The 144,179-nt window shown below is 37.1% G+C and overlaps 2 protein-coding genes across 5 annotated transcripts; one reads left to right on the top strand and one right to left on the bottom strand.

Moving 5' to 3' along the window:
- The first annotated feature begins 25,844 nt into the window (after positions 1–25,844).
- CUL1 (cullin 1) lies at positions 25,845–76,046 on the top strand. Its single transcript, XM_032182644.1, has 22 exons — positions 25,845–25,909; positions 39,673–39,963; positions 50,845–51,019; positions 51,977–52,144; positions 53,191–53,241; positions 54,336–54,426; positions 55,072–55,235; positions 58,042–58,204; positions 61,682–61,812; positions 64,781–64,888; positions 64,973–65,079; positions 66,278–66,326; positions 66,844–66,975; positions 67,509–67,626; positions 68,484–68,560; positions 69,298–69,429; positions 70,735–70,827; positions 72,155–72,202; positions 72,288–72,370; positions 73,563–73,668; positions 74,526–74,639; positions 75,526–76,046. Exons 2-22 carry the CDS (start codon positions 39,824–39,826, stop codon positions 75,604–75,606), a joined length of 2,331 nt encoding a protein of 776 aa, XP_032038535.1. The 5' UTR covers positions 25,845–25,909; positions 39,673–39,823; the 3' UTR covers positions 75,607–76,046.
- Positions 76,047–78,637: 2,591 nt separating this feature from the next.
- EZH2 (enhancer of zeste 2 polycomb repressive complex 2 subunit) lies at positions 78,638–134,757 on the bottom strand. Of its 4 annotated transcripts, none has more exons than XM_032182639.1 (20): positions 134,714–134,757; positions 113,218–113,341; positions 112,575–112,703; positions 109,734–109,850; positions 104,983–105,103; positions 102,142–102,285; positions 101,486–101,588; positions 100,780–100,943; positions 92,063–92,154; positions 90,820–91,060; positions 90,263–90,432; positions 89,804–89,898; positions 84,229–84,269; positions 82,992–83,117; positions 82,306–82,484; positions 81,508–81,603; positions 80,821–80,902; positions 79,947–80,027; positions 79,748–79,832; positions 78,638–78,969 (listed from the first exon to the last, which is right to left on the bottom strand). In XM_032182639.1, the coding sequence occupies exons 2-20, from the start codon at positions 113,332–113,334 to the stop codon at positions 78,909–78,911; spliced, it is 2,244 nt and encodes a 747-aa protein (XP_032038530.1). In that variant the 5' UTR covers positions 113,335–113,341; positions 134,714–134,757; the 3' UTR covers positions 78,638–78,908. The 4 variants fall into 4 exon arrangements, with proteins under 4 accessions (XP_032038530.1, XP_032038531.1, XP_032038532.1 ...); XM_032182640.1 differs by having other exon boundaries at positions 102,154–102,285; XM_032182641.1 differs by having other exon boundaries at positions 112,602–112,703.
- Between the last annotated feature and the right edge of the window lie 9,422 nt (positions 134,758–144,179).

The raw sequence follows: 144,179 nt of genomic DNA, 5'->3' as shown, positions 1-144,179 counted from the left end.
TTAACCTTCAGGGGAGCAATATGGTCTGGCAAATAAATACTAAGTCTGTCCTCAAAGATAGGGGAACCCAAGCCAAGTTAGAGAGTCAAAGAAGATAGGTACTAAGGGATGCAGACTAGAAAGTGGTCACAACATACCTATAATTTTTTAAGAAAGCCTGGAGGATTTTCTCCTATTGTCTTTTTAATGTTTAACATCATTTAAAAATAAATTAATAAATAAACAGATTTTTAAAATCCCATTCCTTTTATTATTTGCATTTAAAAACATTGCATAGCCACTTTTTTATTCTTTTTTATTAATTTATTTATTTTTCCTGTGAAGACAAAAAGCTCTTTTGAGTTGTTAAATGCTCCTGTTAAACAGTATACCCACAAAAGTATCAGCTTGGACTTCTTCCACTGGATAAAGATTAACAAGAATAGAATCCAATATGAGTTGCTTTTATATGTTTTATATGTTTTCTTGCCAATTGTCATGTTAGATTTTTCTGAGAGAACAGGGAGTTATATAATGTTAAGCTTTATGGAGATGAGTTCTGTTGCTATAGGAAGGAAAGTGAAAAGTCAAACTGTCCAAGGCTGTTGATATAAATTGTTACAAATGGAATATCAAGACTCAAGCCTTTTGAGGGGCTATGGGAAAGAAAAATGTTCCCAGAAATTGGGCTGGAGTAAACACAAATTGAAAGGTTAGAAATTCTGGCAACATGGGATGGGAAATCTCACATCACTCTCTTTCACATCATCAACCAAGGTTTCTGAAACCATAAATCTATAAAAAAAAAAAATGCTTCTTCTCATCTGATTTTATGCTACTTCCAGCTTTCATCTTCCTACCCTTATCTTTCCTATTCCCCTTTTCACCCCAGGGAAGTGTGTGTAGACTAGCTGTAAACACAGATAAACTCGATAACAGTCTATGATAACAGTCAAGTCATAAGGCACATCCTCATGATGCAGGGTGGTATGAGACCATCTGCCCCACTGTGCTCCTGAAATGCTGGCTGTGGCTTCAGATATTTGCAGCCTTGAGTTGGTTTGTACAAACTACTGACACCTATACTGCTGGGTCTTCATGTTCAAAGCACAGGCCGCAGTCAAGTGAAACGTGCCCAAGCCCCTTCCATTTGTTATTCTTTTTTTTTTTTTTTTTTTTTTTTTTTTTTTTCCCTAAGAAAACCGGGTACATCTGAAACAAATCTGCCCCATCATCATGTAGAAGGTTGTTAATAGTTGTCCTGTCCATGCTGATCACACAGCTTACATGCTCTTTCAGACATGAAAGGTCTGATCAGGTTATACAGCCACCTAGCATGCCAGGACCCTCAGCTTTATTGAGTTTGGTGTTTGACCTTTGGGCTTTTCATATACAACTTATATGGAGAAAAAAAGATGTACATCCTTGAGATTCCATTGATGAGTAGATTGGTATTAGAGGCATGTCTCATCAACAGGCAAGACAGAGGCAGCACTGAAGTAAGGGGCTTGGTTAGGTGCTTTTTTGAGTGTTTATGGTAACCACCGCAACATCATACCCTGAAGGTTTAAACTGGTTTTGCTCTGAAAGAGTCAGCAACGATTCCATGAAAAAGAAATATCTTTTAATGTGGTATCAGTTAAAATATGTTTCAGAAATTACAGTGCTAAACAGCTATTGTATTAGGAAGAAATACCAAGTTCAGTTTGTCCTCCCCTCCTCATCCTCCTCCTCAGAAAGGAATTATATCAAGTATTTGCAGTGCTGCCACAGCCCCTCGCCCACTCTATTCCTAAGTCCATCACAGCAAAGTTTTAGTTTCAAACTGATCTCATTGAGCAGGTCACTAAACACAAAATATGCTTATTATCTTTTCTCCTCTGTAGCTAGAAAAACTTGGGCAAAATTAAGCAGCAAGCAAGCAAATCCCCCGGTACTTTGGTGGCTATGGAAAGGAGAGGTGTTTGCATAGTTCTGCCAAGCTGCAGTCTCATTTTGACTTTAAATGAACTTCATTTTATCATAACAAGGTTGCAGACCAAAGCAGCTGTGGTAGGCAAGAACCACTGCAGGTGATTTGTGAGACTGATCAGAGTATTTAACTCAGTAATGTGGAAATGCACCTACAGTTTCTCTCTTCCTTATGTAGTGGGATTTCTCAAGGGACTCGTTGAACTGGTTGCAATGGCTGCTTTATGTAAGCAGAGCAGTGAGAATTAATTACTGTAATGCTGAAAATTCATCCCAAAGTGCGGATTTACCCTATGCCTGACCACATAAAAGGAGCCCTTTTTCAGTAACAGTTCTGCTCAAAGAGTGTGTTCAAGCACATCTACTGACTTTAACAGCAAAGTTCAGCTAGATAGTAACTTTCTCCTATGCCTCCTCAGAAAAGTTGCAAGGGATTTCCCAAGTGCAGGTTCAGCCAGAGTGTGTGCAAAGCTAACAAAGGGAGCAAAGGTGTCTGGGTGTACCTGAGGGCTTATTTTGGTCCAGAGTGTGGCATTAACAATAACAAACAAACAAACAAACAAACAAATAAATAAATAAAAGAAACATGATAAGAATCCAGTCAGAGATCAGTGTCCTTGGCTAAGTATACAGGACTGAGTTAAAAGTACATCCTTATAAATGGCAGGAGGTAAATACATAAGGCTCAGAATTTTAATTATTTAATAACTATGATTATTTAATAATTTTAGAGTATCAAAGTCATCTAGAACTTAGAGGGTTGTGTTACAGATAGCATCACCACTGGCTAGGTGACCTGGGACTCAGGGGATCAGACTACCATAAAAGTGGGAGTTCTTAAAGATTAAACTCAAAACCTGCTGCTGTACAGATACTTATATTTTAAGGTGTAGAGGTAGTCTTTAAAACCTGTAATGTAGTTATTCTGCAATACCAAATTTCCAAAGTTTGTAAATTATTTCAAATTATGCAAGTTTAGACAAGTGCAGTGCAATGTCTTTGTGCAAATCTTTATAATCCATCAGGAGTTATTCTTGTCATCTCATGAACTAAATATTTTGCTGTGATACGTGGATTTAGTCAAAGAATAAATTATTGAGCAGATGTAGTGGATGAATGACCTTTTTGTGATTCACTACACAGTAATTTAGAAACTGTAGTTCCTGGTAAATTCAATTATTTCACCTGCAGCTTTTAACTAAGAATAGTCTTTAAAGATGACATAGTGACATACTTCTCTTACATTCAAACGACTCTCCCTCTGTCCTAGAAGAATTACATGAATTTACAGGATGCAGGTTAAGCACTAGTTGGGCATGTCATCTACATTAAAATCAGGTAGCATAAACTGCAGACAAGCAGCTAATAAGATGCAGGGGAAAAAAACAAAGAAAAAAGAAAAAAAAAGTTTTAGCTCTCACATATACACCTGCTCATCCCTGAATATTTTTAACAGTCTTCGGAGGTTTTTTTTTTTTGTTTGTTTGTTTGTTTTGTTTTTTATTTATACCACTAACACAGACATGTGGGTTTAGCATTAAGTTTTAATTAGTAGTATTTTTTATTATTGTTACTGACAGCATATATTGTTAATGACAGCATTAAATGCACATCTGAATTCTTGGTTATTGCACCAAAAACTCTGAGCAGTCATTATGTAAAGTTACAAGCATTACTAGGAAAATGCTGACTTGGATAAGAGTGATATGTTCACAGAGTAAAGCAGGACCAATTATGTAATTAAAAATGCTTATATACATTTATCTCTCAATATTTTCTAACTGTTTTTCTATACTTATAGATGTTCAGAAATGTATAGGATCTATTCTTTTGTTGTGGTTCCTGCAAAACACTCCTGCTGTTACCAGCATGGACTCTCTGAGAATTTAAGTGCTTTTCTGTTCCGGTCAAATTGACTTCAGGAAAGTTACAGAACCACAGTCACTGCCATGACAGACACAGGTACAGCAGGAGTTGTCACCGTGGGAACTGGTTACAAGTGAAAGGGAAAAAAATAAAAATTGAAGACAAGATCTAAAGCACAAAAGTAACTTGCTTTCTGCCTTTCAAGGAACTTCAAGGATATTGTGTCCTGCCAACTGGTTGGGAGTGATTTTCCTTTTGTCAGTTCTGTAAAGACAACTTGCATGTAAATTGTTCCTTTTAGACTGAAAAGACAGGCCAGTATAGAAGGAATCAGGTTGTTAAAACAATTCAATGACATTTCAGAAAAGGTTAAAAAAAAAAAAAGAATCCACTCTGCAACTTTTATTTAAACTTCATACACAATGCATGTGAGAACCCCTGGGGAAAATACTTTGATATTTAACCCACAATTTTATGGCTATTAATCTAACATGTCGTAGGCTTAATAAGTCGCATTAGCACATGATAAGCCCATGAGAGCCCCAAGAGCTACAGGAAGCAAGCAAGCAAACATTTTTGCAGTATTTTTACAGAAGGGTTGCTAGTTTATACATGAGGTACTCCTGGCACTCACACAGCTTTAAGCTAATCTATGGCATGCCTAAACTCAATCAATGCCTAAGCTGCAACTCATGAGGCTCTCTCATCATCTTGACTTCTGCTGTTCAGTTGTACAGCCATTTATACTGTAACAACACTGAGCAGTTTTGAAGCATATTTTGGCCTATATTCCACTGGAAGTCAAAGGGCTGTGCGTGCTGCTGACAGAACTAGATATTAGGCTTGCCTACACACTGTGCATAGAGCATCTGGGAGCCATTGCACCTTATGTATACTGCCCAATTAATGTGTTAAACTGGGATGTCAGGTAATATATTCTTTTGCTAAATTAAATCCTAAGAGGTGAGGAGGACAGAGTGCGCAGTGCATGGAAGATGCTTAAAGACTTAAAGAAAAAGTCATCAGAACTCCGTAACGTGAACAAAGCAGAGTATTTCTCCCTATTTCTGTTCTGTATAATGGCTTCATTATTTTTGGCTAAAACTAAAACACTCTCTTTCTGTAAATGCTTTTGTATGTGTATGTATTGTATGCTTGTGTGTATGTCTGCGTATGTATATACAGACATGTGTATGTGTTCGTGTGTATACTTGTGTGAGAATGGGTGTGCATGTTCACAAATGCATATGCATGTATAAAAATAGGTGTGCACAAAATGTGGACATAAAATGAGCAGTTTGGGCCAGTTATTTGTAAGTAGCTGATCTCCTAACTAGAGGTAATGGGCAAGCTACATCAGCAGGGAAATAATCAGTGCTTTGTGAGACATTGTTCTGGAGGCTGCAATATTTGTGTTACAGACCAACAAAAACAGCTTTCACTCTGGCAAAAATCACAATATCGGCAAGTTATCAATATGGTGATAGGCTCTTCATATATATAAAAATATATATTTATATATAAACTGGGTCTGCTGCCCACTTTCAGAGGTTACACACACTTTTGTTTTTCTTGACACAGTCAATTTTTGCTTTTAAACTTATCAGGAATATCTTAAGCAAGCACTTCGCATCAGACCTATTGCTAACCAGACTACTAGACTACTCTTAAGCTGCTGCCCATCATATCTGTTTGCCACTATGCAGCCAGCCCCATACAAAACACAGCCCTGTGATAAAAAAAAAAAAAAAAAAAAAAAAAAAAAAAAAAAAAAAAAAAAAAAAAAAAAAAAAAAGTTAAGGAGGGGGGAACAACTCAGTTGTACCACTTATGGCTTTGCCCAGCAGGCAGTAAAGCATGGCCGAGCTTATCTTCCTCCTCTCCCCCCAGCACCCCCCATCATCCCTAAGACCCCCCAGCACCCCCCAGTATCCCCAGCACCCTCCAGCGTCCCCCGCCACCCCCCCTGTGCCAGCCCGGGCTGCCTGCGCCTGACCCGCGGCACCACCAGGCGGCGACCCCGGCGCGGTCCTGACAGCTTGTTTGTTTTTGGTTTGGTTTTGTTTTGTTTTTAATGAAGTTTGAAGGAAACGAGAAATCCGCCACGTGGAAGTCCTAGCAGAGCCAGAGCACTGACTGACTTCAGCGAGTTACGATACCCTATCCCTTGCTGCAGAGGTTGGCAGCGGTTTTATTTTCTTGTTCTGACACAAGCAAGAAAGGCTGGCAAACTGTCCCTAATGTCTCACCCAACTCTGGTTTCCTCGCAGAGGAGCTTGATGTGGGATTGGAAAAACTGTTTATTTCTTCCAGCTGCTTGTAACCAAACAGAGATCAACACGTGTTCTGCAAACATAATATACTGGAAACCCTGTAGTTTGTGTCAGTGATGCTAGAAAAGGGGGAAGAGCATCTCAGAGCATCTCAGAATAGCCACTGGGTCTGATTTTAGGTCGTCCATTGCCAGCATACAATGAACTGAAAACACTTGGCACAGATGCAGCTTTGTTTTCAAGGCTATTGCTCTGCAGAGTCATCTGAGGAGGGCAAAACTTCCTGCTGCCTCCTGTGAGACCAACGAATTGCCCACAGGAGAGAGAAAACTTCATTACTTCTTTTATTCCAGAACAAGAAATTTAATAGTGTACTTCCAGGAAACCCTCTCTGAAAGTAATAATAATAATAATAATTTTAAAATCTCATGTTACTTTGCACTCACCTTAGGTAGATTTAGGTACACTGAGGAGATCTGCATGGAGATTACGCTCCAAGGGAATTAAAACACAAAGTCTCTTGCTTTCCTCTGTGGTAGAGCATATTGCAAAATACAGATAAGTTCTTTGCATCTAATTGACAGTTCACTATTAGAAAAAATATCTGGAAGTCTGCCCATGTTTGCCTTTCGCTGCTGACTGTCTTTCTATTCTTTTGTATTCTTTTTTTTTTTTTTTTTTTTTTTTTTGAAATATAGAGTGAAAAATACTTTGAAAAGTTTTGTTATGGATAAATGCACATTTGCACACATCTGTGTCTGTGTGTAAAATACCATAGACTAGTTCTGCATCTAGAATTTTCCAATGAGTAATTTTTAATGTATTTTTAAAATAGTACCTATAACTTTTTTGGTTTTATTTTATACAGCATCTTCAAAAGCAATTATTGTGTCAGTAGTACTACTGGAAGTTGCTTTTTTTTTAAATTTTCTTGAACCTAGTGTTAAAAAATAATCATTTTGGTGGATAATCAGGGAAAAAGTAAGCCCTCGTCTTTATTGTTTTGTGTAAAACTGGAAAAAAAAAAAAAAAAAAAAAAAGTTTTTTTCCACACAGGAGGGAATGTGAGCTTACAGGGAAATAAAATAAAATAAAATAAAATAAAATAAAATAAAATAAAATAAAATAAAATAAAATAAAATAAAATAAAATAAAATAAAATAAAATAAATAAAAGACCACTTATAGTAGCCTAAATGTTGTAGGAGACAGGTTCCCAGAAATATGCTAATTCAGGATTCAGTGAAGGGACATCTGCAAAGCTGGTCCTGCCCAAGCCAGTAGCTTTCAAAACAGACTATTATAATATAGAGGCAGCTGGTATTGTCTTTGTCCAAAGGGAACAAAGCTGGAAATATACACTAACTGTCAGCAGGAGACAGCACCACCTCTGAATTTGCAATGAAAGTTTTAGAGTACTATTTCCATTTCCTAGTTAAAAACTAGGAAATTTTAAATAATATTTAAAATAATATATTAAATAATATATTAATATATATTAATATAATTTTATATTTAATATATATTTATATGTTATATATTATATTATATTTTATATTAATTTTATATAATATTTATTTTATATTATATTTTATATTATATTTTATATTAATTATTAATTATATTTTATATTAATTTTATATTATATTTTTAATATATATTTAATATATTAATATATTAATATATTAAATAAATTTAAATAATATAGTATTTTAAATAATCACTGAAATGAAATGACAAGCAAAAGTATGGAGACTGGAAATGATTCCTCCCAAAACTGTGCTGCCTTAAATCAGTACTGGATCATGATTTTGTTTAACAAGGTTCACTTTTTGACAACATTTTAAGTGTAGTGAATTTGATTCTCTCCTATTGCCATGCCAACAAGAAGACTTCTAGTCTATTATTTGCACCAGAAAATTTCCAGTTGCTTCGCTTTCTGCATTACTGTCTAGAAAGTGAGACAAAGAAAGAAGGTTGCTGGTACACAGTTATCACAGCATGTCTCCACCTGCTTTCAGATGGTTAGTCAACAGCTAATGATCTTCAAGTTGCATGAATGTGCTCGCCTTAAAATAATGAAAAGGACTATGAGGATCTCATTAAAATAATATTAAGGATGACAGTATTGTGTTTGCTTTAAAAGGTATCAACATTTTATGTTCCAAAATAACTATTTCATTGAGAGTAAAATCCATGTGCATACACTTATTGCATTTTAATTTTTTTTTTTTTTTTTAATTAATAATCATGTAGGCACTCATTATAGAAACTTAAAGAGCATTGATTATGGAATAAACGAATTGTACAAATTAAAACTAATAGTTTTGTTTTCTATTCCTGAGTGGAAATAAAATATGAATGCAGCCATTTCTAGAGCACCTGGAAAGAAACTTAAGGGACTGAACGCTCTGCAATGCACAGCATGACCAGCAAGAGCTTTCTTTGTGCTCACATCAGAGCACGTTCCTTTCTTTTAGCACCTTCTTGTGCACTCAGCATATTAAGGACTAGACTTACCAGACCTGTGTAATAGACTGGATGAATAAGCTATAATTTGCTAGGCAGATGTATTTCAAATTCTTTAAGTGTGGTAAAGACAAAAATTTCTTTATTAGTCGAGAGCTTGCAGGTTGTGTAGCTTTTTTTCTCTTTTTGTTTTTATTCTTTAGAAGTGTGAGGAGACATGCTTATGCCCAAAAGTTTATCCGTAAAGAGAATCATTAAAATGAATTGCCATTTAGTGAGATAAAATTATGATTTTGATCTTTAAAAAAAAAACAGCAACAAAAAAAAAACTATGAAAGCAGTAGTTGAAAATGATCATTTAAGCTCTAGCTTATTTAATTTTTGTAAGCATTCATTTGTTCTCCATGTTAGATCTAGTAACACTTTGAGAATGAGAATTGTTTTGTGGGGAAAAAAAAAAAAAAAAAAAAGGACTACTTCCCACCTCCCTGGGCTCTTTCCCAAGAGGAGCTTCCCAAATCTAACAAAATAGATGTAGATACCATATTGTTGCCTGGAATTCATTGCCACTTGCCACAGATGCCAGTGCAATCTCTTCTGCGTAGCCAGATTTGTACTAGAAAAAATATGTATCTGAAAAATCTGGCAAGTAGCAAGGCCTAAGACACTGACATTTTCTCAGGTGCTACTTTTGAACGTAGGTGTTTGGAGACAAACCAGTTTAAAGTTTGCAGGTTGTTTCACCTAATAAAATAGTTGCCATTTGATTTCTCCTTAGCATCTGGGTACCCACCAGCAGGTGCGCTGTGAGCCGAAGGCAGCAGCTGGGCTAGCAGGGCCATTGCATTGGAGCAGATGAGAGAAGGGAGAAGCCTTGTTGCTGCTGCTGTGGAGCTGCAGGCACGTTTAGACTGGATGAAGCCAAAACCACTGAGCTAACAGGCTTTGTACTTTATGTTTTCATCAATACAAACTGTTTTTGTAGCTCATGCATCAGAGATGGGCAAAGTCAAAAGCAGCACTGTATAAGTCCTTGATGAGGAATGCTAGTCAGCAAATCTGAAAGCAATTCCCAGTATTTGATTATTCCACGTGCGGTGGCTTGCTTCTTCAGTGAAAGGAAAAAAGCTTCCACCCAGCCAGCAGTACATATAATGAAGTTATTACTGAAACTGAAAGTATTGGTAGTAAAAATCAATTAAAAAAAAAAAAAATAAGAAAAAATAAAAGACAATGTAGCTAACAACAATCTTGTTTGTAAACCTTTCTAAATGTGGACTTATTGAACTGTTAACATCTATGTGGAAACAGCCAAGAATGGATCGGTCTGGGCTTGTGTCTCAAAGAAGCCAGTAATTCACTGCAGCTGTGGCCTACCCAGTTAACTGTAGTGGGTCTCTGTGAGGACACAAATGCTAACTCAAAATTGTACGAAACATGCATATAGAAATAATCTTTAGTATGTTGGTAGTTCTGTATTAACAATTATTTTTAATTTTAGCATTCCAAAGAGAAGGAGCAAAATTAATACCATGCCATCTAACACAAGAACTACATCCTGCCAGTGTTTAGAGCTGCCAGCAAATCACTCTTTGCTGAACTGGTCTCATCGTCATGTTTTTTGCCAGAGCCAAGCACCGAGGAGTTCGGGTTTATATATCCATTGCCAGCTCAATATTTCTTGCCACTGCACATGGCCAGCTGTTGTAGCCCACCTGCACTGCCTTGGAGTGACAGCGGCCCAGGCCTCTGCCCCATAACAAGGTCCTCAGGACACTACAAAGCACCTCTGCCAGAAAAAATAGGCACCCCAGTGTAGTGTCATGATGGGTTGTTATAGGTGTTACTCTCCATATAGGTGAATAATACAGCATCTTTGAGCATCCTTTGTAGCATTTCAAAAAATATTTTCCAAGCACTGCTTGAATTGCTTTACGGTAACTCCAAGTAATAAGTTTGTTCTTCCTGTGCTACTTTGAGTCTGTTTACAGATCTGGTTCAAAGTAAGAGGGCAATATTCTTATTTGCTACTCTCCTTTCTCTCTCACATCTCGAAATCCAAATTCTCCAAAACAACTTAGTAAGCTCGGTTATACCTGCTTCTGCTTTCCTCTCCACCTCTGCTACAGCCTAAAAGACACATCACTACTGAGGTGAATGGTGAACTGCCCCCTGCCTCTTACTCTGCTCCTCCTCTCGCAATCTTCACATAGGTATCTGCTGAATCCTGTCAAGGTGACACCTTGTCTCCTGAGGCTGTATCATCAAAGGCAAGTGAGTCCCCAGCACATTGCCCTGCTTCCAGGCCTGTCCCTTGTCTGCTGCTGCCACCCAACCTCACTCACCTAGCTGACTGCCCAAGGAACTTCTCTGCATCAGGAGAGCAGACAGATCCAGCACCGGCTGCTGGACACAGCCCAGACCCATGACTCCACTTTTCTGGACTTAATTTCCTCCATTTGTAAAAAGACATGATCTTTTCACCTTATGTTTGAGATCTGTGAAGGGATTTGAATGAGTTATTGGTCCAGGTAAGCAAGAGGTCATTATGTATGCATAGCTTTCAAATGATACAGAGCTAAACTGAAAACAGGTCCAGCCACATCCTCATTGGCCTCTGCCATGCTACTTTAGATTCTGTAATGATATTTCTACATGCTGAAACAGAGCTTGCAATGGAGACACCATATGAAATGTGAGCATGCTGGATTCAAAATTATTTGCTTGTTTATATTTTGTAAAGCTATACATAGTGATACCTAGCCAGATGTGATTAAAAAAAACCTCAGCCTCATTGGATTAAAAAAAAATCTCATGATTAAATGCTGGAAATCCCAGATTTGAATGACTGCTCTCCCAGGTTTTCTATGCAACTTGAAGCTGGCTCTTTCAGTTTAACATTTCAAAACTGGTTGCCTGGCATTAGCTACTCTAATGAAGTTGGTCTGTTTTTCAGAGCCACTTAGTTTGGTTCCTGCATTAAAGTTGTGCAAAGACCATGGGTTCTTGGTATCTCTGAAAATCAGCCTGCTTTTCTCTTCCCTTAGGTTACTAAAATGAGGTATAGCTGAGTACTAACAGAAATACAACTTCGTAACCCTTGTTCTCTGTTTGCACGTATTTTGCTGTTAGAGACAGTAATCTTATATAAGCCTATAAAGTCCTAGTGGATATCACGTACAAGTCCAAGAATAAGGTTTTCTTGTAACTACCATAAAACTATGGTATAACTATGTAAACTGCAGCTATGGGTATTAACCTGAATCACCAAAGGCACCAACAAACATGTCCATTGCATTTTGTGTAATGCTTATCTTCTGCTTGATGCTCTCCAAGATCAAAGAGTTTTTGATCAATGGAAAATATATCTCGACCCTAGTTTTCACACCAATGATATTTTCTCTTTTTTTTGTGTTCCAAGGATTGTCTTTCAGTCTTTGATGTTAACCTGAACATTTTCCATCATGTGTCACTCATGATTCTCAAAGGTAAAGTTTATAGGATAAAACAGAGGGGACAGAAGAAAGGGAAGTTTGAGATGATAAGAGGCAGTGAAAAGAAAGACAGAGGAAAAGAGGTATAGAAATAAGCAATAATAATAGAAAAATCCATAAGAAACAAAATATCAAATAAAAGTCTAGAGATTAAAAGTATCTAGAAAATCAATGAGAAATGTCCAGTAAGAGCTTTTTTGTTTGGTAGGATTTTGTTTTTTCTTCTTTTTAAATAAGAAATGTTATCTGGCCTCTTAAAAGTTTAGGAAAAAAAACTTTGAGGGAAAAAAATGAGGACATGCAAAAAAAGGAAAAAAAAAAAAGAAAAAAAGAAAATTTAATAAATTTAATAAAGACAAAAAAATGGAGAGAGGAGACAAAAATAAAATATACATGTATATGGTGACTTTCTTCATTGTTTCAGTGATAGACACAAAAGAGATAAGGGAATTACAAAGAAAGACATCAACTATTATTTTAAAAGAGCGTAATTACTATATAACTTAGCTGTAAAGGCTTTTGGACCCCTCAAGTTTTCATAAATAAAATCATCACTATTCAATACCTTATAAAGATTATCATACTATAAAGTAGTTGCAACAGAATCATAGAATCATGTCACAGAATTGGGTTGGAAGAGACCTCAAAGATCATCTAGTTCCAACACCATGCAACAGGCAGGGATGCCACCCACTAGATCAGGTTGCTCAGGGCCTCATCCAACCTGGACTTGAACACCTCCAAGGATGGGGCATCCACGACCTCTCTGGGCAACCTGTTCCAGTGTCTCACCACCCTCTGAATGAAGAATTTCCTCCTAAACTCTAATCTAAATCTCCCTTCTTTTAGTCTAAAGCTCTTCCCCCTTGTCTTATCACTATCTGTCTATGTAAAAAGCCACTCTTCATCTTTTTTTAGAAGCTCACTTTAAGAACTGAAATCTGTGATTGCTGTGTAACAATAACAACTTTTGTACATGTCTTCCAAAATGCAGGAACATAAGTCTTGAACTTAATATTTTTATGAGTGGTCCTGTCTCAATGTAAGATTATCATTTTTCAGCTTCTTCTGCTTCAAACAAAACTCCCTCTCCTGGACATATTTAGCAGCTATGCAGATGTCACCATTTCCTTGTTAAACTGTACTTCCCAGCACTGGAGGCAAAGTTCATAAACAGGTGGAAAAGGCTTCAAACTGACAAGAAAAAGGCCTTCACAGGCTGATAGTATCTATCTGGCTCTACAGAGTAATAACTGTTCCCATTCCTATGGGATTTGATCCCATTTTCCATAGCTAGATTGGGCTGGGAGCCCACAGGGCTTGAGCAATTTCATTTGCTTGTCAGGGGAGGTGAGATTTGCATCACTTGATTTTAGCAACATGAAGGTTAGTTGTTTTGCCCAAGGTATTCCTCTATACTCTATCTACCAGTTATAGAGAAGGAGCATTTGACTTCTCCTGTCAATTGTTTCCCTTAAACTTCCAGTTACCACTGGCTAAAAGGAGGATCAAAAACGTGGCCAGCTCACTGACAGCTGGAGATGAAGCACAGCCTCCACTTATGAAGGAGCTGTGTCCCCATTGAAATGGATTTCTACATCTAGTAATCTCCGCACAGCATGTGATGCTCAACTTTATAAAAATTTGCTTTGCATCAACATTTAAACACAGAGGTAGTGAGCAGGCAGTCCTGCTATATTTGTTTTTAAAAGGCTTAATTTTAAAAAACAGCTCTCTGCTCATCTCTGTCCAGCATGGACCAGACAAAGGTTCAGGTGAGGAGACTATTATATGTTACTTCAGCATGTACTGTTCTCTCTGCTGCTTCCATCTACTAGTACATAGCTTGTTAATTAGTGTAATACATTTCTCCTCTGATGCACTGTATTTTTCCAAATGATTTAAGTACTGGAGGTTTCTCTCTCTATATATTTTTTTCCTCTTCTCCTGAGTAAATCCTGTTGAACTAGTAAGGAAAAGACCAAGTTTGGCATTAAATAGGTCCCCACTGTACTGTACATACTATCCAGTACTTCAAAACTGGTCACACTATGCAGCCACATGCTAGAGGCAATTCACAAAGCTTGATGTTCATGAAGTTGAGCTGAGCAGTGCTGGGGGCTGCGCAGCTCACAGCTCTGCTGGCATGATGGGATGATACACAGACTATGGCCAGTGCGGGCACAGAGGGTCAAAACTACCACTGAGGAAAAAATAAATAAATTAATAAATAAAAAAAATAAATAAATTAAAAAAAAATCAGGTTAGGAATTAAATTTGGAAAAAGGGTGGGGTAGGGGGAAAGTTGTTGTTTCACTAGGGATTTCTGTGAGATAATCAGCTTGTGCCAGATTTTTAAGAATTCTTCCATTTCAACTTGCAAATAGAAATGTGGATGGTATTTGTAACAGCACATATGAACCTAACTTCTGTTAAAAGCATTAAAAAAATTCAAAAAATCTCACTGTGTGAGATTATATATATATATATAATATATATATATATATACATATACATATATATATATAATATACATATATATATATATGTATATATATATATATATACATACCTTCATCTTTGGATATAAAAAAATAGGATGCTTAAATCTTTCAGGGCCTCTGTTTCACTTACAAAAATAGTACTTCCCTACAACATAGATGTATTGTGAAGAGAACTGGTTACAGTTCTACAAAATTACCACTGAAAAGTTCTTTGTTTCTTGTGAGGGTGTTATAAAATAAACAGAAGTGATAACATATCCAGTTAGCTGTAACTGGTGTTTTGTTTTTTTTTGTTGCTGATCTATTTTGATAAATCAGTTGGTTTGATCTGACTAGCTGGTTGCTTTCTGTTGAAGATAGCTTCTTTGTAAATACTTTTGGTATTTTATCCTTTATAGAAATTGAGGCCATGCATGCTACAGGCATTGTGTGTTCAATTCCCTTCTTTGATTCCTTTGCTTACCTCTAGCATAGAGGAAAAAATTGCCTCCTTAAGAGGCCAAAGTCTTCTTGATCACTCAAAAATTGCTTTAAAAATCTGCTTCATAAAGTTTGTGTTTTCCATTAGTGACACTCAGAAGAGAAAGGCAACTAGCTGTAAGGAGCACATCACAAACAAAAAATATGTTTGTCATAAAGTGACAGAAGAATAATCTTATCTTACAAAGCTTCTATGCCTTTTTTTTTAAAGGATCAAATCTTCAAACCTGGATCCATTAATATTTGGCACTTAAAGCATTTTAAGTAATGAATACCTACAGCACACATGGAAATTTACATTTGCTCAGCACCACGAAGATTCAGTCTGCCAATAATTCAGCTGCACAAATAAGGAGCAATATGCCAGTTTTGAAAATCTGTACTGTGCTATATAATAGCTTTCCGGTTTAAAAGCAGGACATTTCAAAAACCAACAGCTATACTAAAGTGGAAGCTATGCTTGTTAGGATCTTATTCTCGAAAGATTCGTTAGGGGAACCATTTTCTCTTTCCTTCTCCCTCAACCAAGCCACTACCTTTGGAAGCACAGGAGCAATTCATTCTAGACACCACTGAATACCAATGGAGTGACATTGATGCATTAATGGCCACTTCAAAGACCCAAAAATTTCCCTGTAGCCAGCTTACTGGAGCAATGGAGAAGGCAGCAGCCTAAACTCTCCTCCAAACTCTCCTACTGCAGCCAAAGCTCAGCACCTACCCACCATCTCCTGCCTTCATGGCATATCTGCATTTGGTCCTTTGATGGTTGGGTAACAGCAAAAAATTAATGAGACTGGAGTTTTTGAAGGTAGAAATGTCACAGACAGCAAACAAAAACAATCACTTCCTCAAAAAAGATCTCACAAGTCTTCTTACCTGTCTGGCCAGCTTCCCTAATGTGAAGCAGGTGGGTTCTAGAATCTCTGATCCAGTTCATTTGCAACGATTTGTGAAAATGACTTTCCCAGGAGAGTAAAGGAAAACTTGTAGGGGTTTTTAATGTCTACCGTTAACTAAGTATTCAAAGTCTTAACAAGAAGGAATGATGTTAAAAAGGGAGAGTTATGGTAATAATAATTAGCTTTATACAGCTCCTTAAATCAATAAAATGGGAGAGGTTGTTACAAAATGGGAATAATCTGACTTGGCATGTCCTTTATAAGGAAGGTATTTTGAAAACAAATAATTAAAAACTGATATATGAATTGCTGTTAGACATTAGGATTTTTTTTTCTGTTTACTTCATCAGAAGTAAACTGAGAACAGATCACAGTTCTGAATTAACTCTGACTTTGATGATTGTAATTGCACTTAAAGAGCAAATGCAAATTTATGGCTCAATAGAGTTTAATTTAATAAATGTTAACTTTTAGTTCTTCCTTACAGCATTAGTGGCTTAAAAAAAAAAAAAAAAAAAAAAAAAAAAAAAAAAAAAGATTTCACTTTAAAATTCACAGTAATGCACCATTATATATCAGAAAAATAAAGTGTAAGAAAGTAGGTTCAAAACAGAACTGAAAAAGAGGTCTATTTACTTTCCTTATTTTCACAATAATAGCTTAATGACTTAATTTTAATGGATATTTATTATTTATTTAAATGGATATTTATGGACTTTGGTATACTCTCCATATAAGCAAAGGATGGTTGTCTTCTGTAACTGAAAAAATAAATACATTAAAAAAAAAAAAAAAAAAAAAAACTCAGTTGGACTTCAAATATTAAATAACAGTATTCGGGATGTTTTAAACAAAATATAAAGTTTTTCACATTTATACATTTATGCTAAAAAAGCAGTGTCTGTCATCTTGAGCAAATATGTTTGTACCAACTGATCACCTTCTCTACGTAGAACCTCTAACATGGTAGAGCTTGTCTAGAGTGGTACCTCAGTTATTATCAGACATTAGCCAACCATGTAGATGTAAAACGTTAGGCAAAATCAAAGCTTTTCACCTGGAAAAGCATTTTATTCACTTATGTGTTCTAACGTGTTGTAAATCTTCCAGTTTAGACAATACATTACACACAAGCTTTCATCTGATTTATTTCAAATTTATTTCATTTTATTTACATATTTGAACACAGCAAGGTCAAAAAAATAAAGTCTGAGCAGTAAGTCCAGCACACGTTGTCGAGACCATCTTAGTAATAATTACTTCCAGTTTTATCTCATCTTACACAGCATAGAAACAGAAGGAATAATCAGCATCATATTTAGTGGTGATAACCAGATGAAAATTGTTTCCAGCCTGTTACTTGGTCTGTTTTTAGCCTACAACTTTACAAGTTGTGAATTACCCATTCATAGCATGTACAGCGAGGATCTACAGTGTATCTGTGTGATTTACTGACCTCTGTGTCATTAGAATTATTTTCAAATGTTTTCATATGTTGTTACTTAAGGATTAGTTGCCTTGGGAATCACTTGTATTATTTAACATTATTTTCCTCTCTGGCATAGCATGATCTTGACAGATAGCCTTAAATGGTGCAGGGGTGGGGGCAGTTTTTGACCTTGAGTTTGTTACTCTGATTTAACCAAATTGCCATGATATTAAACAAAAGTAATCCTTTCCAAGTGTACAGTCAAGCTTGTGTCAGAGGATCAAAGTTTATATGCTGTTTTGCTTCTCCAGATGAAAAAAAATAATAATAATAAATAGCAGGAACAGCAAATTGATCTGCACGGTGCCAAGGGGCATGCACAGTAGTATAGCACTTAACCTTGGTAACACTTAATCTGGGCCTGAACACTACATGTAACTCTGGACAATTCATTTAGCTTTGTTGCTTTTCCATGTTGTGTAACTGGAGTCCATACAGTTCATACAAATAGGTGTATTAATACTGAGAATACCTTGTGTCCAGAAACTGGCATATTTATATGATATTTGAAATATGGAAATCAGAGTAAAGTGAACACATTTTCAGCTTTTGGGGGTATTTTTGTTTGTTTGTAGATGGGATGGCTGTGGTTTGGTAATGCCTTTAAGTATATGGCTTTCTAAATGGTCCCAGCTGTTAATCACGTTTAGTGCTATCACAATTCCTGTGACAAATTTCAAGGAGCTGAGGCATTGTTTCCTGTAATCATCATCCAGTGTGCTTTTAATGGCTTTTTGGAACATGAGGTTTTTCATATACTAATATTACTATTATTCATTTTATGCAGTCTTTTGTTTAGTGAAGAGATAAAAGTATTTGTTATCCATCAAACTAGGCTAATTTGCAATAATATGTGGGAGACCCACTGTAAATTACTGAACAAAAAAAGAAGCCATAATAACAAATAACTAAAAGCATCAGTCACAAATAACACAATGTACTTGGTTTATTTTAGCAACTGTAATTTTAATTCCTTCATAATTGACTTGTAAATTAGCTTTCTTTTCAAGAAAAAAAAAAATGTACTTCTTCTGTTGCTATCTGGGCTTGAAAAGAACTTGTACTTGTCTATGAAAAAACACCAGAGAATTAGGGTAAAACTGATTACTTTCTCTACTGAGTGTAGGTCTACCACTTCTTCCTCATGATGTGAAGGTAATTGTGATTAATCAACAAAATAGGTCTCCTAGCTATAAAAATTCATTAGGTTTTCTCAGACTTCTGAGATAGAAACATAAAGGCATTCTAGCAGCTATCTCATTATGCAAATTACTAAAATGTATCTGAGCTAGACAGAAATCACACAAAACATATTTTTGGATATTTGCTAACTCTTATTTATATTACCTTAAAATAGTAAATTAACTCAAGATTTTAGCTATACTAGACCTTAATCTGGAAATCAAGTGTTGTAAGTTAAACAACATTGGATTCCAGCTATAATACTTTTCCACATTTGCTTTAGCAATTTCCTAGTTTCTGATGATACTAAAGACAAACTCTTGTTACAGTATTGTTTAAGCACCAATACAGACCTCCATTAAAGTACTGCTTTCCCAGCTTCCTGAACAGTTAAGAAATTAATCAATGGTGCAGAGAAACTGTGAGTCACTCACTTAGAAGTGTTTGCCATTCTTTAGAGAAAAACACATAAACTGATGGTGCAAAGAGGACTAATGTCCTTACTGATGTAAGTCTGATGTCATGATCTTTTGTGGGAGTTCTTCTAGCAGCCACTGATACTTTAGCACACCAGGTCCCATCTCTGCCTACAGACATCAGGGTACATGCAGGCTATCTGCCTGCAGCTATCAGGTGGAGAGCTAGCAGGCTGATGAAATCAGAACCAAACTGACACCCGTCTTCTGCAGCCAGAATTAGAAAACATACGGCAGGCTCCTTACTTTTGTGGCAAGGATGTTCATTACAACCACAGAATGGTTTGGGTTGGAAGAGACCTTAATGATCATCTAATTCCAACCCCGCTGTCTATGGGATACCTTCCACTAGACCAGGTTGCTCAAAGCCCCATCCAGCCTGGCCTGGCATCCAGGAATGTTGGAATTCACTGCTGCAAACCTCTGATACAATAGTTCAGGTGAAAAACACCTGTCAGAGAACAGCAAAATCAGAAATCTTGGGGAGACCTACAACCCTGTGCCAATCTTGGTGATAGAAACAGAGAGAAATATTAATATTGGCCTGCAGGTGCCTATAAAAGAAAACGCAGCAGATTAACCAAAGATATCCTATCTTTGCAAAATCTTTTCTTAAATTCTGGCAAATGGTCACAACACAAAAAGAAGTAGAGTGCTGTAGTATCATCTACCACTAATAGATTCTTTCAGACACCTTTGAATTTGGAAGCACAGATGATCTCTTATTTCAGATAGTCTAGATAAACATTCATGGTAGACAATAAGCCCAACATTGATTTGCTAGTAACAATGGACAATCCTGAAACTCAAACTTTCCACTCAACAGAAAAGCTGCAAAAATGGATAGCCTCTTCCCAGTATGTTCAAATATTGAACTCAACCATTTATCCCTTTCCTGAACACATTTTTTTCCTGTTTTATATTTCCTGTATCTTGGCTTGTAACCCCTCCAAGAAGGGACAGTAAGGGCAAAAACATGACCATGCCTCTCACTATTTCAAGCAATAGATGTTCTCAGAGCTACTGTGAGTTTCCTACAGAGCAAAATGTGCTCAGCCTAAAAGCAGGAATAAAGTCCTAAAATAGGGAACCCTCATTTATGAGCTTATCAAACACTCTTTACTGAAACATTGAGGAAAATGAATCTCCCAGAAAAAGCAAGAGATATTCAATACAGCCAAGCAACCTTTTCCAAATACAAGTGTTAGTACAGTAATATGGTATAATACAGAAACAGTTAGGTATTAGAAGCAGCGATTGTATCACTTTCTCAAATCCTTGCTCTCAAAGTGACCAATAAGAGGCAGATTTGATGTCACTCACGAAGATAAACAAACCAGCACAAAAGGTGCTCATACCACTTAAGCTCTTAGTCTCAATTTTGCTTTGTTTTGAGAATCTCCATCTGACATTAGGCAAGGAAATTGAAAGACATAAGGGGAGAATATTTTGTTTTTCACTAAAGGTAAAGCATATGAATAAAAAAGTTTACAGCCAGTGGGTATTTCTTATGTCAGCTTTCATAACACTGCTTTCTCACAGCACTCATGACCATCCTTGTTTTCTTTGGCAAATGTATTAAAAAAAAAAAAAAAAAAGAGCAGGAGGTTGCACTTCCCAGCTGAAGGGCGTCATAGCTTGAGAATCTCTCCTACCCAAAAAGGGAAGGAGAGATTCTACAAAGTTCAGTATGTGATGAGCCTGAGAAAGGTTTGGGCTAGTATAACGAAAGCCTAATGCTAGTTGGGAAGAGCATTCTCTTGGTAAGACAAAATGATGGATCTCTCAGAGAGAGAAAAAGAACTGGGCAACTCTCTGACTAACTAAAAGGAAAACAAACTCTGTTTCTAGTATTCACAGACCAACTACTTCCTTTCAGGTCAAATTACATGCTTTGTGTCAAACAGACTGAAGATCGAGGAGGGGAAGGGGAACTGAAAGGGGAAGAAAAGAAAGGCATGGAGAGTTGTTTTGATGAGAAAAAAAAAAAAAAAAAAAAAAAAAAAAAAAAGCTGTGAAAATTTACGTCTGCATGATCTGTGGTAATTTATAAAATCAATTATCCACAAAGACTTTAAGACTTTAAAGACTTTAAAAAAGACTACTAGGACTGTCATCAAAAGGAGGTAATTAAAAGCATTCCTCCCTGAAATTGTTAATGCCAGATTCAACTACAAAACACTTGTAGGATTGAGAGGTAATGAGACTTCTGAGAAAGCAGTTTGCTTTTAGAGTATGATAACTTTTTACCTCTAGGTTAGAATATTTCAGTTACATCACTGACAGGGTCTTGTTGTCAGATGTGATTAACCTCCACCCTGTAGTTCGGGGAGTACTTTTCCACAAAGAAGGAAAATATCACAACACACTCGTATCAAACTTGATTAAAACCCACAGTCTTGAAAGCAGAGGCTAGCAGTCCCACCTCCACATCGTGGAATGAAATAACTGTACCTGGCATCATGTTGTTGAAGAAAAATAAAACAAAACTCCCTCTATTAGGAAATGGCTCAAACATGTATTTATGTGTATATATATATGTATATGTATATATATATATATTTTCATGGTTACTGGGTGATTTATCAGGCTAGTGAGGCAGTTGCAGTTCCCATTCCCATTAACACTGCCAAGAGTGGCAGAACTGCTCAGGTCAAATGTTGCAAACTCCTGTAAGCAGCAAAGCCTAGCTTAGCGCTAAGTCTACTCTTGAGGGACTTTTTCAGCTAAATCTCCTCCGTCCCTTCTCTACCTTGCTTGCATATCCTGATAAACTCTTTCATATTTAACAGATCCCATTTAACGAATTCATTCTAGTTTCACTAGCCATCCCCTCAGAGTATAACTTCCCCAGACCTTTCAAAGTGCAAAACTGTGAGTTACAGTTATACAGACATGGTGATTTTCTCTGTTTAGATGTATTACAAAGGCCAAATTATCCATTAATAACTTATTTTTTCAATCTCTATTACATTATTGCTCCAAGCAAATCATATTAATGTTGCTTTTCTTAGTGCCCACAACATCTGAAGGAATTTTCTGGCAGAAAGTAAATAGCAGGCTCCCTTCATCATTTTCACTGACCAGTTGCATACTTAGAAAGCATTGGACTAAGTAACCTAGATGAAAATAATACTAGTTAATATTTTCAAACCTTTAAGACTAGTCAGATGTACAGATTAAAGTTCTACTTCACATATAAATTTGTTAAGCACATTGAGGACTGAAAATATTTAGTAATTACATTTAGTTACATTTTGTAATGTAAAAAAAAATCTGCTATAATTCATCAAATTAATGTGTTGGCTAGTGAAAAGTACATTGTTTAGTTTAAGTATAACCCCTGTAACATAAGTAGGAGTGCAAAATGTTGTTATCTAGCATAGTTTTGGAATATGTTTTTGAGGGAGACTTTCAGACAGGTGTCCCATTTTGTGAGCACACTGTAGCCAAAGGAGTTTGAAATACTAATGAGCTTCTCACTGATTAAAAAGTATGAATAAGCTTACTCTCTACACTAACTTTTATTATAGATGCAAACTTGGCAGTGGCCTTTGCTGTTAGCTGCCCTCTCACCATATATTCTCTGTGAGTGGTAGTACAGTCTGTGTCTAGTAGACCTTTGCATCCAGGCTAACTACACATCTGCTCATTTCAGCTAGGTCTTCAAAAACTATTGCTTACAAGATTTAATAGAGTGCTTTTGTTGTTGTTGGTTGTTTGTTTAGTTTAGTTTTGTTTTTTCTTTGGGTCAATATCATAATCAAAGAAATATTTATATTCAGGATCTAGCTGTAGTTTCTACAAGACATCGTAATGCAGTATATTTGACTGCATTCACCAGTTTTGCATATCTTACAGATTCATTCAATTCCACAAAGCAAATTTGTCAGATTTGTCGGTGAAGATTTTTGCAGTATTGTTTTTTGTTGGTGGTAGTTTTGTTTTGGGTGTTGGTGGTTTTTGTTTTTGTTTTGTTTGTTTGTTTTTCGGTTTTGCTAGCCCAAAGTAGTGGTGCACTGTCAGCACAGCAGAACTCATATTTGACAAGAATGTGTCATGAAATCTAGTTATCTTCTAACCTTAGTTGGTCTCCCTGGCTATGTTGAGAGGATGATACTATTGCTGTTTTCAGAAAACCACTGTAGATATCACTATCAGGGAAAGTATCCCTGCCCAGACAGCCAACCTCCTCACAGTAGTAATAAACTGGCACTGCTCCTCTGCATCTTGGAGTGACTCAGGCTTTTCCTCTTGGCTAAGAAGCCAACTGCAAACGGTGCTTCCTACTTGCACCAACAGCATACATTGCTGTTTCTTGATGCCTGCTAATTCATTGCTGATGCAACAAGTGAGAAACCTGGAAGTTACTTCCAAAACAGGACCCTCTCAGCAGCTTTGTGAACTCATTCCAGTAAAAACTGATTTGATTTCTCCCATAAAGTTTGTCCTTGAACTTTTTTTTCCTCATTCTCTAGGGAAGGTATCTCTCCTCTTGTGTGAAGTACATAAAATCCACTGGACAATTTAAAATGCATTAGCCATCCTGTTGTGAAAAAAATGGTGATATTTACTTTGGCATACAATTCACTTTTCTCTCTGTGACCACTTATTGTGAAATTGGACTTTTTTCAATGGACGTATGAATGAATCACATTGTGCATGATGACTAAATCTTCTAGTGAGGATTTTTTCATGGACTACCTTTTCAGAGTGCCAATCATGAATAAAATCAGAGGACTGTGCCTTGCCTTCTTAAAGTATATACAAATCATAATGCAGCTCTTGGAAAATAAATATACAAACAAAGCTAAATATTCATAATTCTCAGATCTCAAGGGGAAAAAAAAGTCTAGTGCATATTTTCTTCCCTTTCTTCCATTTCTTTTCCACTTTCTTTGCTTCTCCATGGCCCTATCTTCCCCTCATTTTAGGATTTTAGTCAATGATGGTTTTACCTTTATGTAAATATAATTGCTTGAAAATACATCATTAAAACTTACTTTCCAAGAATAAAAATTAATTGTCACCTCCCCCCCCGTTTTTTTTTTTTTTGTTGTTGTTTTTTTTTTTACCACTCCATCCTCCTTTGGATTTGGTTCCTGTCTCCCCCAGACTATTTCGTTTCCCCTTATTCTTCCTGGTCTTTATTGTATCGTGCAGAGCTGGCCATGCTGATGCAGCACAGAGCATGACTAACACTGATTCTCCTCTAGCGCAACCCACATTAGCAAGCCAGGAATTTAGTCATGCCTAGGAATGGTATTTGCAAACTATGTCTACATGGGCAAAATTAATATAAGTGCTGTGATGCCACCCAGCTGACTGGACTGTGTTCATGCTCTGCATTAAACCAGTTCCTCAGACTGTGCTTCTCAAGTGCTTAGCCAGAACTATTTCATTAGAAGAGCTGTTCCAATGACTTAGCTTATGTCCACTATACTAGGCTGTGCTGAAGTAAGGCGTTATTATACAGAGAAATATTTTTTCAAGCACTTAGGTGACTAAAGGCCATTAGCTTTGAGAAGGCCGATTTTTGAAAATTGTGTAAAGCTGGTGGAGCCAGGATGCAAGTGAAGCATTTTGCAGTGCAAACAAATGTTTCGTTTCGATTGCTTCCACATTTCTCTCTCTCTCTTTTTTTTTTTTTTTTTCTCACGAAGCTATTGTGCTTTCAGGGTTGATTTCTTAAGACTAGTGTAAATGATAAGACTTTTTTATTATTTCATTTGAGTTGCTTTACATGTCTTCTGGTATAATTCAGATCAGTATTTGATTTCATCTTGGCAGGGAAAATCTGCATGGTTTGTGAGGGTAGAGTACGGATGGCCTTGACTAAGCAAAATACTGAGGACTCGTCAATCCCATTCTCCTTTGCAGCACAATTCCATAAATATCTATTCCTGAGGACTGTGGAATTGTAAGACAGGACTAAGTCCAAAACACTACTTTTCTGAAACTTGCCTTAATTTTAGTATGATTTGCATCACCTATTTCACGGTGTTAAAACTGCAGTCCAGATGAAGGCGATGCAAACACTATGAGTTTGTACTTCATTTTGCATTAAAATTACCTATGCTAAATTTGTTCACAGATTGCAAATAAGTTCACATAACCATTTACCACTGCATCAGTCAGCCTTACGCACCTCCCAACCAGCTCATGACTGAGAAGTACATATATTTCAAAGAATTTCTACCCCGTTCTCTCTGCAGCGGTTTCCTGAGATACGTATGTTTTTTAATTCATGATTATAGAAATATTTCTAACCATCTTTAGTCATTATGACAGTCGCACTTTAATTGCCGTCTAAGTTATCACTTCAGCGAAGCTAATGACTCTTGATGCCACACAGACGAGAGCCTCTCAGCTTAGTTTATTAACGCCAGACAAGGACCCTGCCTGGCACAACTTCAGCACTCGTTGGAGCTTCGGGTACTGTGTAATTCAGCACCGCCTGGGACAAGCTGGGAGCCAGAGCTCCGGATAAATACACAAAACACCGGCCGTTTGCTGGTGGACGGGCGAGAGCCCGGACCCTTCACACCGAGAAGCAAGAGGCCGGTGCTGCGTCGGCGGGGCCCTCGCGGTGAGCCCCGGAAGGAACGCGGCTCGCGGGCCCAGGCCCTGCCCGCGGGGCTCCTTCCACCGGGGTGCTGCGGCCGGGCCCTGCCGGGACCCCGAGGGGTGGGGCGGGCCGGGGCGGCGCCTGGGCGCTCTCCGGGCCGCGGCGCGCCGGGGGGAGGCGACGGCGGCGGATCCGGGCCCGGCGGAGGCGGAAGGGGCGGGCGGCCGCGGCCTGACTCTGCGGGACGCGCGATGCTGGTGAGCGCGAGGAGGCCGCGCCGCTGTGGCGCAGCGAGGCCGGCGGGGAGGCCGGGACGGGCCGGCAGGGGGGAGGCCGGCGGGGAGGGAGGCCCCGCCGGGACGAGCCGCGCCGAGGCGGAGCGGGGCCCGGCCACCGGCCACGCCGCGGGGAGCAGCGGCAGCGGCGGGGGAGGCCGGGCCCGGCCGCCTTTCTTCTCCCCGGCGCGCAGCGAGGGAGAGAGGGCGGCAGGCAGGGAGGAGGCGGCGGCGGCGCGGGGATCCGGCCGTGCCGGGCGGGGAGGCCCGGGGCCGGGCGTTGTAATGCGCGGAGCCGGCGGCGGGGAGCTGCGGGGGCCGGGCCGCCCCGCGGGGCCCTCCTGCAGGCCCCGGCCGTGCCGTGCCGGGCTGGGCTCGGCCCAGGCCTCCGCTCGCTCGTCCCGAGGCCCCTTGGGCTCCTCCTGCGGGCTGCCCGGCCGCCGTTTTCCAGCGTTCAGCCGCCTTCGCTCCTCTCGCCGTGCCCCAGCCGGCCCGCAGCCATAGCGGCGCTGGCGGCTGCCCGGGAGCTGTTGGCCATGCCCAGAGAAACCCTGCTGTGCCCCCAGCGCCCTGGGGTCTCCCTCGGAGTACTTCCTCCTTGTCCCCTCCCCCGGGTCCCCTGGCAGTCAAGGACTGTGTGCTGGACTTTCCCTTGTTGCCTCCTGCGGTTGTGGCCCTCCCAGGGAGGGTGCCCCCTCAGATAACCTTTTATCTGTTTGCTTGTTGATGTATTTATTGCCTCCACCCGGATGGCTAGTCCTGCAGTTTTCTGCCATTGCAACTAATCGCCTCATTCATCTCCCAGTAACTTTGTCTGCCACTGAAAGCTGACTGTGTCCTTACTGGGATACTTTCCAATCCTTCTTATTTCCTCTTCAATCTATATTCCTTAATCATCATTGTTCCCTTATTGCTTTTCCTCTTTCGGTTTTGTTCCCCTCAGTAACTGTTCCCGCACCATGATTTTTTGCCCTTCTGATCTTACTTTCTTGTCATTAAAACCTTCCTTCTGATCTCACCTAATACTCTTTCCCTTTGACATATTCCTTTCCTTTGTGGACTCATGCTGTCTCCCCCACTTTGTATTTAAATCCTCCAGCAGTGCCTTTGAGGAGAAAGGAATTTAACCCTAGATTATCTGTACACTTGTCAGTAAGCACTAGGAGGGCACAGATTACTTACTTGTTTTACCTTTTTTGTTTTCATTTGTTTGTTACTGGCTTCCTTAACAACCTTTTTCTCCTATATAGTGTTCACATATAGTCATGTGCCTTCACCTTAATACACACGTACCCTGATTCTAGTGTAGAAGAAACTTCTGTCATAGGCTTTTTCTCTCAGTCCTGCCAAAAGGCTCTCCATGGGGACCAGAGATACCCAGTGGCTGTGTGCCTTAAATTAGGCCAAATATTGTTTGTAGTACTGTACTGTGAGTTGGTACTTGGTTGATCTGGGTGCATTTAGGAAACATTTGCTTTGGGGAAGTGGTAAGATACTTCTTAAGTGACAAAGTACATAGTTCTTACCCCAGATATGCTTGCAGTTAACAGCTGCGATGTTGTGTGGTGATGGTTAGGAGTCTGTGTTGCACTTAAACTTAATGTGTCTGCTGGCGACTACTGGAAAACAGGCTTTTCCCTCTGCTTTGTGATTTCCCCTGTTTCTCAGTATTTTTTGCCAAATTTTTTGTTTTATGTCTGGCTTAATTGCTTTGGTTAAGACTGGTTACGTTTCATGATCGTACTGTTGTAATATATATGAAGTGCGATTTAAACACCGAAAATAGCTGCCCCAGGGAGGTGTGGCAAATACGTTGAATCTTGAGAGTACTTTGTACACCTAACTTTAGAATCCAAGTTTGGTGTCTAATGTTAACAGCTTGTTCTTGTTTTTCTCAACTGCGTACACACAGATCCTAGTAACTTGACAACATCTCAGAGCAACTAACTAGGCTTCTGATCTGAACTACCCCTCTAGAGGAAACTTTTTCCATTTGTTGATCCAGGGATTGTATAGAGAATGGTTTCATAGTTTAGGCACCTTAATTAGTTAATACTCACCCCACTGCTCAATTGACAAAACAGTTGCACTGCTTTAACTAAATTATTCTTCTTTTGCCATAGTCCTTTTCCACTGGTTTAAACTTACCTTATATTTTGGGCCTGTTACTTAAACTGTGGGCATGAGAAAATTGCATTGCTCTGATTTAAATCCTTTAAATTATTTTAAGCCACATTGATATACGCCCTTAGTTGGATACTGATTTGAGGGTAGTTTTTTTGAATTTAGCTTATTCTCAGTCTTGGTGTAATGTTTTATATTCTAGCTGTGCTGTTACAAAGGACCAATATTATCTTTGAGGAAGTTATCTCAGTTATTCAGCTTAAAAAGTGTTTTCTTACAATTTATATGTGAAGATCTCTGAGTATTGCTTTTCATCTGTTATCTTTGTCAAGTAGTGTCTAGTTTTGCATAGTCACACTTATTTCAGTAGAGCCCAGTTTAATGATGAGTCACATCCTGGGTGTCAGTTTTTATGTGGATTGGATATACCTGGCGTTTTCTGAGACTGAATTTTTTTTTTCTAGTTTTCCTAGCAGAAGAAGCAGCTTTAAAGATGTCTCACTTGCTGTTATGCCACTTCTAACATCCAAAATATGCATTGTGAATGCAAAGACTGGGGATTGCCAGTATGCTATAGGTGGATAATGATGTCATGTGTACTATACTTTTCAACCAGGATTTTCTAACTTGCTGAGGGCAGAAGCAGATTAAAATGTAAAGTGGTTGGATCATGGCTGTGCCGCTGTACTTACCATGTTGTATTAACCTGGTTTGTCTGCTCTGAGGAGAAGGGGCAGGTGCTGAACTTTAGCAGGTCTGTGTCAGGAGGACGTGCATGGGCAGTACCAGCAGCGTCTAGGTTAGTACAGTCTTTGTGCTCCACAGAGCTCAAAGGAAGATAGAGCATGGAAAACTTGGAAGTTCAGCTGTTACGTAACTTGTAGCCTTACGTGGATGTTCTTTGTGTGCTTTAGGAATGCTTGAACTTGTTCTAAACTGACTACGTATGTACTAGCATTGTTTTTTTGGAAAGGGCAAACTTATAAACTTCCTAATTATTGTATTTTTTCAAGGTAATCTCCAACAACCATTTCCTTACATGGAACCAACATTTAGAGGCCTAGGTAAAAGTTGTAACCTTTATAGGGTGCAAGCAAATTTTAAAAAAATTGTTGTTGAGATCATTGAGTTTCTCTTACTTGCTAAAGGGAATTCATTAGGGAAGAGACATAGCAAGAAATTTGAATGGTTGGAATTGGAAAATTACAGAGAGCTGTAAAACATATCTTCATTTGGATTATTTTTTTAAGTCACTTGCAATTTTATTTTAAGAGGGTTTTTAAATGGAAGAACTACTACAGATTGACTGTTGATGGTTCTACAAGAATGCAGTTCCAGCCTTTTACAGACAGGATTAAATAATGTGGTAATAAAGCTGTCCTGACCTGATACGCACCACTATAGTGCAGTAACTCACAGCCTTACTTTAATGTAACTACAGGGTTGGAACACTGTTAGATTTAAACACTTCCTGCATTGCGAGTAGATATATGGGGTTTTAATCAGGGATTAGTTGCAGTGCAGCTGGTAAGAAAACACTCTTTTAGCACATAATCCATGTTCCAGTGGGTAATTTTCAGAGTTCTCTTTTCACCCACAGAACCTCTGATGTTAGAGTCACAACAGCGAACTGATTCACATTGTGATGTGACCTCTTCTTATAAATGATTCTGGACAAGATCAAAAATACACATTTTTTAACCAAATATTTATTACATTCCACTTTATTTAATGTAACACTTCTCAAGTCGTTCTTTATCTAAGAACCTTGAAAAAATGGTTAAAAAATGAAGCTACTGTGAAAATAAGAAAATAATGACTCCACTTTGTGGTTCAGGAAACTGATAGAGAATCATATCCTGTGGCAACCCTGTTGGGATTTCTTGTATTTTATTCTCAAGATGCCCCTACCTTTCTTGAATAAACAATATAATTTTGATGTGGTGCTCTTCCAAAAACTAACACAAAAAAGAGAAGATTAATCTCTTTTTTTTCTTCTTTCCCTTTGATTTTTCTGCCTTTGCAGTCAGGAGGTTCACTGTTGTAGGTTGGTCTGGCAGGTACGTGGCATTGCTTGAAATCACTACTAAGAACAAAGGATCAAATACATATTTTCTCTGTAAGATCTTCCTAGTTGTGCAGTAGGTTCCAATAGCACTTCAATACCCTTGACATCTGTTCTTTATTAAATTAGAAATACTGAGAGGTGATATAAAATGCTCGTTGACCTTGGTTTCATTAGATTGGCGCTGGTTAATGTTGCTCTGTCTCATACTTTGTGTTACTGTGAAGGAGAAATTTAAACTTTTTTATCCTTGCAGAGGACACTGAGGATTGAAGGCTTTTGCAATGTGGGCAGCTTCTCACTCTGCTCTGGTAATGTAGTGGTATTTGGAAAACACAGATGTGCTTCTCTTCTCCTGTTTTCGTGGAGGTACTGGTCATCTCAGTTGTGTTTGAGTCATTAGCATACAAGGTAGACAAAAAATAGTGCCAGGATCCTTTTTAAAAATAAAGCAGGAAACTGAGAATTTGGATTGTTAGGAATTGAATTTCAGCCATAGCTGAACTCGAGAACCTCTTGTTTGTATTTTTAATTCGCAGCTGATGTAACTTGGCTTTTTATTGTTACGTGTTTTAGGTTGGACAATGTCTCGATGCTGATTGGAATTCAGAAACAAGGCTAATGGTGCGACCTTAGTTCACCCTGCTTTGCTCTGTAATTTAAACTTAATTTCATATGTAAATTTGCAAGCTCCTCTAGTGTCACAGCAGTGGAAACTATCATCTGGAAATTTTATCTTAAGTTTGGAGGACTTAATTTTAGATGGGGGAAGAAGAAGGGTTATAGGAAACTGCTTTTGTTTTGTTAGGCACTAGTCTTTCTATCTTGCTTTTTGTGGTAATAATATCGCAGGCAAATGTTTTGCTTGCTTCTGGGTAGTCAAGGGAGAATTTTTTTTCACTGTACAATTTAAAATACTCTTCTTAAGAAAATGCAGATATTTTTAAAACAGTCATTCTCTTACTGTGCAGGTATTTTTCCAAAGTTTTACTGTCTCTGAAAGTGTGCCTCTATGAGAGTGCCATCATTAAGAGGAATAGCGAAACACCCAAATGTATGTGCTTAAGCAAATTAATTAAAATTGATTTTGTTAAAGCAAAGCCTGTACTAATACCTAAGACTTCATGGTGCGAGCTAAATCAACAAGAAGTGGGATTTAATAGTGGCTGCTAGTGGTGCACAACAATTTTAACTTCTACAAAGTTAAGTTGTTTCACTTCTGTACCAGCCATACCTGTTGCAGTTATTGGGAGTCAAAACTGATTAAAAAATAGCTCAAGACAATGCTGAGTTTATATGAAATTCCCTTTTTGTACAGTAGAAATTCTTTGCTATGAGGAGATTAGATTTAGGGTTTTCACAGTTCAGATAAGTTACTTGAACCAGAACAGTCATGTATGAATCCCTTTTTAGGCCTTAATGAGAAGCATTCTCAGTCCTTTTCTTGCTATCTCTGGAAGTAACTAGCTATGCCTTGTCAATGTCTAGGCACCTGGAATGAACTAAACTTTACTCTTTTTTTGTGAACAGTGTTCACAGCACTGTACCCTACTGGAAATGTGCATTGCTAGCAGATACATCAGTGCATGTAATGTGGACGTAAGGTTAGGCTGGGTTCAAATATAGAATGTAGGCCTGTTTGGGGGAGCAGCTTTTGCATAGCAGTGTCTTTTGTCACATGCAGGAGATAAACAAGTAAGTGCAATGTTCTTTCATTTTGTTGACTGTTTTAACTATATGAGTTGGAGTTCTCATTGCTTCTGAATGAAAGATTAGTAGGAAGGTTAACATAGGAGGAAACTTTCCAGTATTTAAGCCATGCTCTTGCGATATATTTGATCATCTGAAAACTTCAGACTGTTATAAGTTAGTGTGGCCATAATTGTTATTTTTAAACTGAACTTACAAACTGCATTACTTTGATTAGTTGAGCTCTTGCAAAGGTAAAAAGATCAAAGGTGCTGTGAAATTAATAAGCTATTGGGAAGAGATTCTACCCTGAACTGTCTGACACTTGCTAACATTAGTCCTTGCTAAAATTAGATAAGAATCACCGCTGTCCAAGAGCAATGTGAAAATTTTGCATACAAACGTTGTTACAAGTGAAAACTGCTATTTGACTATTAACAGGTCAGTATGAAATCATGTACTGTGGTACACTAAATTCTGTTATGATGGAGAGAGATTTGTTGGCATTTAGAGACTCGCCCTGAAGGTTCTGACAGAGGTGATACTGTGACTGCAGTGGACTGTAAGTTCAGACCAAGATTTTCTGGGTAGAGATCTATAGGATCACATTGTTCCAGCTTATGCAGTTGGTTTCAGGTAAAGTTTTGATGGCAAGTAAGAGCTCTCAGGAAATCAGTTCATGTAAGAATTAGCTGTACGAGGTCACTGGGGTCTCTAGGCTGGCCCAAGATAATTCAGAGTTTCCAAAGTCTTCTGTGCTTGTTCTTGCTAAATTGAATTCAATACAACTTCCCATTGCTGATTTTATTTTGTAAGAAGAACAAGGTGCCTTATTCTGTCTTCTGCTAGGCATATTGAGTATCTAGGATTGTGGTTTTTTGACTTCTCCACCCTTGTTTCCCTTTATTGCATCTTCCAAACTGATTCAAGAAATGTAATTTGATCCATGTTGTCCATGAAGGTGTGTGTGTTAGAATATTCTAATGTTTCTCTTCTGGTATTGATGTAATTTTTGGAATAACCTGTAACTTTTTTTTTTTTTTCAATTGTTGTGGATTGATTTTGCTGAGACACAGTGGAAATGTCTGCTGTAGACAGATTCTTCAGATTTTGAATAATTACACACATGTAGTGTGTGTGAAGTGCTAAGGACACCATACTTGTTCCTAGCCTTGCTGTAGGGATTGGGTTATTTTACATGTGTAAACCACCTGCCTATTTTAGTGACGTAAAATACTTCTGGACAGAAATGTCAATATCATAAAATGTTGTATGCAGGACCATGGTTCAACTAAGCTGTTATGTTATAGTTTTGAGCTCATAATGGTAACCTCCACTGAAGTCAGGTAAACACAAAATAATTCATTTGGAGGCACATAGTTTTAGAAAATGTCTTTGAAATCATAAATTGTGAGTGCAAGTGATCATAGAGACAAAATAGAATTATTTCTCCTTCCTGTTTCCACCACATCAAATCTTAATATGTGCCAGAGTGGAGGCCATGTCCTTTAGGGTTTGAGAGATGTTTAACTTGGAAAAAAAAAAGTCCAAGAAACAGATTATATAACTTTTAAAGACAGAAGTAAAAGGAGAAAGTGAAGAGAATTTTTTAAGTCTCTGTCCTACCTCCCCACAAGCCAATGCTTGTGTCTGTTTCACAATGGAGATTCTGTCTTAACCTCCCTTTACCTCTAGTTAATCTGTATATTGTTCTCGGCTCTGTGCTTTGTGTTTTCATGTCTTTCCAAGGAGTTTGTGCGTACATGACTTCAAAAGGAGCCCTAAGACCTCTTTGTAGGATTTTGCAACATCCTATCTGTGGAACTGCCCATGTTTGGTACGAGGGATATAAGAATAATAAATTGACAGCTTTGGTTATGAGAGAGGCTTGGTTTGTTTTTTGGTAAGTTTAGCCTTGGTGTAAAGCGATAGGCATGCATTGTAAGGCAAAATCTTGCAAAGTAGTTTGATGTGGTAATACTTCAGGGGCACTTCAATTATTGTGATTTCAAGTTTATTGTAGCTGGAGTTAAACCAGCGTGCAATATCTTAACTCATTTTTAAAATAAGTACAAGATCAAGCAAATAACTACCATGTTAGAATAAAGGTAGTGTTTAATGTCCTTCTGACTGTGTCTTTTGAAAATACTTCGTATGTTGTTCAGCTGTATTGCATATCCCAGGTAAATAACTTAAATAGTTGCCTCAGCTCGGTGTAGAGGAGGGCAGAACTGGTTGGGAACCTTTTTGAGAGTTGCTGCTGTTGTTTTCAAGAAACATCTGTTGAAATTCTGGATCAGACAAGCTGAAATGAAAGAGGGCAACAGGAGAGCAGGGTAAGATAAGACAGAAATTGAGCTGGAAAAATGGGGATGAAAGTGTATGGCAAGAGGAATTTCACCTTGCATTTGTACGTGTGTGGCTGTATTAAACTTACTACTTTTTCTTGTCTTTTGAAGCCAAAGATTAAATGTTTATTATGCTTTATCCTTCAAGCACAGAGGGCTGTTCTGTTGCTTTTAGTGGTTATTTAAGTGAATGTGGTCACTACACCAATTTTTACCAAAGATAACAAACTGTAGTTAGTGTCCAAATGAACTTTTGATGTATTTTTATTACTTGCAAAATTTCTTTCATCTTTAGAAAATGAATTTGAGGTGTATGGGGGGAAAGCTTTGACTTCAGTATATGTTTGAAAATTTTGGAAACCTCAATAACGTTGAAGTCTTTGAACTTTTAGAATAAGTTATTAGAGTGGTTTCCCCCTCCACTCTGCACTGGTGTGGCCACACCTTGAGTACTGTGTGCAGTTTTGAGTGTCACAGTATGAGAAAGGCATAAAGCTGTTAGAGAGTGTCCGAAGGAGGGCAACGCAGATGGTGAAGGGACTGAAGGGCAATATATATGAGGAGTGGCTGAGGTCCCTTGGTTTGCTCAGCCCTGAGCAGAGCAGGCTGAGGGGAGGCCTCATGGCGGCCTGCAGCTCCCTCACGAGGGGAGCGGAGGGGCAGGCGCTGAGCTCTGCTCTCTGGGGACAGCGACAGGACCCGAGGGGACGGCATGGAGCTGGGACAGGGGAGGGTCAGGCTGGGGGTTAGGGAAAGGGTCTGCACCCAGAGGGTGGTCGGGCAGTGGGACAGGCTCCCCAGGGAAGCCGTTCACGGCACCGGGTCTGTTGGAGTTCAAGAAGTATTTGTCCAACGCTCTCAGACATGCGGTATGATGTTTGGGTGGCCCTCTGGGGACCCAGGAGTTGGACTTGATGATCCTTGTGGGTCCCTTCCAACCAGGATTTTCTATGATGACTTTAATGGCATTTGTTTCACCGTAGCTTATTACTGGAATCAGACAAGGGTTGACTTAGAAATGGATGAGGGATTACTTAGATGTGACTGAGTTTAGGTGCTGTGTATTTACAGGTCTGCCAGCTTTTTTTTTTTTTCTTTGTAAATTCTTACTGAGTCAAGAAGCTATCAACTTTGAATTCTATCTGTACTTGTTTTTACTGTTATTGAAGTAAACTATCTTTTAAATCTGTAGTTTAGCAATGCATGGTTATGAGAGGACAATGGGTGGAGCATAGGCTGTATAGCTGTGAAGAAGAAAGCTATATTGTATTCAGACATCAAAATAAGGTGGCAACTCCAGCATATAGCTTGAGATACTGTAGTCAGGTGTCTTTTATTGTGTTGTTGTTGTTGTTGTTTTTTTTTTTTTTAAGATAATCTCTGAAAATTAACCCTGCTTTCTTTGTATAGACCTAATTCAAGATACGCATTGTTTTCCTTATATGGGGTAGCTAAAAGAAAGCTTCTTAGGTCAGCAAAAATGAATGATGCCATTTTTAAGTGAGATCTCATGCCTTGTATATGAGGTGTGTTCTTCTTCCAGTACCCCAGTAACAGAAGAGGAGAATAGTGTTTCCTTCTGTCCTTTGAGGGCATTGTTCTAAAGGTTGTGGAGAAATATTACTTCTTTTTGATGTTGGTATAGGCAGAAACGACTAGGTTCTTTGACAGTTCTGTTTCAATTGTATTGCTGGAAAGCAGGGTTAAAAAGTGGGCTGTTGAAAACTGTCATACTGCTGCATAAAGTTGTCTGTATCAGCTGGAAACTGCAGAAGTAATTTTTTATGTAATTATCACTGGTCCTGGAGACATAATGCAATCTGTATTTACTGGTCCAGAGCTACTGAGCAGGTGGTGTAACTTGGGCAGTGGTCCTGTCTTTGAACTGGTCATCAACAGAACATTTGCTTTGTGGTTGAGCGAGAAGGTAGGTACAGTGACAGTCAGTTCAAGTTTGGCTTATACACACTCCTGCTAACATCACTTCCAAAGGTCAGAAATCTTACTGACGAAAAGCTTTTGAGCTTTCAATTCATCTGTAGCCATGTTTGGCTCTTGGGAGGGCACCTTGCTTTTGGAGGTTGCACATAGACTGAGCTCTGGGAAATGGCTAAACTCTTGTTCTTTGTTATAGTCTCTGCATTTATTACTTTGTTTTCTATCCCCCAAAGCAGTGAGGATTGCAGCAATGAATTTTTGTTGTTGTTTTTGTACAATGCTGAAAGTCAGAGTATTGTATGATAGCAGGGGGCGTGCATGGTGTCTGTTATGTAAGTTCTAAAAGCTGAAGCCTCTTTAGCTAATGAGAGCTGTTGCAGAAGTGCTATAGATGTCTTATTGTCCCTTCTCTTTATTCTCCCTTGTAAATGTAGTGATAAGGACCATGGGTAGTGAGACACAGTGTAATTAGTGTGGACCAGACTTTGTGAGGTTTTGTGTGCATGAATCACAAAAATAATTTTGAAAATTACACTTATCCGTAGCAGTGAAATAGAACTTCATATTTTCCCTGGGTGCTTGTGTGTAATAATAACTGTTATGCAACAAAGCCTAGTTTTCCCTTTCTCTCCATACATGTAACACCATCTTAGTTGAACAAGTAAGTGCAAACATCTGCTTTTATAAATATGGTTTTGTAACTATTCTTATTCAGTGAAACTTCTGTTATTTAATATATTAATAATTCCCTTTCCATTTTTATGCGTATGAATAAATCTGAAAAAAAAAAGTAGTTTGGATCATTATTCATCTGTTGTGTTATTTACCAACTGTGTTAACTAGTAACTAGAAGAAGTAAATGTTTTGAATCTATGCAGTTAGTGATAGGATAACATTCCATAGGAAGTTAGTGATATGATGCTAACATTCTGTAGTTACGCCTCTAATTGTAAAATTCAAATTGAAAGATAGTCAAAGGATGGTGATGTAATGTCACATACAGTAGGAATTACTGTTTCTAAAGAAAATGTATTTATATGTAGTGGACTGGATGAGAAAACAAAATGGAAATCAAAACTAAGTTCTTTCTTTGTGACATTTTTTGTTAATGGTTGCATCTTGACTTGCTCACAGAGGTTATTTTAGGGAGATACTAGGGAAAATCAGTACAGTGTGAATGAGGAACGCATTGATTTTTAAAAGATTATGGAAGAAGGCAGCATTTGTAGATGCACCAGGGTATGTAACAAGATTAGGAAGTGCTTCATTAGAGAAGTTATATATTTCTGTCATACATACATAACTGCATCTGTTAGGCCACTGGTTACAACAGGCTTGCGTGGAACGGTGATGTACCCTTACTGGCACCTAGAGAGACACCAGAGCAAAAACCCTGGGTGTTGCTTCTTTCTGCGCCTTGTCTGGGAAGGGACCTTGTCCCACTCGTGAATTGTAATAACAGTTACTGTATTTTCTTTGACCTAATAAGGGGTTGGTCTTTTCTTGTGAACTTTTATACATGAGTGAAGTGTTCTGTATTAGTTACACCAAAATATTTTTACTAAAATACGTTGTAATTCTGGGCTGCTTGCTTTTTACAGATTAGTAAAAGCATCAGGGTCAGTTACGTTTTACAGATCCTGATAGAGAAGGAGAGTTGGTAGGCTGGTAACTATGTCCTCTCTTGCTTGTGTGGAGAGTTGAAGTAGTAGGGAACCAAAAAGTTTCTTTTCTCTTGGATTCAAGAGAGAAAGTTAATTTTGTTGCTTTGTATTGCAGTGCTGACTTAGGGTCATAGTCCAAGGTTGTGGGTGTGTTACATGCACTTCAGACCATGGCCATTCTCCTGCAGTAAGAAGCGAGCAGCCACTTGTGGACCTTTGTTCTTCCTGGTGTTCATTGCTAAGTTGTGGAAATCCCATCACTTTTAGTTTCGTGGCAAGTTTGTTTTCCAGAAATGAAATACCAATAAGGTCTGATCTGTGTGATCTGTTTTCCAGTGCAGCATGGTGATTCACGTGCCTCTAACAATCAGTTTGCTGTAACTACAGAAGCACAGAACAGCAAAGTTAAACTTTAAATATACATTTTATAAGATACATATATTGATTGTATTCTCATTTTTCTGTCCTGATCTTCCAAGTAATTGTTGCTCATGTTAAAAGAAAAAATAGCTACAGAAGCAGTTTCTCTGATTGCAGCAAGTACTGTCTCATTTTGCAGATTTACATCATCTAAATAATTATACATGTTTTTTACTTAGAATTTGAGATTTAAATACTTGTGGGTGATGGATAGTAAATGACTATGAGGAATGTTAACTTGCGTGTTATTTGGGTAAGGACTGATTTGCTGACTGAAAAAACTGAATGTTGTGTGTTCCCCTTTCCCAATAATTTGCAGGGGGAGCAGACAGGTAAGGTGTGATATTATCTTTAATCTTGAACTGTGGAATTTGGAGTGCAACATACAAAGTCTAGAAGTGGCTGTGATGAAGTACCTATGATGTATTTTAGATCATGGAAGTATATCTTCATCTTCCACTGCTCAGAGGTCAAAAACAAATAACAGGATTTATCAGGTCTTGGCACATACTATCCTTGAATTTACAGAAGGATTCACTTGGCCCTTTGCCAGCAGACTCCATTACAGGACAGGTTTATCATAGGGCTGTATTCTTTTTTTTTTTTTTTCTGTAGAAACAGTGCAAAGAGTAATGATATGTTTCACTGTGTTTTGAGTATTACAACATTTCAGTGAATGCACTCTAGGGTAAGCTGATCCTGATTTATTACAACTTGATTATTGTGGATTATTTTTTAATCATGTTACCTCCTTTGTCACTCTAGGAAATCTTCTTAATTTGGTTGCTACAGAGGATGAGCCATATTAAAATTGCAAATAAATTCAAAGGACTTGTAAAAATGGATCTTTATTCTGTGCATTCAATTAGTTGTTCTTTCTTCTGACCATTATTGACTGCATGTTTTCCTGCTCATACAATGACATTCAAGGAAGTGATGTTATTTTACTTAACACAGAAATTAATGTAAGCATGTATCTACCAAATACAAAATGCTCTGCTCCCAAAATACCTTGGACTTTCAGATTATCTGTGATAGAATCTCGAGTCTAGAAGAGTTTAGTGATATAAAAGAAAAATAATGGTATTAGATACCTTGTGGTTATCTTGGCTATGTATCATGGTGTTGTTAAACCATGAGTTATCACAGAACCATAAGTTGGTGTCAAATATTGGAGGGAGGAAACACTTCATGGCAGGATAGTGTCTGCTTCTTGGAACAATTATTTCTATTACATTTATTATTAGTGTTAGGTTTTTATTGTCAACTGTGCTGACAGAGGTACCTATACGCTTTGTACAGATCTGGATACTAACAGTTGCATGTTGTAGTGAATTGCTGAATTGCAAAATTAAATTCTTTTGGTTCTGGATCATGGGTATCTCGTGTAAATGAAAATGTACCAAAGAGATCACTAATTTTACATTTTTCATTCTAGTGCTAATGAATTTGATTGGACAGTTTTGTAATATATGCATCTTTTTTTTCCTTTTGCAGATTTTCTTCCTGGGAAGCCTTGCTGTTTGCATATAAAGAATATCTTAGAGTTACTGCAACTGAATTTATAATGTTGCTTTGCTTGTGACTCTGATGGAGGAATAACCAGATCTCAGGCTGCTGCACTGGAAGACTTCACAGGAAATACAAAATGTCATCTAATAGGAGTCAGAACCCGCATGGACTTAAACAAATTGGTCTTGACCAGATATGGGATGACCTAAGAGCTGGAATTCAACAGGTTTACACCAGACAAAGTATGGCAAAATCCAGATACATGGAACTCTACACGTATCCTAGCATCTAAGCCAATTAGTACTTTCATTCTTTCATTGTTGGTAGATGAAAAATATTTTTTTACATTTTTAAATTTAAAATTGCTTCGTAAGTAGTTGATTTAGTGATGTTTAAGAATATATCAGCCTTTTCTGTTTAATGATCAGCCATTTCTATTTATTCTTTCTTGCAAGTAAGCAGAAAGACTTATTGTTCTGGAAAACTCTTCGTTATGTATATTTCTGAATTTCAGGTTTGATTATGATTATTTGATAGAGCAGATATTTAATTTTTTATTATTTTTTTTTCCTTTATATGTTAGATTTTGGCATTATTTTTTGGGTGTGATTTGTAATGTCCAGTTACCTTGAAAAATTTTCTCTTGTGAACTTCAAAATAGTTCTTTAAGCTGAGTTGTTTTCATGATTTTTCCAGCTGGTGTGAGGATGCGCACAATGGATTTCTCTTGAATTGCTAATTTGTATCCAAGAGCTGTTGAAGTTTTCCAGCATCTCCTCTTCTGGAGATTGTTGCTGTGTTCATCCTTGTATGTGTAGCAAACTGCTACTTGGAAAGCTTCAGGAAACTTGTTTCTGTCAGGTAGTATGTCAGGATTGAGGTCAAGTAGTTGAAGGTAACTCCCAACCTCTACTCTGCTCTTGTGAGACCTCCCACCTGGAGCACCGTGTTCAGCTCTGGGGCCCCCAGCACAAGAAGGACATGGTTGTATTAAAGCGAGTCCAAAGGAAGGTGGTCAAAGGGCTGGAGCACCTCTTCTACGAAGACAGGCTGAGGGAGTTGGGGTTGTTCAGCCTGGAGAAGAGAAGGCTCTGGGGAGACCTTATTGTGGACTTCTAGTACCTGAATGGGGCCTACAGGAAAGCTGGAGAGGGATTCTTTGTCAGGGACTGTAATGATAGGACAAGAAATAATGTTTTTAAGCTAAAAGAGGATAGATTTAGGTTAGATATAAGGAAGAAACTCTACTCTGAGGGTGGTGAGGCACTGGCACAGGTTGCCCAGAGAAGCTGTGGATGCCCCATCCCTGTAAGTGTTTGAGGCCAGGCTGGATGGGGCCTTGGGCAGCCTGGTCTGGTGGAGGCATCCCTGCCCGTGGCAGAGGGTTGGATTCAGATGGTCTGTAAGGCCGCCTTCCAATCCAAACCATTCCATGATTCTGTGATCTTCGATCACTGATTTTTAAAGAGACTTGTGCCTCATCCTGTATTACATATTCAGTGCTTAATTTCAGGACGTTGTTTGGAAAGTGATAAATCCTGCTTTTGTGCCTTCTGTAAAAAGTGACATGCAGTTGGATATGACAAAGAACCACAGTAAGGTGAAATCTCTCACCTGTTCTATGTGCATCTGTTGGTCAGTATTCACTCTAAGAACCTTCTACTGCCCAGTAGAGTTAAGTACTGTTTAAGAAGGTTTTGGTAAAGCAAAGTGTGTAGACATATGACAAAAGAAATTGAATGGTTGTATGCATTTCCTTACTTCAAGTAATTGTGATAGTTTTCTTAATTTTTGGAGATTTTTAATAAAAGTTATTATTCTGATACATAAATTAATCTTAAAATTGTTATTGGCACTTATTTGGAATTGTGCCTCGAATTTTAGTCTATTTTTGTGAACTTATGTGAAGAGACAACTTTAAAAAAAAAAAAAAAAAAAAAAAATGCAAGGCAATATAAGTCAGTTAGTCCTGTGGTTCTCTGGACTTTCTAAGGAGACAGAAAAGTTTGTTTTCTGCATTTATAATCTCAGAGCAGGTGTGTAATCTTACAGGTGTGTATGCTTACAGAATCCATGCTCCAAAGTAGAAAAAACGCCCTGAGGTGTCTCTCGATTTTGTCTAGATTTTTTTGTTAGAGGCAGGAAGATGAAATAACATTTAGTTTAGGGTCAGAACTCTTCCCAAGACTTGAGATGACTGAAGCCTTGTGTTGCTAGATTCAGTGTTGTTCTTTACTGAACAAAACAAATCTGCAGAAGTTCAATGTTTGCAAGAAATCTAACATGTACTAGAACCTCTGAGGGATTTTTTTTTTTCTTTTGAGTCTTTAACATATTCCTGTGTGTGTGTTCTATCAAGCAGTTCAGCTGAAGACTAAATACCTGGTGTAATAATACTCTTGAAGCATCTACTTTTTTTCCCCTCTCCATCAGATGTTCTCAAATACTCATTGGATGAAGCTGTGAAAGGGATATCTTGTATATTAACTACTCATTTGCTTCTTGCTGCTTCAAGTGATTTGTTGAGCCTGAAATTTAGATGGATTTTGTTTCTTCCATGAGTGAATTCATTTGGTGAATAATTTTGGTAGTTGACTTTTATATTTATTTGTGGGTTAATTTAATAGTCTGGTACCTCAGAATATTTGACGCTGGTTAGGCTAGGAGTTCTGAATCAATTATCAAGATGATAATGCACTTTACATCCTATATCAAGTGCAAATGTTCAAAAGTTGTGCTTGAAAGAAGATTTATCCCCTTTTAGATGCAGTATGGGAAACATTTGATCAGTCATCACATACAATGAGTCTAGTAGATTGGCAGACTTTTCAAGAGGCTCTGAATAGCTGGGTTTGGAAAGCAAAACAGATGAGTTTCAGCAGAGTGTAAGGCCTGAAGATCAGCCTTACTTCTGAGAAGGCTGAATGTGACACCAGTTTGGAAATCTTGTGGAGTGGACAGTTCAGTCATTTCCTCATCCTTTTTTGTTGTGTGCAACTGCCTTTGCTTCTGTATCTGGTATTGAACTTTTAGCCAGCATTGTTTGGAGGTGTGGAAGTTCTTGTTGTGCTTTGTTAAAATGAATTTTAGAAAGTAGAGGAAGAGTTAAGCAGTTCAGACAGTTTGGACCTTCCATCCTATCTCTACTCATTCTCTTTATCCAGACAGTCCTTTTGTGAGACAGTGGATTCAATCTCTGAGTATAGTTCAGAGCTGGTATTTAAGTTTTTATATGCTTTCTTCTAGCAGGAGAATTAAAAAGTTGATTATTCTGGGTGTTTTCTAGATCGCAGAATATTGAAGAAGTAAACCAAGAGATCTTGTTTCTGAATGGTAGTTCTAAAGACTTCAATCCCTATTCTTTCAGATTCCTTTGTGCTTCTTATTTCAGGATGTGCTTTTTTTTTTTTTTTTTTTTTTTTTTTGGTCAAATGAGACCATTACCAAATGTGTTTTTTTTTTTTTTTTAGTGCAGCACATACTTTGTGATTCATTTTTGTCCTACCAGCTATGTCAAAGCACCTAACCAGAAGAGCAGTCCTTTAGAGAAGGTGTGATATTTTTATTTACTGCTCTTTGCACAGTTATGATGGATTGTACTGTAATTACTTTCTGATATGTGTTTTTTATTTCCTGTTGAGAACTTCCTTATAGAAACGAAATTATTTTAGAATGGTACTTGTTGTTTTCCCTCTTTTTTTTTTTTTTTTTTTTTTTTTTTTTTACTTTAGTGGTAATTAGTTTGGAGGCTGTTGGGAAAAGGACTAGGTTGTAAAAGTCAGTTCTGTAACAGTGAAGTTTGTGGAACAGTGGAGAAAAGCAGCAAATTTTGATATCACTGCACATGAAAATTTTCATGTCACTACCCATGAGAGGGTAGTTTACTGATAAGTTGTTCTGTCTCCCTTATACAAAGGGAAAATGAGCTCAAGCCACCGTTCTGCAACAAAAACAACAAAAGAGGAACCCCACTTGTTGCAATAAGTCAGGGAGTAGCATTACCAATGTATGCAGAGTATTGCTCCATGTCATTTGATCTATTTTTGATGCAACTGGCAGTGGGTCTGTCCAAGAAAGCACCATCCTTGCAAAGCAAGTCGTGAGCTTCTGAATTCTTGATGGAACACCTATTACTTTGTTTACTTACTAGAATGACTCTTATAAAAATACAAATAAGAACAAGTTGAATAAGTCACTTATCTTCATGGCTACCTCTTGCCAACACCCATCTGGCAATGGTAAAATATTTGTACATCTTCCATTTTACTATTATTTTATTACAGAAACTGTCAACAGTTTTTTAAACTAATTATTCGATAAGTCTGTGATTTATTTTCCTCAGATGAATTGGGATTTCCACGCATTCAGATTTAAATTCTGCAGTGGAGGGAATGAAAGGACTTTGTAACTTACCCTCTTTTATATATCCTAAACAGATACTCAGACCAGGTATTAGACTATCAGAAAACATTCATGCTAGTTCAATATGGTGCAGTAATTTTCACAGTGGCTTACCCAGAAAGCTAAATAACTTCTTGAAGTTACTCTTCCTAAAGAAGTCTTCAATTTACAGGTATGATTGATGAATGGAAAGCTCAGTGGTTCACCGTTATTTCATACCTGTGTACTTATTTGAAAACTCAAGATTTTTTTTTCCCTTAAACTGAAGCTCTTACTGTCTTACTTTACAGAACATAATCTGGGAAGCATTTATAGATTCTTTTTTAGGCAGTGCAATTATTTTGTACCTGTTGAACAGAGGAATCTTTTCGTTCAGTTGTAATGTTTAAGGAATATGTTCAGCTGGGGGGAGGAACTGTTTAAGGATTCTAGGCATCATTAATTTACTGTGAGTAAGATCTCAGTCTACGTGAAGTAGAGAGCTTAAAATGTTTTAATTGGTAATCGGACAAGTACTATGGAAGGTTTGATTGTTTTACTGAAAAGTGCATCTGCAGTGTTCAAATCAACTTTATTATATTATTGTCCCTTTATTAACAACTTGGCAATAATTTTTGAAAATAATTATATTAAGTATTTTAAAGTAAGGATAAATAAAGGTTAGGCTTTTCTGTCTAATTTCATCATTTTATGAACATTTTTCCCTTGTTTCTAAATTTGCTTACTGTGATTCAACTTTTTAAACTAGCTTTAATGAAGTGGTAGTTTTTGATTATCCATTGCATCATGTAATTGTACATCAGAAAAGGTTATTGTGGTTTTGTCTCAGATTTTAGCATGCAATAAGGAAAAAACATTATTATATACGCTGTAGTATATTTACATTCTAAAAATGCCAGATGACTCAGGATAATCTCCCTGTTCATAAAATAAAATATATAAATACATGAAACATGTCTTTGCCTGTGGATAGATTCAGCACCAGTAGAACGTTTTCCCCAAGGAGAATCATGAAATTATTGCTTCTTTTGCAGCCCTTGTCCTAATGGCATTTACTGAAATTTTACTGAAATTCTTGTAAGATTCTTTAGTTAAGACTTCTAATAAGCAGAAATACTTTAAAACTATAAGAATCTTTTATTTACTGATCGCGTGAATCTGCTGTTACTGGGCAGTACAACATCTTGTGTTTTTTTTTTCTTAATGTCCCTTATTCTTTCTGTACAGAAAAATATACTGGGATGCTAGAGTATGCAGTTTTTAAGCCTTAGAAACAGTTCCGCTTTCTTTTGAGATTCTAAGCTATCCGTTCACATTAATGGCAAATTGAGGTCACTCTGCATACATCAAAGCAGCCTCCACTGTGCTAGTAGTAATCCTGTTTACATTCAATATGATATTTCTTAGCATTTCTTGTGTGCAAGTTAGAGCTTACTTGGAATGTGAAGGTAGAAGTAAATGCACTTGTGGTACAAGTAAATGAATTTGTTTACACTTTTTGAAGGGTACACGTGGTTATGCAGAAATGTAGGTATAATGGTACAGTCTTGTGTATACTTATAACAATTGCTGCTTTGGTTTTGAAGAAGTGCAGAATATATTTATTTTAGCGTGATCAGTTCCTTCTTTATTCTCATCTCTGTGCTGATCACGTCCTGTTCTACTTGCTTTTAGTAACCAAGAATGTTCTGTACAAAATCAACTTCTGTCAATGCACAGAACTTTAAGCTTAACCTCAATTATAGTGGTTCTTACACATTGACATAAAGACTGTACGCTTTGTGTATGTATTTGAGTTTGAAAATCTGTGTTTTCCTTTTAACTCAGCACTTCTCTGCTATTTTTCTGGTTTTATGCCATGCAGATGGAAACAAGAAGTTGTCTATTAGTCTTTAGATGGCTTTTGCTGGAAGTTTCTCAGATCTCAGACTTTCATAAATGTATGTGAATTTGATTATGCATGGATTCTTACAGCAGCATGCATGGCTGATTCTGTAATAGGTCCTACATTCACTGCCTCAGTCTTTCCTTGAATATTCCATGGGAATAGCTTAGCAAAGCAGTAGTATGTCATATAAAGACTTAAATGTGTAATTGATCATAGAATAAATTGTATTGAAACTCAGATGGAGAATGTGTGGGGCTGGAGCCGGGGTGTTTTTTGTTTGGACTTTGTTTGAACTGCTTTGTGGAGTATCTGTAACCTTTCCTAACTGAATTGACTTAAAAATGGGCTCTTGCTGATACCTTCCTGAAAAGAATTAAGGCTTGTGGTTTTATTTTTTGGTCTTTTTTTTTGTATGGTTTTTTTTTTCCTTCTCATTGCTACTCCTCAGAAAGCTGAATTTCAGGTTTAAAGCACTTGTTCTGAAAAGTGGTTTGATCTTGGCAGCCTCATCATTTCAAAAACCTGTGCAAAATGTCATTAATCTGTTTGTTTGATGAGGTGTTAAAGTCATATAGACATGTATACTTCTCTCATAATTTTTATTTATGCACGAGATGGTTTTGTGAAATTCACCCAATGTAATCTGGACACATGAATTGAAATGACTTTAATCTGTCTGAAGGAAATGCGTAAAGCAGTTCTCTATTGAAAATGGTGAGCTGTACTGTTTTATTGGAGGTGGTTTTAGAAGAATACAAAATTTCCATAGCTTTTCCTAGCATTTTGTTGTTGTTGATGTTTTCAATACCTTTCTATATGTTGTTCTTGCATTACTGTTGTCAAAAATTTCCATTTTTCTTAATTATACCGAAGTATAACTAATCTGAACCTGTTTGTTTCGACCTACTCTTAGGGTGATGGCATTTGGCATAGAGTTAATTACTGATTTAGATATGTAAAATAGCAAATTTATGCTTTATCCTCATTATAAAGAGACTGAAATCAATAACAAAAACTCTGGTTAGAAGGTAGTTTGGATTTGTCTTCTTGTTGTAAAAGCTTTGCGGTTGTTTCTCTGCCATCAATAATGTAGCTTTGTGCTAAATTATATTATTTCTGCTTCCCTTTCACTTCCTTTTATTTTTACATATCTGTACTCCAGCTATGCTATTTTCATAGCAATATGGGAGAACTGTGGGGACCCAGCTGTGCTACTGAAAGGGGAATCAGTTATTAGCTCAGAAGCACAGCTTTCTTTATATGTTTAAAATTAGAAACTCATGAAACTAAGTAATTCACATCCATTGGTGTAAAGTCTGAGTGTTTTCCTGTTGTATAGAATTACAAAATTGATACTTGTCTTCCATATTTTGTCTGCATTTGCTCCTTGAGGAAAAAATGCCTCATGAAGTATTTTGGTACTTTTCTGGAGAAGGGGTTAGTTTAGAGGTGACCATAGCACTCTCAAGCTTACTGTTTTCATGGTGTACTTGTTCAAAAAGTTTATTCAGTACTACTGAGAGACTGTTTCATTTCCCCTGTGCTGACACAGAAATTTAGAACCTCTCAGCATATGATCTGGGAAAAGGAAAAATGGTTAGTTGTCATGGCAGTCGCTTCCTCAAATCCACACTGACTGTCTGCATGAACTCCTGTCCTACTAGAAAAGTAGGTGGCAAGGATGGATATTAAGCCTTCCAGGTGCATTTTGTTTGTCAGGATTGTTTCCTTCAGTAGGTATGTTGTACAAAGCCATGAATTCATTATGAAATGGTAGCTGCTCTGCTTCAGAAACTGAGTAAAGGTTGTTTTAAAAGCAGCGTAAATTGTATTGAAGACAAAGATGGTAAAATTAATTTTAGTCTTTGAATGCTTCTTGAATCACATTTTAGAGAAGAATAAAGTTTTGAAAGATTTTTCATCTCAACTTACACAATACTGAATAAATTTACAAACTTGCTTTTCGTCTCCTACCTCAAACCTTAATTTAGATACATAAATCTAATTCCTCTTTCACTATAAAGATGACATAAAGATTCATCTAATCCTTAAGATGGTTTGTCTGCTTGCTGAACCAACCTTGAAGTTTAGAAGTCAGAAGGTTTGGGTGCAATGCAACTTCACTGTAGTGTAAACTATTGATAAATTAATTTCTCTGATTGTCGTAATATGTGAATCACTATGCAGAACTGTGAAAACATCCACAGAAATGTTTCGTAATAGACATTTGGTATGTACTTGACTTCCAAAGTACAAGGCAGTTGAAGGGGATTACTTTGCTTTCTGCAACCAAGAAATATTTTTATACCATTCTTCTTGTGATTCTCAGATGGACTGGCATGTACTTTGCTGCAGGCAGCACATCTCTGATTTTGTTTTGCATATGTCAGTCTTTCTGTCAGTGGCTGGCTTTACCAGACGGAGGTGCAGATTGTAAACAAAGCCTAAGTTTTCTTTTATGCATAATATGTCGAAGAGTTGTTTGCACTTACAAACTGCCTTCTGCACAGACAAACTATAACTTCATTTTGACTTGCGCAGAACAACTAAAGTAGAGTATTTGGAAAGTGCCATCTTGGACACTTTGGCTAGTGAGACTGAAGCTGGAACTACAAGTAAAGGTGGCTACTACTGGTATATTTTTACTTCATCTCTGAGATGATTACTGTAAGGAATGGACAAAAGATTGCAAAATCTTTCTCAGCGTTTACTTTACAGGAAGTCCTGGATTTAACAGTAAAATGTGTAGGGCTGAAAAAAGGCTTATGTCTTCTAGTGTTGGTCTCTTATTTTTCTGAAGGCTGTTGGGATGATTGTTGGAGAAGAGCAGAAAGAGTATTATTATCATCAGGCTGTATTCACAAAAAATGTAAGAATTACTCACCATCTGGGCTCCTTGTATTTTTAGGCTTGATTAAAGCCACTTGGGTTAGGAGAGCTAGGAGAAGGAGGAGGCAAAACTCTAAGCTCAGTATTTATAAATCAAAACTCTAAATTCCTTGCATCATTATGGAGGGACATTACATAATCCAGAGCACCTTAAGTTAAATATTTTAAAGTTAAACTGTGAGATAAGCCCTGCTTTTTTTCTTCTTTGTGGGAGGGAAAAGTTTTGTACCCAGAGAAAATTTGTTGTACTGTATAACATTGCTCACTTAAATGGGGAATTCTGAAATCGAAGTCTAAATGATACAAGTAGTGACAGTGCCAGGAAAGTTGAACAAACAAGTAGCTAGGAGCCGAAAGAAATCGATAATGTTCAGGTAATAAGTGGCTGATAAGAGATTAGGAAGCTGATAAAGCTTCAGTTACTAAGCGCAAATAAAGGTTTCAGACTGTTTGCTATCATTACTTGGCACCTAGAAGAGGTAACAGGTAACGACTGAGGTTATAATATACATTTTCCAAAATGGTTAACTTTTGGCAAAGAGCATTATAGTTTTGGGCAGAATAAGATGACTTTCTAAGCAAGCATGTGAGTATACATGTAGGATTGAAATAGACTTTTCCTTTGAAATTCATCAAAAACAACAACAACAACAAAACACATGAATCTCTTTCCTTGTGGTGTAGAGTACACTCTGAAGCTGAAAACCCAGTGTAAGATTGTTTGTGAAATATTTCTTAAATTGCAAAGGAGGTAACTGAGTATTTTTCAGAAGTTTTTCTGCTTGAGCTTTACTGTTTAAATACCAGAAGCAAGTCTGTTATAATGACTGTAATGGATTGTGTTTCTAATGCCCTTGGTATTTAATCAGTGATTTCTTTCATTTTATTGTGCTGGTCTTTCAGAAGGGAACGAAAAAGCCAAATCTTGGCAATATACTAATTTCCTAATGTGTGACATACCATGGGCAAAGCCTGTCTAGTGGTTAAAGCTTGACCCATTAGTTAAAACACAAGTTACAGCCAAATTAGACCTTTTAGATCACTTACTGCAACATTGCTCTAACGAGATATGTGACTCAAAAGCCTGATCTTAGACTATCAGTAGAAGCATCACTGCTCGGTACCTTTCTTCTTGTTGACAAATTGTTTGTTGAGTGAGTAATCACTTTTGTTGTTACATCATCAATGTCCAGTTGCATTCATTGTTACTGACCTAGCTTTTTCCTTTGTTTGTGGAGTGCAGTTTCTTTTAGGATGCTTTCTTACATGAAGTGTTTCAAGCAATGTGACTTCCACTTACAACTTTGGAAGAATTATGAGTATTTGAATGTTTGTTTTCGTTGTTGTTTTTTCTTCCAGAAAACAGAATGTTCTCTTGAAATGTCTTGCTAACAGAAACAATAAGTCTTCCAGGTTGTACTGATATGAGAGGAAAAAATATTGCAAGCAGATAGTTCAGTTACACTTCTAGCTGTAAATTGGGTTTTGGTGAATCTCATCACAAAGTTCTCTTTATGTTGAGGAAAGTGTTGAAATTTCTTCCTGTTCATATGAAAGCTTATGTATTTTTAGAAAGCCATTATAATGCATCAGATAAATTCAATTCAAACCTTAAAAACAACCTTCTCAGAAAATTCCATTACTTCATTTTGTTGGTGGTCTTGTTAGGTATATTAAATGTTTGTATCAGTATTTGCCGTGCAGTCCACAGTGTACACTTCTGCTAAGATAGTTCTGCTTAAAATTATTTTTCTTAGCTTTGATTTTATTTTATGAGTTAATGTAATATATGAGTTATATAATGTAATATATGTAATATATGAGTTATATGAGTTATGAGTAATATATGAGTTAATGTAATATATGGTGAAGTCATTTACAGTAATATAAAAGTAGTTTCTTTAAATTGACTTGATTTTTTTTATTGTATTCTTAATGTCCTGTGCTCACACATACATATTCCTTAACTTCCTTGTCAGTCACGTTTATAACTACTGTACTAGTGTACACCAGTCTAATCAAGCACGTGGAGCTGGAGTACCTCCTTCTAAATCAAAAAAGGGCCAAACACCTGGAGGTGCTCAGTTTGTGGGTTTGGAGTTGTACAAACGCCTAAAAGAATTTCTGAAGAACTACTTGACAAATCTTCTTAAGGTAAGATGGAATGTTAGATCAATTGTTGTTTATAGTAATATGGGCTGACTTGAGGAAAAACTTGTACCAACATAACTGTGTGCAATCGTTGGAAGTAAATTGGATGATCTTGAAATCTGCTTTCATCTCAAGCATTCCATTAAACATTAGAAGGTATTGTAGGCTTTACCTCGACATAAGCTTTTTTTCCCCCTTTTCCTGCCAAAGGGGTTTGTGTGCATGTGTTATAAAAGTAACATTACATGTCATCTTAAATTGTCCTGTAACTTGAACAAGTATAGCCAGACTTTCTAACCTGTTAACCAGCATATTAGTAGTGCTGAAAAAATGGTTGCCTGTATTGTTGAAAATGCTTGATGGTAGACCTTAATTTATTATAATTGATATATTACTAGTAGAGCAATGGGCTACATTGTAAGAGAAAATTTTCCTATCTGTTTTTGGAAAAGCATTAAGGAACCATGCTTTTGATTTTTAGGATTTTAGTTTTTGAGCAACAGTAAAACAATTCTTAGTCTTGAAGTCTACCTTGTAATTAATTTACATGGCTGCATGAAGGTGTCTCAGGGTTTTATTTCCATGTCAATTCAAAGTGTACTGGTCCAGTTTGGAAAGATACCTGAATTTCTACATAGTACTTGTCCGTCTCCCTAGCACACTCATCAGTGTAGTTGTCTGTTTCTAATATAGAACCATCTCTCTCTTTCAGAGGAAAGGGTCTTTGTCTATACTTTCCTTTTAATATTTTAGTGGTTTTTGTTTGATTATTGTTTTGGTTTAACTTTTTTTATTGTAAAAGTATTAGCCCTATGTTTCCTATAAATATATTTCATGGCATACATTTATTGTATACCCTTATGTCTTTTTACCTTAAATACTACTTTTTATTAAAAATACTACTAATTTTTAGTAGTATTGTAGTAGTAAAACAAGCAAACTTCTGTTTGTTTTTTTTAGGATGGTGAAGATTTGATGGATGAGAGTGTGCTGAAATTCTATACTCAACAGTGGGAAGATTATAGGTTTTCAAGCAAAGTACTGAATGGGATATGTGCCTACCTCAATCGACATTGGGTTCGTCGTGAGTGCGATGAAGGTCGTAAAGGAATATATGAAATATATTCGGTAGGTAGCATTTTGAAGTGAGTGATTTGTCCATTTCGCCTGTCTTATTTGCACTCTCATCCTACAAATCACTTCTTGAAACTTGCTATTTGTAGGACGTTTACAGAAGTTTTGAAGTAGGCATCATAGAATTTGTTGAAAGAAATTGCACCTCTTACCTTATTCCTCACACCACTATATAGTAAAAGTTTGAGTCTAAACCTGAGGATGTATAATCCACCTGGTACCTATTGGGACAACCAGTATCAATCTGACAAGAGCTGTCCCTTGATATTTGCTGCTTGTACTGTTATCTTTATGTATCTACATAGCCTTCTCTTTCCACTTAAAATTCAGTCAAGTGTTTCAAATACAAGACCAGGAAGTGAATTGCCTTTTTCTGTTAACTTCAATGCATCTCTACAAATCTTTTAGCATTCAAACTGTCAAGATTCAGACAACATTTGGTTTGTAGTATCAGTCTGGAAGATTGATATGTGATCTTGATTTTTTAATTTTTTTTTCAAATATAACAAGAGAAGAACACAGTTATCTGAGGTGCAGATTTTCTGCTGAAGTATATTTTTTTATAATGGATAAGTATTGTCCTTGCTGGTGGGCATTAGGAAAGATGCGTTGTTTTACTGCTTCACTAAAATAACTTTATGTAGGGTAGAAAAACAGTTGATATTCTTACTTAGCTCCCTCTCCACTGTTCTGCCTTTCACTAGTCTAAGGGATTGTGCCAGCCTGAAAATCATTAACAGAAAAAGCAGTATAATGTCAAAGTAATATGCGAGGTTTGTTGTTTTTCAGAGCTGGCAGTGGATCACTGTCAGAAAAGGGGACACCTTAGGTAACTCTACCTTAAGTAGGGCTAGCAATAAAGCAAAAGGTAATTTTACTGTGAAACAGTTTTATTGCATGAGAAATTTGTGTGCCAGAACATAATTGTAAAAATAAGTTCTGATTACTTAGTGTACTATATCAATTTTCCTTAAAGAATTACACTCTGTGTGTGTACAAGTACTTTTCTTTAACTCTGTCTTTCACCTCCCTTCCTCTAGCTTGCCTTGGTGACCTGGAGAGACTGCTTATTCAGGCCATTAAATAAGCAGGTATATTTATATACATATGTGTGTGTACAGATTGTGTAACTATAGCATTATTTTAGATAGTTAATTTTATATATTCTTAGTGACTGCTCCAAGGAGAACTAGGGGCATAAAAAAGTCCCAGAAAACAAAACAGATTTCTGCTCCTTTCTTGTGATGTTAAGATAAAATATCTTGAGGGAATTAACCTTGCCTCAATTTCATTTATTTATTTTTAGTAGTTGAACTTTGATATCAACGCTGTTTCATTATTTCTTTGCTTAGAGGATCCTTGGCATTCTTTAATGAAGGTAGCCATAAATGAAGTAACAACTCCTAATGTTTGCAGGACAGGCAGGAGTACATACTGACAGTGATGTCTTAATGTTTGAGAAAGTCAGGATTTTGTGAGAACAGATAGTGACAAATCTGAGATTTTGATCCAGATTTTGATCTCATGTTACTATGGATCTTTTAACTTACTCCGATGCCTGGGAGATTCAAGTCAACCATATATTTTAAATTTGTGAATCAGTACAATACAAAGCAAGATGAGTCTATCACAATGAAATACTGTGTTTGTGTATATTTCACTCTTATTTATTAGTACTTTATGATGAAAAGATATACTGTATTATGAAAGCATTAGTTATATTTCAGTATAAAGGTGCAGTAGTTATACCATGGTATCCATCAGTATGATCAATAGCTTTCTTTTAAAGAACGGGTCGTTAGTTAACTCTTATTGTGATGTTTTCTTATATTTCAGGTATAAAGCAAACAGAAGTTTGCTTTAGGTGCTTTTTGAATTAAAAAAAAAAAAAGAACAAAAAACAAACATTTGAAGTAAATAAAAGGGAACAAAAAAAAGCCTAAGCACATTCGTACCCTCTTTTAGCTCACCACTAATTGTACTGTAATTGTACTGTAGAATTTACAGGTGTAGCATACTCTCAGTGATGTCTGTAGAAATTTTATATATTCAGGTATCCTTAAATTTTGTTCTCAAGGATCTTGACTGCTTTTTAACATAAGAATACATTCCTGATTAAATACCCTTCTGGACCTACCAGCAGTTTTTTCTGTATTTGACTTGCTTTTAATCCTTGTTTTCTAAGGTAACAAATGCTGTGTTGAAACTGATTGAAAAGGAAAGAAATGGTGAAACTATCAATACCAGGCTGATAAGTGGAGTTGTACAATCTTATGGTAAATGAGATATCTTTAAGGTTTAATTATTTTCTTTTTTTAAAAATAGTGGTGATAATCCCCTATCAGAACTCAGAAGTAGACTCCTGTCTATTCTCCTTGGATGTTCAGTTAATATCATTTTAGAGTAAAATAAGTACAGTAATACGAAGTTTAACTTCATGTATGTAGAGACACTGGATGCATATTTACAGTTAATAATAAAATATTTGTAAAGTTTGAAAGCAAAAATTATAATGTTGTTTGCATATAATCAGTTTTAGAGAAAAAACGGAAGGGTGAAAGTGTAACAGTTTACAGAGCTGAGTGGGATTATTTTTTTCCCATTTGCATGAAGTTGAGAATTTTGCCATGCAGATTAACGACCAGTTTCATAACTAAAAATAAGTATGCATATAACGTGTAACTGTTAAGAGGGAAAATACGGAAGGGGGGATTTTAACTATATTTTGAGAGTGGAGTTTCTCATGTCCTTGTGCTGTTTTTAAATGCTATAAATATATACTTAAAAAAAAAAAAAAAAAAGTGATGCTTATACTGTCCCAGTTGATTATGTTCATGTCTCTTAGAAGGAGACTACCTGTTTACTTGCAAAGGGCCATTTAATAAAGACAATTTTAGTAATATTTGCTCTTTTTTTTGTAGTGGAGCTGGGACTGAATGAAGATGATGCATTTGCAAAAGGACCTACACTAACAGTTTATAAAGAATCATTTGAATCACAGTTTCTTGCTGACACAGAGAGATTTTATACACGAGAAAGTACTGAATTTTTGCAACAGAACCCAGTCACAGAGTATATGAAGAAGGTGGGTTATTAAATGACTTTGTGGTTATTTTCTGGTTAGAGGTAAAGCAATATTATGTTTTTGACTTTTGTTACCAGTTTCTTAAATGACAATTACTTTACAGAAGCAAAACAATTCAGCTCTTTTCCCTAAGGTGATATGCTTCTATGTTTTACTTATTTATCTGGTCTGAAGTTTGCCTCCTTAGTGATTTCTGTTAAGTAAAACAAAAATTTGAAACCTTATTAACCGGCAAAACAGAAAAGGAAGTTGAAATAAATACAGATTTCTGTTAAACTTGAGGATTTGACACCAGAATAATCATTTTGCTTTAGATCTCCAAGTTTGCTATTCCTGTACCAGGAACTTTGTGTGTTAGCACATTATTGGAATCTCTTCCTGAGCAAGTTGGCCTCCAGAGAGGAAGTAGATCATTAATCAGCATTCATTCTTTCAGAATATTTTCATTTAGTGAACTCTACGTAGTCATTCTGATAAACAGAAGCAGGGTTTGAATCCTTGGTCTCTTCTTGGTCACTCTGGTTTGGTTTCTTAATCACTCCCAAACAGGGTGATTAAGAGCAACCTGGATAAACAAATTGTATTTCCTGCCTGGTTATTGGGTCAGTCTTAGTGAATTTGAAAAATGTATGTGTATATATATTTAGTACATTTTATTGTTTTCTGAATTTATTTTTTTTCTTTAATTAACAAACAGCTTTTTGAATATGCAGTGTGCAGGTACACGTAACAGTCACGTCTCTTGTGATATCTTTGTGCAGCTCTTTGCCACAGAAGAAACATATGATTATAACACAACATAACAAATCCCATTTTCAGTGCATGGGGAGAGTTGCCTGGCATCAGTTGTTCTCAGGCATTTCTATATTCACATTTGTTGATGTTGAATTCATTATTTTTGACACTTCTCTTTCAATTTGTCTTTACTTTCATTCTCTAACAATCTTTTTTATTTTCTGAGTTATGGGTGTCAATTTAAAAAAAAAAACAACAGTAAGGGAATTTTAGTCATTCATAACATGAATGAATGGCTCAGCCAGGATTCCAGACAGTAAAAAGCTGTCTGAAGGTCATTACTATTTCAAGAACTAGGGATTATTGGCAAGTACAACAAACTCAACAAACTTAGTAGTACCTCATGCGATCTTAAAAACTTGAGAAGTGCACGGAAGAGCAACTTGCTTTGCTTGAAGCTTAATGTTTGCTTTTTAGTTGATGCTGAAAATGTATAGAAAGCTATTGGAAGGTAAGGGAATCCTTAACCAAGGAAGTGTGTAGCCTTGCAAGTCTGATCAGTTGTATGCTAATATATGGGGTGTGTGTGTGTATTGTATATTGTATGTACGTATAAGACATTTTGTCTATCTTAGTGTCTTCTTTAAACTGATTTGGGATTTAACTGGTGAAACTCAAGATGACTGCAGTAAGTGTCATTGGAGCATTTTAACTGGAGCTAGCAAAAATGGTAAAAGCTTGCAAAATGATAAAAAACAAAAACAAAACAAAACAAAAAAAGGAATATGACCTCCCAGAAAGTGGAATGACTGAAGCTAAAAGTTTCTTTTTAAGCTAAAAAAAATAAATATTTACTGGAATAAATTGTCTTGACTGATTTATCTGGTCTATGTGGTCTACTGCAACTATTTATTTATTTAAAATTCAGATAGGTTTGTTCTTCAGTTTTTCTTACTGTGTCAGGAGTTCTTAACATATTTTTTTGACTTACATGAACCTGTCTTACAATATTTGTCTTATTTTTTTCTGTATGGGTGTTAATCATGCATGCCACTTAAATGCCTGGAACCGAATAGTACTCTCCATAATTATTACTCACGTACTGATACAATTCATTTCTGCTATGAAAATTAGTAAGACTGATGTGAAAAGTTGCAAGTTGTCAATCAGTCACGTGTCATCCTGGCAGTAAGAGCATCTTAAGTCATCTGTTGGAAGTATAAACTAGGAAAAGTAATTTGTTATTAGTACACTTGACTTTCCCATGGAAGCACTGTGCATTGAATTCTGATTGGGGATAAATAGTGTCTTGGTGACATTAATTTAAATAATCATATGTACCTTATCCCTAATAGTGTATTACTCTTACACATGGCTTATAAAGGCAATCTTTAACACTTTAACAAAGTAGAGGTCATTGTTACATAAAAAACATTCAGTTTTACATTTTTGAATAAAGTAGTGTTTCTCAAATGACACTTAATTTTGTTTTTCCAGAAAGATATGCATATGTAGTATTTCATGTGCTAAATCAAATACTGATACAGTTTAAAGTAATTGTAGATTAAGAAGCTTTTCTGTTTAAGAATGTATATGAGAACATTCAGGTAAGTTTATAACGGATGTAGAGTTAAATTCTAGTTTTGTGCCTTGTAGTTTTGCGCAGGCACACACTGTAGCTGGAGATCTTGATGATGCTGAAACTGCAAGCATTGCATGTCAGTGGCTTTCTCTTTGTCTGACAACGTATTCCCATCTGAAAACTTCTTAATCAGAATCATAAGGGAAGGACAATTTTATTGTGATTCTCCACCTTTTCAACAGTATATGATGTTATCATCAACATTGACATTGATTCCATATGTATATAGTGTAGTGTGGGAGGGATCACGTTGCAATTCTCAGAAAAATAATGCTTACAGTGAGGGTAGGTACCATAGTACTGCATTCATGAGAGATTTGGTGTTTTTTGTTTGTTGTCTGTTTAGTAAATTAATCTAGAAATCTGTTTTCTACTATATTGGATCTTTGCCTTCCATACAGGTTTCATGCCCATCTTTCTTTCCTGTAGGCTGAAGCTCGCCTTCTTGAAGAACAGCGTAGAGTTCAAGTATATCTCCATGAGAGCACACAAGATGAATTAGCACGGAAATGTGAGCAAGTACTTATTGAAAAACACCTGGAAATATTTCATACAGAGTTTCAGAATTTGTTGGATGCTGACAAAAATGAAGGTAGGTCAACTAAGACATTGGTTTTAGGCTTGAGAGTTCTTCCCTGATGGTTTGTGAATGACATAAATTCTGTTGATAACTAAACATGATTTTTTGTGTTTTGTGTTTTTTTTTTTCCCCAAGTCAGATTAAGAGAAAAGATAGACATCAAATTGATAACAAACAACTTTTGATTAAATTGGGACAGTTCAGGATGTTGCCTCAAGAAGCCCATTCTAATCCTAAATACTAAAGCAAAACAGCACTGATTTTAGCTGGAATGGCTTCAAGAGCACTTGAGCTATTCTTCCAGCAGGAACGGAAGCTTTCTCAAGTCTTGAGGCAGAAAACAGATCAGTAGTCTCACCAGCTGTTTCAGTTTGTTACATGGATCTTCCTAAGTCAGCAATGAGAATTTTAAAATCTAAATTGACTGGAATTTAAAAGAGGAATATGAGAAATAAAAAGTAACTTCTAAAATATTAAATAGAACTGCATATAGAGCACAAAGGTACAAATTATTACTTGATGAGACTCGTTTTCACAGCTAAAATTAAGTGAATTAAATGTATACCTTTATAGAAAACAAAGAGCATAAAAGTTTCTTCAGTAGTTCCTCTAAAATAAGTTAAGAGTTTGGTTATTTCTAAGGAATTATCAATTGCACTGATTACTAAGAGTTTCTTCAGGAGTTAATGCTTTGCACAAAATTGTCAAAACTAGGGTCAAATAATGCAGGTGCTGAAGAAGAATGGTATTTCAGATTTTTTGCAATTGGAGAATTAATTAAAACTATATCAAGATAAGCTGAACCGTTGCTTATAAAAAAATGACAGAATTGAAGAGATGTAGTAAGTTAGTATTGTTAACACTGTTGGTTTCACAGTTGTGTATTGCAACTGTGACTCTACATACCAACCTTAAAGAGCAACTATGCATAATTACTATGATTATGTTGATAACTAAGAGACACTTCAAAACAGGGCAATTAAACATGATGAGTAGATCAGAAGTTACCTGTTTCGGATGCAATAGTTTCTTTTGTCCTGTGGTAGTCTTTAAAGGTTGGATGTTGTTTGTTTGTTAATAAATGTTCTTAATCTATAATGGAGATTTTTTTTATATGGATAGGTGTTGAATAGTAAAATGGCTTCATATATATATATTCTGACAATAGAAATAACAGTAGCTCAATCAAGAAGAAAACTTGTCTGGACTCAGGAAGCCTTCCTGGGGTAAAAAGGAAAAAAAAAAATACCTTGAGTCGTGGGCACCATCTGATGTTTTATTTTTGGTGTGTTTCTTTAATTTTCACTTGAGTTATATCAAAGACTGATATTTTCTTAATTTTCAAAATGCTTCCTTTTCTCATTTTAGGCTTCACTTACTCAAATAACAGTAGTGTTCCTTGGCCCTATTGAAGTCTCATGAGTAGAAGCATTTTATTTTGATTGTGATTAAAGAATGAAATATCAATTTTTAATCAGTTCACTCTTGAAGCACTGGACCTAAATTTTGTGGTACAGTTAGGATAGTCTACTATAGGCTATGATAACTCATAATAAAATCTTGATCACTCTCGATGAATTCTTTATTGCTTTGCTCCTGAGAGCATGCAGGTTTTGAGGTCCTCCTAAGTGAAGTATATTAAGCATACTGTATTGCAGGCCACACTTGTTGGTATTCTCTAACTTTTTAATTGCATCGTGCAGCCAGTTAGGTTTTAAGGGCATATTTTTCATGTGTTAACCTATTCACATCAGCATTACACCTATAGGAAATATAATTATATTTATTGGGAACAGATTCTAAGATTATTTAGGAGTAATTACATTGTAAATGGTCCTTTTTTTGTAGCATCTCTTCTGTATTTCACCCAATACAGACATCCTGATAGAGCAACCTGTGACCCTTGGCAGGATAGCAGCTTGTTACACTTACATGTGCGTGTTTTTCCTGTCTCTTTTCTAACCTTCTGTAGGTAAAGGAAAAACATTCCTGTGTAGTAATAAAAGCTTAACATTACACTGGGAATGTGATTTTTCAGAAGGGGGAAAAACAGTTCAGTTTTCAAAAATGGTCAATACAAAAATTAAAAACTTCACAATGTTCTAGGGAACTGAAAGCATTATATGAAAATTCTTCAGAATAGAGGTGTAATTGCTTCACTATTAAAGGTATCAAGCTCTGTGTTGTATTTCAGTGTTAGATAGCAATACAGCTACTTGATTACTCCATTACATTTAATAATCTAAAGGTGGTAATAAATTGCTCCTAAGCCTTCAAGAGAAGTCTTTACACTTTTAGAATATAGCTAGATGTAGCTGACAACATTAAGATCAATTCAGTAAGGTGAAATATCCGCATTTCTTTATAGTAACTCATTTGGTGATTTGCTGTTTTACTTAAGTGTCTGTTCAGTAAGGGCAAGACCACTAGAAATACCAAGCATTTTTGGGTACCTGGTTTGCCAATGTAAAAGTTTTGAGAGTTTTTTGTTTGCTTAAATGAAACAAAAGGTGGTTAGGGGATGGGGAGAGGTTGAGTCCTGCACTCAGAAAGCCCAAAGAATCTGCCCTGTTTAAAAGGAATAAGAACAATGCCCTCTTTAAGGACAGTACCCAACATTACAAACTGACTGGCTGAAAACTGAGAATTTTATATGAAGCTTTGATATGTGTGAAATGATGCCCAATTTATTTCTTTCTACCATCACTAGTTTTATGCTGTGGGGATGATTTTTAAAAGCTTTTTTCTTCTTTGAGGTAAAAGAAAATCAATTAGTATTCTATTTTAATTCTAAATATTCTATTAGATAGTTAAATCAGATAGTTAAACACTGTTAGCATTATTGGAAGAAATTTGGTTTCTAATGTTACAGATTATCTGCCAGAGGTATCATCGGTTTGTGATGGTTTGCCTTAAGTTTCCTGCAATTTCCACTGTTGCTGCCCCAAATAGAAATGTTAATATAGAATAGGCTACAAGTGATGTCATGTCTCTGAAAACTGTCCTGTTCGAAATAAGGACAGATCTAAGGGATGGTGATCAAGTGGAGAATTCTGTGTTCTTGGAACAGCTAGCAGTAACACTAATGCAAGTCCTAATTAAAGGCATCACTTCAAAACTTCATGTAAATAAGAATGCTTAATTCCATTTTTTAAACTATTACACTTCTTTAGATGTGTGACAACTAGAAATCAGAGGTAATTGTATTTCTGTAACTGAAGTTTTGTTTTTTTTTTCTTATTGATGGCACTGTGAATGTAAAACGTGTCTTAATATTTAACAGATTTTCTCTTGAACTCTTAGCTTTCCAGGTTAGTGGAAAAGTTTACTATACAGATTTTTTTGCTTTTTTTCTTACTTTTTACAATGGCAATTGCATGCATATTTTCATTGGTAATGAATGTTTAACTCCTATTGACAATTTATAAATGAAAAATTGGAGTCATAGCTAGTACAAATAAAAGATACTGTCTTTTTGTTATTTTTCAGACTTGGGACGTATGTATAACCTTGTATCTCGAATCCAGGATGGCCTTGGAGAGCTAAAAAAGCTGTTAGAAACCCACATTCATAATCAAGGTCTAGCTGCAATAGAAAAATGTGGAGAAGCTGCTCTGAACGCAAGTATCCCATTAAAATAAGTCTGTATATGGTTACTGCCAATGTATGTCATGAACCCTCCTATAGTGTAAATCTTAATTTTTCATGTGCTTTCCTTCTCACTCATTCAAATTTGTGAAGAATAGACAGTTCTCAGATGTTTATGGTACGTTTAGAGCAACAGCTATATTGCTGTGTTATTACTACTTTTCTGTGTTTTTATTTTGTTCCTGGGGTTTCTTTTCTTTCTGAGTTTTGGCTCTGTCAGGATGTCATACTGCTCAGAAAGCTGGCTGTGCAAATACAACATACTTGGAAGTCCACTCTAAGTGTAGTATTTTTGTTACAAGAAGTATTGTTTCCAGTGTATTCTATTTTTTCATTGTTGTGTAGACTCCTGACTTGGAGGGGACTGTTCGAAGAAAGTCTCTGGGTTTAGTATTTAGGTGAATTGCTTCATTCCTTTTGGAAAAGCATGACAAGTGGTAAAGGAAGAAACAAGTTGACAACTGAAATGGTTGGTTAGGGTACAATGTAGAAGCAGGTTACTTCTTTCACAGCACTGTGGTAATTTAGCCATACAATTGGCCCTCTTGATTTTGTTACATTACAATTCCAGGATTAATTTTGTATTGATCTCAGTGATGTTAAGAAGTTGTTTAAAACCTTTCTTAACCCTTTTGAACATAGACAATATGTCACTAACTATCAAAAAAAAAAAAAAAAAAAAGGCATTGCACAAAACAAAATTGGGATAGAAGAATGGAACATAGATTTCTGGTAAATTTTGTTTAAAACTGGGTTTAATTTTCAGTTCTGACATAGTTCAGTTTTAACCATTTATTGGGCACAGATATTCTTGAAATAGTACTAGCAGTGGAACGTACTAATAAATATTAAAACAATAGTCTGTAATAACTGCATGGACAGCTGTAAATACTGTAGGTTTTAGCAGAGATTAAAATGTGTTACATGTCTATAGTTTCCTTTCTGTAATTCTAAGCACTTAGCTTTCTGGCAGTAGTGATGCTTTATGAATCATGAAGCAACTTAAGGATTCTTCAGTTTCATTCATAGATGTCAACTTAAATTTTGAAATTGGATATGCTCCATAGTAGACATATCCTTCAAGAAGTTGTAACTCTCAGGTTTCTTTTTACCTAGACCTTAAAGTTCCCAGAAAAATAAAAGCTGCTTTTTCAGCAGTTTGTCTTTGAGAGTGAGGAAGCCTGAGATTCATGTGTATTCTTTTAACTCCAGCCCCATAAAGGACGGAGAGGGGGGGGGAAAAAACCTTTATCATGGCACTCTTTCTTGTTTCTTAAACGTGCATGCTTTACCTTTCTCTTTTTTTCCTTTTCTGTATATATATTTTTTTATTTTCGTAACTGTATCTCTGGCTGGTTTTCCTTGGGAACCATCTTGCCTCTTCTTCCAATATCCATTACTCCACTGTATTACTTGAATCGTTGTCTTGTTTGCCCTTGGTTGCATTTAGGTAGGATTGGTTCTGTCTAACTTCATTTATCTGTATTGTGTCTGAACACACTAACAGCTGAGCAAATGTCGCAGTTTCTCTGTAGTCAGTGGGGATAATGGCCATACCAAGTTGACTCATCTGACTTACTTTAGATTCTTATTGCTGAATGAGTTGTGTTTTAAACACCATTAACTATATTAACTGGACTGCTCTTCAGTCAGAGGACTACTGTTTTTAGTTGCTTTTGGTTATCTGTTTTGGATTTGTAAACAGGACACTCCTCTTTGAATGTCCTTCAGGTTCTCTTCGTGATTTCTTGCCAACGAGATTCTCAATAACATGTCAGTTCTATGTTTCAAGCACAGCCTTAGACTGGTGGTCTACATAGTTTGTGTCTGTCTTCAGTGGCAATAGGAAATGTTTTTCAGGATCCTGATGTAACCCTGCCCATCTTTTGCTATTTGTTCCCAGCATCCAGAACCCTTATGGTAGGGATTTAACAGTAGTATTTCCATGCCCAATCCTTTTGTTTATGACAAACTCTGTCCTTTGAGTTTGTTTAATGCATTTTTGTACCCCCTTACAGTTTCTGCTTCCAGTAGTCTACTGTGGCAGCAAGTTACAGAAGTTCACTACCTTATATGTAATGGTATTACATGTTTTACCTGTTTTAAGCTTGTTTCCTATTAATTTCATCAAGTACCCTGTAGTTTTAAAATGTGGTGTTTGGTGAACCTTCATCTTGTCACTCATCCTCAGGATTTTCTAAACCTTGGCTCAATGTGCACTTTTACACTTCAGATCTCCAAACTGAAGACTTCTAGCCTTTTTAGACACATGTAAAGCAGATGTCCTGTCTGCGTGGTATTCTAGTTGCCTTTCACTGTTTCTACTGATTCCACTACATCTTTTTTGAGATGCAGAGGTCAGTAATTGCATGCAGGACTTGGTCTGAGTGACGCAAGCTGGATGCTTGTTGGCATTTGAATGCCACTGGGTGTTGAGTTAATCATTTTTTTAACTATCAGTGATGACTGAGGTCTCTGCACTAAGTTGTACCTATTGGTGATACACTATTACATTCTTGCTACAGAAATTTATCTTGAGGGTTTCTTCCAGCAATTACCACTTTATGATCATCCAGCTCTCAGGTCTGATTGGAATTAAGCTCGTGTCTCTGGAAATATCTTTCTTGAAAGTATTTGCAATGGCAGAATTACTGCTTCTAGTTTTATAACCGATTCTGGTTTTTGTACTATATAGTATAGTTAACACTCTGCCCTGGTTGTATTAAATGAAAGCTTGCAGTAATAACAGAAACAGAGACTAAACTAGTCTGGATAGATACTACCTCTAATAGTATCTAAAACTTTTAATACTACATCAAATATTTCTAATACTTTTTACATTATGCCATAAAAACTTCCAGTGAGTAGCTTCTTTTTAGAGGAAGGAGAAAGTAGAAGGCACAAAGTCAGTGGGTTGCAAACAATCTTTCTCTGTTACAGGATCCAAAAATGTACGTACAGACAGTGTTGGATGTCCATAAGAAATACAATGCTTTAGTCATGTCTGCATTCAACAATGATGCTGGTTTTGTGGCTGCACTGGACAAAGTAAGTATATGTAATGGCGTATGGTAACAATTTTCTTTCCTTTTTCTATTTCCCCAAAATTTCACGATCTTTTGTGATTTATAGGCTTGTGGTCGATTTATAAATAATAATGCAGTGACAAAAATGGCTCAATCATCCAGTAAGTCCCCAGAGCTACTGGCACGATACTGTGACTCGTTGCTAAAGAAAAGGTATGTCTTCGAAGACGAATTATTATTCCAAGTTGGCTTTTGTTTTAAAATGATTTATACTGAGAAGTTTTATTTTGTGTATTCAGAAAAAGAACATAACATTTGAAGAAAAACTAATTATATCAATTCCTGAATTTAAACAAACCAACCAAAAAGTCAGTAGGGCCTTTCCTAAAGATGATCTGTAGTTTACTGTTCTTTTTTAAAGAATGGCAGGAGGGTGGGAAATAACAAAAGAACTAAGATCTTTTTTTCTTATAGAAAATGAAGTTCTAGTTTTCTTAGTTCTACATGTATTCTAACGTCTAGGTGCTCCCCTCCTCCCCCTTCCCCTCCCCCCCCCCCCAATAAATTTGAGTGGTGCAGTATATACATGTGGTAAAAAAAAAAAAAAAAAAGAAACACAATCCCTTTTCCATTAAAGTTCTTGCTTCTGTTGTTCTATCTGTATATTCTTCCATCTGGGCAGAAATTGATGAGGACAGAAATTGCCTTCTGAGGTCTCATAGTTCATATTAAGTTAAGGTATTTAGCTTGAAATGATTAAACAGCACATAAATTGAGTTGGTACCAGTCCAGTTCGTACTGGATTGGTGTCATTTTTGTCACTGGCAACTTCGGGGTGGGAGGGAACAAAACCAGAAAAATTTGCTCACTTCTCACTTCCCATCCATCCCTTTTTTCTTCCTGCAAAGGATTTATTTTTCCCCTTTATAAATACAACCCTTCTGTAGCTTAGATTCTCCATATCAAGCATGATATGGAGAAAAACAATGTATTGCCGCCTTAGCTTTCAAGATGCAGCTATCTGAGCTGTTTCCTTTTCACTATATTATCTAAGATAAGAAGTGAAGGTAGCATTTAGCAGCAGAAAAGAAAGGAGGAAGAAAGGGATCCACATTTAAGCCCGTATATCCTGAGAAGTATGAGGCTATCAGGAAATCACAAGCAATTAATGGTACAGGAATTCAACCTATTGTTTCAAAATCACATACTTTAGAAGTGCTTGCATATGTGTGTTTTGTGGAATAAAGAGAAAAGCATTCATTTCATTACACTGTTCCCTCTTTTGAGAGTCTTTGATTCCAAAACTATTAGTTTTCCTTTGTTTATGAAATAAATTTCCATATACTTATTTATTTTGGCCTAATATAGCAGTTTGGGGAATCATAAAAAAAATTCACTTGTTTCATTACAGCTCAAAGAATCCAGAAGAAGCAGAATTGGAAGATACACTCAATCAAGTGGTAAGACATCTGTAAATAGTTAGTTCTCTTCTGTTTTTAGCTCTGAAAAGTTAGTAATATTAAATTGTCACATAAGTCAGATGAGATCAAACCTGTTACTTTGTATGTTTGATTTCATTAGCTTTTCAGTGATGGTCTTTATCTCTGAGACTTGTTAATGGTATTTCATTGTACATAATTTTAATACAGAGTACTTAGTGTATTTAAAATGACAAGGTAGAATTTTCACTTAGTTTAGTTGATTTATACGTATGCATAACAGTTTCTACACTGTTTTTATATAGCTATATACATGTATATACACTATCTATATTAATGCATAATAAGACTATTTTAGTGGACTATACAATGTTTTTAAAATTATATTCAGATTTAATAAAAATAAAAAGGAGAAAAACGTTCAAAAAAAAAACCAACCCTGCTGTGAAGTTTGAACTGTTATTGAAGTAGGTCCTGTTAAAGCTTTTCACAACAAATGCTTAATTTTCTTTCTTACAAATTATCTTGGCTTTTCCAGATGGTTGTCTTCAAGTACATTGAGGATAAAGATGTGTTTCAAAAATTCTATGCCAAAATGCTGGCAAAAAGACTTGTACATCAGAACAGTGCTAGTGATGATGCTGAGGCAAGCATGATCTCTAAACTAAAAGTGAGTATTCCTTGATTGTCCCATGATCTACCATATTGCACGTCTTCACAGTACCTTGGATATCACTGCTGTATGTACTTTCACTTTGTTTTTTCACTTACTTTATGTACAACAGAAAAATACGCAACCTAGTTCTCATCTACTTCTAATTTTTTTAACCTCTTAGGAACTTGTAATGCATGTCTGTTTGATGGAGTTAAAGTTTATTCTTAATCCAATAAATGGCATAGATATTATTGTCCAAGTGAAGGACTTGGACATTAACTTAATTTCATTTGTTAGTACAATGTCAAGCAAAGTAAGATTTAATGATTTTTTGGTAGTCTGTTTCATTGTGTGTTTTTGTTTCATCTTTAAACAAAACTTTCACTTTTTGGTAACTTGAAGAACACATTTAGTTGGAATCTATAATTCAGTAAAGGAAATATTGAACTGTGTACATCTTTTAAGAAAACAGGCTCCTATGCTTAGTTTTTGTTCTTCAGTGTCAAAACCTGTTGTCTTGTGCTGACATATCTGTTTTTAAAATACAGCAAGCTTGTGGTTTCGAGTATACGTCCAAACTGCAACGGATGTTCCAAGATATTGGTGTAAGCAAGGACCTGAATGAGCAATTTAAAAAACACCTGACCAATTCAGAACCACTAGATTGTAAGTAGTATCTTTACGTGCTAACTATATGAAGGAAACATTATTTGACATATCTTAACTCCCCAATGGTTAGAGTTACTATTTTATCCAAGATAACTAGGATTTTTAGTCTTCTGGGTCTGTACTTCATCTTCTTCATTCCATAGCTTTTTGTAGCTTGTATTTGGGTATCTAATGAAAGTAAGTTGAATGCTGTCACTTTTTTTTAATTGAGAAGATGATTTTCTGTAAACAGTTTTGGTTTCGAACGCAACATGGCTTAGTAATTGTACTTCTGTAAGAGTTAAGAGAAAGGATACTGCATTACACTGTTAGAAAGCCTTATTGTTTTCTTTTGTGTGTTTATGGCTTTTGTGTTGTTTTTGTTTTTAAGTTGAAGCATATCAAATCAAATCCTTTCAAAAAATGATAATTATTTGTTGGATTACATTAGAGTTTTGTATTTTTATTTCTTATTGAATTACGTTATATGCCTTACAGATATAAACGTGTAATTTTTGTTCTTGCTATGTGTTGTGTTTTAGTTACACACAGAAATGTGTGTTTATAAGTTTTTATACTGGCATGGTAAAAGAGAAGTCTGTTGTGGGGTAGAAGCAGGGCAATTTCTGCAAATGAAAGAAAATTGAGTGTCTGTCACAAACCTAAACCTATCCAGCTGTACAATCATCCTTCATGAATTTCTGTGTTCTATGGTTTGAATAATAATGTATATTGCTTAATGATTTTTCATTGTGTTAGTTTGAGCAAAACAGAACTATTTCCTGTGTTAGAACACGAACTGCATGTTTGCGCAGCGAGTGGAAGCAAGGAAGATAATGCAGTCCAGCCTATTTATGTGCATTTTTCTCTTCCAGTGGATTTTAGTATACAGGTGCTGAGTTCTGGATCATGGCCATTTCAGCAGTCTTGCACATTTGCTCTGCCCTCTGAGGTAAGGTGCTACACTTTGTTCATCAGAGCAATGAGATTACTAAACAAGAGCAAGGCTGGTGTGTGTGCATGTTTTGTTGTGTGTCAGAGGACTGGAAGGTTCTTTTTTGTCTAAAAGCTTTGTATGTGGGGTTTGGCTTTTTGGCTTAAGGGTATTGGGAATAAGATAAGCGAGTAAAGGTAGTGGGAGAAAATTATGTGAAATACCTAAATTCTTTCTTCTATAGAAAGACAATTAAGGAAGTGTTCTTCAAAACATTCCACAGTAACTGAGACAAGTCTTTGTTAGCGTATCTTTTTTTGTATAGGTCTGTGTAAGAAACTTTGTTGCAGTTGCTTCAGCTCTGTCTGAATTATTTGGATATTGTAATCATTATTCTTGATAAGCACTCAGCAGAAAACCAGACAAGAAATGAGTATTTAACATGAGAAACAACTGCTGTTAAGTGGAGGATCAAGGTAGTTTAATCACCTTTCTAGTCTTACCTAATATCTCAAAAAGGGAAGAATGAAATTTAGATTCTTGTTAAGGTTTCTATTGTTAATGACATTCTAAAGGGGAAATTCATTACAAAGGGAAATTTTCCATCCAATCAGAAGAACCTGAATATTTCGTATTTCAGACAACATTGCAGCATAGGGCAATCAGATTTGATTGTCATGTGTTGGTTCCAGAGCATATTCTAGTAAAGGATGAAGAAAAATAATATTCTCTTTTTTTTAATTGTTTTTATACAGTTAGAACGGAGCTATCAGAGATTCACTGCATTTTACGCCAGTCGTCATAGTGGAAGAAAACTAACGTGGTTGTATCAGCTGTCCAAAGGGGAACTGGTTACCAACTGTTTCAAAAATAGATACACGTTACAGGTACGAATAAGGTTATGCCAGTAGAAACACTTGATGTTTGCATTTTTAGAGGGCTGGTCCTGGCTGATCACTTTGGAGACATGCATTCACGCTCTACTCCACTGCTTTTATGTACTGTAGATGAGCTGTACAACCTCTTCTTATTTGGAGATAACTGGTTTTCCCAACATTAAAGGATAATTGTGTAGATAAATGTGTTTAAAATGGCAAGGTGTGTAGATGGTGAAGTAGTCGAGTTCATGTGAATACCTGTGCACCCATACAAACAAATTTTAAAAGATAATATGGAGACTTAAGCTGTGTTTTATTTGTATGTCAAAATATTCATTAACAGTATGTAATGATATATTGCAAGTGTTTTAAATCATTTGGTTCATTAATTGTTGCATTTGTGTGTGCATGTACATGTATACACATATATGTGTTTAGCTACTAAGCATTCATTAGCTTTACTTGTGTACGATGCTACTGGCTGAAAAAAAAGTGCCGGTGCAAGATTGAAGGTATTCTGGGTATTTCTAATGGGAACAAATACTAGCTCTCAACAGGTAGTTGTTGGTGTTATGATAAATAGAACCTTTGTTATATGTTTGACTTATTTACTGTAATGATACTTAAGATTTCTTTAAAAGAAATTTGACTTAGAAAAGTGAATATATTACTTGGGGTTTAAATAGTTGTTGAACTGGGTTACATGAGACAACAGACTGTTATGGAAGATCTCATGCATATCATGCTTTCCTGTCTGCGTTCTCTCAAAGTAGGCAGAGAAGGAGAGTTCACAACAGTGAGAAGAAACAAAATAATCTCAGACTCCGAACTTGTGTAATCAGCATATGTTAACCCAACGGTGATAGACATGAATAAGCCACTGATAGCTGCTTGTTTATAAATTTGTTTTCATTATTCTGTTAGATTTAAGAGGGTTGTGAGAATGAAGTCAGTAGTCCGTGTAGGTTTTTAGTGAAGATTAAATGAGTAAGAGCCAGATAGTGATGGGAAAATAATTAAAAATTGATATTAACAAGTGGAAAGATAAAGCTTTGACATCATAATAGAAGATATTAAGTGTCTGTGGCTAGTTCAGTGCTCATTATCTTAGGGTTTATGTTTAGATAATACTGGAAGGTAGAGTTCTGGTTATATAAGTAGTATCAGACTTCCTGTATTGTATAATGATTAGTGCTAGTTGGCTATTTTCCATTGTCCGGTTATTCCAGTATGTGTGTTCACGCTGGTGAATTCCAAGCTGTTCAAGTTCAGTAAGTATGTTCATTCTCATTTTCTGATTTTTGTTTCTGGTAGGCATCCACATTCCAGATGGCAATTTTACTGCAGTACAACACAGAAGATGCCTACACTGTGCAGCAGTTGACAGACAGTACTCAAATAAAAATGGTAGTGATTTTGCACATTTAACTGCACTCGTTGGTCATCAGGGCTCTTCTCTTATCATAAGAAACTGGGATTAGACATGCTTGAAGCCAGAGTTGATTTCTGTCCTGAAGGAGCAGATGTGCTCTATTCTTGGTTAACTTATCTGGTTTACTTTCCTGTAAACGTAACTGCTTAATCTTCTAAGGAATCTTAGCATGTCTGATCACTAGAGTGAATTGTGCACGCTCCTGCTGAATTCCCATATCAAGTTTTCACAGTTTCCCTGCATAAATCTTTAATATTAAATACTGTTCTTCCTAGAGAACATCTTATTTCCTAAATGATTGTGTTTTGAGTTTGTTTTTCGTTGCATTTCAGTGCTTATATACGTGAACGTAGTAATGTCTGTATATCATAGGCTCACTATTTGTTGTGAAAAAGATTCCTTCTTCTTTCCAAGTAGCCTTTATAACCCACAATTTATTTGGCATTTTTGTCTTTTCCTAGTAGTTATGAATCGAGTCTGCTGTGACTTCTGGAAAGTTAGGCAATACCTAGTCAGTGAGGGTTTTAAAATTTTGATTTCAGAAATGCAAATCTAGTAAGTTACTGCTGTTGATAATTTACAGCAATTTCAGAAGTTTTACGTATGCTGCAGGGCTACCGTTTATTACAGATGCTTGTTTGCAGATATCTACAGATAGATAAATGCAAACATATATTGCTATATATATATTATATTATTAAAAAAATAAGTATTTGGCCCAGATCATGATTGGACCTGAATAAAACTCTTCATTCAAGTGAAACTTAATGACATGAAATCCAGAAGACTTTCACTGTGTTAAAATAGCAGCTTTGCAACCTTGCACAGAGCATTGACTGGTGTAGCCATCTGGGTGTCTGACCAGTGACAGTAACCAGAACTGACCTCTGTATTGAAGACGAAAAAAATAAGTTAATCAGAAAGCAGAGGGTGCCTACTTCTGAGATTTTAAGCCTGGCATGGTACTTATATTTGCATGGTTTGAAGGAAAATGATTTCTAATGCTTAGAGGTGATTTTTTAAGCAGATATATAGAACAACAACTAGAAAAATCTTTTGTTTGGAATTAGTCTTTATAAAGAATTTGATAGTATTTGCCTACTACAGGGGAATGTGTCCTAATACCCCAAAAAAGACCTTATTACTTCTTTTAATGTTAACTACATTTTTACTGCTTCTCAGACTCATTTTGGAGTGCTCTGCACTCAGTAGTCCTTAGCATAAGTCTGTGTATTGTTGTTAGAGGATTTTAGGTTAGAGAAGGGAGCAGTCTGTCTGATAATATTTTCTGTAATTTTGTAGGATATCTTGGCACAAGTTCTACAGATACTGTTGAAATCAAAATTACTTGTAAGTACTCCTTGTTTTTTATGATATGCCTAACATTCAGCAAAATGTTATTGACGTTAATGTTTATTTACTTTATTTCTTACAGGTTTTGGAAGACGAAAATGCAAATGTTGATGAGGTGGAGTTAAAACCAGATACCTTAATAAAACTGTATCTTGGTTATAAAAAGTAAGGAAAACCTTCAGCTGCCTACCTACGTCACTTATATAGAATGGGTAGCATCCTGCTTCTCTGCTTTCAAAGTTTGGGTAAAATGTAACATGCATGGGATGAAAGCTCTGGGGCACAAGTGCCAATACAAATATAGATCCTGATACCAGCTTTAAAGGAGACAGCTAGTAAGGGGATGGAGATTTCAGTTATCTGACTTTCTCATAGTCTGGCAAAGCCTTAATATGTTTTCACATCTCTATTTTGTACCTTGATTCAATTTTTACCTAATTCTTGTATAATTTATTTCTGGCAAGATATGCTGCTTGCCAGTTATAATTGTGCTGTTTTTTTACTGGAGTGCATAGTGTAAATGCAGCCCACAAAGGACGTTACATTTTATAAAGTAGTATACAGTGATCAGCAAGGGCCAAAGACTTAAGTGTCCATCCAGTCACAATAACATGGGAAGATCAGCAGGTTCATTTTAGAACTTCAAAGTGGAAAGTGATGTAAAAACTTGAACATGATTCTCAGTAGTTTTTTACTTTCTACTTTAACCAGTGTTGTTTTCAGTGTTTTTGTATTTTAAGCTGTTCGCACCACTGTGCTGACTTCTTATCATGTTAACCAGAGCATAGACACACATTCAGTGAGGAATTCAGCACTTTCTGAAGATAAGATCTTAAGTGAAGGAAACATTTATTTTAAAACTTGCCCCTGTACCTCCCTCTTCATCTGCTTTTTTTCCCCTCTTGGCCAATAATAAAAGGTTTGAGAATTCACTGTCAGCTACATCGGTGTAGTAATGGAAACACTTGAGTGTTGCTGTATTGTGTGGATTGTAGGCTCCCAAATTACAGCTCACAGGACTGCTAAGTATGTAATGAAACCTCTGTCTACTGCAGCACTTCCAAGTGTGGCTGACAGGCTGAGCACTGAGACATGATCATGAGTGCCCTGGTGCTGTGGCTTATTCCCTGCTTGTAACATGGCATGATACATGCTGCACATGGTCATGGGCCCACTGTTTTTCTAGTTACTGTTTTTTTATTTATTTTTTTATTTATTTTTAACTTGAATGAGATTTTTTAAATCTTCTGGAACTGACAAAGTCTGCTTTTGTTGCTCAAGTAATTGTGGGTAGTTCGGTGAGTTTTTGTTTTGAGAACAGGCTCATTGTTTGATTAACTTCTGTTTTTCTTTACAGCAAAAAATTAAGGGTAAACATCAATGTGCCAATGAAGACTGAACAGAAGCAGGAGCAAGAAACTACACACAAAAATATAGAGGAAGATAGGAAACTACTGATTCAGGTGACTAGTACTGCAGAGTACTGCCACAGAGCGCTCTTGAAATCCTAACTCTGTAGTCTTTTAATGATATACACTATGGGATTTTTTTATTTTTTATTGAAAGACAATGTGTAGTACCAATGCAATGGAATGAAGCTAAAAATATATTTGCAATGCTCTTGAAGGTGCTTCCAGTGAAAGACATGATAGCATACCGTCCTTCACATAGTTTTAACATGTTGGTGAGTGTTTGCGTTCCATGGAGGCATACACTCACCAGACCTCTATTCTGGGTGAAAATTAATTATATCTAGGCAGAATGAACTAGAAGGTGTTTTTCTATCACTTCATTTGGAATCCACCTGAGAAGCAAGTAGGGCAAGGGAAGAAGATAAAATAAATAGTTCAGTTGGAAGGGACCTTTAGAGTCTGACTGCCTGACCTCTTTAGGGCTAACCAGAAGTTAAAGCATATTAATGAGGGTGTTTTCCAAATGCCTCTTGAACACTGACAGGCATGGGGCATCAATCACCTGCCTGCTACATAAATGGACTACTAAGAGAATGTTACAGTAAGGTTAAATGTTGTTGTAAGGTGAATTGCTGTTGGTACTATTGTCCTTACTGACCTTAAGCAGAGTAGTTCTCAAAATTCATGTGTCAAAAGCACTTTTGATGTCTGTATACCATATAGAATGAGTTATGAAAGTCTGTCTGAGTAGTTGGCACTTGTAGGTACACTTCTCCTTATCTGCTACTGAAGTAGTCTGTGATGATGCTTCTGTGCTAGCAAACATTATCTGCTGGGGAAGTGAAATGGTTCTATGCAGAAGTCAAGTTGTATGCACTAAAGCACATCTTTCTGACTTTGATGTGCAGGCTGCTATTGTAAGAATCATGAAAATGAGGAAGGTTCTAAAACACCAGCAACTGCTTGGAGAAGTGCTAACACAGCTATCCTCAAGGTTCAAGCCACGAGTTCCAGTAATTAAGGTATGTGAAAATCATTGCTCTGAACCAGTGATCTGGGGGTGAGGAAGATAAAATATATGCTTCTGAATTAAAAAGGGAAACTAAAGATGGGATGGGTAGGGACGGAGCTTAAAATTGTAACTAATCAGTAAATATTTTAACCAGAAATAGATTCCTTATATGGTTTCTCAAATGTCTCCTATTCATATTTTGTATTGTTTGCAGTGGTAAAATAGTAGCTTGAGTGCTTTTATTTATTTATTTTCTGTGTGTGTGTGTCAGCGCCAGCATACAGCAATCCCTTCTCCAGGCTTACCTATTGTTCTGTTCTCACGGTTGTCAGAGTACCACTGCTTACAGGCCTGCTTACTATAATAGTTTTCTGATCTCTTCTAGAATAAAAAAAGTTGGGAAGGGGGCGCTATATTTAATTGTTTTCTTATTGGTTGGTTTAGTTTTTCTTTTCACATCCAAGACCCAGAGGGACAAGTGGAGCATGAAACAGCCAGTGGAGAGCCACTGTATGAACAGGCACCAGTGCTGAAAATGATGCATATAGACAAGTCATTAAACAGGCCACTGGTTACTGCTGTAGCAATCTTTAGTAACGTTATAGTAAGCACTCTACATCTTGGTTTAATTCTTTATTTGCTGTCTTACTACCAAGTTGCTGAGCATACTACCATGGAATGGCATCAAGTAAGCATAATTCCATTCAGTGGACTAGTGAAGTGTCTTCAACATGGATGTGGTCAGAAATGGGAGAGTGAATTGCCTTGGTTTGTGCCCATTGCCTACTCCCATCTTCTACTTGGCATGAAAATCAAAGGCCAAAATTGTTCAAAGCTCGTAGCAACCACGGAGGGTTTGTCAGTGTCCCACCACTTACCTTTGTTTCTCCTCACAGAAATGCATTGACATTCTGATTGAGAAGGAGTACTTGGAACGTGTTGATGGTGAGAAGGACACCTACAGTTACTTGGCTTAACATTTTTATTAGCAAAATTTCTGACTGTGTGACACTCGGCAAATAGGTATGTGATGGAAAGAATGAAAGCAACGGAACTTCATAGCAGCTACCCTGCTGCCATTTGGACCTCCCTTTTTAATAACTGAGACCAGGACTCCCATCAGCCAGTCTCAGACTTACATCAGAACTGCTCAGGATTGATACATTTCAAGTATGTAAATATGGACACCAATGCCATTTAACCTAATTTAAGAACAGAAAGGAATCAAACCCTTCTCCTTTAAGGGTTGCATGCTACTGCATTTAAATCAATACATTGGCTATATGATAAACAGCTGCCATCACAGGCAGCACTTATAAATGTTGGCAGCACTTTGAGAGCGAGTCTGAATGGACCCATGTGTAATCTGCTATGAAAAACCATTTGTATAGTGTGTTTCATTTTTTAATGTGATAAATAAAAAAAAAAAATTAAAAGATTTCTGTACAAGTTGCATTTGGTTTTATTGTTTTAAGTTTCATGACTTATCTTTCTAAATGTAAATAAAAGGTATAATGGTTATGAAAGATATAGAAACTTGTTTTGCTTTTCCTCCTTTCCCATTTTCCAGTGATTTAAAGCATACTTTGTTCTCTGAAGAGATTAATTTTCATCTGTAATCAAACATAAGTATTATTTCTTTAAGAGGAAATGCCTGCTTTGAAAAGAGAAGAAAACTGTGATTTCACAAGATAAGCGGAATAGAAAATGTGAAATATGCAGAAATACTTGGTCATCTGAAATTGGAGTTATTTTTAACGTATCCCATCACACTTGTCTAAGTATTGCCTTGAATAAGGTTTACACTGCCCCTTTCTTTGAATAAAACAAAAAATTGAGTGTGTTCCTAAAGATTAATTCCTATTAAATGCAACCTGTGATGGGAATAAAATGTTACTATACATACATTGATTGACCAAGCTTCATTCCATTCTTTTCATGTTGTATATTCATCATATACATGTGAAAGGAAAACCGGCTTATGTATGTAACAAGCAAAAAGCTACCATCCTCACATGACTCAATCTTGTTAATTATATTCTTCATTCTTGATGGTGAAAAGGCTTTTGCTTTCCCTTTTTTCCCCTTAGAAACGATCAGTGTTTTGTTTGTGTGGCATGAAGGGAGGCAGGTTTGGTGTTGATAATGTTCTCTGAGTCTAAATTTTATGGTTATAACTAATTTTTGTGGTTATAACTAGGCTTTGACCTACAAAAATGCTTGGTTTAAAAAAAAAAAAAAAAGTCCCAGCTTGAATTGTGGTGTATTAGATAGGATCCTAACTTGTTTGGAAAATGGATAGTCTGATCATCTTGAGATTTTGCAAGCTTCCTATTCCTGTACTGAAAGAACTTTCATTGCACTGAAGCCTCCCTGCATGATTAAATGCACCTTGCTGTTTGATTTTTGAGTTGCCTTTTGAAGTTCTTTTTTTTTTTTCTGTAGGGGGATGTAAGGGTGGTATGGCTCTAGAAAAGCATACCAAATGCTCATGTGGGATGCCAGAAATAACCTGCTGTGAGCTGCCTTTCACAGCCTTGTTGGGCAGCCTAACCCATCACTGGTTAAAGCAGTACTGCTTTGCATAGTTTGTATGTTATATTGTGCAGAGCTCTATTTTAAAAAGCCCATCTGCTCTCAGTCTGGCTCTAGGCAATTGAAATGCTTTAGCTAAGCAGGGTGAAAATAAGTTTTGACCTTGCAAAAGGAGAATAGCTGACTGGTCACCCATGTTACAACATGGGGAGGGATGGGGACTGGAAAGCAAAAATGACCAGCAAGAGAGACTTTCTCCCCTTGCAACTGCCCCCAAAGGTTTGAATGGTTCAAGCTGTTTTTTTCTTATCAGTAAGATGAGGGGTATGAATTCTTAGTTCTTGTTCCTGGAGTCAGTGTGGAATAAGATGGTGTTGAGCACCTGATACCAGACTGCAATACTTCAGCTCTGTCTGAAAAGAATCAGTAAGTTAGAACCTCCTCAGTCCAGAATGCTGTCAGTCATTACTGAGAGGATTTCTTGAAATCAGTTTTGTAATACTGTTTTCCTGTCTCTGCCCTCCTAGCCCAGCTGTTTTGACTATGTATCAGAGCATCATGTTCTAGCAATAAGCTGCAGAGTTCAGACTCTGCTGGCAAATGAGAAATAAACATGTACAAGACCCAAACAGATGACTATCTCCAATCTAAAAAAATTTGGATGAAAACATATATGAAGTTTGTAATAAGAGCTAGACATTTGTACCGCTAAGCAAACAGTTGCTGCTTACAGCTAAGCCAGTTAAGTGGTCTTGGGCTGGTTGATGCACATGGTATATGTACGTAATTATGGCATCATTCAGGTTGCAGCTTAAGAAAAGCCACAATTCAGGGGAGCAGTTACTGGAGTTAAGGGAACACTGTTCCCTAATCAGATGACATGTGGCCTCTTCAGTGTTTTTTCTACACATATATTCATGACACCTGTTTGAAGAGCTGGGTTACTGTTAAGCTAGTATATGTCTAGAAGAAAACCTTGTAACATTAGGCACCAATTACATCTTAGTATTTGTCATGAAAACGCTTTGCTTCAGAAATAATCACAACTCTACTTAGTCCCTTTGTTCTTCTAGTGTCCATCTAGTGTTAATGGACTGGTAGGACTTAGTCTCTTGTTAGGACTGATGAGATAGATATAGTGAAAGTAGAGGAAAAATGATAGCATGACAACAGGTCAGCTTAGATGTTTCTGGCCTCTAATTATCACTTCAGAGAACCTGACTGTAGCTTTACCCTAAGGGTGCATGAAAACTGAAGATCACTACTCTTACTTAAGTGCTACAGTTGAAGTTCCTACAAATTAATTTTTTTTTACAAAAAGAGATGATTGTATGTAAACAATTTAATGTAAGTGTGACCTGAAGTAACAGAAACAGAACTAGGCAAGTATGGACTGCCTTTATTCAGAAATTGAAAGCAAGTCGCCACTTTGCTTCTTCAACTACCTAGCACAGAATCCCAACTCCATTCCAGTAAAAATGAAGAAGTTCAAGTATCCTTTATTCAAGGTTGAAAAATGTACCACACCACATTATTGCAAAAGGTCATAGGTACAAAACACTTTGCAGCTGGTGAGAAGGCAATAAAAAGTTGTTTTTTTAAAATTTGTTACTATAAATTACTGTTACAGTACTTTGCAAATACAGAATTTCAAATTGCATCATTTTATCTTAAAAATTGCCCACAGTACTAGAAATTCCTGAAGATAAGGCAGCTGTATGTTTAAAAGAAGAGGTAGCTGGTGTCAAGGGATTTCCATTTCTCTTTCTATGCCCACATACTTAAGGGCATCAGCTTGGCTATATCTGAAATAAAAATAACAACAAAAATCAGTAACACTGAGCATTTCAACTTCACTCTTCTGACCTAACAGCACAGCAGCTCAGCCTGGAATACCCTCAGATTTGCCAGTTTTCCCACTACTGGGGCCTTTGCTTCCTCTGTGACCTTGCAGATACAAAACAATGCAGAACGTTCAAGAAATTGCTTTAAGAAAAGCATGAGCCAAAGGGGGAAAGAAACCCACACTTTTCATCCTGCATCCCACACTGCTATAGTTATTTTAGCTAATGGAAGGAAATTAAGTCAACCTTGAGAAATGCAGTTAAATAGTACTGTTTTCACTGGACAGGTAAGTTTTCTTCTAGTAATGATTTTAGAGGAAAGTATGAACACAATCTTAGCAAGCACTTCTCAGTAATAAAGCAAAAATTTCTTGTCCATTTCTGAATGATGGTAGAGTCAACGTGCACTGCTAACCAGGGAACTCTACCCAAAGAAACTTTAATGCCTGTCTGCCTGGTAACATTATGCAAATCTGCCCTCTTTCTAAGTACCATTTCTTTTCTCGATACAAGCTGCTGTTGAAGGTTTGCAAGGCTCTTGGCCAGCTGCTTTGCTTAAGTCAGTCTTACTATTGTGTTACTATTGTTTTTTGACTTTTAAAAAAAATGCTCCAGGACTGTCTCTCAATTACTGTGCCTTACAACTTCGGGTCTCAGCAGCTAATTTTGAGCTGACCAAGAACTACAGTTAGATAATTCAATGTGTGATAGGAAGAAGTTACAAAAAACATCTACCAACCTGTAGTCAAAGAACAGTTCTTCACCAGTCTGAATGGCTCTTTTAGCAAATATTCCTATTCTGTGATCACCATTAACCATCATAACTGTTAAAAAGAAATATAAACTCATGTTAACAAAAATACTGAAAATGTATATTCTGAATTAGCATCCCACAACGTTTCATGTATTGTTATGCTAAAGGTGAATTTAAAACTTACCTTTTGCATAGCAGTTGGGATTTACTGAATGGTTAGCAAATCTAATCTTGTTGCCCTTGCGTGTTGCATCAACCACAAAATCTAGGAAAAAAAGGCCACAAGTGATAGGTAGGTCACCTACAAACATTTTTTGGCGTTTATTTAATACCTAGTGTGCTTAGATTTTAGCAGCTGGAAAGATAACTGCTCAGCTTCCCACATAGAAGAGCTTGCACAGTCTCTTACAGTAGCTTTATTGTCCTGCAACTCAGAATGTTCTGCTGCCCAACACTGAGCAGCCCATTTATCTCCTGCCCCAGTAGCAATACCTTAGTTTCTCATTTAAAGCTTCTCTAAACTTACTCCACAAGGACAAGTTCCATAAATATATTAAGTTAACATTTACAGAAGGCAGCTTTTTTCTTCCAAATATTTTCTAGTATTCCATAATTGACACAGTACAGTCAGTGTTTTTCCTCTTCAAGCAGCAGTAGCTGTACTAGTAGCTGTGTGGCTCCTTCTCCTCGCAAATTACCATCATAACTTACTGATTATTTAAGTCATAGTAAAATTATTTCAAACAATAGCTAGCATGACTTTTACTATTCAGGTTAGTTGACTAGTGCTTGCATGTCATCTTACTCCTTGAAAATCTACTTCTACACAACTCATCTTGCATAGTTGGCTTATATAATAGGCTTTACTAGTATCTGTTTGAACAGTGTTTACATCAAACAGTATCAGCACTAGGAACCAAGAAAGTTACTGAGAAAAGATAAGGGAAAGAGAAAATTTCTTAGTTTTACCTGCTGCCTACAAAAGAACAGGGCTGAAGGATATTGTGAACATACATATTTTATGTATGTTGTAAGGATTATGACTTGTAAACACTTACCATTATTCAAGTTAAACAGAAAGCTGCACATGTACTTGTCATATACTTTTCCTCTTCTGTCTGCCTCATCCTGAGAAATAATCTGAAAGGAACAGTATTTGTAAAGTAGACCACCTCTCCCCTTTTGTAACCATAAGAACTTAAGGTTGGAAAAAATAGAGGCCTTTCTTATTTATTCTCTGACACTGAAAATATTCCCAAACATAAAATACTCTTTTCAGTATTCTGGAGTTATCAAACAATCATGGTTTGCTTTAAGCATAAGTTCTTTCAGAACAGGAAGAAAGCCAGAATTGCTTCTCATCTCAAAATCAAGACTGCATATATGATTCAGTTTTATTATTATCATTATTATTAATTATTGTGGAATATCAGTTAATGAAAGTGCCTACTGAATTTTAGTACTATATTAAATGATTTTGCACAAAGTTCCAGGTGTGTCTGAATTGAAATTATATCAAAGATAAAAGTAAACTTCAACACTCATTCTCACAAGAACCTCTATCATTATTTTTGTGACATTTCAATCATCTGACTCCTGGGTTTGGAGTCTCTGACAGCAATAAATATATACTTAGTCAATCACATTTGTCTCTCTAAAAAATGTCTGTAACGTGATGTGATAATCTCCTGGTTCCAAGTCAACATGCAGCTTTACCAATTAAGTTCATACATAACCTTCTTTACCTCACCACAGTATTCAGAGATGAATTCATTCTTCTGTACAGGATCCTTGATGAATATTCCCCAGCCTGCCACATCTGAAGGTGCCAACAGCAAGTGCTGTGGGAGCAGGGTGGAGAGAATAAAAAAGAGCTTAGACAACATATACACTAAGGACTTCAAACTAGAAAGGTCTGCTGACAGGAGTATAATACCAATTAGTTCACCATTTGACAGCCTAGTTGGTGGAAAGATGCTCCAGAGCAGATTTTTTTTGTTGTTCTGTGTGTGTTTGTTTGTTTTTTTTTTTGTTTGTTTGTTTTTTTTTTTTTAAATGAGCTGAACAGGCTTTCCAGATATATTTGGTAGACTGTGTACAAGTTGTTGCATTAGAGTCAACAACTTAACAAAGAATAGCAGTCTCTATGTTTGAGCCAAGTTTTCTTGCCCTGAACTAGAGAAAGGCTTACAAGCTACCACTTTAGAACAGCAGACTATTTGCAAAACACAAGAGAAGCCTGACTGGGAGAAAGAAGAGAGATTCTACCACAGTATTATACAGAGAACACTAAAAACACTAATGTGGTAGTGGTATATGATAAAACGTACAAGCCTAACAGCAGCACATAAGCACAGTAACGTAAGTGACAGCTACCTCCCATTCTTGGTTTTTGGCTTTTTATTGTTTGGTTGGTTTTTGTTTTATTTTAGCTGTTGTTTTTTTCCTTTTTGAAAGCATGAAAACAAATTCCATATTCTGATGTGAAAATGACTCAGAAAAACAAAACAAGGCAATAGGCATGTAATTGTATATCTACATACTTTTTTGGATCCTCTCTGAATGCTGCAGTTCTTGCAAGAAACATTTTTGCTGTCCCAGTGGTCAGCTGCTCCACATGTTAAACAGAGATCAGGATCACATTCACGTACAGCTAGGTAACATGGACACTGCTTAGTGTTGCATTGTGCTTTACAACGACATCCAGGAAACCTGTTTTGGCCTACAAAGGAACATAAGAAAAACAAAAAGGGCAAGTATGAAAAAAGTACCAGGTAAAAGAGATTATAAAAGAAACAATAGAGATTATAGCATATCAGAATATTAAAAACAAAACAACCACTGATCTTTTTATAGGACATTTGGAAGTACTAAGAATTCTTGCCTTCTCTGATTTTAGAATCAGAATATCCCAAGTTGGAAGGGACCCATAAGGATCATCAAGTCCAACTCCTCAAATCCAACTCCCATAAGGATCATCAAGTCCAAGTCCAGCTCCTTTACTTCAGACTTCCCCAATTCTCAACATTAAGACTTTGATTTTGTTCAGTGGCTAACAAGAGGGCAAGATAAAACTGAATATTGTGCTGCTTTTATTTATTTTTGTAAACACTGTTCAACACTATTTGCTCCTCTTGCAATCACTGTCTGCAGTACGGACAGAGAGCTAGTACAGAGACGCTAGGACAGTAAAAAAAATTTATAAGATAGCTCTTACATTTTTACTTACATTCTGAGCTGCACTGACAAAACTTCTCACAGAAGTTTTGAGCAATTACACATGGGCATGAGCTGTCACAAGGCTGACGTGGATGATCACATGGCTGATAGTTGTAAACATGATTTGATGACCCATCTGAATAAAAATAGCAACATTTGGTAACGGTGAAAGGTGTAAACAAACAATATGCAGTTCCCTTCATTCAGTATAAGTTCCCTTTAAGTCCGTTAACTAAGAAACCCCAAAACCAAACAAGCCCAATACTACAAACTGTGTGTGTTGGTGTTTTTTTTTTTTTTTTTTTTTTTTTTTTAAAAGACACCAAACCAGAACCGTAAAATTAGTAAGGTGTTTGACACCATTAGTTGCTTACTTCCTTGTGCACTTCATTTTTCCCATTATTTAGCTAAAGTATTCAAAATTGGAAGCTTTCTACTGTGGAAAACTGAAAAACAAAACTACAATGGTAAAATTTCCTGCGTAAATATGTGGGAGAGTAACTCTGGTATTATTCAAAGCAAATTTGCTCAAACACCCCCAGATCATTTTTACACTAGAGCAACAGTCAACTTTAAAACAGATAATGCTGGGCAAAATAATACTTGGTCATTATACCACTGTGCTTTACAAAGTCATTTTTCCAATACAGACAATGCTAACATCTTACAGGCAAGGAGGGACTACTGGTGGAAAATCTAGCATTACCTATAGAGCAGCTAGGAGAATTTGGTGCAATATAAATTATGTTTGCTGTTAATACTCCTGAGCTTTTGTTGGGCTTGCATATATTTGTAAAAATGCTCAATTAGGAAGCAAAAAGGGGAGAGAAACAAACTGATTATTCGTTGCTAAAAGTCCCAACCATTCTCAACAAATTTTCAGAAAACAATTTCTAAAATAAGCTGTTTTTTTTAAAGAAATAAATGCTGCTTTTTACTGCAGCTTCTATTTTTGATATTGTTTTATGTATTTTAATGACACCATACTTAAATTGTAAATTCAGCCTCCTACCATTTTCATTGATTTATAGAATATTTCCAAGAAATTATTTAAACTATGTCCCTACTATATCTGTAATGAGATTTATTTATTCATTTTTTTTACTTCCCCTATGATCTCTATCTCCCCATGGAATGTATATAATGACCTAGCATTAAAAAAATACAAACAAATAAACAAGCAAACCAAAAAAGCAATAGTAGGATCTTAAAAGTTCAGGACATAAATTGAATGGAAAGATGCTAACCCTTTTTCAGCTGTATCTTTCTGCAATGAGCAGCCCACAACCTGCAAAAACACAAAACAAACACAAGAAGGTTGACAGGAACTCTTCCTGCAGTGGGCTGGGAAAGATATCTGCATCTTGCACCCATGCTTGATATGAAATGGGCGAGTTTCTGGTAACATGAACATCCGCTAAGTGTACAGACAGACGTGGTTGCAACAGAACCACCTTGTTCTAGTCTCTTGGAGCTGAGTTTTAAAACTCAACACTCTGCAGGCTAATCCCTCCCTCTCCCCACACCACTGCATTACTGTAGTCCCAGAATTGTACACATGAGAAGCCCCCACCCAGCCCAGGCTAGAGATTATTTAAATTCGGGTGGCCTTGAAGGAACCCTGCAAGGAGGTGACTGCTGGAACTGCTTCTAGTGGGCAGAAGCAGCAGCACAAGATATCAAATTGCAGATATGCAGGGGTATCTAAATAGAGGGGTGAAAGTGTGTCAGCTGTTTGCATCACAGGACTTGGGCTTACACTAGTAGTCTCCTACAGATCACAACCAGGTATTACCCCTCATCTGCCAATCTCCAAGTATGTGACAACAGATCACACTGCTAAATCATTTCCCTTCAATTTCAAACCTTCTGTGCATTATGTGCCTTCCTCTTACATAGTTATAGTTTTCCTTCAGTGTCCTCCTTCTCTGTTAACGTACCTAAGCAATGCTTTTTCAAGTTTGCTTGGGGGCAGAAGGTTGGGGTGTTTGTGGAATGCGTGTTAATTGGAATAACATGTTTTTGTTTATCACAGCATGGCTTGCTACACTTGCAATTTCTTGCAGGTTATGATTACCCCTTTTCTTTATTTTGTAGCCATTTCAGGTTGCAAATTTTGTGGGCAAGTAACATATCATGAATAGCAGAGTCAGACAATCAAGCAAAAATACTTGTCTGGACCTCAGGTACCAAACACACACTTAAAAAATTTCAGCAGCCTTAAAATTAAAAGTAGAAATACATGTTGTTGTTTGTTTTTAGTTTTTGTTCAATTCTATGCATTGTTGTTAGCAGCTGAATTTCAGTGAATAAACAATTTTTAAAAAGTTAAATTAGTTGGAGTTAGGATTTTCAAAATTTGATACTTGCTGTTTATTAGTACATTATATAGCAACATCAAGGGAATATAGAACAACTCTCACTCCCCAACGAAATAACTACGAAATATGCTGCTAGCTGCATCTAGCTAGCACTTTCTGTGCAAATTTACTTATTATAACTGGTCTGAAATAGTAGTAAGCACCTGTACTCAAATTCCTCAGCACACAATACTTAGACAGCTGTACTGCCTTTCGATGAATGCAACAGTCCAAAGTCTGTGTTCTGCAAAATTACCTTCTGCTGTACCTATCCAAATAGGATTTTTTACCTGGTACTTTCTTTTATATAAGCATTGTCTCAATTTCTGCTTTAATTCAGTTGTTTGCTGCCTCCTTCTGTCACATGCAATATTTTTTAGGTCAACAACATTCTCTGTGCTATTGCCCTTTCAAAGATTTACTGTTTGACTTCATTAAGCTATCAATGGCTAACTTTCTTCCAAACATTTGTAGAAACCCATACAAGTTAAAAACATCCAGAGGCAAACTTATTCAAGGTAACGCAGTTGAAGAGTGGGCAATGAACCAAAGACTATCAGAATTACAGAACACTGTAACAAATAGATGACATTCCTGTTGAGAATGGCTCTCTCTAGAAGAGAAGAACTGGGGAAAAAAAGATGCCAACATATATTTTTGAATTATGAAACACTGACTTTATGTAAGAAGCCCATTCCCATAAAACTGGGAGGAGTGTGATTTTGACTTAAATCACTCTAATGCATAAGCTACCTTTATTTCATTTTTTTTTTCCTGGCTGGTATTTGGCAAGTATAACTTAATGCTACTTTTGAACAACTCTTTCACAGAAGCTTGTCTCAGCTTAAGGTAATGAGAACCTACCAGCATACCAAATCCTTCAAGGCTTTGTGTGTGGATACACTCCTTAAAAAACTATTTCATTAGCAATTAGTATGAGTATCTATAGATACAGATATTTAAGCGAAGCACTGTCCTAATACTTAACAGTAAAATGCCATTTCCTGACTAGTTGCCTGCTGGAACTTTTTGGTTTTATGCGAAAGTGGATTGTATTGACATGGCTACCTGAATATGACAAAGATTGCCATTATCAACCAAACGTTCAGAAAACTATCAACTCAAGATGGATAGAAAATTCAGCATGGAAGTCACAATGACAAAGGCATAAGTTTTGCCACTCTTGTAACAGAGACTGGTGTCATAGGCTAAGAGACCTCAGCAAGAAAGGAACCAAGACATCTTGTGTGACCATGACGTGAGGGAAATGACAGGCAACAGCATGGAGCTGCCATCACTGACCAGTTAGACAGGAGGTTTGATTAGCACAATCAGGTATTGTGTTCATTTTCTTGCAACTTTCAAAAACTGCCAGGAAGCACTGTACGTTCTCCTTACTAGTAGTACACAGAACTAAAGCCTGAATGAGTACCCTATCAGAGGCAGATTAATGTCTTCATCTGCCCTATAATCTGCTATCTAAACCAGAAATATAAGGCAAGATCGGGCCTTGTGCACCAAGAACCGAAGGGAAGACAACAAAGCTGAGGAAGCACTCGCAACACAAGGTATCAGAAAAAAAAATAAATTGGAAACTGAGTGGCAGAATTCCAAACAAGCAGGTGGATTTGTACATCTGGTTGCTAACATATGTAGGTCTAACAGCTTTGAAAACAAGCATTTCCAGAATTATGACAGCAGCTGTCAAAATGAGTTTTCTTCTTTGCTAACATGCATCTTTACACCATGAACTCTAGGCAGAACTGCATTAGCTAATCAAACATATTTGGTGAGTGAACAGTAGTCTAGGGACAGCAGGATGAAAATGAGAAAAATTGGGGGAAAAAAAAGAAAATACTTTCAAATAAAGTTTAGTAAAGTAAACTCACATCTAAATAGAGGATGGGAAAGGGAAGGGAGAAAAAAATTAAAAATCAAGCAGCAGCGTTACATGGCAATTAATAAAAGATCCCTAACAATGCAGAGGGAAGAGTGCTGATTAAAGCAAGTGCAGTTCAGTTCCCAGCAATGGAAAAAAGCATATACATAAGAGAATGAACAGTACTGAAGAATGCTTTTTTTCTTTATTCATATTTTTCTATTGTCTGCTTCTTATGCAAAGTACTTATTCTGCTAGCAAAGCAGTGTTGTCACAAACTGCCAAGTTAATCTCTGATATATAAGACAAGTTCTAACATTTACCAGCTCTCCAAAAAACAACTACCTAAAAAGTTTTCTCCTGTCACTGATCAGTCTTATTACAGCTATCTAACTAAAGTGACACTGGAAGGAAGGTGAGAGCATCTTTTACTATCCCAAATGGGTGCAGTCATGCTAGCTAGTTGCTAAGTATGCCTACATGAGTACAAACAAGACCACATGGGAAATAGGCCATTTGGCTAACATTCGGCAGCTCCACTCACAAGACAGAACTGTCGTTTTATCATACTATGTGAATATTTAAAAAGAAATTCAACAAAAAGCCTTATAAGAGAGAATCTGCTATCAAATCAGATAGAAAATGTCATTAACTAAGTCCTCTACTGCTCGTTCTCTCTTTGGTAAATGCTGCTTTTCTTTAAAGGCTGTGTACCACATCTGCACATGTAAAACCTGCAGACCAGGAAGTCCCTTGCAATGGGGAAGTGCAAAGAGAAGAAAAAGAACTATCCTGGCTCTAGAACTGGATTTACTTAATGACTGAGTAAAATCAAACTGGACTCAGCATAAGAACCAGACAAAGGCTTCCAGATGGTTTTCCCAATCACTAGGATTGTGCGCCATCTTTAGACAGTGCTCAGATTACACTTGTACATAGATGGGCTAAAAGGTTTTCCTTTTTTGAAAGACTACTGCACATAGAGTGGAGACTGCTTGATTGCCACATTCTCTGAAATCAAAAGAAAAATTTAACTTCTTCCTTCACTGAGGGCTAAAAAAAATAATTAAAAGGCATTTCAAAACCAAATCACTGGCATACAAGTTTTTTTCTTCTTTCTCGGCAACTAGTAGGAAGAAAGAAACATCAAGAAACTCCACATACTGGTATATTCTTTCATTTATTTAAAACAAAAAAGTCCTCAAACTCCTCCAAAACAATGTCAATCCATTAACCATACAATCCAGTTCAGTTTCAAAATGAATTTGAGTACTTTTAGTTGCACTTTCCAAATAGATGTAGTGCCGCTATTTTTATAGCAATTTGCATGAACCTGAAAGCAAGCTTCCCAACCGAATATTCCAAACTTACACTGTGGCTAATAACTCCAGATTTAAACATCCAAGCCCCAAATTGCCCACAAACTTGAAAGCTGTGCCAAAAACATTAAGTCAATATAGGTTTTGCTTAGAACAGACAGAACCTCTTCCAGACGCTCACCAAATTTTTTTCTAGCTTACATCAGCTGTTTCTGTACTACAAAGCAGAAACATTCTACTCCAACAGTAGTTTTTGAACCAACATTAGGAATTCAATTAACCCTGAAAATAATAAAAATACCTAGAATTACTGGGAGAAGAACTGGAAGAATGAACTTGGTAGAAGATAAGGAAAGTTAAAGGGAAAAATAGGAAATATGGAAAAAAAATGTACTTATTCCTTGCAAAAAGAAACGCTCTTGCTAATTTTCAGTCATTTATTTATTAATTTATCTCCTATTTTCTTATCCCTGGGAACAAAAATGATCACAACACACAAGTTGTCACATTTTTCAAACTTCAGGATTCTCAACAAAGACGATTACATTTCACTGACATTGGACAGTAAAAGTTTATAATTTCAACAGGAATTGTTATAGGTGGTCTTTCTAGCTCCAGCAAATGGCTTTATTTTGTACTTAATTGAAGGTTCTTAATTGCAGCCACGTGTTAAATAATAATTCATTAACTTGTTTCTTCAGTTGAAGTTCTAGTTAATAATGAAGCTGGGTGCAATAAAGGAATTCCCACTGTCATCCCTCCCAAAAAGGCATTCCTAGTTTCCTGAAACATTTTTTCTTACTGATCATCTGAATAGAATTTTGATGGAATACATTTCAACGTAAAACCATAGATTCTGATTTGCAAAATAACATATAATCATTATTGAATACCACAATCATGCTTGTAAATTTATTATTTATTGCTGAAACAAAATTATACTGAAATATCCTGAATGTTTTAACTATCTATATAGATGAGTATTTCTAAACTAAACTTGATTTGCAACAATAAACCTATCCAGAATCTGACTGTTTAAGAGGTTAAAAAGAAGGGGGGAGGGAAGGGAAGTGGAAGGGTTACGCTTGCATACGTGGTAGTGCTTTTGTCTGAAAACAACACACTTTCATTTTATTGCTGCAAATTTTATTTTTGAAAAGAAAAGGAGAGGAGCTGCATGACTTTTCCTTCAAAATAGTTTCTGTTCTTATCCCTTGCACCTCCAATTTACTGTTATGCTAAGGTTATTTAGTAACAAATTTACCTGTGTTTCCTTTTCTTCTTTCTGGGAGGAGTATCAACATCTTCAGCAGGGACTGGAGCAATAATACTAGATTCCTTTACTCTAAACTCATACACCTAACAAGAGATACCATAATACATCCACGATAAATCTCTCACTAGTAGAAAGTTGCTCATTTTCTAAGTTAATATGATTTCCTCCAACCAACATCTTACAGATTATATCTCTTTTCAATATATTTAAAGTTTATTATTTTTCTCCTTAAGAACAGATAGTCTGACTACAACTTCCTGTAAATTTAATTTAAAAAAAGGTTTAAAACTAACTTTTATATATATGTGTCACATATTCTGTATCATAGCATTTTTAGGAAAAACAAGAAAATTAGTTAATTTTCTCTTTCAGCGCTAGTACTTCTGCACTTCAGTTTTTGAAAATAAAATACTATCATCCTTAGTAAGAGTTTTCCCCCCTCCTTACCTGCCTGCATGTTTTGGTCCCAATCAGTCTAGCAATTGCACAGAAGTTGTCATAGTAGGTGCCAATAAGAACTCTAAACATTGAGGCTTCTGCACCACTCCATTCCACATTCTCTGGAGGTTCAATATTTGGCTTCATCTTTATTGGTGTTTGACACCTAGAATTTGCTTCTGTAATAAATAGTTATTGAAAGCACGGAACAATGTAAGGTTATGTTTCAAATTTTTTCCACAGCCTTTACAAACATCAAATTATTAACCTATTCAACTGTAGTTAAAAGAGACTGCATTTTGGCTTGTTTCTTTTATTTAAGTACTATAACAAAACAGTAATTTTCACGCAGCTCTTAGAGAAGTTTAAAGTTAGGTAGCTACTCAAACTAGACATCTAACTTCTATACATAATTGAGACAATCTGTACATTTTGTTACAGGTTTCTACTAAACTCGTATTGTTTTTTCTCTGATTTCCATACATTTCAAATACATGGTTTCTAAGATTGCATGGCATAATCCAGATTCGTGCTCTCAAGCACTGCAAATAATTAAAGAAGCTTACCAGAAGAACTAGATGTTTCATCTTTCTTTTCTTCTTCTTCTTTATCATTGTTTTCTCCTCCAGTTTCAGTTCCAGCTTCCCTGTCACTGTCTGTGTCTTTTGATTCCAATACATTTATTGTTGGTGTGCTGGGTCTGCTGGTGTTGTTTGGAAGTCTTCCCCTTCGGCGGCCACCTGGGCGCTTTGGTGGTGTCTTTATACGCTCAGCAGTCAGAGCAGCTGCAAACTCCTTTGCACCTTCCTAAACACAATACACTACACTTATCAGTAAAGAGTTTAAATGTGTTTTCACCTCTAGCCTGGGGTTGGCAGGTAATAGATTCTACTTACATACTCTACAGGCTTGCGTTATTCTACATTGTTCTGTAACTTAATCATGTATACATAAATTCTAGTTAATTTACGCCAATTATGCAAATTGTTTTTAATGTCTCTCTGTGTTCAAGTTTTCTATCATGAACATGAATACTTCTGATGCTACCATGAATAAATCTACATTTACAAAGTAATTATGTATTTCAATTCTACTTTCATTTTGGCTGCCAAGTAAAAAATAATTCAGTTGTAAGTTTCCGTCTTCCTAGGTGTAAGAAGGAATGAGAATTTCCCACTGCGAATAGCCTTCAAAACAAGAACTTTTCTTGCCTAAACAATATACATTCTGCATTTTTCAAAATACAATCAGTGGCAATTTGCCTTCTAATGAAAACAGATATGACAATAGTACATTTTCAGAGTGGAAAACTAGATATGTAGTTTCTCACATTAAAAAAAAAAAGGGCAGGTATGAGAGAAATTTGAAATTATATTACTAACACTTTCCCCTTAATTTCTATCACATTTTTTCTTAAAAACTGTAATACTGGATATAACTCTCCTTCAGTAAACTAAATCTGTCCAATTTTTAGTTGATATGTAACTTATGAGAGCTAAGTCTATAACACCCAGTTCTTTAACTAAGTTAGACACAACGGCAGCAACATGACATTAGGAGGTAATGATCTTTTTTCCCTATAGCTATGTCAGAATACATCTAATAGAGTTAAAAGTTATTCATACTCAGACTTTCAATTGGTGATTAACGCTCTCCTTTCACAGAAACTAACAGATTTGACTCCAAGTGGCCCACAAATATAGGCACGTCCTAGCATGTCCTAACACATACAGCAACACACAATAGCAGCTTGCTATTTTACAAGTATTTCTGCTTTGGTGAATTCGTACAGTTTATTTGAAATCTTACCAGATGTTGATAACAGTGCGGTCCACAAGGCTTATTATCTAATGCTGTTTCTGTATTCTTTCTTTTGTAAGTATTAGGAGTTGCATGGAATGCTGTTGAATCAAAGAATAACATTTTTAAACCTTAAAAAAATGCATTAGGTAACTAACTTCAAACAATATTCAAAACACAAGGTTTACCTAGACTTCACCAAAAAAAGCATAAAAACGATAAAAACTAGAAAAACGCAAAATATATTCCAGCTACTGACATTTGCTTACCACTTAATTACACACAGAAAGCAGATGGGTAAGTTTTGCATATGCCTGTTTATATCAGTGAAGGCAATCATCACCTTTGATTCATGTGTCAAGGAAGACTTGCTCTATCTCCCTTTCCAACAAACAGAACAAACTTGATTACCAAGTTAAACAGAATTATTCAGGATTTCTCCTATTAAGAGTTCATCTCTCAAGCTGTAAGAACCATATTTTCCATTTCTATCTTGTCAAAAAAATAGCCACGCACTTTACAAATGTGACAGACCCACTTTTAATTCTGGTTAGTGAGAAGGACTTACAGGCATTTTTACTCTAGTAGTTACTAGCACCACAACTAAGCCAACAGGCAGTAAGAGTCCAGTTCCTCTAACCTAGCTGCAAGGTAAAAATGAGTTAACAGCACACAATCATTACAGATCAGAACAGCCACAGTCAAGTCTGCAACTTGGAGAGAACTATTTCTTGTATCCTGGCGGCATCTGTAGAGCACTCAAGTTGCAAAATGGTGACCCAGAATGAAGCCAAACTGGGTACGCTGCAGATGCCACATTACCACCTTTACAACAGGATAACAAAGTTCCCTAGCCATTCCTTTGCTAGAGCTAATCTCTGCCAGCTCTTCCCTCACTTGATTAACAGCTTCCCAACAGAATGTTTCCAGAGTGACTGATTTTCCTGTTCTCACTGGAAGCATCAGGAACTCTTCAGTATCCCCTACTTAAGTAAAGTCTGGGAAACCTGTAGCCAAACTCACATACTTAAGTTCCCAAGTTGTTGTATCTCTGTTGTTCATTGCTGTATTAGGAGCTTTTCAAAAATACTATCCTTAGTTTTCTGCAATTTTCTTTAAAACAAAAAAACCTTTATCCTCAAAGATTTTTTGTTTGTTTATTTTAATACATATAAATAGTTTAATACAGGAAATAGCTTTTTCCCCTAAACATGGTAACAATGACATATACAACTTCAAGGAACAAGAATGGAGAACGTACTTAAGTTTAAAAAACATATAGGACTCAAGAGACTCCTGTTTGAAAATACAGATTCCCAAGCACTGCAGAACATATGCTGCAGTTTTACCACACTTACAGTTAAGCAACTGTAAGTCACAGTTAAGTTTTTCATCACTTGGTGAATAAAGAGTGCTACTGTGTGAACTGAAAGAACAAATCTCTCCTCCTCACCCATATTAATCCATAAGAAGGGCTCTTCTATATTAACAAAACTCACATCTTTCTTCAACAGATCACCACCATAGCTTTTCCTACTCATTGCTAGATTCTACATAAGGCTCCTCTTTATAATCCACTACGCCTTCAAGATTGAACATTTTAAATGCAGTTATTCCCCTGTTAAAAAAAGAATATCTGTCAGCTGTTATGGACAGAGCTTCATATGTCTTCACAGAAGGTTTTTACAATGAAATAATGTTTCAGTGATCTGGTTTGCAACACAGCTTCATAAGCACTTGATTTGGCACCTGCAGGGAAGGTGAGCTAATGAGTTAATGAGTGCTTCTTCAGGAAGCCCCTCTAGTGAAATCACTCCATCTTAAAACCATCACTGCATGCTCCCCTCTTCCATGAGGGATGATGTGGTAAAAATTTCATTTAAAATTCTGTAATTTTATGCTTGTATTAATAACAAGAGTGCATAGGGATTTCAGGGAAGCAATGTATTTTTCCAAAGCTGGGCTTAAAAAGTTATAAATGGATACAAATATTTCACTAATTAAATATTGCATCTTTTTTTTTCCACATATATTACATTTTATAAATTTGTAAAAATAAAAAAGCTTCAGTTTACCACTTTCTGACATACAGATATGTAAAAATTATTTACACACAAGTATATGGATGTAATTTATGCACATTGCTGCTATTAGCATTTCTTCCTCTCTTCCCCCACATTTCAGTTAAAATCTTTTATGTAGTATGTCACTTCTCATGCTTCATATATCCTTGAAGAGTTCATGTGTTCTGCAGTTAAAATAATTTAAATAAGAAACCATACAGTTTAATGCCAAGTTATTCCACCCTTTGCCAGCTTTTGAGAAATGAGATAATAGGAGCTTCTCAACAAAAAGTGGAAAGGAAAAGTCACATTTTTCAACAATGCATCTTTAAATTTGCATCGTATACCATTTTATTCATTCAAGCTTGACTGTTTTACTCTCTCTTCACACCACAAGGAAAATGATTTTGCAACAATGCAAAAGAACAGTAAAATATTTGCTAGCCATGATCCATGTCAGACTGCTGCAACATGCAGAAATCAAAACTATTGTTTCTACATATGCCACTCGGCAATGCAAGTATTTCTCTTCCAAGTTTGTGAGGTCCTAAAACAAGTTAAAACAAGTTCTTATTTATTAAAATTTTCTTTTCCTTTTTTCCACTAGATAATAAAGAAACCCTTCTCATTTGTAAAATCAAATCCTTTGACTTTTTAAACCAACAAGACCAAAAATATGCTATACCTTAAAATTAATCTTAGAATCGTATCTTATATTCTGCTATTTCCAAAACACACAACACCATACAGTACTGACCACTATAAACAGAATCTACCACAATGGTTGCAAGGTATTTGTGAGACTTGTTACAAAAGAAAGGACCAGGACGAGATATAAAAATTTTTTATAGCTGTATTCTGAATGTTGCAAACAATAATATATATTTTTTTCAAAACAGATGACTTTGTAGATTTTTCTAAGTAACTAAACTCAATTTCTTTAATAATTTCCTTAAATTAATTCTAAAATTGTTCCACTATGAATGTTTTCCATCTTTGCGATCCACAACAGGCTCAGTTCTCAACTTTTTCATGAAAGCACACAGGCAATAGCTTAACCTGAAATGTACATTTGCTTCACAGTCAAGCTATTTGGGAAATTCTCCCTACCTGATATTTTTCCTTCTTCTAAATTCTTTGTTAGTCCAGACACTTAGGCATAATTCCTTGCTGTCAGCAAATGAAGTCGGTACACAAGTTTTTTTCAGTAATGCCATCACCTGCACATAAAGGGATTGCCAGCTCATCAAGGGGACTAGACATATTAGAAATCTAATGATAATTTTTCCAATATTTAACTCAAACTTTCTACAATGAAGATTTGAAACTATATAAAATAAGGATAAACTTAACAAGGAAAGACTCTAAGAATGGGAGTTGTAAGATCAAAAACAGAACTAATAGAATTCCTGTACTTTTTATTTTTTAATTCTTTATGCCTTCTCCAGAGATTTCTGCTTACAAATTAGATCCCAGGAGCGAATCCAGTATACTTAGACTAACAGTCTTAAAACTTCACAGAAAGTGAAGAGGTCATAGAAGTGAATTTTCTCAGTTCTTAACAGACAAATTCCTATCTCTAGTCACACACAGACACAGGGGAAAAAAAATAAAACTTTTTCCTTTGCTGTCACTACAGAAAAAAGCAGAAGGAAGCAACGCATCCAAAGCAGTGACCAATCATTGCAGAGGTGGGATTTGGATTATGTCTTCAGGGAATGGTGACTGAAGCATCAGTTTATTACACCAGTATCCACTCTGGTTTGCTGCATAGTGAAATGGTCTCTTTGCAATGATAAACTATTTTTTTTTTTTAAGAAGGTCAGCAACAATGAACATGCTGCATGAGCTGTCACGAAAAGCATAATTATTACAGGTAACTTTACAGTCTTGATGCACAGCGGTGTTCTGAATGCCTCCACACTGAAAACATTATTCTTCCTTCTGTTAAGGCCCTGAAAACCTGAAGAAATTTAAGTTCATCATAAGATAGCTCAGGTTGGAAGGGACCTTAAAAGATCCATCCATGAGATCAGGCTGCCCAAGGCCTCATTCAGCCTGGCCATAAACACCTCCAGGGATGGGGCATCCACAACCTCTCTGGGCAACCTGTTCCAGCATCTCACCACCCTCTCAGTGAAGAATTTCCTCCTAAACTCTAAACTAAATCTCCCCTCTTTCAGTTTAAAACCATTCCCCCTCATCCTATCATTACCTGATTGAGCAAAAAGTTGTTTTCCATCTGTTTTATAAGCCCCCTTCAAGTACTGAAAAGCTCCCTAGAGCCTTCTCTTCTCCAGGCAGAACATCCCCAGCTCTCTGTCTTTCTTCACAGAAGAGGTGCTCCAGCCCCCTGATCATCTTCATGTTCCTTCTCTGAACCTGCTTCTCTGAACCTGCTCTAACAGCTCCACATCTTTCCTTGTGCTGGGGGCCTCAGACCTGGACGCAGTACTCCAGGTGGGGCCTCACAAGGGCAGAGCAGGGCAGGGGGGACAACAATCTACCTGCTGGCCACTCCTCTTTTGATGCAGCCCAGGACACAGTTGGCCTTCTGTGTTGAAACACACTGCTTTCTAATGCAGAGCCTTTTGTCCACCAGAACCCCCAAGTCCTTCTCTGAAGGGCTGCTCTCAATGAGTTCTTCTCCCAGTCTGTACTCATGTCTGGGATTGTCCTGACCCAGGTGCAGCACCTTGCACTTGGCCTTGTTGAACCTCATTAGGTTCACATAGGCCTGCTTTTCTAGCTTGTCTAGGTCTCTTTCGATGGCATCCCTTCCTTCTGTTGTATCGACTATACCTTGGTGTCACCTGCTGACTTGCTGAGGGTACATTCGATCCCGCTGTCTATGTCATTGATAAAGATATTAAATAGTACCAGTCCCAAGACAGACTCGTGAAGGACACCACTCGTCACCAGCCTCCACTTGGACATATAGCCATTGACCACTGCTCTCTGGATGTGACCTTCAAGCTAATTCCTTATCCACTGAAAGGTCCACCCCTCAAATACATGTCTCTCCAATCTGGAGATCAGGATGTCATGTGTGACTGTGTCAAAGGCCTTACAGAAGTCCAGGTAAATGCCATTGGTTGGTCTTCCCTTATCAACTGATGCAGTCACTCCATCACAGAAGGCCACCAGATTGGTCAGGCACAATTTGCCATTGGTGAAACCATGTCTGTCTCTGATCACCTCCTTACCCTGCATGTGCCTTAACATTGCTTCCATGATCTTGCCAGGCACAGAGGTGAGGTTCACCAGCCTGTCGCTCCCCAAGTCCTCCTTTTGACCCTTTTTTAAGATGAGGTATTGTTTTCATTTTTCCAGTCACAGGGGACTTCGCCTAACTGCCAGGACTTTTCAAATATGATGGAGAGAGGATTGGCTACTACATCAGCCATTTCTCTCATGACCCTGGGATGCATGTCATCAGGCCCCATGGACTTCTATCTGTTCAGTTTCATCAAGTGGTCTCAAACCTGCTCTTCACTTACAGTGGGAGGGATTTTGCTCAACCAGCCATCACCAGGGACTGGGAAGCCTGACTGGCAGTGAATTCTGAGGCAAAGAAGTTGAGTACCTCAGCCTTCTCCATGTCTCTTATTATCAGTTCTCCCTTCTCATTTACTAGAGGGTATAAACTCTCCTCGGCCTTTCTTTTCTGACTAATGTGCCTATAGAATCCTTTCTTGATAGTCTCTGCATCCCTTGCCAAGATTAGTTCTATCTGTGCCTTGGCTTTCTTAATCCCATCCCTGCATATCCGGACTGCATCCCTGTACATCCAGACCACATGTCCCTGCTTCTGCCTGTGCATTTCCTTCTCCCACCTGTTTGACCAGCAGGTTCTTGCTGAGCCATGCCCATTTCCTGCTTTCCCTTCTTCCTTTCTTATACATGGGGATGGAAAGGGATGGAAAGCTCTTGCACTCTAAGAAAAGCATCCTTAGAGGGTTCCAGGGGGATCTCGCCCACTATGTCTTTGAACAACTGCAAATTCGCTCTTCAGAAGTTCAGGGATTTGCCAAGCCCATATTCCTTGAGAACACAAACTTAACCAGGGCGTGATCAGTGCAGCCCAGACTGCCTCTGATCTTGACCTCTCTAATGAGTTCATCTACACTGGTGAGCATCCAGTCCAGTAACACTTCTCCTCTGGTTGGTTTATCTAGTACCTGGACCAGGAAATTATCCACTACACACTCTGAAGTATGTCCACGTCTTTCTTGTACTAGGAGCCCAGAACTAGACACACTGCTCCAGGTGTGGTCTCACCAAGGGTGAGTAGAGGAGAAGGATCACCTTCCTTAACCTGCTGGCAACACTTTCTTTAATGCAGCCCAGAAGACCATTGGCTTTCTTTGTAGCAAAGGCACATTGCTGGCTCATGTTCAACTTGGTGTCCACCAGGACCCCCAGGGACTTTTCTATAAAGCTGCTTTCCAGCTGGGTAGCCCCAAGCAAATACTGATGCATTCCCGCCATTCAGCCATTTTTCAGTTCACCTCACTGTGTGCTCATCCAGCCCATACTTCAATAGCTTCTCTCTGAAGATCTTATGGGGGACAGTATCAGAGGCCTTACTGAAGTCCAAATAGACAATATCCACTGCTCTCCCATCATCTACAAGGCCTGTCATTTTATCATAGAAGCTTATCAGGTTGATCAAGCACGATGACTTCTTAGTAAATCCATGCTGACAACTCCCAAGATGTTTTGTCCTTCATGTGCCTGGAAATACTTGCCAGGATCTTTCCAGGGATTGAGTTGAGTCTGACCTGGGTCAGCTCCCTGGGTTCTCCTTCTAGCAGTTCTTGAAAATAGGAGTGACACTTGCTTCTCTCCAGTCTCTGCACTTCTCCGAGTTGCCACAACTGATCAAAGATTGAGAGCCACCTTACAGCATTTGCCAGCTCACTCAGCATTCACAGGTGTATCCCAGAAGGGCCCACAGACTTACGGTATGTATGTTCGTTCAGTTCTACTTCTAACATTCTTCAAAAATGACTACGAAAGGCATATCTATATACAGGCAGATCTACATGAACTATGTTAATCATTGAGTATATGCATATTCTTAAAGAAGCCCACAACTTCGGTGGAAAACTCTTCCAAGTTTATAAAAGATACTGAGAAAAATAGCCAAAAAAACACTGCTGCAGAAATACCTAAAATCTTCTGGGGCACTACTGTAAAAAGTTTGTTCTCTAAGTGTCTGAACAGTGTTTTCTTGTTGACTTAAAAACCAAAATGCTTTTGGAAAAGGTAAACTATACTGGCATTCAAACTCCCTGAGACTACTGACAGCGTCAAATCTCCTTAAAAGAAATTCCAGAATAATATATTTGCCAAGAGGTAGCATACAGCTTCACTTCCTTGTCCTACAGACTACAGCTGCATGCAGAACACTTCTTGAAATGAGTCAGTCAGGCAACTAAGGCACATTTAAACAATATCTATAGCTTCACAGGACACACGATGTTGAAGCTGGCTGGACAAGACAGCAGCTATATCTCCAGAAACTTATTTTCTTAAACACTAAGAGGTAAGAGTTTCTCTGCATGTATTTTCAAGCAAGACGAGCCAAAAGAATACAGGGAAAAAGTGAAACTAACTGACCTAACTCCAAAAGCCACAACTGTTGATGAAACTAGAAGTTTCCCCACCACTCCCCATGTAAGAACAACACCATTTCCTCCTCAAACTATGAGGCAACTAAGGGATACTAAAAAGCACCAGCACTGTGTAAAGCCTTTTGGATGAAGTACAAATACAGGCAGAATGCATGCATGCTGGATGAGGAGCTGCTGACAAAGCATGAAGATTTCCAAATGAATATGCATTTATACTTGCAGTCTAACATACATATGAGCAGTTAAGTCAAAAGAGAAAAAGTATTTGAAATAAAGGACATCGTAGTATTTAACTAAGGTCCAAACCACTTCGTATTTGACCATTAGGTTCCCCTTTACCCTTGACTACATTCTCAGAGAAATAATTGTCTCAATTAGCAGTTCTGAATTTCTCTTACTCTTCATATTTTGCAAACGGAAACTAATGTCATTGCTAACTGCCTTTTTGAATTCCCCAAAAGTGTGGGTCAACACAAAAGGAATTCAGTGGAAAGGATATCACAGTTACTAAAATTCAACTGTCTGAAACTATTCTTTTTCAAATCAGACAGGTGAAAGTGACCTAAGAGAATGAAAGATAAAACTGTTTGTGGATGGATATTCATTGTCCCTCCTGGAAGACAAAGCAAGTCTGTTGAATAACTGGATATTTTTATACAGAATCATATTCCATTATCGTTTTTTCTGCACAAACCGCAAAGGTGTAACACAGAAATAGTAGTGGGAAAAAGGGTAGTTCTCCTGAAGAACAGATAAATAGAAATAACATCACAGGCTGGTCTAAGCCTGCAATTCTACAAGCATTCCTAAACGCAAAAAGCATAACAAACCCCAAACAGGTGCATTCAATTTTCTGAGGTATAGTTTTCCCTACAAAATAGTGTCAACATGGACAAATTACTTCTGTAAACTTTAGTGATAATAATACTTTCATTTCTTTTTACTTCCTTCTGTATTGCATCTTATGTTAAGTTTTCTGACTTGCAAAAAGCAAAAGATACAAGCACAATACAATTGTACTTACGATGCAAGAAGCAATCATATTTAAAACAGCGCCTACAGAAGAGTGTGTGAAAAGAGTGTAAGCTTTGCTCCCTCTGAACAGATTTAGCGTTTGGTCCATCAATATTTGGTGTGCATTCAGGAGGAAGAGCTCCTGGAAGCTGCTGCTCAGTGAGTTCTTTGTATCTTAGAAGAAAAAAATACAAGTTATTTATTCAGTACAATGAAAAACAAATTTTTACAAGTACCACTCTGTTTCAGTGACAAAATTTTTATAAAAAATTGTAGGTAATGCATCAGCTAGAAAGGTTCATCAGCAAGTAATATGACAAGTTAGTTCTATACTCATTAACACAAGTACAAAATTGCTAGGAATGCATGCATTTACTTTGAAACTCACCTCTTCATATGTATTACTCACTAACACCAAAAAGGTGGCTTTTTTTTTTAAACAGCTTTTATTTTACCACTTCAAGAAAATGGCATTAAGCACACACAAGCACCCACTTTTCAGTAGTTTGAAATGAAAGCTAATAAACCTCTATTTTTTGACTCAATTGGAGAGAACAGCCAGTTACCTTCAAATATCACTTGCACTAGAGTAACACAACAGCCACAGAACCTGGAAGCTAGGGGGACCATTCCTTATCAACAAATACTTAATGAAGTTGAGGAATCTTTGTTTCATAATTCAGCAAAGCAATATATACTAAGAAATATTTTCTTACTTCTCTTTCAGTTCTTCTGCTGTACCCTTGTCTGGAAACATTGAAGAAATGGCTTCAAATATCTTGTCAGAAGGAAACCTCCGAGGTGGATGACTTTCTTTCTCTGTCAAAGAAGCAAAATTTTGGAAAACAAACAAACAAAAATTATATTTCTGTTCCTTTGCTACTTCAAGGAGGTGTTCAAAGAGGGACTTCGCCAAAATCCTAATAAAAAAAGAAACAAAGGTTTTTATTTCTAAATTACTGAGAATTTAAATTAAACTCCTTAAAGTGATCTTTCCTGCTGACAGAATTGTACTAATAAAATTTGGAGAAAACACTATTTCACCAGCAGATGGAGATGGCAATTCAGAACTGTCTACTTAAGAACAATATTATTTCATTTTCTGAGGCTTACCAAAGTTTTTATTAGACTGATTCCCAACTGATTTTTGAGCATTTGATTGTCTCAATTTGGAGAGAAACAAAAGTTGACAAAAGCATTTTTGTAGTATTCTCTGTAAATTTCTTGAACTAAATGGCAAAGGAAATGATGAAGAAAATGATGTTACTTTAGATCTGAAAACTATTAAGTTGAAGGGTTTGAACAAATTTACCAAGTGATTAAAGAAAAGTTTTTTTTGGTCTTAAATTTTAAAGTCTGCAGACAGACATACCCATCCTGTTACCTTCCCGATCTTTTTGCTTGTCATCTCTTTCATCAGGATTGTCATCTCCATCATCATCATCTTCATCATCACTATATTGACCAAGTGCATTGACCAGCTCAACAAATATTTCATCATTGATAAATCCACATTCTGAAATTCAGCAAAATTGGGAGTGAACAGAAAAGCACATGGTATATATGAAATATTTTTAATACTCCCTACATTTGAATTATGGCAAAAGCTGTAATTTACTAAAAACAAATTTGTATTTTTCCTTCTTCGTTTCAATGTATGAACTCAGAAGAATTAAAAATACTTGGTATTCATTTTTTAACCTGAGAACCGGAATGGGGAGAAAAATTTTTGAAAATTCTTTTAATCTCCCCATTCTTCATACTAGTAAACAAGAATATATCTCTCTTTCTTAATAGATTTTATTTTTTCTTTTAAGAGTAGAGTTACTAGCTAGATTGTTTATTATTGTATATTATTTTATACCAGAATCCCAAGTCCAATGTGGTTGGGTTAAGCCAGCCTTATGCATGCAAAGCCAGACAATCCATGCAAACAGACTATGAAACTATCCTTAGACAGGGAATCCCCAGAGCGACTTTCGGCTGGTATTTTTTAGCATATATTTCCACTACTGTAGGTTCACCGGCAAGGAAATATAAACAACAATTTCACAAGAAAACTCAAGGATACAATGCTATGTATTTGCTTTTTAGCTCAGATTCAGCTGTGAAACTCACAGGGCAGCACAGATGGACAAAAAGGCATTTTTTTGCAGAGAGGAAAACTGTAGTTAACATTGACATACTGCTGTTACTTCTCAAGAAATAACTGAACCATGTGGCAACTGTAGTGCTTTCACCCTACTTCTGAACTTGAACGGGTATGGATGTCACAATGTAACTTGAACGAAGCTCATAGATTTATTAATACACAGACAATTGAAAGAGCCAGACATTTGGATGTTTTAAACAGAACTCTCAACATACCCACATAGATTAGTAAGAATTTCTCTCCCAAAAGTGCAACTACAAAACTATTTTATAATTATGGCTCATTTTATATATATATATATGTATATCCATGTATATATATAAGTAAAAGGAAATGCCTCTGGATTACAGATTTCCATAGCATTTAAATTTCATTATAGCCACACAAGAAAACAGTTACTGGAAAAATAAAAAGAACTCTTTTGACTTTTGCTAGACAGGTACAAAGGACCTGAATAATTGCCATAATGAACATGGGACTCGAGGCAGTGAAAGAAGATTATTTTTAAAACTGGACTCAATAATAAATTAAATAATAAATTAAATCAGTAATACATTTATTAGTAATGTCAACATTTTGACCTAATCAGTTCTCTGACAAGAGTGTCAACAACAATCAGTAAATTTGTAAAATTATCCAAAGGCAAAAAACAGTGATGTTCTTTCAAGAAATATAAAGGCACCACGTGTCCTGAGGACATTAACAAGACTGATGTAGGACTGAGTAACATTTACTATTGAATTACAGGCTTAACTTTCATGAGTGACACAAAATGTACTCAGAAATGTAGTTTTCCTCCTTAGTCACTCCTGCATTAACAGGAATGTAAAAGTAGCACTGAAAGAAATGATTCTGCTTGGGACAGAGTGGGCAAGGAGCAGAACAGGACAAATGTTTTTGTGAAGGTGAAGCAGATTAGTCAGAGAAACTATTACAACTATAAAATTAGGCTTGTATAAGCCATTCTGAGTACACAGAATGATACACAGAGCAAGCAGATCTACTGATTCAAGAAAAAACTATACATGTGAATACATATACATACTGTAGATTGTTACATATACACTGACTGGAAGAAGGGAAATAGCTCCCATTTTTAAAAAGGGAAAAAAGGAAGACCCAAGGAACTACAGGCCAGTCAGTCTCATCTCTGCCTGGAAAGATCACGAAGCAGATCCTCCTGGAAACTATGTTAAGGCACATGGAAAATGATGTGATTGGTGACAGCCAGCTTGGCTTTACTAAGGGCAAATCAGTGACCTTCTACAACAGGGTTACAGCATTGGTGGATAGAGGAAGAGCAACTGATGTCATTTACCCGGACTTGTGCAAAGCATTTGACACTTGTCCCTGTTCCCCCTCCCATCCCTGGAAGTGTTTAAGGCCAGGCTGGATGGGGCTTTAAGAAACCCAGTCTAGTGGAAGGTGTCCCTGCCCATAGCAGGGGGGTTGGAGTTAGATGGGTCTCTACAGTGCCTTCCAACCCAAGCCATTCTATGATTCTCTGATACAGTGTGCCAAGAGAAGGATACAGCATTACACACAGTCTTTACAGTCTGATTTATAGAACCAATGCTTTTAAATAGCAAATAATTTGTGATAACTAATGAAAAATTATTTACACCTTGCAGGTAAGGGAAGAAAATCAAAACCCACAAAAGGTTGTTCTACTGAATGTCATTTGTAAGTGTTGTTATAATCAGAGTTTTACATGCATCTCCTGCTACTTTCTGCTAAGCACTACACACATCTAGATGTTATACTATTACAAAGCTCTGAACCCTGAACACCAAAAACTTCTCCATGTTACACTTAGGCATTATGATGAATCACTTAGGGAAAAAAAGCATTTAATTTATCCATACTTGAATACTTTGTAGCCTTATGAAAATGAAAGTAATTATATTTATATAAGGATTTCTATTACACCCAACATCTACACAGCATAGGCATTCTAGAGATACTATTGTAACAATCAAGTATCAGGCCTTAACAAATAAAACTGACAGAAATTATTTATGTAAAAAGAAGTGATTAGTATACCTGAGTGTTTGGGCTCACCTCTGTCTCCATGTACTTTCCCATCATAATTCTTGATAAGCTCTTCAATAAAGGTACCATCCTGGTCAAGCACTTCATCTCCCATATACGGAATGTTATGTAAAACAGTTTCATCCTCTACCTAGTAAGATTGTTTGATCAGAATCGTTGTTAAATTGCATGTTCAGTTGGCCGTATCACCACTGCTGTTTTCATAATCTACAACTGTTTAGGTAACAGTTCAATTGGCTTCACCACTTAGCATATTCACAGTTAACTAAAAACAAAACCCTCATCTTTATTCAACAACTTTTTGCACTAGTCTTGAAAGGCTTAAGTTTCTGACACTAACTCCTACCATTAAGGTCAGCAGTGTGTTGCAACAGAACTCCTACTACAGAAGCACAATGAGCTACCTAGCTTTGGGAAGCTTGCACTGATAAATTCACTCTCTTCCTTGCTTCTCTCAGTAATATGTGATAGAAATCGCCCTTTCATTCCTTTGCTAGAGACAAGAAAACATGATACAGAAAGACTCTAAATTCAAGTTGTCTAAACAGATAGCACAGAAATATGCCTCACACTATTTAATCCAAATGCCATTCTCAGTTTTGTTTTGTCTATATCCAGACAATCCACATTAATAACTCAAAGTTTTATCAGTAGAATTTACAGACCTTGATACTCAGCTGTGTTTTCCAGCATTTCAAAAGAGCCTTCTATTGTTAGGAAAACAGACAATGCAACATTTCCTGCTGATCATCATTCTGCAGCAGTGCAAATACCCAAATACTGACAAATTGAATAGAAAAAATTGTGGAAGGACTCTGTACTTATACTGATAAAACTGGTTATTTAAATTGCTTTGCTGTGATTGTCATCGTAACCATTTCAGCAAAAGCTATTGTATACAAGATGCTGTGACAAAGATTTGTAATAAGCTAAGCCTTTCAAGTAAGTCAAACACCTTTATCAGAAATCTAACATTACAGCTTGCATATACAGTAAGGCTAATTAGAAAAAAAGTCTAAACTATAGTTGCTATATAAAAACACCATTACATTAGGAGACTATTTCAGGACTGAGATCTCTTTAGTATGTAAGAATTATTATTCTGCTACAGGTATGTTGGTCACCTGTCTTACATAAGGACAGTCACATCCCTCAGAAAATATTTCTCATTATATTAAATGCAGTGCACCTAAGAAAAGGCTAGCAGATGACTCTCATCTGAGAGAGAAGTACAGAGGCATCCATCTGCTAACCTGACCTCTGACCTACTCTTGAGAGGAGTCTGCTGCTTACCAGGGGCTCGTATCAGGGATGCCACCAAGAGGCTGCCAAGCCTTGGACGCTAACTACCATTATTCATTGTTGCTGTTTCACATGGGCATCAGTGATGCAGCCAGGAGCTGCGTGAGGAGTGTTAAGAGGAATTACAGAGCCCTGAGAGCAGCAGTGAAGGACTCAGGAGCTCAGGTAGTTTTTTCATCAGTCCTCCCAGTTAGAGAGAAGTGGTTTGAAAGGGCCAATTGAATCTGTCAAATCAACAGATGGTTACAGGACTGGTGCCAAAACCGGGGGAGCATGGGACTGGCTTTGAGAAACCTGGTCTGCTAGGGGCTGATGGGATCCACCTGTCAGAGACAGATGTCCAGAGCCTGGAGAAGGGTCATGAGTCAGCAGGAGAACACCTGAAGAACAGCAAAAGAAATTCCAGCCACTAAGTCAGCTTCATCGGGAGCCCAACTCAAATGCCTCTACGCTAACACATGTAGTGCAGGGAACAAACAAGAGGAGTTAGAGATGCACACAGGCCTGCACGGCCATGACCTCATTGGCAATATGAGGATGTGGCAGGACGGCTGTGAAGGATATAGGCTCTTTAGGAAGGACAGACATGGGAAACAAGGAGTGGGCACCACACTATGTCAGCGAGCAGCTGGAGTGCAAGGAGCTCTGCCTGGGGACAGATGAGGAGCAGACAGAGAGCTTGTGGGGCAGGATTAGGGGAAGGCAGGGACAAAATAGTGGGGGTCTGCTGCAAGCCACCTGATCAGGAAGAACAAGCAGATGAGGCCCTCTCTAGACAAAACAGAAGCAAGATAGAAGCAGCCTCACATTTGCAAGCCCTGGTTCTTATGGGGTACTTCAACCACCCCACTATCTGTTAGAGGGACAGCACAACAGGGCACAGGAAATCCAGGAAGTTCCTGGAACACATGAATAACAAATTCCTTCTCCAAGTGACAGAGGAAGCAAGGAGGAGAGGCGCTGTGCCAGACCTCATTCTCACTAACGTGGATGGGCTGGTGGGAAACATGAAGGTCAAGGGCAGCTGTAGCTACTATGACCATGAAATGGTGCAGTTTTGCATTCAAAGGACTGTGAGGAGGGAGCACAGCAAACTCACTAGCCTGGACCTTTTGAGAGCAGACTTTGACCTCTTCAGGGGTCTGCTTGGTAGAGTGCCATGCAACAAAGCCCTGAAGGGAAGAGGAGCCCAAGAAAGCTGGTTAATACTCAAGGATCACCTCCACAAAACTCAGGAGTGATGCATCCCAGCAAAGAGGAAGTAAGGCAAAAACACCAGGAGGCCTACATAGACGAACAGAGCTCCTGGCCAAACTCAAGCAGAAAAAGGGTCCTACAGAGAATGGAAGCAAGGACAGGTAGCCTGACAGGGATACAGACACATTGTCTGAGCAGCCACGGATCAGGTTAAGAATATCAAAACCCTTTTAAAATTTAATTTGGCCAGGGACATCAAGACTTCTACTGGTATGTCAGTGATAAAAGGAAGACTAGGAAAATTGTGGGCCCCCTCCAGAAGGAAACATAAGACCTGATTACCTAGAATATGGAGAAGGCTGGGGCTCTCAATGACTTTTTTTTTTTTTTTTTGCCTCAGACTTCACCCACAAGAACTCTCTAGCCACATAGCCCAAGTCCCAGAAGGCAACGGCAGGGATAGGGAGAATTGTGAACTGCCTGCTGTAAGAGAAGACTATGTTCAAGACAATCTAAGGAATGTAAAAGTGCAAAAGTTCATGGGACCTGATGAGATGCATCCAAAGGCCCTGAAGAAACTGCCAGATGTAGCTGCTAAGCCACTGTCCATCCTATTTGAGGAGTCATGGCAGCGCAGTGAAGTTCCCAGTGACTGAGGAGGGGAAACATAACCCCTTTTAAAAAGGGGGGAGAGGAGAAGACATGGGGAGCTACAGGACAGTCAGTCTCACCTCTGTGCCTGGAAAAATCATGGAGCAGTTCCTCCAGGAAACTACGCTAAGGAACACGAACAATGAAGTGGTTGGTGACAACCAGCATGGCTTCACAAAGGGCAGACCATGCCTGACAAACCTGGTGGCCTTCTACAATGGGGTTACAGCATGAATGGACAGGGAATGAGCAACTGACATCTACCTGGACTTGTGCAAAGCATTTGACACTGTCCCCCACGATATCCTTGTCTCTAAATTGGAGAGACATGGATTTTATGGACGGACAACACAGTGGGTGAAGAATTGGCTGGATGGTTGCACTTAAAATAGTCAATGTTCAAGTGGAGATCAGCGCTTAGTGTTGTTAGTGTTGTTCCTCAGAGGGTCAGTATTCGGACCACCACTGTTTAACATCTTTGCTGGCAACACAGACAGTGGATTCATGTTCACCCTCAGCAAGTCTGCCAGCAACACCAAGCTGCATGCTGCAGTTGTCACACTAGAGGGAAGGGATGCCATCCAGAGGGACCTGGACAGCCTCAAGATGTAGGCCTGTATAAACCTCATGAAATTCAACAAGACCAAGTACAGAGTCCTGCATCTGAGCTGGGGCAATCCCAAGCACAAATATATGCTGGGTGGAAAATGGATTGAGAATGGCTCTGGGGAGAAGGACTTTGGGGTGTTGGTTGACAAAATGTTCAACGTGAGCCAGGAATGTGTACTTCCAGCCCAGAAAGCCAACTGGGCCCTGGGCTGCATCAAAAGATGGATGAGAAGAAGGTTAAGGGAGGCGATTCTCCCTCTCTACTCTGCTCCTGTGAGACCACACCTGAAATACTATGTTCAGCTCCAGGGCCCCCAGCACAAGAAACACATGGACCTATTAGAACAAGTCCAGAGGAGGGTCATAAGGATGATCAGAGGGCTGGAGCACCTCTTCTTTCACCTACAAAGGAAGGCTGAGAGTTGAGATTGTTCTGCCTGGAGAAGAGAAGGCTCTCTTCCAATACCTAAAGGGGGCCCATAAGAAAGTTGGAGAGGAGCTCTTTGTCAGAGAGTAGCGATTGAACAAGGGGTAAGGGTTTTAAACTAAAAAAGGAGAGATATACATTGGACATTAGGAAGAAATTCTTCTCCCAGAGGGTGGTGAGACACTGGAACAAGTTGCTTAGAGAAGCTGTGGATGCCCCATCCCTGGAGGTGTTCAAGGCCAGGTTGGATGGGGCCCAAAACAATCTGATCTAGTGAAAAGTGTAGAGGGGTTGGAATTTGATTATCTTTAAAAGGTCCCTTCCAACCCAAACCATTATATGATGAAATTAAATACAGTACAGCTTTGTTTACAGCAAGGTTGTAGATACTAAAGGTCATTAAGAACACAGGTTTAGTCTGCAATTAGTAATACCTTTTTTATTAGTAAAAAAAAAAAAATACCTTTAATACCTTTTTTTTTTTTATTAGTAATACCTTTAGTGTTTTATTTCTAAAACTAACCCCCTCTCTTTTCACCATACATTTCTCCTTGCACCACCTTTTTAAACTTACCATAAAATTTTGTTGAAGAGGTGACCAAGAATACATTATAGGCACAGATGCAACAGCATTGAGAGTCTTTAGTGGGATGACTTGTTTTGGAAAATCTATGTCACTGGTAACAGAGCACTGAAATAAAAGGTTGAAATTACACTTACATAGCAATTTCAGGGGGGAAAAAAAAAAAAACATACAGAAATCACTCTACAATGAACAAAATGGTAAGTGTTTGTCAAAATTCGCTAGACCTGCCTTTGAGAAATGCTTCAGATTTGTATGGCATAATAAGAACAGGTTTCACAAGAAAAAAGATGCAGGAATTATTTGTTTTAATACCTCTGTCAATAGAACATGTGGTGTTTTTTTTTCCTCCACATAATACTAAAGTGACTGTGTTAGATACTTAGTATTTTATTCAGACTATTCAGCCTGCCATAAGCCATTTTTTGTACCTCAGAACAGATTTAGTACCTTTTGCTGCTACACTGGTCTTAGGAGTATTTACTGAAGCCATCACAGGCAGATGAAAATTCCCTTGGCTTTAGATCAATACACTGCAGAAATCATGTATGATACATGTTAAAAAATAAATTTTTATTTTAATGACATCAAGACATCTTATGGAAATTGATACTTCATATATGCCTTGTTAACTCCTGCCCTGCTTACTGTCTGCGTATCTTTATACTATAGCCAAATCTTTGATTATGGTCACTGTTTACAAAGAGCAGAGGAAAATTAACATCTTACTGTGCAACTCTGGACATGTCAATGAGTTGGTTTTTTTTTTTTTTTTTTTGAAATTCTAATGTGTATGCAGCCTCCGAAGAATAAACATACCACAGAAATACAAAACAACTTCTAGGTTATTCTTGCATCAATTCAACAGATAACAGATACAGAGATACAGATCAGATCTTCTCAAGTAGTTGAACAGCAGTATGAAAAACTCCTAAAAAAATGTTACAAGCCAAAGCAGATAGGAAAATACAATGCTAGGTAAAGTACAACAAGGAAGGAACGTAGAACAGCTATCATAGCTACCTGAAAGGAAAAAAGGAAGTGGAGACAAAAGATCTTTCTCCTTTCCAGAAGGGAAAGATGAACAGAGCTTCACATTTCTAAAGAAATACACAAAGTAATATAACAAACAGCATATAGAGACAGTACCCCAGTAGAATGATACAAGCCAGGTTTTTTATTTTATTTTTAAATACGCAGGCAATGAAGTTAGATTTCTGCTGTGTATATCAATACTCAAGACACTGTGCTATGATAGTGCTTTATTGCCATTTCAGGTTAATATTTAGTTTTCTAGCTAGCAGCCTTCTAGCACATTTTTCATTTAAAGAAAAACACAAAAATCATTACTTCTACCATTGGAACTAGAAATCTCAGACTGTGTCAAAATGACTCAAGGTGTTTAGTACAAAGTCCGTTATGTTCCCCCATTATTTAGGTATGGAACTCAGCTTGATGTTTATTAGGCTAACACATATGTGGTATTGTCTCTTGTTGATGCTAACTGCACTAGGGACTGGAAGAAACCTACATCATCAGCAACGCCCTACAGACTTCATCAAGAACACCAAGTTTCTCAAATCCTTTCAATCAAGTAACTTAATTTCTAGCCATTATCCTATACAACTCTCTGAAGAAATTTAGCATATTAAGAAAGAAAAAGACTTAAGTAATCTTTCAACACCTCTCATACTACTTTCTTTCACTTCTCCCACTATGAATTATAGCAATCTTAAATCAAGTAGTAGAGTTCTTCTAATTCATGGAGACAGACTGGTTTTGAATACAGTAATTAGTGTGCTCCATCAGTTCAGGCAAGAAATCAATTCAGGCAAAAGAGTAAAATAAAAGAATAGTAAATCAAGCTACAAAAAAAAAAAAGAGCAATAGAGGAATGGTGAGACATGATCTTCTATCAAAAAAATGAAAACTGGATGTATACCTCTCGGTTATTATGAGAGGGAAACACAAAGTGCACCTCTATGATATAAAGAAAATCAGCTTCCCTCTAAAATTTTAGGAAAAGGAAAGCCTGACAAATTTCCTTGAATAGGAAGGTGTTGCTTTTTCTTTTTATAAACCTGTATGCAGTAATGTCTTCATTCTCAGTCTAATGAGAAGAGTTAGGTTTTCAGATAATTACACATGAAGCATCCTCAAACTGGATAAGTCTGTAGTGTCTAAAGAGCAACTGACAAACAAGATAAATTAAGCTGGGTTGAGTGATGGAAGTTGGAGTGGACTCCAACCACTATTTCAGCTACCAACATGACAGCCAATTTAGGTGTTCAACTCAGCATCAGAATCATGGAAGCTTTTTTCACAAATCTAGTGTTTAGTCTGAATATGCAACATAATGGTGTACCAACTCCTTTCAGAACCTGTATGTTTGAACAACTCTAAGTATAAAGAAGACTTCTTCAAATAGTTATGTTCACACCTTTCATGTGTTTTAACTTAGTAAGAACTAAAGTAACTAGTCATTTGTACCACAGGGGATCAACTCTGATAGAAGCAACACTAGACTCCCAGTATCAGTGAGACTGAGACAAAATGATTTGATTAAAGGATGCTGAAGTACAAGCCACGTATTATCAGAAGTTTTGGGCTTGTGGGACACTCAAATACCCTGCTATTTCGTGATTTCCAGACAGAAGTCATCTGATGGAAGTTATCTGATGGATAAATAACTCCTTTACTTGTAAGAAAATTGTTTAGTTGCAAAGTCATATCAAGCTGGTAAAAAAATTAAAACAGCCAAATTTATTGTAATAAAATTAAAACATGCTAACAACCTTGTAAGGGGAATTACCACAACACATGTTAACCAACCTCCCTGGTCCCGCGCAATGAGCTCACAGAAGTCATGATGTGTACAGGCTGTATCCTACGTTGTTTCCATTCTTGATTTAATATTTCAGTTCTTTCCAGTATCTTCTGACGATTAGAATTAAACATACTCTAAAAATTAATCACAATTGTAAACATTACAAATAAATCAAAGACTATGAACTAACCTGCTAACATCTTAAGGCATAACATATACTAAAACCAAAAAATTTAAGAAGCTGCTCAACACTGAACTGGCCCAGTTTTGCTTAAGTGTCAGACTATAATAGATTGTTATCCCTTTCTTCGACTGAAACCAAGTTCTCACATTTAGAGCCTTACAGGTTTAACATGGAATTAAATTCTAAAGAGAATTAGAAAGAGTAGGTAGCTAAAGGAACTGCCGTACTTGCTCTCCAGTCTCTTCTGATACTTTGCACACTTGATTCAATCATATACAAATGGATCACACCTACTTGCAATATCAGAGTTGAGATAAGATTCAGTATGTTAACAAAATATTTCATAAAACTGTTATTGCAGTTGTTAACTGTAGGACAACTTTCACAGTCAATCCAACTCATACTACAGAAGAAAATTGATTTTGATATCAATTTTTAAACAATCTAACCAAAAGATGACATACCTTTACTTCATCTGCACGTCGGAACCTCTTGAGCTGCCTCAGTCTCATATATTCTGATTTCACACGCTTTCGCCAACAAATTGGTCCCTTCTCAGATTTTTTTCCGGTTTGACCCATGATTATGCTGCAAGAGACAACATCATATTAATACTACCAAACCCATCCCCTCTGCTTACAAAAGAAGTTAGAGCAATGGGAAAAGCTGGATAGAGATATTCCTTTAATACCTAACATACTTAATTCCTTTCAATCATACACTTGAAACACCATCCCAGTCTAAGTAACAACCACCACCACCATTTCCACTGTTAACTGGAAATAAATCAGACACGTTAAATAATGGAAAGACAATCTCAATTTTTAGGTAATATAGAATATCAAAATCGTCTCAGTTAGGGTTCAGCCAAAAGACATGTAAGTGATAGACACTGGAAAAAGTAATTTTAATTAAGAATCAGTGAAAGACACTGAAGGAAAGTAATCTTAGTTACAAATCATGGGGACCATTCACATTTGGTTTAAGCACTCCTAATACCTACATAAATAAAAGTACCCAATGTATTTAAACGAGTAAAGCAGAACAAATCAAACTCCCCACTGCAAAGAGATAGGTTAGAATCCATACAAGCAGTCTTGTAAATTAGATTCTGGGCAGCAATGCTCAAGACAGACAGATCTTCCCCTCCTCACAGGAAGGGTCATTAAGATAGTAAACCCTGCAGTAGGCTTCTAGAGTAGATTTCGAGTGCACAGATGTACCAAGTACAGTCTTCCTCATCAGCCACTCAATTGCCAACGAGTTCTAGAAATTCAGACGTACATAAGTTTTGAGACAGACCTCACTCTTTTCTCAGGTACAACATGAACAACTAAACTGTCCAGCTGTTTGCAAACAGGACACAGATTCTACTTTTACTGATCACCCAGCTAGTACCAAATGCTTCATTTTTATGTTTCACGACCATTGGCACTGAAGTTGTATTTTATATTACAGAAACTGCTGGAACATGTAAATCTGCTCAGCATTTTTCAAAATCAAGGACCATATACTGCACCCATGCTGACAACTCTTTTGACAGCATTCATAAACAAAGCCACTACTACACTGAAGACTTACTTCCTCTCCAGAGTTACACTGTAACAAAACCTGTATTTCACTGAACAGCTCACAATAGCCATCAGAGGCTGAAAGGCTTAAGTGTCCAGTTGCCCAAGAAAAATGCTTTCTCAAATGAGCATAATCAATTTGAGCAGAAACAATTCTAGCCTTTATTATCAAGGTACAATATAAGTAAAGATGAACAGAAATGCACTCTTCAGGCTTGAATCAGATGCCCAGTGCCACTTCTGCCACACCATACCACTCCACACCTGTCAGTCACAAGTAAATACTTAATTTAAAAGATCTTTGTAGGCAGAGCTCAATTTTCAGCAGTTTTGTACTGAGTGGATTTGAGTGCTACAAGAACTCATGATAATCTTGAAAAGAAAAATCAGTGCAGATCCTGTTTGTTCTCAATACTATGCCATAATTTACATTAATTTCCAATGATTACAATATAATCATTGAATAAAAAGTAATAGTCTAAGAGCCTCACACATATTTGTACACAAGAGATTAATATTTTGGAAGAAAACATACTGGATATTCAGGTTGAGATTAAAAACAAACAGCAAAATTCCCAAATCATAGGAAGTATCCTTTGAGGGAAAAAAAGGCAAAGCATACATGATGTTTCCCATAATGCAAGAGAACCTGACTTACACAAAGGGGAGGACAGTAAACTAGAAGGGAGAGGTCAACCTAGAGCAAAGGAGTCAAACACAGCTGATATGTTTCCATGCCTCAAGGCAGCAGGTAGAATCTACCTGTATTTCATTTACCACAACACAAGTGACTACAGGAGAAAGAGGTTAAAGATAATTAAAGTGAAAAATCACAATCCATTCATGTTAGAGCACAGTGAAAAGGATTGGTGATTCAAAATGCACTATGATATTGATTAGAGAATGGCATAAAAGCATCATGGAAAAAAAAGTAAATGCATTGTATTATATGCTAAACTAAGCAAAGGAAAAATATGGAAAAACATCCCTTTAACTGGAAATAAATCAGACACGATAAATAATGGAAAGACAATCTCAATTTTTAGGTAATATAGAATATCGAAATTGTCTCAGTTAGGGTTCAGCCAAAAGACATATAAGAAGTATGAAGGAATTCAAAAGATAAATGAAACCTCAGCTGACAACACTAAAGTAGCACATCCCATTAAGAACAGGACAAAACACAACTTATGTTTATTTTAATACTGCATTCAGCACAGTCCGTTCAATTTTAGATTTTTGCAAAATCATAAATGATTCAGGTCTTAAAAAAGCATTCTCAACTTAAATTAAATTGCCAGATAAGCCCTAATCAAAAGTATATCTGCATGGAAACCATATATAATTAGGTTAATAATAATAGAATGATGGGAATTCTGTTTATTTTATCACAGATCTGAAATACTGCCTCAGAAGTCCCCAAAATTGGAGTCTAAAACCAGAGAGAAGTATCTCCATCTAATAAACAAAACAAGTATATTCAATTTACCCAGTAATGAACATCATGGTTACATGGTGTGCTAAAATGAGAAGAAAAATTCATACTTTACAAGACAAATGCTTCCTTTTAAAATACTACACACAGGTCATTCATCTCATAACAAATGAGTTTTTAAAACTCTTTTTTCAAACTAGCACTAGTTTGAAGCTGCTATTTGAGGCACAACATGGACAACGGATTTAGTATTGAAGGTACCAGATAAAAAAATCCTAGAAAATAAAGAAATATGCTACAACTTCATATAAGCAACAGTAAGAAACATTTCAAGATAAAGTAATAATGCTAATGTGCAAAGATCAGTGGGATACACACAATACATTAAGTCAAATACATACAAACAAATTAGAAACGTCCTTTAAATGGCAAGTCCATAGTAAGACAAAAAGCACTGAGTAGAAAGGAAGAATACACATGTATATGTTAAACAAAAAATACAGCTAAGAAAAAGTGTTATGGATACAGGGTTGTATAATATCAATTTTGAAAGAAATCTGTTTTCATTTATTGTTCCTTTTCTTAGCAGCAGTTTTGCAAGCCAAGTGAATCATATTTGTAAGTTTCTGGGCAGTTGAACATCTCTAAAGCAGAATTATATTACATTTTAACAGATATACCGCAGTAAGAGTAATTGTTCTTTTGTCCCCATGTCTCAGGGGGAAATATTAATGCATTTTCGTAGAGGACAGTTAATTCCCATGGTGCATCTTCATAGTAGGACTATAGAAATTATCTATGATACTTTATTAGCACCAGCTAGAAGGTCTACCAAAAAAAAAAAAAAAAAAAAAAAAACCACTGCAGAAACTAAGCCTGAGAAACTGGGCTAATATATTGCCCAGACAAGGACAGCCTACTATGCTGGGTCATTGCTAGGAGAGGAAAAATAAAAAAAAAATCAAAGATGGATTCTTACAGAAGGATGCTGTACACCTCCTTTCAGGGATGGAGATAATTTAGAGAACTAAAAGACTTCAGAGAACCATCAATGTAAACTTGGCTTCTGGAGCAAATCCAGGACTTGTAAAGGTGCTCTCTCAAACCTACTGTTCATTCATTTGCACTAGTACCTGTGTGTAAGGAAAACCTTTTCCAAATCACCTTCTACAATTTCTGCAGTTCACATTTGTATGCAACTCTAAGCTGCAAACTACACTTTACTACACAAGAAAAAAAAAGCCTGTACATTTTCATTAAATTATTTTGTATGGGATTTGCAGCTAAGGTTGCAGAACAGAAAAGCTAGGGATATTTTTAAGACTGATTTTGAAACCTTTTCATTAAAAAGTTTCCAAATATTCCCTACAATATCACAAGCTAATTCCATTTAAGAATAGTTAAAGCTGTCTTAAGACAACATAATGTTAAACAATTTACATTTAGCAAATAAAAACATGATTCTGGAATATCTTTGTGCAAGAGTGTGATTCAGACAGCCCCCAGTTGAGTCCTTCTTCTCAATTTTCCTTTCTGAATCCTGGTACTTCTATTGCTTAAAATCTTCCCATTTGTTCATCCTCTTTGATGAAACAGCCTGCAGAAACTGTGCAATTGCTCATGATCTCAGTCCTGAGACTTTTTCTAAAAGAAAGATACTGTACAGTCAACTCAGTCATTATTTATAAGCAGATTATCTCATCTCAAAAAAAAAAAAAATAAAAGAGAAAGAAAGCACAACTCTAAAGCAGTTATCTTGTCCCTAGAGAAAGCTCATTTCCCAAAGCACAGAATGACTTCCTTGCAGACCCTGAGCCAACCTTGCCTGATCATACCTGGCTTCATACTATAGAGAACAGCCCTGACAGAGCTTCCTGCATCTATTTGCAGAAGAGGGAGCACTGAGAAATGCAGTGAGACACACCAAAGGAGTTCTAGCTTCAGCTTGGTAAAGATCTCACTCATTCCAGACTGGACAATCATCCTGACACTACAAAAAAGCACAGAGATGCTTATGCCCCATCTAAACAAAGTCCTCAAGTCCAACACAGAGCAGAAGCTATCCAGTCTTTCCACAACACAGGACCGCAGAACTCCAGTGACCCCACACTGTCTACTCTGTATAGCAGTGTCCCTACATTCCTCTCCACATATCTCACACCACCCCTGTTTTTCCCATTACCAATAATATTGCAACTAATTCCCTGAGCTATAGCCATTTCATAGCATTAAGTACACAGGTGGGTAGAATTGGGTGTTAGTTATATTAATGGAAGGACCAACACAATTTGAAGCAGAGCATCATCAAATGAAAAGTAATAGAAATAATGCCTCTTTTTGACCAATGAGGAGCCTTAACTATGGTATTAGGAATGAGATACACCAACCCAACTAAACAATGACCAAGAAAAACCGTACAGAAAAAATAGACACAGAGGTGTTCTTTTCCATTTCCATTCATGCTTGCCTAGCTGGAGATGAAAAACAACAAAATATGCAAGTGTCTTACAGCATGCACGCTTGTACTAAATAAACTCCATTACGCATTTCATAATGAAATTTTGTACAAGATCCATATGCTGTACACTAAGTTTTAAAAAACTGCATGAGCTTAAATCTGACAACTACTAAATGTCAGCAGCCAAAGTGTATATAATACATCTACAATTCACAAGAGACAATTAAGTACAGAAAAATATCCATTCATATTGCTGTTTTGCCTACAGAACATACAAATGGCCTTATTTAAAAACAACATCCTTTTTTTCTTCAATCGCTTTGATAAACAAGCACGTGGATAATTCTCTAAATTAGGCAGTCTATTCAAGCAATCATACTGCTGTCAAAGACTATATTAAAGCTCCTCTGGCTACCCTGCCAAATTTCAGGAAAAAAAATTAAAAATTGTAAACCATGAGAGCATAAATGAGGAGAGTCTGCCCTTATAAGTGAATATTATTAATTCTGTAACTGCGCTTAATATTAATATAATATTGTTACAGCTTAAAATATTGTGTATCTTCTGACAACTCAGAAATTCTTTTTGGAGATATTTAAGAATTAAAACATACTGTGCACAGCACAACTTCCAAGTCTTTTTTTTTTTTTGAATTTCATATATGCTCAAAATGTCATTCCTATGCTTCAGTTGTATGTATGCTCCAATACAACACTGCACTTAGGAGCACTCTTAACCAAAAGTTTCAACGGTGAGGGGAAGAAAATACAAAACCCAACAGACAAAGTGCCTACGCAACTTGATGCAAACCAATGAACAATCAAGTCATAATGTTTTTGTTGCCTAGAGCAATGAAAAAATAAAATAATTCAGTTTGGGGAGGGTGGAAGGAAATACTACCTCTAGAACCTCACATAAAGCCAAGTGTGAAAGCTTTCACATTTGCTTCTCAGAACCTCAAGAAGTAGGGAAACTTACTGAACTCCACAGACCTGCTCAGCAAACTACATCCTATGTCCAGACCTCTCCCACCTCACTGACAACATGAACACAGTGACATACTGTCACTACATTCCTTGGACTGACGCACTAGTGAGCTCAAAGCACTCATCTCAGCTAGCTTCAAGAACTGTCACTTCAAATGGCATAAAATTATTAATTTATATTCAATATTACATCACAAAGATACTCATCCAAGTTGAGGGATGTGATTCTCTCCCTCTACTCTGCTCTTATGAGACCCCACCTAGAGCCCTACACAACCTGTGCACAGCTACAAATCAGGAGGGAATTGTGAGGAACTTTGGCCAACACTGGGGCCACAGGGGAAGAAATAGCGTGTGCCATTGTACCATAAAGAAGCCCTGGTTTTATACATCAGTTTGCTCTGGAGTAGCAGACATGCTCTTTAGCTGTAAGCCGTTATCAGATCCAGACAGCACACATGTCCCTCACATTATGCATATACAGTTTTATTAATGACAAAATTACCATATATTAAACCCTATCTGAAGTCATTATTGAACTTCTTCATTTATCTACAAAACTTGGGTTCAATTACAAAAGCCACACCTTCCATGCTATTTTCTTCAAATTAGTAAAAATAAAATTGTTCAGGCAGCATGATTAAAGATAATTCATATTCAACTCAAAAAGCAGAATGTTAGCAACAGGAAGAAGAAAGGATTAAAGACTTCTCCATAAGCCTAAACATACAAACAAAGAACCAAAACCACACCTTCACTAGAAAAGAAATAAGACAATAAATGTAAATTACTAACATCAATGCATTCAGTGTATACCTAAAGGTGTAAGTTCACAGTACTTTTAACTTTCCAAACCCATCTAATAAAAAACTCAGATGATGTTCATATTACAGGATTTTACACAGTACAAAGTAGTATAACAACGTAATATATAAATACTACTAAATGATTGCTCAGCTACAGCCAAGTAGCTATCAGCTACACTAAACCAAACTTTATTGCTTAGAAACTCTTGGAGATGTATTTTTAGTATTTTACTTCATGCAGTCTAAATGCAAAACAAGCCAATACTATTTATGAACCTATTCTGAAGGCCTTCAGAGTAAGCAGTTTCCAGCAGACTCTTATTACAATTATCAAGCACCTAAAAATAAACCAACATATACATATTGCCAGACTTCAAGAAATCATGTCAAATTTAATTATAATTAACTGCTGTAATCTGCATCCTTCATTTACTCCAAACTTTTATTAACCGTGTAGATATTAATGAAAAAAACTCTGGTCAAGAAACAGTATTACTCTCTCAGGCAAACTAAGAAAATTTATTTATTTCTGTGATTTCAGAGCTAACTTCTTCCCTATGCAAGTTATAGGGTGAGGGGAAAAGACACCCCAGCACCTGAATGGCCTTTTTACCTGTGTTATGAGCACACATATAAATCATCTATGCCTAGGTGATCTATAGCTGCTTGCTACTCTTTCTGCATTTTCTAAAGAAATACAAAAACAGTTGTCTTTCAAACATATCTGCGTAAAATAGCATGTTCTCATTTCCATGGGAAGAAAAACACTTTCAATGCTGTCAGCTCTCTGTTGTCAGCTTCTGCATTTCAGACACCAAACCACATTGACTAACTAGAAATCTCTGGGTCAAATACAACATTGGAAAGATTAGCATAGTTTATTAGTAACATTCCACTACATCACATTCACTCTACAAGATTTTTCACAGTGATAGATGAGAATAAACTGTAGTGGTTTTTCACTGTAATATATTATAGAAACATAGTATTTTAAGTTTACAGTGCAATTCAATTTGTTTAACCAAGAAATACTTAAAAATTCCTATCTATGCTCTAAAATATACTTCATGTTATTCCATATGCTGAAGATCTTTATCATTGAGAATATTTAAATTTCAGCATTGGACTTTCAGTAAATGTTATCAAGTTAAGCTATCTTCCTCAGACATTATTTGTTGTCAGTTTCACCTAGAAAAGACATCATTTATCCTTTGAATCAGTGGCCCCACATACCTCATCTCCACCTCTACTCAGCCTTCTGTATTGTAAGACCTAAGTGCTTATGATTCTGTTAATCAAACTAGGTCAGGAAAAAAAATCTGGCTGAACAGCCCAGAAAATAAACATACTTAGGTTTTCAAATACAAATTTTCAACAAAATCAGTTCCACAGGCAGGTTTGTTCAGCAGCCACAGGAATACTTGAATCAACACAAGGGAAGGGGGTAGAAACAAGAGGCAAAGAACTGAAATTGGAGAGGGTAGGAGTTTATGCCAGTCCTGCCTTCAACAGAAGTGTTTGTCAAGCCACACTGTATCACTGCCACAGTTTTACCAATATGTAAATGTTATCCTTACCAACCAGAAACGTTTAGCAAGACACCCATGCCAGACCTGCCACTCTTTGGCCACATAAAAGCCAAGAAGCTTGTCGTGGCCTACAGAGGCTTAACCTCTATTGCACTCTGACAATATCTAAAATAAGTATACTTATTTATGAATCTAGGCTATGTAGGTAACTCTAAACAGTTCATCTGTCCTTCCTCACTCTGACAGACATCAGTGGCTGTGGCTGATGTAGGCTAATACAACACTCGTGACCAATTCTAGTAAGATTCCGCGCTCTGTGAGTACATTCTTGATTACTCAAGAGATGGAAACTCTTAGACAAGCTATCATCAAATACAAAACTAATTTTAACAAGGTATCTAGAAGAACCATCAACTTCTTCAGATATACCAATGCCATAACCCTGAACTAAAGAGGAATGTCTGGATGTGAAAGTAAGCATCCCAATCTCAGAATGACTCCTTTCCCTCCACCTTAAAGTTCGCAGCACACCCCTGGTTTACAAGTAGAATTAAAAGCCTATGTTCCAATTGCAGCGTGGGCACCAAGGCATGTTAGCACCAGCCCTAATACCCAGACAGATAGGTAACAGCCATAGACAGACCTTCCAGGTAATATGGCAGCATCGAAAGCAGGTTTGCTGCTACTATAAATAGACATTTTTCTTACAAGCAGTCTCATCACAATTAAGCTCGTATTTATTATAGTACTGCCAGTTACTTGCAATTAGCATTTGCAACACTAGAATACATTTTAAGTAGTGAAATCCTTTCGAAATTGGCAGTCTGTCACTACAGTATTGTTTCTTTGAGATAACAGCTTAAAAGTTGTCACATTCAAGGCCAGTGCACTCCCTCCTCCCCAACGTGCAACATCAGTATTTACTAGTGTATTAACAGTTGCCTAATACAATTTAATTTTGAGGAAGAACATTGCAACTTAACCAGGACTTAACAGCACAATCACACATCCATTTGCTTTTGGAAGGTGATGACATATGTCCTCATGTACTTCTTGGCTAGAATTGGGAAGGGCAATGGAATCATAAAATGGCATACATTTCTTCTCTTCATTATCTGCCTACATTATCTCTGCATCTCTGATAGATTTAGAGGGCAAATATGGTAAGTTTGATTGTGATGATTAGTTCTGCTAAATCAGACCTTTTCCCCCCTCAGAAGAGGCTGACTGGTCTTGAACTGGACCAGAAAGTCAAAATTACTCAAGCTGGCAGAGCCAACACACAACTGGCAGGGAAGAGCCATGCAGACAGGGTCATGGGTATGAAGCAAAGCCTCTTTCTGTCGATACCAGCAAGCTGCTTGAGAGTCTCCCCAGCTTGCCTTAGACTGGAACATTTATCTTCCATACCACATGTACCATACTATTCACACTGTAATCTTTTTTTTTCTTTACAAGTCTATGCACAATCAAAGCAGTTAACATGGCAAAATACTTGTGTGAGTAGTTTTCAAGAACTGTGCTTCCTGCTCTTGCTCTATCAGCTAAAGATTACCCTGAAAATGATTCAGTGACTGGCAAAACAGTCTATAACTTGCCTCTGTTAGCTGCCAGTGGAGGACAGGTATAGAAGATGTCTGTAACAAATGAGAAGTTAATGCAAGCTTTACAGTTCAGTTTTTCTCATACATCCCATAACAGCCATTCACAACAACTCTCTATATTCAAATCAACAGTTAACAAAAGTTATTTTCCATTTTCTATTATTAGTACAAGTCTAAGGCTTCAAAATATGGTTCTGTCTGTTCTTAAAAAGACTAGAAGGAAACTACACGTAGGGATCCAAACTCCTAAACAGCCTCTTTTAAAGATGTTACGTTTTCATCTGTTTTGTGGCCTTATCAAAACTGGAAGTCATTTCAAGAATTTAAACAAATATTCCATGAACAGTGTGATGTCTCAGAAATCAGCACTAAATCCAGATGACCACAGAATTTGAGTACTACTCTAGCCCTTCTATGGAGACATGCTAATATGTGCTAAACAAGAGCACCAAAGTCAACAAGCAAGTCTCAAGTGAGGGATTTCACTTCAACATAGGGAGAAAATGCTTCACAGCAAGTACAGTCCAGCACAGGAACACATTAAGCAGAGAGGTTCTGGAATCTCCATCCGCAAAAACATTTTAAAAGTGGTCTGGAAAAGACACTGAATAGCCTGATGCAATTTCAGTGTTGGCCTTGTCTGAACGGGAGACTGGATCAGATAACCTCCAGATTTCCTTGCCAACCTAAACTATTCTAAAAGCCAACAAAATTCTGAACTGGGCCTGCCATCTCAAAACCAAGGGCCACACTGTTTTTAGAACTGATGCTACCAAGCTTGCGTGCTGTTTAAATTCCAATTTAATATTTCAGAAGATGGAAATATTCACCACTACACTCTAAAATTCTTGATATTTCAGTCAGCTACATGTAATTTGGAAAACAATATTAAGGGAACAGTAATTTCTGAATTAAAGTGTTTGGGAGCTTAATCAGATTACAATCTTTAGTTTGGTGTGTAATCACTGGTTGTTCTCATCAGTATAAACACCCCTTGTACTAGAGTCTCCTTTAACAACTCCAACTCGTTCACATATTCCTTCCCACTACAATCTTGTGTTTGTTCATTTGAAGAGTCTGTCTCTGCTTAACACCAGTTGGAACCTTCAGCTCCCCCTCATATAAAACATAAAAGGCAAAGAAAGCTCTTTACTAATTAAGAAATGTATTCTAACTACTGTGCTTCATACTCTCCAGAAACTTACCAATGTTTTTAAAATGAAGAAATTAAGATGCAGTGTTCCTTTCAAAGCCAGAAAAAAGATCACTTTTTCTAAAACCATAACAGCGTCAAAGTAGTAACTTTGCAAGTTCTGCTTCAAGAAACCATCATTCACTGTCTGAAGTAATGTATCAGGGCAACAGGCTCTCCAAAATAAAGGTGTGTTTTGTTGTTGTTTTTGTTTTTCTTTTTCAAAGGGAGCAGGACTAGAAAAGTGAAGGAAAATGAAAGGAAGTAAAGGGAAAATTAGCTGAGAAAGACTTGTAAAGGGATGTTTTTTCGAGTGAGCCTTCTTCATATTCTAATAGAGTTCTTCTTATAGCCCAACTTTTGTGCCTTTGAAGTGTCATTCTTTGCCAACCTTTTACATACTGTAATTTAAGTGAATAAAGCTTTACTTTGTTCTTGGTGTGATTAAGATCAGGAGCCTGATCTTCACCCTAGAATGTTAAAAATAAAAAAGAAGAAATAAAGTATTTAAGTAAAACCTAAACATATTCTAGAAGCTATCAATAAGCAAGGAGTACACGTGCACTGTAAGCAACTGCTGTGACCTGCTTCCCTGCAAGTGAAATGCTGTGCCTTCTCAATTATTTCTTCCCAAGCACAATACTCTCTGGGCCTTTTGTTACTATACCAGCACCCCCTTAACTTAATAGTACCCAGTTGATACTTCAGGATATTCAAGGTTATTCACATTTCTTCTACATTCTTTAAGCAAGTATTTCAGCTCACATTCAAAAACATTTTTCTTTGCTAAAATTTTCACCCTTTTACAGCTACCTATAAGGTATTACTCATCCAGGAGCGTATTTTCACTGTCAGCAACTGATTTTTCTGCTTTCACTTCCAGAATGTTTCCAGTCCTACCACATTCAGTCTGATGCTAAAGTCACCAGCTTTTTTTTCCTGTGTTTGTCAATCCTTATAGCTTTAAAAACATTGAGTAATTCTGAGAACATACTTAAAACAGCAAGTTTTCTTATTCAAAAAAAGATCAGTTTTACATGTCAAGTTTTAAAGTTACTTACTCTTCCTTGTTAAACTGGTCCCTTACCCTTTCACATTCCTTTATTAGGAATAATCCTTTACATCTCACCACTCTTTCAAAAGAGGTTTAAAAAAATCACTACTTTGCAGCATATTCACTCTTTTGGCTATCACATGTTATCTCGATCCACATAGCCACCATACACAAAATAACTATACACACCCTTTTTTCTTACATCTACTTGAATGGCTATGATTGAACTACGAGTACACTTTCATGACATATTTAATCCAATTAAGCTACATACTTCTGTCAGAATTGCCAGCCTGCTGTTCACTCACTTGTTCATACTGTTACCTTTTGTGTCCTAGTCTAAAAACTGCATGACCATACGCTGAATAAAGAAATTAGCTGTAATTAATTCTTGTTTATTTGCAGTATTACTCCCCAAACTAAGACTATCTGGGAGTGGTTACTAATTCACTATAACACAGGCCAAACCTTGTAACTGAGCTGATCGGTGTAATCAGTTTCCTTTAAATGGCTGATTACAGCCTTCCTATGAAAATAAGGCCGACGGCCTCATTCTGCATACATCCTTTACCGTAACTTCTGATACAAATGGCAAGCATAAATCATATGTGACATTTCTTAGAGATAACTAAGTTAGTTATGCTTTCTGCAATATACTCATAAAGGTCTGCAAGTGCCTTGGCATTATGAAATGTTGCAGTACGAATTCTCATTTTATGAAAAGCAGAAAACAACACACAAATCATGAAAACCATGCAGACACTGACTTACCAAACCTAGCAGCAGATTCACTGAGATGCCACTGTAGTTAACCACAATTCAGAAAACTCACTGACATGCCTGTTCTCTGTCCCAGCCACATAACATAATTATATACGTTACTTCACAGTAGCTACAGTCCTGCATTGCATCCTTAGACCTTGCTAGGATACGCTTTTATTTTAGATATTAGGAATTCTAACCTTCAGTCCAGTTACCAACCTGTTAGAAAACCCTGTTTTCATCCCCATGCCTAACTCATGACTTCTGCTTGCTTTGGGCACATCTGCCTACTTTAATCAATCATCATTTCTCATCTGTTTTTAACATTTAAGTGAACCTTTTCAAAAAAAAAGTTTCTCATCACTGACCAAAGATTATACCAGACAAAACCTGTACAGATGGCTTGGACTTTCAAGTGTCACTGCTACTTTCTGCTGACATTGCTACTAAAAGACTTTTACCTACCACTTGCTCATGCATCTGTGCTATCATTTCCCTCCCAACAGCATGAGTATTTTCATAGCCAGTCACTGACAGAAGCAAGAAAGTCCTTTGGCTGAAAACACCTTATGTCTCTTCACTGAAGAAAAGTGAGCATCCATTTCTACTGTCCCCACCTAACTGCATTGTGAAACTCTGGCCTTACACATTCAATTTCCAACTCCTGAGAGCACTAACCGCCTAAGATTGCGGATCGATTTCTGAATGCGCTCAACTCATACTAAAACTCATACCGCTATTTTCTGAGATGCTTACATGAGAGTAAATCAAGACAGGAAGGAAACAAGTCAGTTCTAGTGCTCTAAGAACTGACATTTTCTTCAAGCATTTTCCCCCATCTCATTTTTTTTTTTTTTAAACGTATTACTTTTCCTCCCACAGTATTTTATTTCTTGCTTTCTCCTAATAGTTCATTCTCACAGTTTAACACTATGTTGCTTGAATAATAGTTGTAGAAACTCCTGAAAAGAATATAAACTAACTAGGCAGACATTAGAAAGCCCCAAACCAAGGAAAAAAAAAAAAAAAAAAAAAAACAACACTGCCATCTTTACCACAGCATGGAACAGCGAAAGAGAAGAATGAGGAGTAAAACAGATCTTGAATATGAAAAGAGGAGGAAACACTCCTCCACTCCCTTTTCCTTCCTGGAAAAGGGGTAGGAATCTTAATTTTATTTATTTTTTACTATTTTTACATTAGAATCTTTTATTTTCTGTGTTAGAAAGCTATGAAAGGTAAGTAATAACCGGTTATTTAACATCTCTTTATCCTTATTATTTTATTCTTATCTACCAGCATGTTAAACTCAGAGCTTATAAATAACCCAAACATTCTGCAAGTACTTCATAAAATTTATCCCAAACTTTTTTTAGCATCTAAAATAGTTGTAATCAATCTACTTCAAACATGTTTAAGAAAATGCAAAATGAAACAGGTAAGAATATACATAGTCTTGACAAAATTCCCCAGTCATTTTTAAAACTTTTCGCCCCAACTACAGGTTGAACAGACACAAAGCACCTGAGTAAAATCCAACAACAGAACTGTACCAGAAATGCAGTTTATTGCAGATTTACCACCAACCGTAAGGATGGAAGACAATGGTTTGAGGGCTTTTTTTTTTCCCAGTAGTACACTGCCTTTGGATTTACATTTAAGCCATCTCATTTGAGGGAAGTTCTTCATTTACGACATTTACTAGTAAAGACAATGGAAAGGGTTTCATTCTCTTTAATAAAGAAGAAAACTAAAGAGTCTGTTAATATATAATTTCAATGAGTTCCTAATATACTTCCTTAAATATGAGTAGGACAAAAAAAAGTATTATTTGTTTTCAGACAGCCATTAAATATATATAAATATAAATCTTTACTAGAGTTCTGAAGCAGTTTGCTCATGCTAACCTGTAGCTTTCAAAACTTCCCTTCAAAAATAAATTCCTTTCACTGTATCCCAACAGTTTCAGGATAAAATAGAATTTAAAAAAAAAAAAGACAAAATGTAATTACTGAATATCATGTAAGAAGCAATCATTTCAATGATATTTCTCCCAGAACAGTTAAACATATGATACTTCTAGAAAAATACTGTTTGAGAAATAGAAGTGATAAACTTAAGTACTTAGGGATGTGGGGGAAGGTGAGTAGAAAACAGGGAAATTATAACCACCGGGGATTTTTTTCTTTTTAATGAAAAAATCAAACCAAAATTGGAACTGAAATCTCACTTCAGTTTAGGCAATATCAGCTAATAAAGCTATTTTTTTAATTTTTATCTACACTTACGTTTTTAACTATATTTGCAGGCACAAGTGAGACTATTTGGATCCCCCGCCCCCCCACCAAAAAATATGATGTAAAAATCCAAATAAAAGAACAGCAATGAGTCTCAAGCCTTATTTTTATAATGTTCTTTATAAGTGACCATTAAAACCATTCCACACCTCTAACATAAGATTAAGCCTGGCTGTTTGTCAGGAGACGGTAAAGCTTTAGACATAAAACTTAAACTCTCAGTTGCTCAAATGCCTACCTCCAAATCTCTCCCCTCACACTCATTCAGATGCCCAGAGGAGTTAGATGACTCCCTTGTACATTCCAAATAACCTCTGTTGCCTAACACCTCCACCTCTTAAAATTCAAACCTTTTTGATACCCTGGATAAATCTAGCAGAAAAAATAGCACTTGCTGCAAGCATCTAACGCATGTCTACACAGGCAAAATAATTTGGGGTGTGAATTTGGAGTTCAGTGACTATTCCACCCTAACTAGTTTTGTGGACACACCTTTTTTGTTTTTACTCTAAATACATTAAAATACCTAAAAGTTCTTCAGTTCAATTCACACACACAAAAGCAAACCACACTCCAAACTGAAAAAATCCTGCCACATAACAATTAAGCAGTTCAATAGCTATAACATACCTCTTCCTCTGCATAGGCAAATAGCTTAAACTTTCAAAGACATTACACAACCATTTATGCAGACAAGTCATATAGAATTTATTGCAGATAAGTGTGTCAAATTTTGGAGCTGAATGTGTATTTAGAATATTTGTAAATTGTCTGAGCAATTCCAAAACAAACTTCAAACAATGAAAGCAACCAAGAGTTACTTAGCCAACTCTCATCCCTAAAGCTCTCAAAACAACTGGGTTTAATACAGAGCATCCCTATTCTAAAAAGCATACGGTGATTAATTCATCAGCAGATTAAATATTGCTTATAAAGGGGGAAAAAAAAAAAAAAAAAAAAAAAGATCCTGCTTTTCTAGAATCTTTATTTAAAGAATAAAGAGAATTAATGAGAAACAGTTTAACTTAAAAAAAAAAAAAAAAAAAAAAAAAAAAAAAACACTCCAGTGAGAACTCAGCTACCTTAGGCTACAGATGAGAATTATGAGTAGTTCCATGGCTCTGGGACCATTTCTGTCCCCCGGTTTCAAAGCAATGATATACTGAACACCAGTAATGGTCAAACTATTTTAACACTAAAACAACATATGTCAATCTTCTCTCCCAATATTTAAACAATGGATTCAACTTTCCACTAAACACACTAGTTAAAAATACTCACTAAAAACATAGCATAAATTGGCAGGCAGATAGCTGAAGAGTTAACGCAATGGACAGACTTAACGTTCTTCCTAGTTTTAAGTTGTACATAAAATCAACTTAATGACTTTAATCCATTTGCCATGGTACAGTTTTTGCAGGTATATCAGGTCTTTCTAAAACAAGCCTGATTTATCACATAAAAAGCAAACTAGGTTCTATCTCTTAAATTTCGTCTTACTAGATGAAAGTAAGATCAGACACCTACACAGAAGAAATACACAATTTACCAGATCCACTCAGCCTAAGAAACATAGAAAGGAAAACAGCTCACAGTTAAAACACATGCATTTACTAGTAAGATTTGAGTTTGCTTCCTTTCAAATACTTTAAGTTATGTCTAATTGCTTTGAGATTTAAACTGAACACACAGGCTGTGAAAGGGAGAATACACAGCAGAGAAACAGAACCAACCATGAAAAGGCAGAATGAAAGAAGGAACCAGATGCAACAGAAATTGACAAAGGAAACAGCCTGGGTCTAGATTAAAAATAATAAAATTAACACATAAGGAAATCACACTCTCCTGCAAGTATTTATTTTTTTTTAGTTCACATATTAGAAAGCCTAGAGTATGGACTGCAATGTGCACCACTTTGCTTGCATAGCTACACATATATCATTTAAGCCGGCACCAGACACATATAAAAAAAGGTGAAAAAATGGCAAATTCATATGTACTCCTGAAATGGCATATCAGAGAAGTCTTTATCTGCATACAGAATGATGACAGCACTGACAGCTTTATCTAAGATTATATTAACAACTGAGGTATCTGAAAGACATTTTGAAGAACTACGTCACATTTTCAAGCAATTGCCAATATTGCACTGATCCACTCACATCACTACATTGTTATTGTTATCTGAAGCAGTTAGAACATGCCTGGTATCTAACTACATTTCCAGATGGTCTTCTCACCTTAAAAGTACTCCTGATTTTACCATTAGAAAGGAAGCACTATATGCATTATGAATCTTTCCACTACAATAGTGCTCTTCACCAATTGAACAGAGGTACGATCACCAAAACACTCTACATCCACACTTCAGCCAGGTAACCAAAAGATTCCTAAAATAAGGAATCCACAATAATCTTTTTTTTTTTAATATACTTTTTCTGGACACCATAGTGACATCTGAAAGACATCCTCTTTTTTTTCTTTAAATGGAAATCAATTTACAAGTCTGTGGTTAAATAATTAGTAATATCAAAGAATTTTTCTTCACTATTTTTTTTAAATTACGTTGAAATTGTCAATGCTATATGCAAGTGAAAATCTTACTTTTCACTCCTCTTCCTTAGAGTTGCCTCTACCCACATTTACCTTTTTAATTTAAAATACTTACTCCAATATTGGAGGCATTTTTCTCACTGTCATTTGAGGACCCAGACCTCAAGCCTACAATCTTAATGGGAATCTAGGTGCACAGCTAGAACAAGCCTGCAACAAACAACCTACCTACTATTATCAGTTACAGAAAATTGCATTGCAACTACTGTGTTTTTAGAAAACTTCAGTGCTGCTAGCTTGGACCTCAATAGAACCTACTTCTTCCTTCAACAAATTTCACTCTTGAGTTTCACCTCATGCATAGATAGCAAGCAACTCACAGCTTCATCCCAGAGCCTTTAACTGATCTCTGTGGGAACAGACAGAATACCTATTTAATAGTTTTTTACATTTTTTTCCTTTCAATCTTTAACTCAACAAAAATCTTGAGCATATACTTAGATCTAAAAAACAAATCCAAGCAATCTGCTAAATTGGAACTGACATCCTTGTTTTTCCCCTGTAAAACATCTCTCCGTTTTGCACCCATTTTACACAAGGCTTTGTTTCTTTATCTCACCTTTCCTTCTCCCAAGCACAAAGCTTAACTGAAATTATCACCTGAGCTATGCCACCACTAGAATAATTCATCTGTTTAAAGACTAATTTAGCACAAATATTCTAGAATAGCAAGTTATGGATGTTAAATATACAGATACACATATGAAATACATCTAAAGATACAGACAGCATAAATGCTGTCAGCCATCGTTTCAAGGAGCTCAGCACCAGTTTCCACCTCCATACTATCAGCAAATTAGAAGGCTGGTAGCAACATTACCATTAGAGAACATTACAGTTAAAAATAATCTTCCTATTATTGTCCTACAGCTTCTGTTAACAGTAGTCTTGTTTCCTAAGGTAAGTGCTATTCAAACAATTCATGAAACCATTACGAATTATATTCACAGTACGTAGTCCATTTCTTCAACATTTCTTTAATCTGATAAAATGAAATTTCCTTGGGTGTGTAATTCTGTAATGATGACCTGCTTGATTCAGTAAACTTCTGAATATTCCTCGCTTAGCAAAGGCCACATCCTGCTCCTGAGATTTTCAGGATCTCTGCTGGGGAAAATGTTATTTCCCCTAAAATTTCGGGTATTTCTCCAAGTCAGCTACAATGCATTGCAGCTAACCACAGAAGCACTGAACATTCAAAGGACAACACTAAAGTTTTCCACCTTACTTTTGCTCAAGAACAACTTAAAGCAAACATTTGTTAAATATACCTTCTGTCAGTATTGCAGCCATTTTTTAAAATAGCTTTTCCCCATGACGGTAGTGCTGCCATTTAAAAATGTTGTTCAACTTTGAACATTACAGCTGTGAAATTTATTAGGATGTATACATGATGTATACAGCTGAAGAGGTAGAATCTTTTTGTGAATGGTGACAAGGAGAGGTTTATTTTTTTTATTTATTTTCTATTTTTTTCTTACTAATTTCAAGAGGACGTTTAGAGTGCACCAGCTATTCAGAAATTACAGAAAGTATCAGTTAGCTTGCACTCTCCATTTATACAGTCACTGCATTCACTAATGTAGTGCAAGAATTCCCTGCTCATGAAGCCAAAGTTTCTTTGCAGATAAGCAGAAGTGCAGGAATACATTTACATTTCACCTATGAATGCTGCAATGCTACAGAACAAACACAAATCCATTTAAAGGCATGTCTTCAATTAAATCACTTACCATATTTCAGCTGGTTGGCAATTATATCTACTAGAGAAGAAAAAATACAGCAAGGAAAAACAGAAGTTTGAATTTCGAGTATCCAGCCTAAGCTGACAGACTACTGTTTTAGCTCATTTTAAACTGAGCAAAGACATTTTATGTTCTTTTGATTATATGGATTTTCAGTGTCTGTCACTTTTCAAGGTAAGATTACATATTAAAAATGTCTTAATTTTCTTCTCCCCAGTTTTTTGTCCTAGATTACAGTCTTGAATTCTTACAGTTATCCAGTAGAAAATATCTACTGACACCTCACAGAACATTTTACTACCACAGATTTCTCCATACATTCTTTAGCCTTTAATTACACTTCAGTTCCTGTTGTCAATAGAGGAAGGAAAAAGTGTACCTTTTCCTCTCTTTTTTTTTCTTTTTAAGGAATACTCTGTAACATGAAGTGTAACATTTTGACATAATAAACTTAAAGCAAGTAAGTAACAAACCACTACCTATCAAAGTTAAAACACTTGCCACATCGCATAAAACTTTTCAGTCACATCTTCTAAAGTACTGGAAGCATGATGCCTGAAAGATACCGAACATCTTTAATATTCATATTTTAATAATCTAATCTAAAGCAAGAGTGGCTATTGTACGCTGTGGACAAATAATACTCACCCTTCTGAAGATGCTTTATTGTTACCACAAATAAACATTCCCCAGACTCTCAATTTGATATAGACACTGGGGACAAACAAAGAATGACATTTTCTTATAAAGACTCATAAATTTTTATAAGTCACATAAAGAATCTGAGTGTGCCAACCCCTGAGAAAGAGAAAACTTATCCGTGAGGAAATCCCAGTTTAGAAGCGAAGCTCGTGCTAAAAGTACTGGTAAAACGTTCACTGATACACACGTTAATATGAGCCAAATTTATAACAGCTGGATCTGCAGCCGCCAGACTTACACAAAGACAAATCTATCCTGCAACAATTGAACAGCTCCATTCAAATTGTTACATGCTTTTTCTTAGAGACAAAGCATCTGAACTTTCAGCCCTACAGTTAAAAATTAAAAAAAAAACTTTTCTCTAGTTCCAGTAAAACGAAGACGGTGGTTTGTAACTTCGTGTAGGTGACTTCAGCGAGGCACAAGCCCATTATTCCACTCCTGCTGCCTCACACTCAGCCCGCTACGAGTAATTTCTGAATCACCGCGAAGAATACCTGGCGACACCGAACCCACACGCGCACGATGCTACAACGTGCCGACCTCCTCACCGCTCTCGGACCACACACGTGCTGCTCGAGGCCAGCTTCCCTCACACCTCCTGCCTTCAGTGCTGCTCTTTGCGCCCGCGCTTGGCCGCCTTGCAGCTCACCCCAGGCACCCGGCTACCAACCCGGGCGCAGCGCCCTGGCAGACCCCAGTCCCTAGGGACCGGGAGACCCGCCGGGGCGAGCGCCCAGCAGGCGCCCCGAGCCCCGGGTTAGGATCCCGGCGGGAGGCGGCAGCTGCCCCGCAGGACAATAGCGCGCCGAGCCCCGCTGCCCGCTGCCCCGGTTTCCGGCACGGCGCGGCACACGCGGCCGGGCGCACCCGTGCCAGCCCCGGGCGGGCCGGGCGGGCTCCCGGGGCCCGGCGGACACCACGGGGGGGGATCCCGGAGGGGCGAGGGCAGGGGGGAGACCCCCGGCCGTGCCTGGGGCAGGGCCCCGCGGGAACGGCGGCGCTGGGCCGGGGCCAGCGCACACAAAGGGCGCCCCGCGCACGCCGCCTCCGGCCGCCGCCGCGCCCGCGTCCCCCCGCCGCTGGGCGCCGGGGCCGAGGGGCGGCTCGCCGCGGGGCCTCGCCCCCTCCCCTATTCCCGCTCGCCCCCTCCCCGGTTATAAATAGCCGCTCCCGCCCCGCCGTGCGGCTCGCTGCCTTACTCACCCCCGCCCCGGCCTCTCACCGCTGCCGCCGCCGGCAGCCCGGCCCCGCTCCGCCCGCGCCGCCCTCCCGCCCGCTCTGCCGCCCCGCCGCCGCCGGCCGCCGGCTTCACCCTCCCGCACCGAGCGCCAAACGCGGCGGCCCAATCGGCGTCGCGCTCATTGGCGAGCGCCGCGCGCCGCCCCGATTGGACGGGCGCGGACGGGGGGCCCCCTCGCGCCAATCAGGCGCGGCGCGGGGCGGGCCGGGGGGCGGGGCCTGGCGCCCCACGTGCGGGGGGGGCAGGGCGGGGAGGGGGAGCTCTTTGTTCTCGCGCTGCCCCCCCCCGGAGGGAGGGGGGCGGGGCCGCGCGGGGCGGGGGGCGCGAGGGGATTGGCGGCCCGGGGCGGGGCCGCGCCCCGGTTTGAATCAGTTCGAAAGTGGGAGCGGTAACGGCCCTAACGGCTGCTGCGCGCGGGACGGGGGGGGGGGGGCGGGGACACAGCCCTCGGCAGCCCCTCGCCCCCCGGCCGGCACCCGGCGCGGTTCCTCGCAGCCCTCCCCTGCCCCTCCTCGGGAGCGGGGCACGGCCCTCCCCCCTCTTTGCCCGCCCCAACCTTTCTGCACCTTTACCGATTAAAAATAAAATTTCAGGGACAAGTCAGCCTTTCTTTTTTTTTTTTTCGCCTCCCCTTGTAACCGTAACTCCTTCCTGCGCGCCCGGCGGTTTCTGAGGGGGAATAAAACCTGAGGCGTGTTCTCACTTTCGCCGTCTCTTCCCGTTGTTGTCTGTTACCGGGTGCCGCCGTGCGTGGCTTGGGGCGCCCTCCGGGACCGTGCCTCGTCCGTGGGCGAGGCCCCTAAAATGGGCACCACGCACCGCGATGGGGTCCTGAGCGACAAAACTCCCGTCTGGAAAAACACAACCCCATTCCCACATCATTCACTTGGGTTACAAGTCACACAGGGCTCTTATTCTTAGAGGTGGTATCTTGGGGTGCTTTTACATCCTCTGTCTTTCCACGTGTAAGCACTTAAAATGTCCAAACTTCATCATATATTAAGTTTGCAATGAAATCTCAAGAGCTGTCGTTCTTACATGGCTTATTCTTGATCTACTTTATGACCTTGAAAAGGGGGTTCTACTAGGGACTTATTTTAGTTTTTTTTTTTTTTTTTTTTTTTTTTTTTTTTTTGTAAGCAAAAAACGTGAGATATAAATGATTTTTTCTTGTGTTTACATGTCATAGAGTGATAGATTGCCGTACCCTTCCCCCAGTTCTCATGGAATAGCTGGCAGTTTTCAAGATTATATTATGACTGTCAACTTTGCAAAATATTAGTAATTTCTGGAAATTCAGCTATTTAAATCTATTCTGCCCCAAGATGGCTGCCACCACCAAAATGGCTACCAAGTCTCTTCACAGATTGGAATTTATTTTGATTGTTAGAATTGCCTTTCATGAGATCTGGTTTTGGTCAAAACATAAAAATACTGAATAAGCACAGGGCACCTTGATTTAAGTAGTACCTCAGTCACAAGGTGGACAAATCTATTGTAGAACCAATGCTGTGAACTAGACTGCAGTACAACTAGCTTTTTCTCTCTTTCACAGAAAATTACTCGTCTGCTATATCACAAGCTAATGCTTACTGGAAAACAAAACACATTTTGAAATGAAATACTCTTTCTGTTTTGCTTTGTAGTTAAAAAACTTTTCCTCCGAGACACAGTTCTAGACTCTTAAAGTGATGAATTTCCACAGTGAGAATCTCCATTAAGTACCAGTTTTCTGATCTGTCATCCTAGATGTTTCAAACAACCCGGAGAATTTTGGCAGCTGTTTTTTGTTTGTTTGTTTGTTTTTCTGCACACGGGTGTTTAATGTTGCAATGAGCTGCTTATAGACTTTCTGGTTTCACAAAGTAAACTACCTGAATTGTTTTCCGTTTTTGTATATCTTCATGATTAAAGTATGTCTGTTTGAACACTGATCTGCTTGATGAAGAGACATTCATACCAGATCTCTAGGCTAAAATGTTACAAAAGTTTCTGAAAGAATTATGAAATCTGATATTTTGACAAGTTATTCTGAAAAGAGTCGATTCTGATGGCAGTGTGTAATAGTGCTTCTGAGAAAAGTAGCTAATGCCAAAGAAATATATGTTTGACATGTCAATGAAAATAAAGTCAGACTCAGGAAAAAAAAAATGGTTTGGACCTTATTTCTGGAATTTGTTGAAATCCTTTCCTTTTTTTTTTTTTTTTTTTTTTTTTTTTTAATAGATAACATTCTGGAAGAGCTTTTTATATGTTTCCAATACATGAATGAAACAAGTTTATTCATGTTTTATGCATGATTGAAATAGTAGAATAAAGATTTGTTAATGCTGGATCACTAATATCGATCAGACGTAAAAAGAATTGTTTAACAATGTTGCAGGATAATCTGAGGTACTTAGGTGCCTCTTTCACCGTTTGAAAAAGAGATGTATGAAAACAGAAAAAAAAGATACAGCACTAAAAGGCAAACTTACCAGCTGAGTGATTTCTTTTAAAGACTGTGCCATTTTAAAAAGGTCATATTTATAAAACGTAGACTATTCTCTATGTATTATTACTGAAATAACTGTCCTGATAATCTGCTGATTCCTGCAGTCAGAATGACATGGTATTTTTTCCATCTGTCTGAGGGATCCAGCAAGACACTTAGAGAGCTCCCCTAGCCTGGAATAACCACAAATGTTGGCCTGTTTTTCTATTGTCCATCCTGCTTAGTTAAGGGGATGCACAGCCAGGCTGCCCCCATCATAAACCACCCAAAGCACTGTGTTGGGGGCTGCATCTATAATTCTTGTTGGTAACCTTATGATTTGCTTATCACAGTGTAATTTTCCCTTGCCCTTCAAGACCTAGCTTCAGCAAAGCTGCACATAGATTTTGGGTGGGTCTGTTCTGTAATGCAGTCTGGTGGACTTCATATATTAGTCACACAGTTCAAAAGGTTCAGTCTGCCTGGTTTTGAACTCAGTTGCTCTTTGATGGGGAGAGAAAGAGGATGCACACCCTCTCCTTGTTGCACCTACCACCGTACTGCCCTACAAGCAAAGCCTGCAAATAATATTTCTTATGGTAGGCCACTCAGAAGTATGGTCTTTGTTTCTTTGAGGTTTTCTTTCTTTGTTTAATTGTATATTTTTTATAATGCATTCCATGTCTGCTTTGAAAGATGTTTCACATTCAATATTCGTTCAATTCCTAACACTAAGCTGTACTTTTCTGGCTACCTTAGCTTCTTTTGTAGATCAAATCCTGAATTTTAGCCCATGTTAATTTGGTAAGATTTTACAAAATGTTTACAAACATGGAAACATATGTACAGAACTAAAAGCGCGGCCTAAAATGATGAATTTGTAACAGCATAAAACTATTATGTGCTGCAATAATTACACTGTACAAGTCAGCATGTACACAACAAGAGTTGGCTATTTTTATGTTATTATCAATAAAGTTTCTCTTTTAGTGTGTTAACCTTTAGTAACAATTAATGACTGTGTTTTGCAACTAGCCATTTTGAGATCAACTATGTTTTGCCATAACATCTTGGTGGTACTTACAGACTAATTTCCCTGAAAGAAATGCAACCTTATGTCCTGTTTCACAAATAATTTCTGACTTGTGCTTTTCCATTTACTATATGTATGCCCATTAGAATTGAATTTAATACCCAGATAATCCGCCAAAGTAACTTTGGACATAGTGGCCATTAGGCTATGTAAGAGAACAAGGAGCCTAGTTAGTCACTGCAGTGCACAACGTACCCCCACTGAACCAGTGCTTTTCAGACCTGCCAAGCCCAATGTACTGTACCTGAGCCTCCTGATCTGCCCTCCCCTGTTTCCCACACACTTACAGTGCAGTGCTGTCGCCTTGCCTGCTCTGGCATCCAACGTGCCCAAGGCGTAGGCCATAGAAGCTGGAAAGAGGCCATGGCACAGGTGTGCACCTGGAGATGTGCCTCTAAAAGAAGTCCCATGCTCAAAGCATCGCTGCTAGCAAAGATTACTCATGATTTAGACTTTTTCCCTGTCACGCAACCAGACTGGTAGTTGCCATTTGATTTGATGCACTTGTCTCAAGACCTGGAAACTCTCATATCCAAAAGAAGGTTGGGAGGTGTGTACAATCAGGGTGCAATATACGTGTACAACACAAAGTGCAGGTGTAATTACTGTCTCAAAGTACTAGCACCAGAGTACCAAGAAAACTGGGTAGAATGTGTGCATGAAAAAAGCTATAGCAGTAAGTGTATTGCTTAATGTGGCAAAGATTTGACGCAGCGCTATTAGAGGAAAATGCAGATTCTGTGCCATTTACGGGCCGTTGAAGTTGATGCTGTGAAGGATAATGAAAGCAGCTTGTTCTTAGCTCTTTGTGAGCATCAGTTTTCCCTCTGAGTAACTAAAGATACCTGACCTTTCACTGAGTGTTCATCTCATGGATCATAATACATGTAAGCAATACAGTTTATACAAAGTATAAGTACTTTCAGCATGCTGGTCACCTCAGCTCTATCATATTGAATTCACAGAACGTTTATAATACAAAACATTTAAGGAAAGGGAATGCAAGACAAATAAAGGTGGAAGTGAGAGTAACACAGTTAACTCAAACTATGGCACTGTCTAAAATACAGGATAGTATCTTTTTGGCTAAGGAGAAACATTGCTGAAAGGAAAACTACAATGTTTTTATACAACAAGGGAAACAGTGTAGGTGACTTTCTATTTTTCTCTACATGCAGAGATAAAGCTTACTGTGTGTGATCATCTATTTCAATTCATGAAAAGGATTAATTGATTTCCCCTGGCTTCAATTAAAAATTAATTTGACTTTAAAAACTATCTGTAGCAATGGTTTCACTCTAAAGAATCTACTTTTGTTTATTTTGTGGTCACAGAGGCTGCTGTGTAGTGTTGGAAAAGTTTTGTAGGAAAAATACTTCACCATCCTTGTCTCCTTGTTTGTCACCTTTCACTTTTTTTTTTTCCTTGACCTCTATTTACCAATATATTAAAACCATCTTAAAGTCTAAATGGCCAAACTTAACAAAGTTGTCATGAAAGCACATGAATGAGAACTTAAATTCCTGATCCCCTTCCCCATTTCCAGGTGTATTTGGCAGTGTAGCTGTATGATATTTTGTGGAGTGCCATTCACATGGGAGGATTTGCCCAAACAGAAAGAGCTGTAAATTTAATGGTTCAGGTGGGCATTCAGTGAGAGCTGATAGTTATCCCATTGGGCCACATCCAAGATTAAAAACCTGGGCTCTGTTTGGGTATTCCGCTTCTGAGGTGCCAAAATTCTTCTGTGGCAGTGACTAAATCGATGCAGGAGACCTACAGAGTTCCCTGACTAGAATCAAATCTTGTTCAGCTGCAGAAGGTACTTCTTCAGACAGCAAGGCACAAGGTACTTGTAGAGATAAGTGAGACTGTTTGCAAAAGTAAATGCAGTTGTGAAATCTCTTTCCTTCTGTTTATCCTTCCACCTCTCAGAAAGCGTTATTTCCAAACATAGTCACCTTCCCATCTATCTGTGTATTTTCCACACATACGCCTCCATTTTAAGCTTCATTTGCCCCTTCTCATTCTCTCTTTGATATTTACTGTACGCCAACTTCCATCTCTTCTGTTGTAAAGTCACAGTCCTGTGCCAGAATTGCCTAATCATGAGATCTAAAATAGTAGAAGGTGTTTGCACTGACCCTACCTAACTTTTGTTAGTATGATAATCATGCATACTGTGTATACACACACAAACTCACATACTACAGGTTAGAAATTTCATAAAATCTGAAAATGAAAATATCATTTAGCAATATTAATTTGATTAAAAAAAAAAAAAAAAAGAAAACACTAATTTACTGGACAAGACTGGGAATATCCACACTTTGCAAGTGTATTTGATGATCTGTTAAATCTGTCCAGAATTAGTAAATTATATTGTCAAAAAAAAAAAAAAAAAAAAAAAAAAAAAGACAATTTAAGAAGATATATATTAAATAGTTTACACTGAAAGTAAAAAAATAATTATCCATCTCTTGAATAAACTGTCAGATGCAAGTCATGAAAATAAGATATTCTTCAAAAAGGTTTGTGGAGATGTACACAGCAGAAGTATGTTATTTGAATATGCTTATGGCAACCCATAACATGTTAGTTAGTGTTACGATTGCATTTTTTGTGATTCACAAGCATTTTCAAATGATAGCATATTCCAAATTTCATCCTTTGGGCCTGGGTTGCAGAAATCTTCTGTGATGTTGGGTGCTCCTGTTGATGCTGTCTGCTCCCGTTCCTTGTCTGCCATATATGTAAAGAGCTGGTGGTGAGTCAAGATGCTGATGCCATTCCCTTCCAACAGAAAGCACACCCTGTGTTTTTGGTTTTCAGTCTTAGCTGTGGGTAAAAGCATTCTCAAATAAATGTAAATTTCAAAAACAGAATATGCAGACCCATTCACTACTGTGAGTTTTTGACAATGAATTTACTTACTAGTTGCAAGAATTTGTAGTTATTTGGCTGTCTTTTTGTCAAATATATGGTTCCCTATATACTTATTTCTGAAGAACAAAATGGTAAAACCAAAAATCACTCTACTGCTGCTTTTGAGAAAGCTGCTGCTGGGAAAAATAATGTTCTGTTTTCTAAAACCAGAGGATGCAATGGGTTTTTGTGTTTTGTGTTCATATATGTATACGAAGACAAACACGCCTGTACATCAAAGTCCATCATGCAGGAATGCAGAACTTGGTCACGAGTTCATTTGGCAAAGATATATTTTAGGTGTCAGCTTAATACTCCAGATATTTAACGGAAAAAACACTAGTTGGAATTTGTATCCAACTTGTAACAAAGAATAAAAAAGGCCATTAGTATAACAATTTAGAAATATAATATATCACTTTTCTCTCTGAATCCTTCATGCTGGATATGAAACATACAATTAGGAAGAATTAAAGGTACTTAAAGTGACCAATTACGTGTACTGGACTGTAGCCAAGAAAATTTTGAAATAAATGAGTGTCCTTACAGACTGATGCTGAGAAATGCTTTATGGAGGATAGATTGCTGACAAATATGTAAGTATTAAACTCTTGTTTATAATTTACATGCAGCAGGCCACATTTTGTTCTCAATAATGCTTGCTTACAGAAATGGTACCAAAGGCAGAAACTCATCTTTTGCTTTCAAATCAGGCAAGATAAAAAGGAAAAAAAGAGATGGTTAGCTGAGGCCTATGCAGCATTGAATTTCTACCTAAGACATTAAAATACTTTCATATTGCATTGAGATTTTTTTTTCATGAAGTTTACTATCAATCAGACTGACAGCGTAATTCTGATTTTCTCAATTTATGTGAGTCTTAAGTGAATTTAATTGGCACTACTCCTGCATCTCATTGTGAAATGAGATGAAATTCTAAAGATTTAAGTATGAAGGACTGAGTCAACCAAGTGAATGAAACAGTGACTAATTAATTAAGTGAATGAGTGAGCATGTCATTGTTTGCTATTGTGATCATTTCTATGCATGAATGAATGGTAGGGCTACTGCATGTGTGTGAATGAGTGGGGTCAGGGATGCTGAACAATCTGTACATTTGTGTGGTCTTTCCATCTTTTGATTAGCCTAATGAGCTCAGTGTTTGGAATATTAATGTATGTAGAATAGAGCTAAACTTGTTATGTAGTTTGGAGACAAATTAAAATAATAATAATAGCATGCCAAAATCTGATTTCAGTTACATATGTGTAACTCAGGGTTGGCCAATCGGCTGTTCCAGGGGTTGCTTTCAGCCTGTGGGTGTCAGAAAGCCTGAGAGGTACACTCATTCTTCCAGGATTAGTGTTACAAGTGACATTATCAAATCCGTAGTTGATTGCAAATCTAATTGTGAAATATAAACCGAAGACTTATCTGATGATGAAATGATTTTTTGTCTTAGTGCACTTTCACAAAGGAACAGATTTGGCTATGTCAGCTGTTTTGGTTTGCTTGTTTGTTTTTGTTTGTTTGTTTTGTTTTGTTTTGTTTTCTCCAAGTAGTTAACAAGGCTAGCAGTAATTTTGGCACCCTGAAAGCTTACTACTTCATCTAGCACAAACAAAAGCAGAATAAAAACTTGTTCTGTTGTATCATATATAAATCATTCACTATTTTCACTTTTCATTTCACAGCTGCGTGCAATTAAGAAAACAGGAGTCAACATTATGCTGCTAAAATTTAATCACATAAATAGGTGTGATGCATAGATATAAAGAAATAATCTAGAGTCTTGAAAAACTTAGTGTTTTTTTTTTTCTTCCTTATGAAAATACTTAATTTTATTTTATTTACTTTCTTATTTATTTATTTTTGTGAAGGCTCACTGGTCTTAACTGCCCTGTCCTTTTTCTCAGAAAAATAAATAAATAAATAAATAAATAAATAATAATAAAAAAAAAAGATTGACCATAGCTTCCAGTAGTATGGAAGTTCGGATAAAAATATATCAAACAGTAGCAGTTACCTGCATCTTAACAACTCTGATGTTCTGACTTGAGTTGGGGAATTCTTTTAAATGTTGTAATTATTGTAATTCTTTTAACTGTTGTAATCAAATTTGAATTTAACATTGAATTTGAAAACTGAGGTTATAGGAACCATATGTTCCTATAACATGTTCCTACATATATACATAATTAACCCTACAGCTTTTAAGGCTTTTTCTTGCATGTAAACTAATTTTTCCAGTAGAAGATATTTCCTGATCCTAAGCTAAAATTTGCCTGCTCATCTGCAGTGTTCTCTCAGAGGGTTTCAGTAAACTGAGTAGCTGCCAGTTTTTTTTGGTGTACCTTATGATCTGACAACATTTTGCCATTCTTTAAAAAGCAGGAATCCTTTCCTTTTTTACGTCCTCCAGGTTTGGGATGGCAGTCTTCCAGAGAAGGACATGATTTGGCAAACAAACTGTGACTGAACACTGATATTCTGCATATGCTGCCACCTTCCAAGTATATTTGATCTTGATTTTGATGTCTTAAACTATGTGACTGGCTTTAAAGAAAGTAACAATTTTTGGATTTTTGTGGATTTATGTAGCCAAAAGAGCTATCTGACTTTATAAGCAAAATTAATCACTGATGTAAGATCAAAGTTCAAATTTTGTCAAAGTTCAAATTGTGTGGCTTCTGCTCTGATTTAAGTTACATGTTTTATTTATACATGGTTTAGTTATGTATTTTGTTATAGAACTAGAGTGGTATTCCACTCAGGCCAAAATGATTAAATCCAGAGGTAAACGAAGGCCAATATTATTGAAATAGCTTTACATGGCAAAAATATTCTATAGAAAACTGTGAGTTATCAGTCTATGTTTCAATCTGAGTAGTAAACAACAAAAATCTTCTAAGTGATCTCTTAAATCCAAACACATGTT

Source organism: Aythya fuligula, chromosome 2 (assembly GCF_009819795.1).
Source record: "Aythya fuligula isolate bAytFul2 chromosome 2, bAytFul2.pri, whole genome shotgun sequence".
NCBI classification, from domain to species: Eukaryota; Metazoa; Chordata; class Aves; order Anseriformes; family Anatidae; genus Aythya; species Aythya fuligula.
The sequence above is the reverse complement of the archived record's forward strand: the minus strand, read 5'-3'. Positions and strand labels throughout refer to the sequence as shown.

Coding starts and splice junctions, on each gene's coding strand:
- CUL1 (XM_032182644.1), top strand. CDS start 39,824: ATGTCATCTAATAGGAGTCAGAACCCGCATGGACTTAAACAAATTGGT. Junction 39,964..50,844: donor AGATACATGGAACTCTACAC/GTATCCTAGCAT, acceptor CTTCCTTGTCAG/TCACGTTTATAACTACTGTA. Junction 55,236..58,041: donor TCACAGAGTATATGAAGAAG/GTGGGTTATTAA, acceptor TCTTTCCTGTAG/GCTGAAGCTCGCCTTCTTGA.
- EZH2 (XM_032182639.1), bottom strand. CDS start 113,334: ATGGGTCAAACCGGAAAAAAATCTGAGAAGGGACCAATTTGTTGGCGA. Junction 89,899..90,262: donor GGACCAAAACATGCAGGCAG/GTAAGGAGGGGG, acceptor ATCTCTTGTTAG/GTGTATGAGTTTAGAGTAAA. Junction 82,485..82,991: donor TTGTCAGTGCAGCTCAGAAT/GTAAGTAAAAAT, acceptor GTTCCTTTGTAG/GCCAAAACAGGTTTCCTGGA.